General features: G+C 40.7%; 3 protein-coding genes across 5 annotated transcripts; 1 reads left to right on the top strand and 2 right to left on the bottom strand.

Annotated features, from left to right (window-relative positions):
• Positions 1-25,567: 25,567 nt before the first annotated feature.
• Positions 25,568-78,557, top strand: PDZD8 (PDZ domain containing 8). The gene is made up of 5 exons (XM_041415648.1): positions 25,568-26,542; positions 42,899-43,021; positions 47,010-47,112; positions 72,806-72,968; positions 73,972-78,557. Exons 1-5 carry the CDS (start codon positions 25,650-25,652, stop codon positions 76,167-76,169), a joined length of 3,480 nt encoding a protein of 1,159 aa, XP_041271582.1. The 5' UTR covers positions 25,568-25,649; the 3' UTR covers positions 76,170-78,557.
• A 1,271-nt stretch (positions 78,558-79,828) lies between these two features.
• SLC18A2 (solute carrier family 18 member A2) lies at positions 79,829-107,413 on the bottom strand. Of its 3 annotated transcripts, none has more exons than XM_041415520.1 (15): positions 107,169-107,413; positions 105,067-105,418; positions 97,528-97,586; positions 95,480-95,563; positions 93,103-93,195; positions 92,605-92,694; positions 92,454-92,497; positions 92,319-92,379; positions 88,849-88,944; positions 85,938-86,016; positions 85,628-85,679; positions 85,148-85,211; positions 83,988-84,107; positions 83,291-83,424; positions 79,829-81,387 (listed from the first exon to the last, which is right to left on the bottom strand). In XM_041415520.1, the coding sequence occupies exons 1-15, from the start codon at positions 107,287-107,289 to the stop codon at positions 81,277-81,279; spliced, it is 1,560 nt and encodes a 519-aa protein (XP_041271454.1). In that variant the 5' UTR covers positions 107,290-107,413; the 3' UTR covers positions 79,829-81,276. The 3 variants fall into 3 exon arrangements, with proteins under 3 accessions (XP_041271454.1, XP_041271455.1, XP_041271456.1); XM_041415521.1 differs by lacking the exon at positions 107,169-107,413 and adding an exon at positions 106,389-106,557; XM_041415522.1 differs by lacking the exon at positions 107,169-107,413 and adding an exon at positions 106,389-106,499 and having other exon boundaries at positions 105,067-105,390.
• A 27,843-nt stretch (positions 107,414-135,256) lies between these two features.
• KCNK18 (potassium two pore domain channel subfamily K member 18) lies at positions 135,257-139,681 on the bottom strand. Its single transcript, XM_041415545.1, has 3 exons — positions 139,465-139,681; positions 138,290-138,445; positions 135,257-136,062 (listed from the first exon to the last, which is right to left on the bottom strand). Exons 1-3 carry the CDS (start codon positions 139,679-139,681, stop codon positions 135,257-135,259), a joined length of 1,179 nt encoding a protein of 392 aa, XP_041271479.1.
• Positions 139,682-144,179: the final 4,498 nt, after the last annotated feature.

Below are 144,179 nucleotides of genomic sequence, written 5' to 3'. Positions count from 1 at the left end.
GGTACTACTTCAGTAAAAAATCACTCCTGAACTGATATTGTATAAAACTGCTCCAATAAAAGATATTTAATTAAAGGATTTCATTTTTTGCTCTATGCTTTTGCACATGCAGGGTGCCCAGTCCAGAGCAGGACACAGTTGTGATTATGAAGCACCACAGAGCAGCTGGCCCCACTCAGCTGCACTGGGTGCTATTTGGGGCCACTTCTCTGCCAGGGTTACCAGAGACGTGGAAGTTCCACAGCAGGAGTTTTGACTCAGGCAGATATGGAGAGTTGTTAATTACACACAGCAAACGACTGCAAACCATCACTCTGACTGTACTTGATGCTGGGAAAGGTTTTACTATTCTTGGACCTGCCACAAAAACATTTCAAGTTGTTACAATGCCTCTCTCTGCAAAGAGGCAGAAAGCTCCAGTATTTCAGCTGTGCCAGTGCAAACAGTTTCCTCACCACCTTCACTCAAGAGTCTCCTAATGATACCCCTGGACCTTGTGCTACACTCCATTACACATATGTAAAATACATCTACCTTCTATGCATGTGTAAATATCCAGGCTTTGCATTCATGCATGTAACACAGGTATCAGCTTTCCCAAGTCCACAAGATCTGCAGCTCTACTGGTGCACAGGCATGTCCTCTGCATACTTAGAAATTATATCAACAACATGTGTGTGCCAAGACTTTTCAGGAAGGAATCTGAACGGGATGAGCAGCCAGAAATTTCAATAAGTGCCCAAAAAATACTGGGACATGCACAGGAGCTGCATGCTGTGCTCCTCCCCGTGCCAGCAGCAGGGCAGGCGGGATGCTCTGTGGTGGCACACCATCTGTCCTCCTGCACATCCAGAATTTTTAAGGAATAACTCCTGTACCCTGCTGGGACAATTTGCCAATAATGTAATTTTACATATGTTTGAACTGCTTTTGTGGTCTTAGAAATTGTTAAAAGAACACGTATTTGTAAAAACTCTGGGTTGCTTGATGTGTTGGAAACTTGCTAGGTGCCTATAATGTTTCAAACTGAATCCTTTCCCTGTTCATTTCTTGCCAGGTTTTCTGTAGTCCCATGGGGTAAAGTTCTCATCTGTCAGTTCCAAATTATTGAAACCATAAAGCTGAGAATATTACAATTATCAAAATCTCAGAAATAATAAATGGAGTGTCTATTTAGAATATTTTTCTATGTGATCTCCTGCTGTGATGAATCCAGTCCCCATTCTTCAAGCCTTGAGTCCTTTTTTCTGCACTAATGGAAATAGTTTCATACAATTTCCCATGTCCCACAGGAACATTTCTCTGTGGTCATTACATTAATTAATCTTTTCTCTGAACTTGCAATGTCTCTAATACTAGATCTGTGTTTGTTGTCAAATTCCATCTGTAAATTTGTAAGTTTGTAATTTTCTTCACCTTTCCTGACAGTCAACACCTTTCTTCCTCAGTTTGTGATATCCAGAGGAAAAAAGAAGAACTTGAGATACAGGTCAACTAGACAGTCTTTCTGTATATCAGTTCACTTTTATTGTTTATTAAAAATGGAGAAAAACTGATTTAAAAAGTGAAATCATTATTAAGCACACTATAATAATTTGCTGCTCTTGCTACAGGGAAGCTTGGTACATTTTTCTTTCTTGTACATTTTCCAGACTTTTCTCCATCACTTAACATCCATTGCAGGAGGGCAAAGCCTCTCCCTGAACAAAGCTCTGCAGACAAACTGGGATCACAGACTGCATTCTGATTTCCTGTATGTTTGAGAAAATTCTGTATGATGCCAATTACTTCAGGGAGGAATGACTTTGGATTTATACCACTGTATCTGAGATCATAATTCTACTTGTGAGTAATTGGGGTCACGTGTCTTCCTTTTTAACTCCACCACTGCAATGCCTACGGCTCATGCTGGAGGGTGAGTAGCCTGAACCATCCCAGATGACTGAGTCATGAACATTTTTTCTAGATGAATACATGAGAGTTTATATGAGAGCAAGTAATTGCTCTTCATATGTGCCTGGGATATTATTTCATTAACCAAACTACTCCCTGTTCATGCAGAAGCCCTAAAGATCAAGCGGCTGCTAGCGCCAAATTAAGTTTTCCTTGGGGTTAGAGCACAAAGCCAAAACTTTTGTGTCCTTTTTCATTACCTTCCTCAATTTGTGACTTTAGACAAACTCCCTGGGATCTCTGTACATCAGTTACCTATCTATAAAGTGGAATGAAAGCTTAATTTACAAGGGAAAAGAGAAGCGAAAGTTAAGCATAAGGGGCCAAATTCTGTCCTCTTACTCATACTGAAACAGTCCCAGGCTCTGTGTTCCTTGACTGTTTGGCTCCATGACATCACCAAGGAAAGGTGCATTTGGTGTAAGTTCATGTGTTTACCCCTGCTCTCCAGGTAGGTAAAACACTCTGGAACAGGCTGAAATTCTCCAGTGAAAGCTGCCCTATAAATGCAAAGTGTTCTTGTGACTCAGGTTCACTCTTTGTTTGGGTACAGATTCAACATCTCACTTCCTTGGCTTATGAGACAGGTTGTTATTACAACGCTCTTTCCTACCTCCTAACACCTACTTAAACAGAAATCACTTCTTACTGGTCTCATGTTCAGGGCACAGAAATCTATTTAAACTTTCCTTGTGACATGAAGGAAATCATTAAAATCAACCTCAACCCCTCTGCTCCTGAGGGATTGCTGTCTTGTTACACCAAACCACCACAGGTAAAGCCTTCAGCATGTCTTTAACTCTGCTTTTCTTAGGAAGGACCTCAGCTTCTGAGACTGAAGAGGCTTCTCTGAAGCCATGAGCAAACAGCATGAGAAAGCAAGGTCATGGAGGAAAAGAGAAGTTCTGTTCCCAAAGGAGGGGTTTTAACGTGGCTGAAGAAGGGAATTAAGACTTCAGATCGAGGCTTTAGCACCATATTAGGTAAGTGGCACCCTTTAGCATAAAATCACTCTATGGAGAGTAAGCAGAATATTATAATCTGTGTTTATATAATAATTTTATATGTTCTTTTATTCATTTCATGCATGCATGAGTGGCTATATAACCTATAAGGCACCAGAGGTCTGTTTCGCCATGTTTTCCCCCCATAGTAGTAACTTTTCCTCCCTGTATGTAATGTTTATGCTATAGTCATCCAGGTCAGTGATAAAAAACTGTTATTTTCAAAATCCCCCAGCTGTAATGGTGGCAGGTTGCTTTAGTACCAGGATGGGGTCAAACAGAATGACCCTGAGCCCAGCAGACTCACCCAACACCCCCTCACACACACACTGGACACTTCTTACCTTGCTTTCCACAAGCCCAAGAGTCCAAACCCATCTGTGTTCCAGAGATCTATTAGTGCACACACTAAAGAGCATATTTATGATACCACAAATATTTAAGCACGGTCTCTGCAAGTGGGAGGAGAAACTGCTCTCTCCAAGAGCTTTTGGCCATAGGATTTCCCTTTCTTGCCAGCCTCCATGTGCCCCCCTGAAGAGATGGGTTTGGTGGGGAGGCCTCAGATTATCATCTGACATCTTCCACAGTGCTCATAAAGAGAGCTAGTAAGAACTCCTTACATATTATCATATGCATTTGAGTTTCCACAGGACAAAGCAACACTTCCAGGAAAGGAGGGAGAAGAGTGCAGCGGGTGCTAAGGATTCAGGGAGCCTCTGCCAGGCAGTGGAGTGGGGAAGGAACGTGTCCCACAAACGTGTGCCAATGTGTCCCACAAAGCTCTGGCCAGCTCCTTCCCTCTTTGCTTTCTTGTTGGGAAAATTCTAGTTTTCTAAACTAATATATAGTGAGACTGTGAAATGAAGCTGATGAAAATGGGTCAGTGTCAGAGGAGGTTCCCTCCTGAAGGGTTCAGAAGGCCTATTATGCCAAACAAACTTATTTCTTAGGGAAGTCTGCTGCCTTCCCTAGAGCCCAGATTAAAGATGTGAAGAGAAAGCTTTCTGCCCTGGTATGAGTGTTGGATTTCTATCCATTTCTGATTTTTCAATTAGGAAGTGACAAATTTATGACAAGAATTTAGAGCACAATCAAGAGAGGCTTCGGGGGCTTGGGACAAGTTAAGGGATCAGGAGCACAGGCAGTGTTCTCCTCCACTTTTCCAGTTGCGGAGAATGATGAGGGAAGAAACAGGAAGAGCCAGCAGATCAATAGCTGGCTCCAAGCCTGATGCTATCGGCAGAATTTTGGGGTTTTTGATCACGGGTCAGTTTACATGACACCGAGCTGGATAGCAACAGATGGGGTACACCTGTGTCAAAATGGGAAAGGATCCCTGCACAGGAATTAGCAGGGCTCATTGAGACAGCTTTAAACTGGATTTGAAGGGGGAAGGGATAAACCCAGGCTTGCTAGAGAGAAGCGTGGGCCAGCACCCCAAAATTTGAGGGGCAGGGTGCTAGTGAGGTCCTTTGGTCTGCTCCTCAGTGAAAGAAAGGGTGGAAATTTGTGCAGCAGCAGAGACACCAGGGTTATTGCAATGCTGGACACCATGGAAGCACCTGAGAATTGTCAGGCAGGAATTAGGACTTCTCCCTGGAAAAGGTGGAAGGAGTGTGCAGGAGAGAACTCCTGACACAGCTGGTGAGGAGGCAGGAATTAGGACTTCTCCCTGGAAAAGGTGGAAGGAGTGTGACACAGCTGGTGAGGCAGCCAGCCAGGAAAGGCACCCTCTGAACCTCTGTTTGTGACCAGAGAAGGACTGGGGGGATGTGATGGCTGGAGGCTGCCTGGGGCACAGGGATCATGGAATGATAGAGATTTTCATTCTCAGAAGTAAGGAGAAGGAACCACAGAACTGCTGTGTTGGTCATCCAGAGGGAAGACTTTGTCCTTTTTAGGAGACAGATCCATGGGGTCCCTTGGAAGAAGAGCTGAAGGCAAAGGAGTTCAGAAAGGCTGGGCATTCTTCAGGAAGGAAACCTTCAAGGCTGGGGAGCAGGCTGTTCCCATGTGGTCCAATATGAGCTGGTGGGGAAACACTGGCACAGGGTGCCCAGGGAAGTGGTGGAGTCACCAGCCTTGGAGATATTTCAAAGTCCAGTAGACATGGTGCTTAGGGACAGGGTTTTGTGGTGGCTTTGGCAGTGCTGAGTTAATGGTGGGATCTTAAAGGTACTTCCAACCTAAGAAATTCTATAATGCTATGATTTTAAAAGATTATTTAAAGTTGATATTCAAGCCAGTATTCTGGTTTGGACTAATAAATAGCTTTTCTGTAATATGCTGCTTTACAGAATGGTTGAAGAGAGAGCCAAACTGAGCCTCTGCAAAATGGAAATGATCCTTGTCCCAAAGTTTACATTTTCAGCTGAAAAGAAGGGATCAGGTTCTCTCCCTCAGGCTGAGCAGATTCTTACTCTGAAAATAATTGTGCTGAAACCAATGGTAGTGCAATGGAGTTGAAAGATGTCCTGGCATGGTGTAGAGGCCCCTAGCTTTGATTCCAAACATCCATTCACCTTGTTTACTTACATATTGAAAGCTTTAAGTGCCCGACAGGCATTGCAGTATATTGGGACTGAGATGCCATGGCTGAGCTTTGCTGCCTGCTTGGCTCTCCCACCATATAAAGAAATCCAGGGTCAGAAAGGATGGAGCAAATTTGTCCAAAAAGCCATTTTGTTTCTTCTGATTGTGTTTTTTGATCATGGGTTTATTCGGTTTTTTGGGGTTTGGTTTGGTTTGGTTTGGTTTTTTTGTTTTGTTTTGTTTTTTGCTTTTTCTCCTCCCTCCAGTCAAATTCCCAGTCACACTGGTAGAGCGAGCATACTTCACTGGATATCCTGATTTAAATAAAGCAGCTTTTCCACTAGCAGATGAAAAGGGTGGATCCTATGGTCCTGGTCCTGCTGCTGCTTTTCCTGAACAAAGTCAGCCAGTTAGGTGAAGTACCTGCTCTGTGTCCCCTCTATGCTGTTACATGTATTTCTTTCATTTCCCATGACATTAATACAACTCTGCACGTGGTGTTATTTCCCCACAGCATTAATATGGATCTGCATGTATAGAAACAGGAGGAAAAAGAGGGAGCTCCTGCAAACCTCTTTGGCTTATCCTTTAACTCTCACTGAAACAAATTGGAAAATCTCAGAAAGGAAGTTTTTATGCTGGCAAAATACCAGACTGATTAAATCAAAATGAGCCTCCCAGCATGAATCTGAGGAGTTCCTCAGGTTTCCAGTGAGGTCAGTGGGCTGGTGATGGGGAGAGCCCTGGCTCAGCCCTTTAGAGCTCCATGAGATAACTGGGTGTTGGTCTCCACTATCTTTATCTGGTTATGTCACTGCAGGAACTCAGCAAGCTGATGTAATTCACACTGGACCAAGTTCGTGGCTTGGGCAATGAAGCTGTAAGGCCATGCTCTGCTCTCAAGAGCTTGTGATGGGCTCAGGAACCCTGCAAATCCAAAATCTGTGCTTTTTCAAATAGCTGAATCACCCCAAACAACACCCAGTCACAAAGTGGGTCACAAGGGGAAGGTACTCCAAAAATGCATCCAAAACATTTCCAGGTGGTAAGGAGGAGCTCAAAGGCAGAAATTTGGGTTGCCTATACCAGCTTAATTTATCCTGTCTATAAAATCTCCATCCCTTTAGCTGTCTGGTCCTGTTCTCCTTTCTCCTCCCAGGCTGTCACCCAGTTTTTAAGTGGCTTGGGGATCCTTGCATGCCTAAAGGGGATAAATCCTGGAAGAGTCCAATTATTAATCTCTAAAAGTCTCTACGGAGTATATGATTTCTCTTTCAATTTTCTTTCTTAGAAATAGATTAATAGTTTAATTCCCTTGTTTTTCAGCTTGAGGCAGAAAAATCTAACAGGAATTTTCAGCTTGAATGATGAAAGTTTTGTGAGGCTATACTAAATGGCAGATAAGGCCTTTTCCTGGGAAGTTCTGAGCAACCTGGGCATGAGGTGGGACTCAGCCAGTGCAGGGTGGACTCACAGAATGTTTAAAAGAGCATTCCAGTGGTTCTGCCAGACCCCACAGAGCACTGCATTGAGTGGATAAATGTATGTGATCTGCCCAGAGGTCTCAGGGAAGCAAGGCTGGTTCCTTGTTTCATTGTCTTTGATGTAATTGCTCCAGAATCTCCTTAACTTGCCTTTCATTGCCATAAAACTCTTTCTTCTCACCCAAATCTTGATGTCATCTTCTCTCTTCCTTCCCCAGAGTCCCATTTCATCTGCTCCTCTCAGATTGCCTCTCCTCTGGTCTGTGGGGATGCCAGAAGAGCAGAGCAAAGATATCACAGCAAAGAATATTTGTGTCCTCTGATCTCTGCTACCTCCTTTATTGCAAGGCTTTACAGGCAGACCCAGCCCTCACTTGATGTCCATGCAAGTGTCCAACACATTGGGGTGGAACTGTAGAGAACTCTTTTTTAGTGACCTGGCAGGTGCTTTGTCACTACTGTTTATTAAAATTTATAATACTGGGGATCAGTCTTTTATCCCCAAGAAAATAAACAGATCTGCTCTGTTTCCACACAGCAGGCAGGGAATGAGGGTGGTGCTGAGTTGGCATTTAGCAGCAGCTCCAGGAAAGTGTGGAGCAGGGTCCCAGCACTCTCCCCTGCCAGGCTCCTGGCATCCCCCAGCTCATGAGCCCAGGCTGAATGGAGCTGCTCCTGCTCCAAGCAGCCTTGACATGACACCATCACTCCAAATTTGCAGTTCTCCCCTGCATCCCAAAATCTCCTCCCTGACTAGAAGAAGTTGTCTGGCAATGCAGGGAAACAGTCTGTGCCTGTGCTCCTTCACAGCTGCAGACAAAGAAACAGGCGTGCTGTGCTGACTTAGGAAAATGGTCTGTCAAGTTCTTATAAACAATAATAAGAAGTAAAATAATGTTTCATTTTCTCCAAATTAGGAGGGTATTTGTTTCGCACTCATAAAAATCTGCCGGTCCTCTGAAATGGATCAGTAGTGACATCCAGTGGCCACAAACTGAGACAGACAGTAATTTTGGGATGTAAAAACTTGGGCTGGATTAACCACTATTTTTATGTCTCCTAAAAGTGTTGTGTATTATATATATATATATATATATATATATATGTATATACATACACACACCTGTATCCACCCAGATGTTGTTCTAGGGGCCACTCTTCTGCCCACACAATGATGTTCTTTCCATAGATACTGGCCTTCAGAATAAGATTAAATCACCCAGTAAGGTATTTTGGAGTTAAAAGTAAAGTATGGATGAATTTGGGGTGTTTGTGCAGGTTGTCAGCTTGTTTAATCAGTATTTTCCAAGGGCTTTTTGGCTCTCAGATGGTTTCTATTCATCTCCTTGGCTTCTTAGGCATTTTCTGGCAATGCTGTCTAAACAAAGGGGCTTTCTGCACTTGGCAGAGTCACACAGATGTCGTGGTTTCTGTATGATGAGTGAAGGATCTGCTGCTATCAATGTTTTTCAAAAGGAAATCTGGATGAAATACAATGCAGACCCCTATTAAAACTTTCACAGCCCTATTTCCTGAGATTTAAATTGGCCACTAGAGCCAGGTAGTCCAAGTCCAATTTGGCAATCCTAGATCATGAGTGATTTTTTTCTACATCATGATTTTTTTTTTTTTCTTATCATGTTATCATGTTCCAACCCACAATGTGTTGAATACAGCAAAGGGAATAATTCAAGCATCCAAATGGCTCCCTGGCCTTGAACAAGCAGACACAGGATTGCAGCCACCCTGCTTCATTCCTTGCTGAGCCAGGGCTGCAGAGTGACTCCTCATGGAGGACATGAACAAGGCCACCAAGGAGTGCATCAGCTGGTTTGGATGAGTTGGGGAACTTGAGAACACCTTGATTCCCTTTCTTGGGGTGTTAGAAAAATACTGACCAGCCCAGAGTGAGCCAGACACAGACTATTTTTTACCAACTGTGCACTAGGAAATGCTCAACTCTGCCTCAGAGACAATAGGCTTTTCTTTAGTGAAGTGCTGATGCTGTGACTCCAGAAAGGAAATCCTCAGTAAAACACTGTTCCTTACTTGACCAGACTTGCAATTTAAGATGTTAAATTTACACCTTCTCTGGCAGCCCAGTGCCTCTTACTCAGTCCTAATGTGAGCCACTCCTGTGGTTCAGTTCAGGGTTGGGGGAGATAATCAAGTTACTGTTGGCTGGAGAGTTTCTGTGTGTTCCTCGAGGCTGGGGGTTCCACCACAGGCATTCTTCTAGACTCTCACAAACACTCAGCTAAAATGTATTATCTTAAATCTTCTTCTGCTGACATTTAAATGAACACATTTTTCCTCAAATATGAGACAGGCCAAGAACATCTGGCTCCACTGATGCTCAGTCAGTAACTCATTACACTGCAAGAGCTCACTCATTTTTGAGCCCTGGGCTTTAGTAATGCTCTTGCCTGGTTTATGGCTCTGGTGTACTTGATTTGTGCTTGAGCCAGGGTTTTGTATTTAGGCACTTGAGCAACAAGTTTTGCACAGAGATCCAAACCTTTAACTCACAGTTGTGGAAAAGGCTGCAGTAAAACCCTGCTCACTATTCATTGCTTACATTTAGAATACGGATGCTGCAAGGAATGACACTTGAGTCTAAAAACACATGTACTGAAACTAAAAAGCAGAGGCACATAAGCCAGCCTTTCAGATCCTGCTGATGTTTTATCTGAGATAGCAGCCTGATAAAACATCCTGCTTGTCTGTTCAGGGTGGTTGTTTAAGGACATCATGATGATGGCTGACATTTCTGCCATGTCGGTTTTTGTTTCGCTCATGTCAGGATGATGTTCATTTATTTCTCTCCTGCTTCCATTTCTTGTAATGTTTGTTTGCCAATGCTTAAAAGATGCTAAGGCTCCAAATAGGACTCAGATGGCAGCAAGCTCCTATTATTCACATACAACTATTTATATTCATCTTGTACTTACAATTATTTGTAGCAACTTTAAATTCTGATCCTTCAAGAAAATTTTGGGATGACTTTCCGAACCAAATCCAAGGAATTTACAAATACTTCAGCAGTATAATTAGCACCTCTGCTTAACCTTCTGAACAGAAGAAGTCCATCATTATTGAGGTTTGATTCCTGCTAAGGAAACAGAAGGGGAAAGTAAGCAGTGCCTGAATCCATAGGAGATCTGAGCTAATCCCTGAGCAACCCCCTGTCACGGGATGTGAAACCTCCTCTAAGCTAGAGAGAGTGAGCAGATTACCAGATATCAGAATCACATCCAAGAAAAATATCAGGCTGCAAGGCAGGAGTTAAAAACAGAAAGTTTTATGTCATTGATGCCAGGTGGGTGACAGAGCAGAGTGGTGGTAAGAAAGCAAGAAGTGAGTAAGTGACAGTATTGGTCTCCAGCAGAGTTTTTATGAGGCAGTGCAAGTCTAGCAGGAGTTAACAGAATGTAGTAGGATTAAACTTGGCTGAATTCAGAGCAAACAGTAAGATTTGCTTTCTCAGAAGTTTGAGATGCGGCGGTTTGGCACTTCAGTAAGAAATGAAACCTTAAAAGGGGTGGTTGGAGTATATTTTGTCACTATTATTATTAATATTTCCAAAAATCCCTGGCAGGCATAAGGTCCTTAGGCAACCCATGTGCAGAAAGGGGAATATGTGTGGAGGGTGGCTGCAGGCTGAAAGGAAAACCAGCTGTGGACTGGTCATGTAGTGCTGCCCTGTCTTGGAGCATGATGTGGGTCTGCTGGGGTGCCCTGCTCTCTCTCCAAGACTTGAGATCACCAGCACTACCACGGTGAGGGATTCATGACAGCTAACTGCTGCTGGGGATAGTGAATAAAGTTTTAATCCTTACTGTGTGTGGAAGAGGAAGCAGTTCCATTTGCACAGACAGCAACTGCTGGCTGTGTCTCCACTTTTTTTTTTTTTTAAATTCTTGTAGCAAGAAATAAAGGTGGAATTCCTTGGGCTTCCTGGAAAGCAAGTTTTGTTGGAGGAAAACAGAGTTTTATTTCTTAACAGAGTTTTATTTCCTAACTACTTCCCTCACCCCATTCCTCTCCCTCTCCTGCCTCCCTGAAATGAAGAATGTTATGGCATTGTCCAAGTCCATTAACAAGGCTTATTCTGCTTTTTTTCCCTACAGGATTTCTTCATCCCTGAGCTGGAATGGTCTCTCACTTTACACTGTGGAAATGCAAACAATGTATGAGGAGCAGACACCTTGTGGAGCAGATGCTGCACTGACCCTTAGGCTGTCCTGCATCCCATGGAAAGGGACCAGCCCAGCTCCCAGTGAAGACAACAGAGAAAGGTACAAAAGTCTTTATTAAGTTTTGTTCAAAAATGTTGTGCATGTGTCCAGAGAAGTCTCAGAGAAAGTCTCTGAGATACAGAGAAAGGTACAAAAGTCTTTATTAAGTTTTGTTCAAAAATGCTGTGCATGTGTCCAGAGAAGTCTCAGTAGTGAGACAGCCAGGAAGTCAATCACTTCTGTGGTGGTGATGGCACCACAAAAAAGTGGATCCCCCAAGGGGAGCAGATTCAATGACTGGATTCAAGGCTGGTTTTAAGTGGACCTCTCTCAGGTTCTGGATGCACATGATTGTGATGTTTGCTGGCTGTCTTTTATTTTCTCTCAGCTGTTTTCTTTAGACCTCTCTACTAGATTGTGGATTAAGGTGCCACAACTGCATGGTGAGGAGTGTACTCATGGCCTTCAAAATTTGTTAAGAAATGAGAGTTGTGCTCCTTGGTGAAGGTAGCAGTTTTATCATTAGCCAGAGATGAAAAAAAAAGCCATCAATGCTGCATATTTTTATGGGTGAGTTCAGGTCTCTTTGTGCTGATTCCACCTCAATCGGGGCTCAGCCTGGGGGCAAAAAAAGGAAGAAACTGAAAACCTTCTTCATTGTAATGATTGCTTGAGTATGTCTACACAACTGCAAAGTTCTTCTCTTAACATCAATAAGTAGAACTGACAAGATATAATGACATATTATTGCCTGCAAAGGAAGGCTCTGCACCTAGGTTTTCCACTATTACTCTGCTGCTGGATTTAGTATCAGGTTACAGGAAGCCTGACTAGACAAACCTTGGCAAGATCTAATGGCCTCATACTCTTTGCTGTTCTGCTTTGCACACTGCTCTGCAGATGCTGATCTGTTTTGGAGAAAGCATAGGCTGCCTCTGCATATTTTGCTGTTCAGAAAGAACAAAGTTTCAGAGCCCCATGTCCTAGAAGATCTATGAGGATGAAGCTTTGGACCATATTTTGTCTCTTCAAGCCAACAGTATCTTCAGGAGGAAGTGTTCAAAGGATAATACATTTTTATTGTGCTGGTCAGGCTTTTAATGCCACAGGAAATCTGAGGGGTGTAGCTATGAGTCTCTGTGTGGTTAACTCCTGAAGCATTTAATTAATTGAAATATTATATTTCACACTTAGTGAAAAAACCCCAACCAAATTAACAAACAAACCAAAAAATTTAAAGAAGAAAATCACAAACCTCTAGTATCTGTAATATAGTACAGAGGATCCCCTCTTTTGTTTCCTACATGAAAATGTTCATTTTGTTATGACCATTCTCTATTTGCTTTTCCTTCTACACAGCTGTGCTAGTCTACAGCACCTATTTAGCAATAGCCTGTTTGGGTCTACATGTTCAGCAAAATCTTGCAAGTTACTCCTTGGCATCTTAATTGCATTTCCAAATAACTTGTTTTTCAAGTTCTCCACCTGCTACTTCATCATAGCACACAGGAACATGCACATGGTTTGCCAGACCCATGCAGGACCTGGTTTCCTTGGATGAGTTAAATCAGGAAACAAGTGTAGTTACAGCAGAATGAACCAAGGCAAACTCAGAAAAGCCACTGAAAGTTTCCTTCCCAGATGAAAATAAGGAAAAAGAAATGCATGTGATTTATTGAGCATTAAATCTTCAGATGAAGGGGATCAGACATTGCAAATTCTCATCATCCATCACGAATTCTGGACTAGAGGAGCACTGAGTACACCAGGGGTATTGCTCAAACCATGAGCAGCTGTCTCTTGTGTAAGCAATAGGCTGTGGAAAAGAGGTGTGCTTGCATCAAGACAAGCACTCCCCAGAAAAGCTGTGAACCAGAACTCTTCACAGCTACCAAGAATCATTCTTACACTGTTTACCCAAACCCAGCTCTCCTAAATGCTTCTGTGTTAGAAAAGGACACTTTGTATTGTTGGTAAATGGCAAAATGAGGAAGTGTGAAAGATGAATCACCAAACCACAGAGAGAGAAAATGTAGTGAGAGCAACAACAGCACCCTCACTGCCCCTGTGCTCCTCCCATAGCACCCAAAGCAGTTCCCTGCAGCCCTGGCCTCCCACAAGAGCTAAATTAGCTCACTAGTGTAGGTAAGGGTGAGGGATATTTATTCCAGCTGCCCCAGATGTGTCTACATGTCCAACTTATCTAATCAGCCTGTAATTCTAGTAAGCACATTTGTCCTGATCTTACACAAGTGACTTCAGGGCTTGAAGACCTAAGCCCCATCTCAAAGGATTCAGGTGACTAAAGACCGCCTGAAGACAACGAAGCAAGTTGGTGATGTCTGTGGTGAGAATTCAGGCAGGAATCCTGGCACTGCTGTCTCACAGGGCTGTTCTCTCCAGGTCTGGTATCCAAATCATTAAAATATCCTCCTTGAATGTTGGGATGGGGCAGATTCAAAGCAAAATCACCTTGACAGCTGGGCATATTGAGCCCAGGCACAGAATAACACAGAAACAAAATATTGAGCCAAATTGTGAGCAATGGGGAAGACAGGACTGTGCTAATGAATTGTAACTAAAACCTATTTCTGTAGGTAACACTTGTGTAAAAAAAAAACCCAACCCAAACCAACAGTGAAATGAAATAAAAAATGCAAAACAATTACAGATTGTTAATCCTAACTCTACTAAATGTAAAAAGTGTGGAAAGCAAAAGAGGAAAATCAATTATGTGAGAAGGACAGTAATAACTTGCTATTAAATCTTCACTGCATCTGTGTGACTTCCTCTTCACCTAAATTTGAACCTGTGCTTGCTCTTAATGTCACCTATCTTGTGTCAAATGAAAAGTTTCCCCCAGTGAGAGGGAATGAAGAGAAGGCATGAAAAAGAAAGTTACTGTGGGAAGAGTCATGATGAAGGCAACTGCAGGAATCAAATAAGAACTTGGCCTTGTGGAAAAGCAGTATTTTCATTGTTCTGAAAGGGTTTCACAAATAACTTGGCATGCACTTTGAAGATGTCCTTGATGGTGCCCTTCTGACAGCAAGAAAGCAGTGAGCTCACGTTACAGCATCAGATATGCTGAGCAACTGCTGTGGAGGAAGCACTGATGCCCACAAATCTCCTGTGTAAAATCAAACACAGACAATTACCTCGCTTATGAGCCACGGTGCTGTAACAGGCTTCAGCCTGTCCAGCTGCTCCTTGGCACAGATCCTGAACAGACCTTGCAGTTGGTCCTAAATCTTCAGCTACTTCCCAGCCAGGAGCTGTACTGACTGCATTAAGCATTCACAGAGCTGCTGACTGCTGCCCTTTTCCTAGAGATATGGGCAGCTCAGCCAAAGTGCCATCAAAAATGCCTCTCCCAGGCTTTCCCAGCAAAACAGCATGAGTGGAGGAGGGATACAGTCCTGAAGAAGGAGAACTGCCCAGAAAATTGCCAGTGTTGAATTAGCTGAAGAAATCTGTGCTCCCGTCCTAATAGAAGAGAGAGGAACTCAAATAAACCAGCTCTGCCCAGCCCAGGAAATTCTGTTGCACAAATGCATATCTGTGAATCCCTGTTAAAGACCTCTGGTGTCCCTTGAAGAGATTTAGAATAGGACAGCATTCAATTCCTTTATCTACCCTTCTGCATACCCTGTTCTTGACAAGGCCTGCTATTGAACCTCCACTCATTTCTTTTTCCTGCCATCCTTCTCAACACGCAATTTTTACATGTTTGCCTGTGATTCCCTTCCCTGCCTTTGACATCCTTTGTGCCCAAGCTGCTCCAGAGATGGACCAGAGCCCTGTGTACATAATAGAGTGGAAAATGGATGACTACACTCTCGTGCTCTCTGGCTTCTGCTCGCTCCAAAGCAGATCATTTCTGCATGGTACAAACAGTATTGCCAGACTGTGCTTTAAGCATTTAAGCTGATGAAGCAAAGATTAGCCTCTCAGAAGTCTATTAACAAACTTAGGAGTTGCTTTTTTACCCAGTATGAGTATTTATATATAATTAATGAAGTCTAAGGCTTGCAGTACATGCCTCTATCACTCCTGTATCACTGCTGTGTACAGCAGTGTATAAATTATTGCTATTACTGGTCCTTGCTGATTGTCTCTTCAGAAGCTAACTGTGGAAAGGAAGATCTTTCTGTTCTTTTCAGAAATGAAACCTCAGTACCACTCAGCACAGGGCTGAGCTCAGCCTTTTTCTACCTGTTTTACCTGCCTGAAATCTACACTCCCCTCTCGAACTGTAGGGTTGAGGAAATCAGGGGAAAACAGTAGGATTACTCTGAGATAACAAAGAAAAATGCTGGGTTCAAGGAGATCAGGAAATCCATGCTTGCCTTAACTCAGTCTTTACGCTTGAATCAGTAGGGAGTGAAGCTCTGGGGACACTGGCCCAAAGGAGCAAGAAAATGCAAGAAAAACTCACACACGGCTTCATTTCTCAGAAAAATATTAGCATTCTTCCTCCTCCTCCTCCAGAAACAGCCATTTAGGATCCTTGAGATAAACCCAAATGTTTCTGTTGTTCTTCCTCTCTTAATCAAGCTCTGCTCCCACAGCAGCTCCCCCGCTGCAGCACCTGACACAGCTCACAGGGCTTCGAGGAGCTTTCCAGCTTCCTCCTCCTCCTCCTCCTCCTCCTCACCACCCTACCTGCTAACTCTGCTTCCCCCAGACCCCCTCCCAGGCATGATGAGCCTCCCTGCTCTCTTGTTTTCTACTATTCTGGTGCACTGTCTGCCATAACCTGCTCAAATTTTCCTTTTTAAATTCTTTCTATTCCCACAGCTCTGCTGAGTCCTCTCAGAAGACAAAAAGCTCTGACTGGTTGATTTTTCAGACCAGCTGCCTGTTGATAAATAATGATGCAATATTTAGTGGAAATTAACTGATTGCAGGGGAAAGCAAGCCTGTGGTGATCTGCAGAAAAACAAGGCAGGGATCATCCTTGCAAGCCTCAGAAAAAGAGTTTTGTTGGATGATTAGCTCACAGCAACATCTGCAGTGGAAGCAGTTAATAGCTGTATTTTAAAAAAACCCATGAACATAAGACTAAGAGCATTTAAAAATATCTGTTCTTAATGTTGCTAGGGAGACTTCATTGTAGCCACTGTATGTGATGTGCCTTGATTATATTCCTCAAAGGTAACATTTCTCTCTCAGACGACTAGAAACTGACAATTGTAGGAGGTGGTGGGAGTACACAGGCTGTGGAACTAAACAGCACTTGAGAGGAGCTTTACTCAGTTTTTCAACCCTTAAAAGTTTATAGATATACAATTTCAGCACTCCATTAACAGTTTCTTGCCTTTGCAGATATCCCTTGTTTAATACATTTTGCCTTTTTTAAAGCAGAAGGGCTTAGGATCAGTGCCTAGGATCATTGTAATTGGGGTGATAAATTCAAAAATCCTATTATAAAAATAAGAGTTATCATTCACATGGCTGGCAGTGCAGGCATTTGGAGCTCCCTCAGTAAAATCTGAGCAGCTTCAACACATGGCATTCAAATAAAAACTGCATTGATTGCATTAAAGATTTTATTTGTCTTTAAGCTGAGCTGATCAGGTCACAGCACCAATGGAAGAAAATGCATTGCTGGTACTCATGTAGTTACATGGGCTGCTCTTTTCAAAAGATTTGAGAAAATGTTGCTAATCAAAAGCAGTTAAGTCAAAATCTTGGCAAAGAAAAAAAACCTCCAAGTTTTTATTACCATATTCTAAGCTTTACCCATTCCAATAAAAATAACATTATTTGGAAATACAGCCCTCACAGACTTCAGTTTCACTTTTTAGATGACAGTTTTCATCTTCCTATTTTTTTTTTTAATTTTAATGTTGATTTGGATTAAATAACCTTGCGGGGATGACAAATTTTAGCAGAAATTATTCAGGAACCCAAGCTTCTTTAAGGCTTATTTCAGAGAAGTTTTAAATTTCATATTGAAAATATTTGCTTCAGTTTTTCCATTTGTTAGATGTAGAGCTCAATAAGTGAATTCAAATAGAAGTGTATAGGCTGCATTTCAGGCAGCTGTGGTTTTAGAGACATGCTTCTTAAATTAGTGAAATAACTGAAAAGTTGTAGGCTGGCAGTGGGAGGAAATGCCAATCTGCTGTGATTCTGAGGACAACAAACAGGTTCCTCACTTGTTTTAGCTTGCAGACTGGAATTTCACCTTCTCACTCAATTCAGCATCCTCAGCATCACTGAGTGCCCAGGAAAAGAGAGTGGAAATCAAACAGATCCAAAACTGTACAAACACTCGTGAGCTTTGCCTTCTGGCCTAATGATGCTACAGGAGTACAGTTTGTCAAAAAAAAAGGGGAAATTGTTCTTCAGTTAATTTGGAATTTTTGCCCTGTCAGAAGTTTGGAAGTGAACATGATGATCCTTGTTTTAAATGGCATTTTTGTCAGAGATTTCCATCTATTTTTACTGATAATCCAAATTTTAGATCAACCTCCACAACTGCTGATTTTCCTTACTCTTTTTCTTACTTATTGTTGTTACTTCCTTTGTGTAGGCAGTTCACTTAGCCCATTCCTCTGCAATGTCTTATGCACAAAAGAAAAAAAAAAAGTGCTAAAAAAAGTGCTAAAAAAAGTGTTAAAAACTTATGGCCTAGACTCCATATCAAAGGATAAGGCCAGATCTCACTGTTACTACAGAGATAATGCAGTTTTCCAACTTGCAAAATGTTTGTGACATTACAAATTGCTTCTGTCCTCTCGAATGCATCACTTCTTGAGTGTGAAACGTGAGGTTGTGTTTCTGGGTGAATTTAAATTTGGCCAATGTTTGTCTTGCTCTGAACAGCAGCAGCACAGACAGAGCAGTATGAAACCAGACTATTAAATAAAGTCTAAAGGGAGAATGGCAGGAATTGTAATGTTATGCTTTCTCAGCTGAAATGTGTTATTAATGGTATTTACAGAGATTTCAAAAATATAGCTATTTGTCTTACATAGTTAAACAAAGTAACTCATGTTATTACAAATATGTAGCCCAAATTGATATGTATATGTATTAAAATACAAACATATGTACATATATTAGAATTAGAGTTCAGATATGGTTGCAATGACCATAATTTGTCATTAAACATGGCCTTTGGGACATCTGAGAAAATCTACTTGAGTTTGTGCAGAAGTATGTTGTGAAGGGAATAAAACTACATGTGTATAGATTAGCCTTGGGAGCCCACATGCATATTTTCATTATCAGAATACAGAAGCATCAATACAGGCAGGGGAAGACTATTGTGAAAACCTGTTAGTAGGACGAAACAGAAATAAGAATATGGAAATAAATATTTCCATTTACCTTTCCTGAGCTTCTCACCAGTACGAAAGGTATTTATTTACAAAATGCCTGGTCTACTTTTGAGTCCTTGGAACAAGTTATATTCATTTGAGTTTAAACTGCTGGGCTGGGGGGAGGAAGGGCTGACCAAACAGGAAGGGAGATGGAAGGATCTGTTCAGGCATTAATGCCTGGTTCAGCTCCACAAACAGGTTTACAGATGCTGAGATGGACAGCTTGATGTACAGCCATGTGAAGGTAGCTCAGAAGTCCCAGGAATGCCAGGGGGATAGGATAAGTCATTCCTGCCCACTGCAATTACACCAAACACACCTTCCCCATAAAGTACATGAGCTGATCAGTAATTTCCTCTTTCTGTTTTTTTTCTTTTTTTTTTGCTTTGTTTTGTTTTGTTTTGTTTTAATGGCTTGAGACCTCATATGAAACTTAGCAGCTGAGTGACGCTAAGGTGAATAAGAGAGAAATCCTGGAATATTCCTTTTCTGAGAAAACTTCAATATGAACTAAAATTTCTGAGCTACTCCCTCCAGCTTGAAGAGCTGGAGCATGTTCCCCCAAATCTCCTGTTCCCCTACTTCTTTTCTCTTTCCAGCTGAGCCAGCATCAGGATCCACAGGGCATGTGAACAGCTACAGGAGTCCAGGATCTGCCACAGCATGCTGGAATTGGATTAACGAGCCTTTGCACAAGTAATCGCTTTCCCCAGGACATGAACTCGGGCTGGAATGTGGCAGTGCCAGGTGGTTCTTTCCCACTGCTGCCAGTGCAGCCCTTTGCCCTCCCTGCTGCAGGACACACAGGCTGATAAAGGGATAAAGGGTCAGACACAGAGGCTGATAAAGAGATGGACAAAGAGGTTGATGAAAGGATAAAGGGTTAGATACAGTGCTGATAAAGGGTCAGATATAGAGGCTGATGAATAGATGGACATAGAGGCTGATGAAGGGTTGGACATAGAGGCTGATATAGAGTCGGACATAGAGACTGATGAAGAGATGGACAAAGTGGCTGATGAGGGCCAGACATCCAGGCTGATGAAGGGTTGAATACACAGGCTGATGAAGAGATGGACATACAGGCTGATGAAGGGTCAGACATCCAGGCTGATGAAGAGTCAGACATCCAGGCTGATGAAGAGTCCCTCTCTGAGCCACAGCGACTGCAGCCCGGCCACGTGTGCAGCTCTGACCTTGGCACAGGGGTGATCACCTCCAGCAGCAGGGGGGAGGGAGGGAGGGAGGGAGGGAGGGAGGGAGGGAGGGAGGGAGGGAAGAAGCTCCTTGCTGTGGCCTGATTTGGCCGAGCTTATCTGGAGGCTAACAAGACACAGCAGATGCTCCGTGACCAGCGGCTGCCAGACACGACCAACTACCTGTGGACTGATGCAGGGAATTACACTTTTAATGAAGGGCAAGTGAGGCACAAAGGCTCACAGGGACCCTCATCTCAAACCCCACATTCATCCCTGAAGTGTGTTTTAACCCTTTAGCCAGTGAATCCCTGTGCAAACCAAAATTGCTTTTTAATGCAGTTTCCTGAAGCCTCTCCATCAGCCAGAGGCTGCTTTGGACTAATCCAGGAAATGAGCCAAGCATTAAAAAAAAATAATGTGAGGTTATGGAACATCAAAAACATATTGACCATAGTGTAATTATACTTGAAATGGATTAGGGGAAGTAGCTAAAACAATCTCCACTCTGAAAAAGATGATTTGGGAGCTTGCAAGAGGGCCTTGGGGAGGGTGCCTGCAATTCTGATGTGGGATGTGAATGTGCTTCAGAGCATGTAAGGCAAAGGTACCGGAGTGAACACTAAATGACAAATGTGATAATCACTGTCCCAAACATATCACTTTGCAGAGCTTAAGCAAGCTGGCATTTACATGAATACCACAAGTCAGCAAAGTAAATGCAGGAAAAAGTGAAATACGTGTGACAAGTCTCACTCGCATCTGCGAATTAAGTAACAGTTTCTGGACTTAAGATGTAACAGCAGACAGGGAATAAACGAAATCTTCAGTTTGGCTTGCATACTGGTAATACTAAAAACCTGAATTTGTTATATTTACAATTAAAATAGCTTGTTTCATTTTTTTTTTTTTTAATCTTGGAAAAGTTATCTGAGAGCTACAGTTCCTAAGTGGAGTATCTTGCTTCATGATATAATAAAAACCAGAGTCAGTGTAAGATAGTAACAAAATCCCTAATTAAGAACCACGATACTATAAGCTCGAGTATGATGAGCCTCTTGAAGTAACTATCCAAAGCATCTTTACATCCAAAATGTTAAGCTCTCGATTAAACAAGCAGAACATACTTTAAAAGATAATTAAAGATGAGCTTCAGTGAAAATACTGGATTTGTATTTGGGCCAAACTGAATCTTGGATGCAAACCCTCACTGTCATTTTTAGTTTTAACCTGTTCTGATCCATAGTGGCTGGGCTCTAAGCCACTGTTACCAAACAACTCAAGTGTTGTACTTGTTGCAGGTAAGATTGATAAATGACGGTATCCCTGTTGTGAGACAGATTATACCAGATTTGCAAGTTTGGACACAGAGTTAAAAGCCTCTTCTTTTTCAGAAGTGCCAATTTGGGGCACCCTCATCTTTACTCAGCCAATGGAGCTGTTTTGTTCTTTCTTCCTGCTGCGCACAACATTCACAGTAAATTTCCAAAGTAAATTCTGCAGTTTCTCATTATCTCTGAACACTGAGGATTGCGTATCTCAGGTAGGATCCACCAAAAAGCAATATCTAATATGTACTCCCATCTTGAAAAAAATACATCTTCCAGTGAGACATTTCAAGGATGGGAATAAAACCTTCCAAAATTCTCAGTTGCCATCCTTAAAAATAACTAGCATTTGGGGGATGCGTGTGTCATGTTTTTAGTAGGACAAATGAATGCATTAACGCAAGAGAGCCAATGATTTTTTCTGGCTGAAGAAATTCTGGTGGTTCTCTGCAGCATTAACACAGCCTAAATATGATTGAGTCACCCAAACTGTATTTTTTCCCCACAAAATTCTGAGTCGAGGAATTTAGGTTATAATAGTGATAATGATTTTTTCTGGCTGAAGAAATTCTGGTGGTTCTCTGCAGCATTAACACAGCCTAAATATGACTGAATCACCCAAACTGTATTTTTCCCCACAAAATTCTGAGTCGGGGAATTTAGGTTATAATAGTGAAATGTACTTGAGAGATTTGGAAATTAATACGGAGCCCCAAGCAATGGATTCTCCTCTGGACAAGGAATGGGCTCAGAAGGGGCATGAGACAAATTTGAACAAATCTCCCCAGGCACCAGTTAGAAACAGGGTGAGCTCTCTTCTGCCAGCTCTGGGAGCAGACTCACAGTTCAGCCTGTCCCTTCAAAGGCAGAATTAAAACAAAAGTAGGAATTAGATGGCATCAAAGGAAATCTCACCTGAAGTCCCAGTGTTTTTAAAGAGATTTGTACCAATAAAATGCAGAATTGCCTGATATTAAGGTAATACTGATCTTGGCAGAGTTCAGAACCAGAACTGGAAGCAGTACTGATCACTGTGTTTCCTATTTTTTTGGTTTTTTAACACATCTTCAGCATTGGAGCAGACCAGCTGCTCTCTGTGCAGCACATCCTGTCTGAATTTGTAGATGCCTGAGGACAGTCAAAAGGAAAAGACACCCGCCAGCTGTCTGTCACAGTGTCACTTCCAGCAATCTTTGTGTTTAATAGCCTTCAATGGATTGTTTTTTCCTCATGAATTTACGTAATCACTTTCTAAATCCTGTTTCATGCAGCACCATGAGAAGGATAATCTAATTTTGGTCTCTAAGAGATGTAATACAAAAACAATAGGAGGCCCAGGAAAGAATGAAATCATTTTGCCAACAGATATTACAAAAGAAGGCAACAATTCCAGTCCAGTGATGAAGAAAATTACTAAAACCACTCATTACAAAACATCCTGCTTTGAAAAACCATCTATTTAGACTACTTTGCAGTTCTGAAAAAAAAATAAAACCCACTCCATCTGTAATTGCCTTTCCAAGATTGTGATGGGGATGTTTCTTTCCTTGGTGCCACAACATGAATTTTAAAGTGTGCAGCTTTGCCTGGTCCTGCTGCCTGGGGTTACAGAAAATGCTCCTAAAGCCCAGTGGATCCTTGGATCAGGCAGGAGTGAGATGAATTGAGACAAATGTTCCCAAGGCACCACCACTCCTTGCTTACAACAGGACAATTGCCTCAAACATATCCCTTCTGTGAATTTATGCTACTTGTTCTGTATTATCAATTATGGAACTCTACATATTTTGTGCACTATCATTGTTGAAATCTCCCAGAAAGAGTTGAAATTAATTTTGAAGCTCTACACATAGTGATTTGCTGCTGTCATCTACTAAATTGATTTGCAAATGCAAAGAGTATTTTCCTTGTTTAAATACAGGTAAAATATTCCTTTTAATAAACTATTTCCTAGTACTTTTTTAAAACTTCAGTATAAATATAGACCTTTTTATTTTGCATGTCTTGAGCCCCATTTAATAATTTCCAGCTATTCAAAGAGTAAACAATTGAGTACATCCTACACAGTTTTACAAAGCTCTGTGTAACCCTGGTGAAATTGGTGAGACTACATAAACCTTTCCATTTATCTAGACTTTCAGAAAATGCAAATAAAACCTTCCAAATGGAAGCCAAAGTAAAATATGTTCTTAAAGGCCCTTTTTAGACAGTAATAAAATGGATCTTCTTTTTCTCCTCTGCCTGAAAAATTTAAATATTTTTTCTTTTATTTCAATCCTATGTTATATGACATTTTTGCACAATCGTTTTGTATTCACGTTAACACATTTGCTACTTCCCTCCATTCTCCCATTCCCATTGAAAATGCTAAAACATGCCCGGTTCTTGCCTCATAACGTGTCTTTTAAGATAACACAGCTCCTGTTGAAAACGTTCCCGGGGAAGGAGAAAAGCGATTACCGAGCTGAACATTTCAGAGGCTCTTAAGCTGCCATCAGGTGCACAGAATGTGCCAAATTCCCCATTCTGCTTGTCTAACAGAAGAAAATACTCAATTGAGACATCTGCAACGTGACTTTTTCTTTTTTTTTGATCCTCCTGCTGTTCCTCCTGACCCAAAAGCAAGGCTGCTATTGCCTTTTTGAATAGATTAGTCCTTATCTGAAAAGCCATTTAGTTGCAAATCCCAAACCTTGCCATTATTCCCACGTTTGCCCGTGTTAGCCACGGTGAAGGCCCGTAACAGAGCAGCTCAAATGTTGGACTAATGACCTCGCTGGTATTTCTACAGAAGTGCTCTGTTAAACACCCAGGCATTTCAACTTTCAGTCACAAGACCTATAAAAAATTCATATTCTCAATCTCTAGTTTCAAACCACAGCACTACATCATTAAGAGCTTTTCAATCCTCCCACCCCACACACTTTACGAAGGGGGATGGGGAAGAGAGCTTTTATCTTCTTGGTAATAAAATTTCACATTTTCTTCTCCTCTTGTTCGCATTTTTAAGCAGTTCTGGAGGCTGGGGAAAAGAACAACCAACAATGTGAGCATGAGTTTTCTTTTATTCTATTACAGTATAACATAATCAAAAGACTTGTAGCTAGGTATTTAGATAAACACAAAAAAACCAGTGTAAAAAACAAGCTTAATCATTAAAGTAACTTTTGTTTCAATTGTTGCTGCCTTTCAGGAATCATAACACTTCTATTTCAAGACTGAAAGACTACCCCTGGCAAAGGGAAGCACCTGGAAAAACAGTGTACAGCTGACAGTACATTCTCTAGCAGTATAGACAGCTTTGATCTGGCCTTTTAATGAGTTTGCTGGATTAGAACACCAAGAGTGTCTTTTGGATATAAGGTTATATTTTCCAGTAAAAATAGGGGTATTTCCTATGACAATTCTGTAAGCCAAATCTGAATGGCTCTTCAGAGTTAACCTCTCAAAATGTTCAAAATGACCCTTTTTGAAGAGTCACACGTTTTCCCCGCATGCTGTAGCCCTGCCTGATGTCAGGTTTCTTCTTTCTCTCCTCGCTTACTAATTTTAAAGCAGTGCTGTAATGTCCATCTTCCCTGTAATGTCCAGCGTCCCCAGTTTGATGGGATGTCCCCACATCTGTCACCTCCCTGGAAGGGCTCTGAGCAGCCTGGGCAGTGAGATGCCTCCTCTGCTTTCCTCTGTGATCTCATCGAAGCCATTTGTCCTAAAAGAAACCTCTGTCCTTGTTTGTCCTACCCACAGGACAGCAGCGGCCTCACACACATCAGAGGCTGAAATATCACGCAGAGCTCTCAGCTTTCTTTTCTTCATGCTCCTTTTCTCCACAGCTTTGGTAGGGATTTCTTACCTCATGAAATCAATGACGACTTTTAAGCACAAGTAGATAGCTGGAGGAGACGGAAACAGATTTATATCTCAGCACCAATAATAGCAGAGCTGGATAAAATGTCATCTAGGCAGGGTTTTTTTAAATGTGCTAAAAGCATCTCTCACCAGCAGGAAACAAGGAGGTTTCTAGGAAGTCACACAACGCCCACGAAAACAGACTTTATGTCATCTCCCCTCTCCGGAGCAGTTTCACCGGAACAATCCCCACCCACCCGCCGATTTTTGAAGATGCTCAATGTCCTTTTTCTGTCAGCGCCCCTCGGTGCTCCTCGGCCGACCAAGTGCCCCCGACTCCGGCCACCTTCCCACGGGCGGCGCGTCCCCCGGCCGTGCCCAGCCCTCCTCCCCTGCCCCACCGCCACGCCGGGCACGGCCGCCGGGCCTCGGCCGCCTCGGGAGCGCGCCCGGAGCGGCTGTCGGGACTGTGCCCGCGGAGCAAATCAGGGGAGCGCGCACCGGGGGGCGGTCTCGGGAGCGCGCCCCAGCACAGGGTCTGGGGACTGGGCGCCGGGAGCGGGCACGAGGAGCGCGCCCCGGGAGATGGTTCCCCGGGAGCGCGCCCTGGGAACTGGTCTGGGGAGCGCGCCCTGAGAACTTAAACGCCGGTGGGGCGCGGGCGCGACCCCCGCGATGGCGGCGGCGCGGTGAGGGCGGCGCGCCCGGGGCAGCGCGGAGGCCCGAGGATGCCGCTGCTGTACGTGATCCTGCTCTCGGCGCTGGCCGGCTGCTGCCTCACGCTCCTGCTCCAGCTCCTGCTCGTCTACAGGAGGAAGCCCGAGCCCCCCGAGGCGGACAGAGCCTACGGCGGCATCGTCTACACCCGCGTGGCGCCCGAGCACGGCCTCAGGGAATACCTGCAGAGCGCGGAGCCGGCCGGCGGCCCGGCGTCCGCGGAGCCAGCCCCCAGCCCGGCCCCGGCCTCTGCGCCCGCCGCCGCCCCGGGCCCCGATCCCGGCCCCAAGCAGCCGCAGCCGCCGCCGCCGCAGCCGGAGCCCCCTCCAGCCCCCTCCTCCCGCGAGGAGACGTGCCACTTCCTCAATGCCATCTTCCTCTTCCTCTTCAGGGAGCTCAGGGACACTGCCCTGGTCAGGGACTGGGTCATCAAGAAGATCAAGGTGGAGTTCGAGGAGCTGCTCCAGGCCAAGATGACAGGGAAGGTGCTGGAGGGGCTCAGCCTCAGGGAGGTCTCTCTGGGCGATGTGCTGCCTGTCTTCAAGTCCGTGAAGCTCATCCGGCCGGTGGCCTGCAATGAGGAGGGTTGTCCCGAGGAGCTGGGCTTTGAGGTAGACCTGGAATACAATGGTGGCTTCCACCTGGCCATCGATGCCGACCTGGTGTTCGGCAAGTCGGCTTACCTCTTCGTGAAGATCTCGCGGGTGATGGGCAGGCTGAAGCTGGTCTTCACCCGCCTGCCCTTCACACACTGGTCCTTCTCTTTTATGGACGACCCCGTGATAGTCTTTGAGGTGAAGTCTCAGTTCGAAGGGAGGCCCATGCCTCAACTCACTTCCATCATAGTGAACCAGTTCAAGAAAGTAATTAAGCGCAAGCACACCTTACCCAATTATAAAATCAGGTGAGTTGGTCTGCGTCCTCAGCGTTACTTTGGGTGGTGTGCAGCAGAATTGCTGTTTTGCTCTTAGTGGGTGTTTAGCACGGTACTTTGCTTGTCTGCTGGCAGGAGCTTTCCTGAAAGGAAAGATCATTTTCCATTTCTTACAGGTGAAGAAGCCTTGCACAGTGAGGTTGTTCCATGCCCTCATCTGGGTGTAACTAAGTGGCAGAATCAATACGTGTGAAAAGTTAGGGGATCTTGTCAGGTGTGTGACAATAAGACCGTGATGTCTCTCTTTGGAAAAGGTAACAGGATGGCTCCATGGAGAGTGTGCGTTTGGGGTGTCCTCCCAAGCTTCTGCCGCTGGTGAGCCACCAGGGCAAGACTTGCGGCTGATGCTTACCTCTAGAGGTGAGGTGATTGTTACTTAATATAAGAAAAGGTAGAGTTCACTGTCTAAGGAATATTTTTGAGATCCCATGATATAGGCAGTCTGCTTCTTTTCTGGTCTGCTTAATTCACTCACTAAATTTTGGGGAATGTCTGAAAGTTGATAAGAGAACTATCACCACTGCTGTGGCAGCTAAAACTTTGAAGGACCTTCTGGGTTTTTGGGTTTGTTTTTTCTTTGTATTATAGCATATTTTACGTTACAAATGCACGCACTGCAGCACAGACTGCATTGTATAGTGAATATAATGGAATGTGCGCTGATCCTTCTGTAGCAGAAGTGGCAAGAGGCACATTCACTTTGTTTCCATCCCCTGATACTGATATTGAGTGTCTTACCACTGCTCAGGTACTGCGTTTCCTTTCTGTTGTGTCTTACCACTCTCAGCATACCACGTTTCCTTTCTCTTTTGTTTGTTCTTTTTAGCTTTTGTTATGTGTTAAGTAAGGATTATAGGTTTGTTTACAACATTCTTCTGCAATAAGCCTTTTCCCTGAAATTCATGAGAGATGAGTAACTGAAAATACCTCTTTGAATTTTGAAGAGTAATTAGCTTTGTAGTGGTGTAATTTTGGAAGACTTTTCAGCTGGTTCCCCTGCAACTGAATTTATAAGTGCTCTCATGAAAGTGGATTTTTAAAATATCCAAGTTTTGGATAGCCCTGGCAGGGCAAAAAATAGTTTTTTCGAGTAATGTAGTGGTCCCTTCAAGTTTTGAGGTACTGAGCTGCTCTCCAGAAGAGAGCAATCCCTGGACAGCAGGGAAGCTGTCACGGCAGGTTTGCTTCCATTCTGTTACTGTTTTGGAAGGAGTGAAGTTGTAAAGTGGAGAGGAGCCCAAAGGAGAGGTTGGGATAGCAGAGTCAGCACTCTCAGCACACCTAGACAGAGCACATGAGCTTTGCACTCCCTGGGCAAATTTTTAGGGTGATGGATGATGTGCTCCTCCCCTTCAGCAGATGAAGACAGACACCTTCACTTGGACACGTGGACAGTGAGGTGTTCTCATCGTTTAGTTGGAGACAGTCAATTTTCCCCATGTTTCTCAAACTTTCTCCTGCCATAAAGAGTGAATGAGGCATGTGTGCAAATAAGGTAAGAAGCAGAGTGCAGAGCCTGAAACAGAAATGGGAAGTGTGATGATAGAAGGTAACTGACACTTAGAATTATATATGAAGCATAAATAATTCTAAAACTGAGACGAATTAACAGTTAACTTAAAATGTTCTCTGTGGTTAAAGGGGTTGTGAATCTATGAATGCTTCAGAGGCAAATGCAGTATCATAGCTGATTTTCACACTAGGTAGTGGGCTGGTAGCCCTGCTGTGTTCAGTGAAAGTGTCCAACCCTGCTGTGGTGCTTTTGACATGTACATTTTATGCCGTGTACTGAAGGTATCATTCCAACCCCCCGTGTCGTGAAGGGGACACTGAGGCAGGACACAGAGCTCAGTGCACATTAATGGACTTGTCCTAAGGAAGGAAGGTTGGCTCATTGGTGTCCAGCTATCCATAACATGACATTTACAGCTTCAGGTGGGAACCTTGAGCTGCCCACAGGGGCCCAAGGTTTTGTGGAACACAGACTAAAGCTACAAATTCTTCCCCAGCATGTCCAAGCTGAGTTTAGGCAGGTGAATCCCCAAAGTTGGTAACAGCTGAGTAGTAACAGGACACTCTTATGTGGTGGCAGAGCTGAGAGTTCAGGTGTTACTGAAAGCTGGTTTGGAAAATCAAGTCCCTTGCTGATAAAATGCAAGAGTGGGGCTTTAAATTGTAAGATTACATTGGATTTGAGATTATGGTATGCTAATATATTACTTAGCAAAGAATATCTAGGAAAAGTCAGGAATTTCATAACTGCTTTATAACATCTTACCTTACTTAAAGCTTAAAAGTTTCTCATCTACATGAAATGTGATTATTCTCTCCCAGTTTTTTCCCTATTGCCTATATGTCCTTAAGTACATAGTATTTGCTTCCATGTGTAGTTCAAAACCTTTTTGATGTCTCACTACTCTTGCTCAAGTAATTTTTTAAATAAAACTTTGACTAACAGTGATTACAACATTGTAAACAAAAGTACTTGGAGTGTGAGGAATTCTCTCTTCATCTGGTTAAAAGGGGCACTTTGCTACTCTGTTGGCTTCCACACTGAAGCCCACAAAAGAGTTTTGTTTCAAGATCTTAATTAGAATATAAAACTATGCCATTTTCTTTGTCTTTTATATTAGGCAACTTCTGGGTTATTACCAGGTGGTGAATGGCATATCAAGAGAACTTTTGCCAGCAGTTGATTTTGAACTTCCTATAACTGAGTTTGTGTTACAGATCCTGGCCTCCTTGTTATTTAGTTAAAAAATACTGTGTTTAAAAAATGTGTATTCATATGTGCACTGTCTGTTACTACAGCCAAATTACTACTCAAGTACTTTGTATTCTTTCCAGGTAGGTACAAAATTTATGCAGCACAGCAGTGATGAGTAAGATCATATTTGGTATCATCCATTTCTACAGACTTTGTGTGATCCACATAACTGTACCTTGAAAGTAGGAAAATGCATCTTGCATTCCTGCTGCACTCCTAAGAGTCTATAGGGAAAGGCAGTGAAACCTAGTAAGTGCATTTAAAGTTTGTTTAGCATTTTATGCACATTTTTCTCCATAAAAGCAATTGTCTACTAATTGAAGAAGAAGGGTTGTGCTTTATGTCTAAACTAATAAGTAGTAATTTGTGTTTTGCTCTAATAGCATGTAATCACTTTTCTCTTTCTCTTTAATAAATGTGTTTGTGTCTGGCAAAATACCCTATTTTGTAGCTGCTCTGTCACTGAATGGGAATTGTCTGTCTTGTGTAGTAGAATTTGAGGAAATCCCTGGATGTAAGGCCGTTGGTAAAATCCAGTGAATGTAGGCTGGGTTGTTTTTGTGGGGTTTTTTTTGTCATCATTGATAAAGAATTTATGCAATTCTGTTGATAATAGCAATAGTTAGAATTTTGTATTTAATATTAATGTATTTGTTGCTTTATAATAGAAATGCAGACAGCTTTTCTGCATTTTGGTATGTCAGAGCAGTGTCTTGTTCAGATGGGGAAAATCTAATACAACCTTGTTTTGATGTAGGTTTCTTTTAATAGACCAGGGCAGTGAATGCTATCAGCACAAAGTGGAGTTTATCTTGTAACCTGAGTCCAGCCTTTGGTTTTTCACTGTATGCACTTAAACAGTTCTTTAATGCTAGACACTGTTCATGTTGGTTTTAACTTTATCATGTCCTTTTAACAGTGGCTATTGCAGTGGTTAACAGGATTTAGAGGCACAGAGTAAGGACTATTTCAGGTGTCTGTCTCCTTGCTTGATGTGCTGTTGCAGTAGTCTTGGGTTCATCTGTGTTAGTTCTCTAATGAGCTCTACCTTGCTCATTAACCTTTTATGAAGTTGCTTATGGTGACAGCCTTGCTGTGCCCCCTGTAACCTCAGGCTTATCAGCACACTGATTGTGCTGTGTGCAGCCCGTTCTTAACAGTTGGGTTCATTTTTGCTCTTTTGCGCAGCTCTTGCTTTTAGATTTTGGAGAGGTTTGGGTTTTGGGTTCCTTCTAGGCAGTAAAAATACAATTTGCCATAATGAAGATACAAAGTGTATACGTAAAGTCCTTCTTCTGCCAGAATTTAACTTCCTGGTATTTCTTTGGCAATAATGTAAAAATACCTGACAGGTGCCTTTTTTTTTTTTTTCTCTTTTCCCTTAAATTAAGCATCTTGCAAGTTCACCCATTCACTCTAAGCAGTGGGTCAGTTCTGTATATTTTAGGAACACTTTGTTTCTTGGTTTGTTACATTAAAAAGCCCAACTATTTTGTATTGATACTAGTTGGCTTTGAGAAAACTGTTTGCTTTGTTTTAATGCATGCTACCACAGAGAGGAATAACTTTCTTTTCTTTGTAAGTATTCTCATAAAGCATTGCTTCTACCATTTCTGTATTATTGGGTGTTTAGATGACCTCCTCTGGCCAACTTTCAACCTGAATTATCCTTAGAACTGATCATTTGCAATATATTTAGTCATGTTAAACAGTTTTATGCTTTATTTGGAAGCTGGGGCTGTATTGAATTTCTCTGGGAAGACCAATTAGACAAGCCTATTTTTATTTACCATTATAGAATGCAATTTGAGAGTTACATAGTAGTTTCTTATTTTTGGCAAAACTTAAGTCCAGAAGTAATGTAACCAGCTATTGATTTGAAACGTGTTTTACAATAGAAATTACTTCATAATGAGGAAATTGAGCGATTGAAAAGAGTATTTAAAAAAAAATTATGTATTATTCATATGATGAGGCAGGAGTACCAGAAATAATCAGGTTTTGGGACTGTGATCATGTCTTTGCTTCAGAGACCTTTCTCTGTAGCTGCTGCAAAGGAAGGGTTTTTCTTTTTAAGTGGGTTTCTACTGTAGTTGATAGGAATCTCTCCCTAGTTGAATCTGTAAAACACTCCTCTTTGAAGTTCTCATTCCTACTGCTGCTGATCCAAAAGAAGGGTGATTTGTGTGTTGGTTTTGTTTATTGGGGTTTTTAATGCTATGCCTATTTGAGGTACAAAAATCATCTACTGTACAAAAGCATTAAAAAACCTCCAGGATCTGAGTCCTTTTCTGCTCTGCAAAAATTGATGGCAAAGCAGCACTGTGATTTTTGGACTGTCCCAGAGATGCTGCCCTGAATGATGCCAGCACAGACTATTCTGCTCATGGCATAGTGGAGGTAATTTCACTCAGTAGATCTGTCTGGAGTCAGTAGTTCCATGCTTGGAAGATTATCTTAATAGTGCAGGCAGCTTTGCTTTGTCTTACAGGATTTGGATAAATGGGTCTGTAGGCAACCTGACACACAGTGAACACAAGCAAACCTCAGAACAGTGAATATTTTCTTTTTTTTAAATTTTTTTCTGAGGGTGCTACATGTGGAAGGAAGATTTTGGTAGTGCAGAGCTTTTTACTGTTTCCTTTTGGGAGGGCTCCATCTCAGGCATACATAATTTCTGGAGGATCACTAAGTACAAGTTTCTTCAGATTATATGAAATTATATGGTACAATAGCTGTATATAAATCTTATGTAGCTAGCAAGTTCAAATCCATTTGTTCTAAGGGGTTTGAAACATTTTTAGTCATCTTCCCCAGCTCCAGCACTTCATGAGTTTTCATACTGGAAAGATTGAATTCTGAAAGAATGCCAGTTTGAAACTTGTTCATAGTGAAGTCAGAAGGAATGAGTGACCAGCTACATACCAGACATTTCCCAGCATACAGGTGGCATTCTTTTCAGCTTAAGAGTGAGCCTTTTTCTGTGGTTAGTCAACAAATCTTGTATTTTGTATTCTTACCTACAAGGGTGAGGAACTAACACATTGACTTGAGATGGATTAGTGAAAAACTTGGGAGATCAGAGGTGTGGGGCAAAGAGAAAATCTCAGTTGGAGGGAGTGATGGATAAAGGAATATGTTTTGGTCATTATTATCTGCCTTTACTGCAGATAGAAATCCAGGAGTGATGGATAAAGGAATATGTTTTGGTCATTATTATCTGCAGATAGAAATCCAATAGGCATAATTGCTCTGACATGAAAATAGGACCTCCTCCAACTTTTCTGCCTTGCACCAATATGTAGAACACTGTACAATAATACTGTAAAGAGAATTACTTTGTTTAATCCTTTGCTGGTTTGTGTTAGAAGTTACTTGATCTTAGTCCTGCAGTGAACTTTCATGTGGATAGTGAATAAAGACTCTGAAAAATCTGCTGAGATTTATTTAGTATTTGATGGTGTTTTGCATGCACCAGCATTGAGACCACATTTCTGTTCATCTGGACTCTGCCCTTGAACTGATCATGCTGCTCAGTGAACTCAAATATGATATTTTTATTCAGTTGTCCTAATTCATGCTGCTTTATGCATTTAAATAAATATGAAATAAGCAGTAGTAGTGTTTATTTTTTAAGGGTAACTTGTTTCAAAATATAGATCATATAGGAATCAATCACTTTATAGAGCTGTAGGCCCCTAAGAAATGTGTGGATTCTGAGAAATGTGTGGGCAGGTTCTGAGCCTGTCTGCTGGAGCAGACAGCTGTGTTCAGGCTCTGGAATTGGGCTGTTCTGAACCACCTTCTACAGATTTTTAGACTCTGTCATAGATAGTATGGTTAATGTCCCCCACTTGTCACATGGCACTGAGCACTGGCAAATGGCACTTGATCAGAAAGCTCTTAAAAGCAGCCTGGGTAAGGCCAGTGGGTTTTAGTGGGGTGGAGCACGGCAGTGCTGGTGAAGCTCAGCCTCAAGCTGCTGGATTCGCTATTGGAGCTGGTGCTTTCATGTTCTGGCTTTCTGTGGGAAACTGCTTGTTCTGCATTCCTGCAGAGATGGCCTAAAGTCACCCAATATGCTCCTGTGTTTGCAGTTCATGTTCACACTTGTTTGATTTAAAACTGTTCCAACATTTGTGTATTCTTGATAGTATTTTTTTTTTCTTTGGAGTGTAGTAAAGGACTTTACTTGGAACACTTCTAGAATTAATAAGCTTTATTTTCTAAACTGAGTATGGAGAGAAATTAGCGACCCACATGGGCAGGTTACATTAATGGATAATTTGTGGTACCCCAGTCTGTTAAAATCCCTAAATTGTGGAACTACAAAAAACTTTGCATGATGATCTCAAACCATCCTTTCATCCAGAAAACAAGCAATGATCCAATGTGGTGATGAAGATTCCTACACTTGCCCAAAGCCATTTGGGTACATCTGATTCCCTAAGCACACCCTTCCTTCTGGAAGGACTCTTACCCTTGTGGAGCCCTGCCTGAGTTAAGTCCTCTCAGGAATGCTTCCTGTAGGATCCAGCTGGAGGCTGGCAGTGTTTTAGACCTGTCTGTGGCCAAACACAGCTCTGCAAACTACCAGATGCTGGGTGTAGCAGAGAATAAAAGAAAGAGAGGGAAAACATTAAGTTTTGTGAGGTAAAAAACCCACACAAATGATGTTCAACCCTGAGCTGGGCTCTGGAGAGCCTGCTTGGTTTGTTTTTGTTTTGTGGTTGTTTGTTTGGTTTTTTTTTTCCCCTAACAGCTGCTCTAATTCATTTTAGCTTTAAAGCTGTTGGGTACAACTTACCTTCATAACATCTTAATTCTGCTGTTCGGTGCTGCTGGAGCTCAGCAGAATGGCCTGTGAGCAGCAGTGTCCCCTCCATTAAAGCTGTTTCATGAGGAATTCTACTGCAGCAATACAGTTCACACATTTTTGAAGATGCCATAAAGCTCTATCTGAAATAGAGTGTATTACAGTGATCAGCCACTGATAGTTAATCAGGCTGTTACACACACTCAAAGGCAGTAATTAATTGCCAGATATGACTAGCATAAAATTAAATTAGGATAATCACTTGGGAATGAATTTTTTAGCAGTTTTTGTTGTTGTTCTGGCTGAAAAACTTACAGGGGCACTTTGAGATGTAAATTCAAAAATATTGTTTCTTACTTTCTGTCTTTTGGAAATTATCAGATGATATCTAATGGAAATCATAATACTTACGTACTTTGTTCCTGACTTTTTACTGAGACCTAATGCTAAGCAGGATATTTTCCTGTGTCAGTGTCAATGGCAACATTGCTATGAAAAATGCTCACTCAGAAGGAAAGGTGTACAAATATTGAAATATACTTTTGTAATGGCATGAAGTACAAGATTATGTGGTGTTTGCCAGTGAAATGAACATAGTAATACTGGTAGTAGCTACTACCATGTATGTAAAATGCTTTAAATTATACTTACACCTGTGAAAAATATCCTGTCACATAAGTTTTATATGTAGTAGCCATTGAGTAGTAAAAATTAAAATGGATTTTTTCATGAATGTGACTTTTGTAGTAAATGGTTTAAATCTTGATTAAACCATGTTTGCGGTTTGCCTGAGCTCAAATAGGAAGAGTAGAAATGGAAGATCCCAGTCTGGTGGTGGCATGGCACCAGCCTTCCTGGTAGTGTTTGGATCACCTCTGAATGATCTGGCTTGGTGAATAGTTCCTAAGTAATTAACCAGGGGAAGTTACTCCAAAAACTTCAACAGTTGTGTGGTTTTTTTGTTTCCTTTTTTTTTTTTTTTTTTTTTTTTTTAAGAATAACCACATAGTTGCTAACAAAACTTGATGAAATATGTTAGAAGAAACAAAACAAGCCTGATGTTTCCAAGCAAAGAGCCCAGTGAATTAGAAAGGGAGGTAGGGTGGGAACAGCAGTGTTAGGCAGTGGTATTGTTCTAAAACAATTCTACAAAAACTCAGATTTTTTTTCTATTTCTCTGTTCGTCTGAATGAAGGGCAAATTAGAGAAAGTATCCAAATTCATAATTTGAGCAGCTGCTTCTATCAAATGTAATCACAAGTCGTAAGTGCCATGAGTGATGCAGGATTTGGAAAGCGCAGGAATCCTTCCTGTTAATTAACCTCCCAAACCTTCCTGTGTTTGATTGTCATCAGTGGTGCCACGGGTCATGTCCAGCCTGAGCTTCTGTGTTACTTGATCCTGTTTACAGTGTGGGTCTATTAATAAAATGCTGTGCCTTGCCTGCGGTGGCATCTTTGCTTGGGGGACAGCTGGCAAGTGCGTGGCCATGGCGTGTCCCTGGGTCCGTTTGTGCCCTCGCCACCACTGCAGTCCTTGAGCTGTGTGCATCCCAGCTTCAGGGTGAGCGGTCAGTCATCTCGGCTTTGAAAATGCTACTGCTAAGCCTGAGCTCCCAGGCTGGGAATTGGAGCATCTTCTGTCTTGTCAGAAGTGACTTGATAAATGTAGATTGAAGAGAAGCTTCTGCAGTTTGAGCATTTTTAAAACTAACTGGAGGAGTGAGGATAAACCTTGGGAAGCTCTCTTGCCTAGAATTTGCAGCAGATACGACTGTTTTTTCACTTTTGGTTTACAGCTGTCAGGGACTGCTTTCAGCAGTGAGACAGTTGTTTTCTGTCTGAGCAGCCTGAGATGTCATTATTTCACATGCATATAGGCTAGGGTTTAGAGCAGAGGATTAAAACTCCTCAGCTCAGCGAGTGAGTCGTGTTCAGAACTTCTCACAGAGCATTCTCATAGAACATCATCATCTTTTTGCTCTAACCAGGATTGCAGACAGGTGATGTTTGTAGACACTCGAGACTTCCTTATGGGAGGACATTCTGCTGAAGTGAGCAAAAGCAAATGTTTGCCTCAGTCACTGGGACCAACCTCTAATCCAGCTGGCTGAAGGTAGAGTTTTGGGGTGGCTTGGCTATTATTTGCTTTTTATGTGTGTGTGCTTTTTATTTTTTGTAATTTTTTTCCTGCTACTGTTTTCCTTGAATGCCTAAAAGCTGGTTGCTAAACCACACCTACTTCTCTTTCAGCTCTACGTGAACATAAGCACATTCTGTATTTTTGGTCCCATTTGGAGCAAAGCCACAACAATTCAGGCTTTTTGGTTAGACATTTGGTTAGAATTGGGAAATTTTGTCTTCATCCTGTCTGAATTACAGTAGGGTTTTCATCCCTTAATTTGAATCAAAAGAACCTAAAAACTTAGGGATCAAATAGACATTGACTACATTGAGTTAACAAAGCTGTTTCAGTTTTTTTGGAATTTAGAATTTGGGAAGTGTTCATGAAATAAAAAAGAATATGCATATGGTCAAGTTGATCTGGTTTGTGATGATTAAAAAGAAATTTTGGATAGATTTTTTTACCTGTGGCTATTTCAATACAGGCAGTAAAACCATATCATTAAGACTGTCCATGTTATATTTGTAATTTCTGTCATATAAGCAAGAAAAAAATCTATGATCTTTTTTGAAGAAGCTACTAGACTGTTTGCATTTATTCCTTATTTGTTCTTGTGGAAGTCAAGAACAAATTGAAGTTAGGGAAGTGTCTTGTCTCAAATGTGTGATACAAGATATACCTCAGAATTACTGAGAAAAAAAAAGACTATTTCAAGAATCTGGAAATGTGTGAAGGTTCTTTGAAGAAACAAAAAAAAAAAAGACTAGTAAAATCCTTGCCTTTTTTTTTTTCTTCTTTTTTTGGGGTTTTGGTTAAAAAAAAAAAAAAAAAGGGACTGTTCATATATTGAGACCTTGTGTGTATGAGCCTCCTACATGTGTGTGGCAGAATATCCTGTAAGACAGTGGGTGGATTACTAGATCTGATTTGCAGTTTACCATAAAACTTCCTAGAAAATAAACACCATCTTATTGCAGAGGTTTTTTCAGGCTGCTTGTAAGTCAGATTTTCATGGCTGTGAGTAAAGCTGAAATTAGTCTTATTTGTTATAGAAATCGACTGTAATTTGAATTGTTGAAGTCCCTGAGTGTGAATACTGATGCAGTTCTGCAGCATTATTCCTTGAGAAATTAGTGGAAGCTGGAGAATTGCTTTTGTAAATCTATAACAAGATCTATAGAGGAACCAGTATTGCTACTATTTTTTTTTGGTTTTTTGTTCAAAATAAGGATAAACTTCATTTTGTCTTCAGTGTGAAGAACTATATAAGCTGTTTACATTATAATACCTGACATGTAAATGTTAGCTGATAAGCACTTTTAAAATCTTACTAAGGTGATCATGTAATTTTAGAAGTGGATTGTAATATTTTAGAATTTTTGTAGAAATAAAACTTCACCTTAAATTACATGCAGTGTAAGAATAGAGGACTTCTTTATATCTTAAAATATCTGGTCTCAATCCCTCTTTGAAACTTCCATGCTTTGCTAGTACCTGACTTGTGTTTCTGTGACTCAGGTGAAAAACACAATCTAAAAATTACTCAATTCTGTTGCGTAGTTAGTTGAACCTTTTGATTAATCCCCAAACTGAAAATAAATCCAGCAGTTATTCTTTCAACAGTATTTTAGATAAAAGAATCTTCACATACAGTAGCACTTGCAAAATTGAAATCTTCTAAACACAGTCTCTCTTAAGATTGTGATAGAATTTTGCTTAACATTCTAGATGAAGATTAAGACTTGTAATGCATTCAAAATTGCTTTATGCTGAAGATGCTTGCATTTTTGGTTGGTTGATTCTTCTGAGGTTTAAAATCTGTCTTGCTCTTTATTAAAACTCGAATGTTCAGTTAATGTAACTTGAAAATTCCCAAACCTGAAAATGTTTAATCTTTATGTCAGTAGAGTAATGCTGGGATTTATATCATACCAGTGTTTAATGTGGTCTTAAACTGATATTCAGTAATTTTAAACACTGTTTTAGGTACCAAACTTCCTTTATAAAACCAGAGAATAATTTAAACTTTTCCTATAATATAGTCTAGAAAAATATTCTCACTTCTTGGCACCAAACTTCCTTTATAAAACCAGAGAATAATTTAAAACATTTCCTATAACATAGTCTAGAAAAATGTTCTCACTTCTTAGCGAAAGCTCTACAAGATCCCACCTCCTTCTGCACTTAGAAATGAAACCATAAGACTTTGTACTTCTCCAAGCAGGAGATGGAATACTGAGAACTTTTGAATTTTGTTTCTTGCTCTGTTCAGCTCTGAACAATTGTTGTTTTTTTAACTGTGATTCTGGATATTTTTAACGGAAGCAATGAGCAGACACAGAAGCATATGGTTATCGTACCAGATAAATTGATTTTGTTTTAGTTCTCAGTAGATTTCCTTATACAACTAAAAATTTTGTTAAGTAGGTACTAAGGCAAGCAGTTAATTTAGGGAATAGGTTAATTAAACTAAGGTACAAAAGACTTCTGTCCTCTTTTCTGATAAAATTTGGCTAAAGGACCACAAAACAATCATCACAGAATAGTGAATTTAAATTAAAGGGAATGTAGGTCAGACATCTTTAAAATTAAATCACCAGATCCAGACTTGTTCCAAGTAGATGAGTTCTGCCTCCCAGAACTGCCAGCTGGAAGGGAGAATTCTCCCCATTCCAGGGCTGAAAGCCCTCGAAGGGAAGGAAAGAAGCTTGATGTGCTTGGGGTTTTTCTGGATACACTTTTGATCTAGGCTTTGAGGGAGGTGGTGGTGAGAGGGAGTGAGTCACTGAAGAGAAATGAGCCACTGGAGTGACTCTGAAGTCTGGCATGGAGGGAGTGTAGAAGTCCTTCACGTCAAGGAGACACTGCCTGCAGTGGCTGGAAACAGTTTTGCTGTGCTTTGTATATGGAAGAGCTTAGTATGGTGCTATTTTAGTGTCTACCTTTAATCCTATATATTAATTCAGTAACTTTATCATAATTACTTTCTGTATAATCATCTGACCAATTCCTCGTGTGAAGGGGGAATTTTTTGCTGTTTGTAGCTTGCAATATTTGTTAAGAAACACTCACTATGCACAGCTTATTTTAAATATTGTTTCTGTAGGGTTGGGGTTTTTTCACTTGCTAAAATGTCACATGAAGTTTGATTGATGGATATTCCTCTTCATATCAATGCTAAGTTTTAGCTAGCTTTTTCTTAAGAGTGTGCTGTCTGAATTTCAGACCTTTGGACAAATAATATGAGTTTGTGGAGGGACACTGGTAATATAAAAACAAGTTGAAAAGGCACTTATAAGCATTTAATATAAAGCACTTCTAAAGACTTTCTGCTGAGAAAGCATCCATTCCTGGCCTGCTGCAGTCCTGCCAAACAGGAGAGGGATGATGGCTCTGTAAGAAGGTGTGCCCTGCTTTTAAAAGTTCACAGACTTTTCCTACCATGGGGAAAAAGATGGGAGATCCTGTGATTCCTGACCTGTTGGGAGCATGGATTTCCTACTAGGGAATGGTCCCACCCTGTTACCAGCAATCCCCATCTGGGTCTGTATTAGTTCACCAGCTCCCAGTGAGAAAGTCTTTCCAGATATATAGTGTTGTCTTGTACTTAAATATTCTGACAACTGTTCAATTCCCTAGTATGTAATTGAAATCTACAGGAAATAGTCATTTGTCCAATGTTTAATTTTGGAAATGCACAAACTCTTTGTAAATTAAATAGCTAAGTGCTATGATACAAATTTGGAAGGCTCCAGAGCAGCACTAAAACATTAAAAATTCATTTAATATGAGATATTCAGCTCTTTGTACATTGCTAGTGCCAATGGAAATAGATGATGTGTTCCTTTTTTTTGCTAATGATTTTGCAAATTAGTTGTGATAAGAATGTGAATGTAAGTGCTTGTTGGAAATTAAGCATGATGTTGAGACTGCCTTTTAATCCTGTATTTATAGAAAATTGAAGTAGTGCTGCACAAGTCCCCCATGCACTGCTAAGTGTTTTATATATTAATATATATAATTGTATTGGTATTTTAGAATTAATTCCTCTTTAATTCATTGTTATATAAAATTTTTAAAAGGATTTTGAAAATAGAAATCAAAATGAAAATGAACATTGTCTTAATCTAGCAATGAAAATAGCTTTTTCTGGGGATTGTTTCATTATTCTATGCTGCAGCAAAGGCTTGCAGTGTGTGTTGTACTAACACTTTGTTCTGAAGTCACTTGAGGATGATGTTTTTAGTTTGAATGTGTAGGTGGATATGTCTGCATCCTTACTGGAATGTTTCAGTCTGTTATTTTGCTTTTCTGTTCTTTTAGTGTATAAAATAGGTTTGTCGAAGTTTGTGTTCTGGTAAATGGCCTGCAGGATGTGTGCATACATCAGCAAAAGACCTTTGAAATACCAACACTTTTAAACATGGTATTTGCAGAAATTGGGAGAGCTAATGGTAACCTGGTAATACTGAATGGTTATACTCAATCCTCTTACTTTGTCTTTTTTCCCTGCCAGAAATCTTGTTTCAGTAAGTCACTGAAGCTCAGAATGGTTGTTGCTAGTTTGATACTCCCATGGAAAACCATCTTTGTAGTAGATTTGGAAGAAGGAGTATTGGCAGTTGCTGGTACTAACTGAAAAACAGTTTATTAGTGCTTAAAAATGCTCAAACCTACAAGTACCTATTCAGTCAAAACTTATTTTCCAGTGTGCTTGCCTAACTCTTCCTTTTCTGCTTAACAAAATCTGAGCTAAGTTTGTATTTTGAGGGGGTAAAATCATTCCTAACAGGAGCAGGGTTCCCTTGCTTATGCTTAAAGTGGGAAACGTGAGGTGAGGCTGGGTGGGGAGGTGACCAGGCCCTGAAGTGGTACAAAGTCATGCAGAATCAAAACAGTGGGGTCATCTTGGTGTTTTTTCCCTACCCTTGTGATGCTTGCTATTACATTAGTAATTCAGGAACTATAAAGGAAGATCATGAGTAAAGTACCAGATCAGTCAGTACTTGAACAAGGCATATTTTGGGTTAGTTGTTTGTGGTATACTCATAAACCTAAACCGTGGCCAGAGTGATTTAATAGCCTCATATTTTTCATGCTCAAGACTTTTAAAAAAAGTATTTAAAACAGAGTATTTTTATGCGACATATTTCAAAATGGTTTTCTTTATGAAGGAGTTAATGAGGGAGAAACTTGGAACCAAATTAAAGTTAGAAGTTGAATTGGATTTCAGGAAAATGGCTGGAGTGTTGAGTTGTGTTTATTCACAAAGAGAACAAAAGAAATTACTTTCTCATGGCTCTGTATGAGGCTGTTGCTTGTACAGAACCAAAGTGTCTGGAATCAGAGTGTGGAGCTCCCTCCCAAAGTGTGTGCTGACAGTTAAAGGATGCTTAATTATTTATTTGAGTTTCTGAAACTCTTCAGTTCAGCTCCATGTGACTGTTTCCTGAACATATTGTGATCTCCGAATGTGACAAGCAGATGCCTCTGATGGTTGAGCAAACAGTGCTTATGAAAGAGTTCTTTCTCATGAAATGGCAGAGCCATCCTGCAGGCTCTGCTGCTCCTTTCCTGCTGTTTGTGAGTCTCCACACACATAGCTGCTGGGAGGCTGCATCGGTGACAGAGGATGGAAACCAAGGCACAAGGCAGTGCTGGGAGATGAGAGCAATAAATAAAGACAAAGAAGGAATACCCTCTAAGAGGGTTTTGGGTTTTTTTCCAAAAGCTTTAGCACAGATGCTGTGATATCATTCTTTGTGCAGGGTTATGGCCCTTGCTGTTGGGATTGCCTCTGTGTGTCAGCCATGTGATGGGGCTGCAGCTGTGCAGCCTCTCCCCCTCCTTCCCTCCCTCAGATCAGGGCTGTGTCCAACACCAGAGCACTATCACTTAAAAACCAAACTGGTATTTATAACTCAGCATTTTCTAATCAAAGAGAGAGAATTATGTGGTGAGATAGTTAGTGTTTTGCACAGTTATCTTGAACATGAACTGCTTTTCCTGTGAATCACACGCTGCAGTGAGGGAAATAAAGCTCAAGGGCAAATGTTTAGAATACCTGTATCTTTTTTCTTATTCAAGAAGACTGGCTAAGAAAAGCCACTTAAAGGTTTTTACAAAGTGAGAGAAGAATCAATCTGTGTAACTAAAGTGAACTGTTCATTAGGGTGCACCAACAGTACTGTCATAAAAAGTTTAAGCTTTTGGGGTCATAGCCTATTTTCATCTTTCTATGCTGTGATGTTTATGCAGATAAACTTAAAGACCTGGTAAGATATTTACTACAATAGGACTCTTGTGTTAAATCATGTTTTCAATCATAAAAATACCGTGTGATTTTTCCAGCTTCCCAATTCTTAAAAATTATCTGTGCTAGTAAATGTTACTCAGTCTATTCTGTGAAGCAATTTTGTTTGTATTGTCCAGTCTGCTGCATTCAGAAAGCTTTAGTAGCTCCTACTCATTCCTTTTGATCAATGAATATGTAGGAATGGCAGTATTTACCTTTTTAAAGAGTGTTAAAGATTCAATATTGTCCTGTTACCTTTTTTATATTTTTGTGTGTTCATGTTGTGTAATGTGAATTAAGAGAAGTTTGTTCTATATTTTTCAGGTTCAAGCCATTTTTTCCTTGTCAAGTATCGCCAGCTGATGAATATGAAGATCGAGACCTCTGTATACAGGATTTTCTATTGACAGAAGGTCGACTGAGGGTCACATTAATTGAATGTACAAGGTATATTTTTGTGCACTTTTCTTCATTCCTGACTAAGTAAAGGCCTGTGTTTCCTCACTTTGTAGTAATTACAGTTGCAGGGCAGTTCTGATTCGCAAAGTGGCAGCTTTGGTGTTACGATTGCACTCTAACCACAAAATGTACTTTTCTTGAAGTAAAAATGAACAAATGAAAGTTGCTGTTACTTTCTTGAGGCCCTTTGGGTTTGTGTGGGGGCAAGCCTTTGCCTTTCTGAATTTTGCCTGGTTACAAGCTAATCTGTGCCTCCTCTTACTTGTTTGGTTTGCTTTTCTGCCACACCAAATTATGGGTCTCTTTCCAGGACAATATAAATGTTGTAATTACATTACTGTATTATGTAAGCAAAGGGAAATAATCGTTTCACTTAGTCTTACTTAGATAAATCCAAATCACTTTTATAAGGCATTATTTACTGTCTTGGTCTTGAGTAAATAATGCAAAGAAATAAAAATCTATTTCCTTCATTCATTGAAGTGAATATTATTCTCTTCAAAGCTGGAGAAAAGGTGTGTGGGCTCTTGGTTTGTTGGGAGTTTTTTGTCAGGCCTCTTGGTTTATGTTAGATCTTATCCAAATAGTGCTGAGGCTTTGATCTAGTCATGTGCAGTTCTACTATTCATGAGCTAAACTGCTCTGCAGAAAGACTGTTTTAAACTGTTCTTTTCATTGCTTCTATTCCCATATCAGCTCCTCTTTACACTTTTTTTTCTGTAGCACTGTACTAATGTGGTTTATCAGTGGTCAGGATTTCCTGAAGATATTCTTCTGCTTCTAAGGGTCCTGTGGTGGCAGCAGTGGTTATGTTTTCTATGATAAAATTCCTGCTTACCTGTCTTCCTATCTTCGTGCTATTTTCTGTGGATGATCCATGGATACTAAATAACTGTCTGCATTCATTGGCCACCAGGAGCATTTTCCCTTTGACTGTACTGAGTAAGAGGACCCTGATCTCTCTTCAAAGCAGTTCTCCAATTTCAGCCCAGTGGCGCATTTGTTTTTATCATGAGGGCCAAAATGACCACCTTGCACTGTGTACAGTTGTTCTTGGTTTGGGAAGTAATCTTTAAATGTTGTGTTTCCTGAATCTGAAACACTGTGCAGCATCAACTCTTGAGTTTCTTTGCACTGAGAGCTCAGATTGCTCAGTCTGACATCACTCTGAACTCTGTGTTTTCAGCTGGCACAGATGCTTATCAGATGGCTGGGAGAGGATGCAGTTGCTGATTTGTTAGGTCTGACATAATCCAGGTGTTTTATGCAGCTTGGAATTTTTCAACACACACTTGGAAATTGTCTCAACAGACACTTCTCAGCCAAGATGTCTGACTGTTGGACTCACAGTAATTCCTCAGATCTTCCAGTTGTCCCATTCTTTTTTTGAACTAAACAGCTACAACTGCTGACGTAGAGTCCCTCAGTGAGTAAATACTCTTGTTTAATTTGCGTCTGAAGGTATTGATGAGGGAGAAAGAAAAATAGAGAATTTTGGAAGTGAAAGAAGAAATATACACTATATACACAAAAGTAACAGTAATGAAATTTCCCTTTTTCATCAGCCCTCTGTGAGTGGTGTGAAGTTTGGCTGGGCCAATTCCCAGTGCAGCACTGTGTGCTGACATCCAGGGCTTTTCCACTTATATCTGCCATAGGAACCTGTGCATTTTTCATTCTCTCATTCTCATTCCAGAATGAAGGATCACTTTTATTTCTGTGTGGTTTTCAGTTTTGCTCAGTGCCCCAGAAGGTTTTATGTTTTCTCAGTACAATAGATGATCTTTGACTTCTCTACAGAATTTGGAAAAATTCTTTAATCTAGTCAGGTAATAGAGTTCTGCTGCTTCTCTCATTTAAGTCTGGGCCTCAGTAATGAAACTATAGTGGTAAAATGTTTAGCAAACTTTTTCTGTGTTATAAATGTCTTGTTTAATTAAATTATGCTCTTCACATGACCAAATACTTGCACTTTTCACACTTCTTTTCTAATTGCAGGCTTGACCATAGCAATTTTCTCCTGTCATGCTGTTGAAAGAAAAATTAAATTTACTCATAAATTAAGGAAAGGATGGGAACTTTGGTGTAAAGAAATAATAAGGAATATATCTGGCAAGTCTTTATCTGACCTGTACAAAAAACTCAAGTGTGCAATGTCCTCAAAGAACTTAATTGTTGCAAACATGTTGTTATCTGTCATTATCTTAAAACTTTTAAGAAAAAGGGAAAAACAAAGCAACACTGTTAAATTTCGGCTTTGTTTCTTTTTAATCAAGAAACACTGGGAACAAAGTAACAAAGATAATAAACTCTGATTTTATTAGGCAAGACTACACTTCCAAAACTGTGCCATAAAGTGGGCACTTTTCAATCTGTAGGATATAGATTTAATGTATAGTCATATATAATAATGTCAGTCTTTATGTGCAGCTGTCTTACAGGTGCAGCACCTTTCTTTGCATTTGGATGGAGATACTGTTCAAACAAAAATTTTCTTAGTATAGCAGAAGTTAAAACTTTGGCTTTGTCTTTCTGAAATTGGAATTGAGCTCCAAACTTCCATCATGATGAGCTCTTTAAAATTTAAATGTGGAGTTGGGCTGCCTTGTGATGTGTTTGTTCACCTTACACCAGGTGATATTAACCTCCTGTAAGGTGAAATCTCAACATGGCTCTTTGTTTTGCTTGTGGCTTATGTTGCAGTTCTGGATAAAAATTGTTCTATTCCTGTTTTGAGCTATCTCATGTGCTTGTTTTTCTACCCAGTACAGCAAAATGGCTCCTGGGCTGATATTTTAGAGGGGCCATAAGTGCCCTTGAAAAATTCCATAAGAGTGTGTCTAAGTGAGCAGAAGCAAGAGAAGCGAGCAGAAGCTTGAGAGCTGTCACAGTCAGAGAAGTGTTTACCCTTGGGTTGTCTTAATTTTACCAGTTCAGATTATTGGTGGAAGTTGTCTTCAATAGCTTTACTTAATTTTCAAAGGATGTTTACTACAAATCTCCACATCTGAAAGATGAAAGTCTTATTGAAAGATGAGACATTTATTGATTATAAATATTTAACCTAGAAACATTATTTGACAAGGTCAAGATAAACAGAGAAAATTGACATGTTTTCCTGACAGCTTTTGTCTGTATCGTCTAAAGAGCTGTATAACACATCACAATCACTAATAAGATACTTGGGATGAAAGCTTAGAAACTGTTCTTGTAAAATGTGTATAGAAAGTTTAGGGGGGAATTAAAATCTAACAGCTCTTTTGAATGAGTAAGGTTTGTTTGAAGTTTGTATTCCAAAATATTTATCTGCTTCCAGCTGCTGTAAGATAAGCTGTGAATAACTTGATTGCTGTTCTATAGCCTAAAGTTTAGAGTCTGGTTTGTGTTTTCCTTTTCTAGTACTAATATCTGTCTGAAAAGCTTTGTAGCCTTAAGAACTACACTTTGTTATAAATGTTACAAAAACCATAGATAAGAGGATCCCAGTTTAGTGAAATACCAATATGAGCAGTAGTAAACTGATTTTAATGTACAGTAGCACTCTCTTAAACCAACAAGAGCTTCACATTGTGATATTTAGGACTAAAGTCGAAGACTCTGGTGGCTATTGTTGCTCTTCTTAAAATAAAACATAAGTCCTTTATGGGGAAATGCCCCAGTTGAACACTTAATTTAAAAACAAACCAACCACCCCCCCCAAAAAAAAAAAAAAAAAAAAAGCAACTCAAAAAAAAAAAAACCACAAAAACCTTAGCTAAAAATTCTGTTATATTTTATATTTTTGGAGTTCTTCCACTAGAGGGTGTCAGTGTCTTTCCTTTGGTGTAAGGCTGTGCCTTTGCAATGTGTTCTTTCTGGACTTCTCCATATGCACATCAGTAATAATAGGGACTAGATGAAGAATAGGGAGTTTAATGTGGTATCTGGGATGTATGTAATGGGATTGCAGTTCTTACCACAGTCTTTTGTATTTCAGGTTACTGGTGTTTGGATCCTATGAAAGAGAAACAAATGTTCATTGCACAATGGAGCTGAGCAGTAATGTTTGGGAAGAAAAATCAAGAAGTTCTATTAAAACGGTAAAAAAAAAGGGTGTCATCTCTGCATATTGCACTTTGTCTCATGCACTTGATTACATTGTCTAGAAAGTGTGTCTTTAGGCAATCAAATGGGTGACATAACAGAAAGAAACAACCCCAAACATAGCAGACCAGTTATTTACTTTTAGTCCACTGGCAAATTACCATGTGTGGATAAAATTGTGTTCAGTTCTCACAACTGTGCTTGAAACTGTACCTGGTTTGAATATACTGCCAGCTGTCCAGCTGCATTAAAACAAATAGTGGAAAATACACATTTTATAGTCCTGTTGTATTTGGGCAGGGCAGTGTTTAGAAAGCAGTGAGTAAGATTCACCTGTCTTTGCCTGGCCAGTATTGTAAGGTAGTCTTTTACTAATTATTGCACTTGATAACAGGAGCTCAGCAGCATACAGCCTGCAGATTGCCTGCCTTTTTTTGTGAGGTGAGAATGACCTTTTTCTATTTCTTCAAAGAAAAGTCGATGTATGAAACAGCCTTTCAGTTTTACATTCGAGGGATATTGTGTTAGTAATCAAATTGAATTGGGCTTGTGCTGAGCATTAAGTAGTGTGCTTATTGAAGAAAACCTCCCAAAGCTTTAACAAGACTTTGTGTTAACAGTTGGTTTCATGTAGAGAAATCCCTGGAACAAAAATCCCTGTCCTGAATTTTACCCTTTGCTGAGTGCCACTAACTTAAGAACTTAAGCCTTTGCCTTTGTTACATCTGACTGGAGTTGTGTTTGGAGACCAGCATCATTTTCCACTGGAGCAGCAAGAATCCAGAATTTCAACATCTCATTCAGTTTTCCACCATTAAATTCCACTTTGCGTTGGGTCTAAAATTCTTGTAACAAATGCTGTGATACTTGTTTTCAGCTTGCTGTATATTATGTTTTGACAAAAAGGGGTATGGCTGAGCAGCATCTGTGTATGAAACCATGCACGGATCTGCAGGGTTGGTGCTCTAGCAGTTGAGGTGGTAATGCATTGATTTACCAGTGCACTCCTCTAGACGAATTAGCATATGATTATTTTTAGAGGTTGAGTAGCAGTGTTAGAACACATTCTTTTACACAGAGGAGGAAAGGAAAAATGCCCTGCAGACACTGGCACTGATGTGTTTGTGACAGCAGATGGCAGTAGGACTAAAGGAGTGAGGGTGGAATGGCTTCTTTTAAAACTATGGAAAAGTACTCACAGAGAGGCTCCCAAAAACTCATCTTCTGTGTCAGTGTCTAAGTGAAATGGCAGGTTTTTAAATATGTCCTGAGTTTTTGGAAATCTGGCCCGCAATGTACATGCGGATTTTCTGTGCGTTTGTGCTGCACTCCTTCATTCAGGGAGTTCAAACATTCCCAGAGCAGAGACTCCTTTGTTTGGGTTGCTGCATCTCAAGCTCAGCTGGCTCTGGAGAATTCACTGTGCCCAGCCACCTGGAACTTGAGGCCCCTGGAATGGTAGCCTGGTTTAAAGATCCTGCTTTTGAAATCTCAGTATGGGACAATGTGGAAACTGAAAATCAGCAACTTGCAAAACTACTTTTTGGTTCTCAGTTTATATTCAACAGATGTAGCAAAATCATAGAAATCTCTTCCTTAAGAAACCTGGTTAAATTTGCAGGCTAAGTTACAAAACGTTAGGACATCTCACTGAGTGGTAAGAGTATTTTCAAAGGTCCTCAACAATATAGGAAGGTTTGCTTACACATTTAGCACTGGAATCTTGTTCTTTTCAGAAATACTGTGTGAGTAGCTAAATAGTAAGTTAAAATGAAAAAATTGTGTCATTTTTCCAAACAAAAAGTTTATTCTATCCTTAGTTGTGATTATTAGCCCTAATGCAATATTAACCATGAGGTAGCTGATGGCAATACTTAATATCTTTTTTATATTAAATCCTTATTGTAATGCTCACATGTACAATATTTACTCAAGATGAAGAATGAATAACAACATCAGAAACTACAAAAGAGAAATAGCAGACAAAGTTGTAGTGAAAAGTAAAAGGTACATTCTGTTTTAACAGGGCCTAATTTACCAATACTTAATATCTTTTTTATATTAAATCCTTATTGTAATGCTCACATGTGCAATATTAAGATGAAGTTAGAATGAATAACAACGTCAGAAACTACAAAAGAAAAATAGCAGACAAAGTTGTAGTGTAAAGTAAAAGGTACATTTTGTTTTAACAGGGCCTAATTTAAACAAGCCTCAAAAAAGGCATGACAATACATCCCCTGATTCAGAATGTGTTCTACGATGTTCCTGAGGAAAATTCTCATAACTTTCTATGCTTCCTGACATTTTCATTCTTTTTATTGTGTTAGTAGTAGTGATAAAAGACTAGACAGGTTTAATACTTCGTAATGAATTTTGGCAAGACTTTAATCTGATCTCAGAATTTATGGAACATTAGTAGATGTCACAATTGATTTGGAAAAAAGATTCTGTGTTATTGAATATATCTGGAGCATTATTGAAGTGTCTGTTACAATACAAAGGTGTCTCAGGCTTATGTTTGTCAAATCTGAAACAGGAGTAAGACTTCAGAGAGTGATTTGGCACATTTCCATGTGAAACACGTAAACATCCTTAAATACCTTAATTAGTAGTACATGCTGCTGGAATTAATGTTAATCAGTGCATTGCTATGTAAAAATGATGTATGGCTAGGATGCAGTAATTAGCATTAGCAGCATTGGATTGCCAGACAGGTGTTCTGTGGTTAAATAATGAGATATCCCTAAATTATGGGACACTAGCTTGTAGATATAAAGTGGATGGCTATGTCATAAATATGGATGGTTATGTCCCCTGGACTGCCTGTCAGCAGTACCAGGTTGATTTCTACAATTAAAAAGAATTGTTCTATTTTCCCTTGGAGTACATCTTTTCAGAGTGAACCCTGGGCCCTCTCTACCTTCGGTGAGACTCTTTACCAGTGCCATCACTTCCTGTGTAGTGTTTTAAAAAGAATAGCATGATTTTTCAGCAAAAATCAAAGTTTCTTTATTTATAAAAGGAAAATGCAGTCTGCTTTCTGTAGAACTGGCAGAAGGATGCAGATGAAGTATGAGTAGCAGAGACCTGAGGTAGCTTTGTAAGTACCCTGTGCATTGACTGCTCTGTAGATATGCTGGTGCTTTTCTCTGGATCCACCTCTCTAGAGAAGAATGAATCAGAAGTGTGGTTGTATTGAGCTGAGAATCTTGTTTCTTATGAACTGCTCTACAAATCTTTGTAGTCATGTTTATTTATCTACATACTGATTTTTCTGATAAAGATTAAGTAGTTTTCTAGAAATTGTAGAAACTATTGCAAAGAGATTGGTATCTTCTGATAATCTTATACACATGTAAACTGTAAATGGCTTGTGATTTTTATTGGTTGTAAGAATCCAAAGTAATGTGGAGAGGTTCTCCACTGCACATTAAAAATATATTTGTTCCAAGTTTTCTCTTCAAGTCTTTTTACAGAAATTCAGGAGCCCAAGAGAACCATTATTGATCATGAAGTAAGTTACATAACCCAAGAAAAATTTGAGAGAACACCTTTAAACTCTGGTGTCAACTATGTTGTCTGAGGTTGTACTGTAAGAATAGCCACAGGTTCATATTTCTGCACAATTTCTTATTTCTACAGGCAGTAAGTCTTGGGGCTTTTTTATTATTGGTAGGGTTTTTCATTATGATTTGTGAAATCCCTTCTATAAATATTAACTTTAGCAATACTGAAACTGCATTTCATATTCTGCAAAGTAAAAATTTCCATCTAAAATGCCATGTCTGGTAGCCCACAGGATTCACTCTTGCAGCAGTTTTCTCAGAAGCACACAAATATCTCCTGAAGTAATCTAATAATAGAAAGAATTAAAGAATTAGCATCCCAGTGCTTTTTTTATGAATGCTGCTTGATGTTTTCTCCAGTTCATTCTGAACATTGTGATCAGGACTGGAGTAACTCAAGGGGAGGACCTATAACACCATCTTTCAATCTTGCACTGTAAAAAAAAAGAGTAATATTTATCAGCTTTTCATAAAACTAAATTTCCTTTATCAGGGATTAAGGGAAACTTCAAGGTATTCCAGTACCATAACATATGAATCTAAAATGAAAAATAATGTAAATCAAATCCAGCACCTTCTGAAATAAGTTGCCTGAAGGTACTGAACTATAATGTCAAAATTTAAAGCAACTGTGAAATGTTAATTTGTGAATACATGGAGTTAAATGCCTCACAGTTGGCATTTCACTGTGCTTATTTAACAGCCTGCCATTTCAGCATTTAATCCTATCAAAAGAAAGAAGGAGGATTAAAGCAAGAAAAGCTTTTTGAAAATGTCACTTTTTATGAAAATTCATGATCTTGTAAAACTTGGTAATATTTGTAAATACAATGGAGAATAGTTCTGAGATTTGTGCCTTATGTAATATTCTGTAATCTGTCTTTCAAATAAACTTGAAGGCCATCAGGATTTTTTCAGTCTCATCCTAAACATTTATGCTTTTTGACTTGGGGTTTCAGAAAGCTTTACTGTGGTTTAACGAACAACCTTCTGTGAAAATGCACTGTAGTTCTTTATTACTTAGAAACTGTTGAATATGAACATTAAAAAAACCCCACCAAAACCTCACTGACAGAGGGGTTTATTTCAGTGTGTATTCTCCCTTCAGAGCCCAGTGCCATTATTCCAGTCACAGCCTGACCTGGAACATCTTACCTGCTCATCAGCAGCTGGTCTGTGCTGCATCCTGGCCATGAGCATCCTTGCTGGGGCAGGCAGAAAGCAGAGCTTGCTGCACTCTGGCATTTGGCAGCAGACAGTACTAAATGCAGCACGTGCATCCAAACCTGGGGCTTCCCTTCCGTACACCCTTTTCTCCCGATGTCCAAATTTGACATTGTGATTTTCCCGGAGTCCTACAGACGTTGACTGCTTGCAACAACTCTGACTTGCTGAGTTTGAAATTTAAAATAGTAGATGAAAAGATTAATGGATAAAATAACTTGAGTGAGAAGAAGCTGTGCTGAATAGTGCTTAGTGCTCTCTGTGTTCTTGCACTTCCCCATCCCCAGCTCTTACTCTGAGAGTTGCCAGTAAGGCTGATTCATGGTCCTTGGATTTAGGAGTTCTGCAACCAGCTACTTGTCCTACATAGTTAAATAAGTTTGACTTGAAGCCACCTAATTCCAGTTGAAACCTCCATTAGATTTTGTAGCCAAGTTGTATTCAGATGCCATTGGTGATACTGTCTATCCAGCTGAGGTTTTCCAAGCTGATATTTTGCAAGGTGTTGACCTCTGAAAATGTGGCAGTGACCTCCTGATTCATCAGAGTAATGAAAGAGGCTCCAGCCTTTTAGTTGGTTATGTTGTGTGAATTGTCCTTAGTAAGACTTTTCTGTATGACTGTTCCAGGACAAAAGCTACATGAAACTTCAGGCTTACTCAGGATTAGTTCTCTTCTCTTTTTTACACAGCTGATCTGAAAAGAAACCCATTTTTGCTGTGTTTTTACTCATGGCTTAGCCAATCTGTAGTACTGATTCTGTGAGTTACCTTTCAGTTGACTATTTTATGTATCATCCTGATAGTACCCATTTTGACTGTCAGTTGTAAGCTTTTCTTGTCGTACTTTTTAATGTACTCGTTCATATTTAAAGATATGTAACTATTAAGTAAACAGTAAATTATACCTTTTCCTTAGAAATGCTTGTAAAAGTGAAGACTGTTTCAGAGTCCCACCAGATGTGGTGCTGGTGATTCTTTTTTTTTTCCCTATTTTTGTTGGCCTGTTCTGTAACAAAATACTGAATGCAGTAAAGAGTTTTAAGTAGGTTTTACAGCAGCTGTCTTTCTCATTTGCAAAGAAATTGATTTACAGTGATAGCTGATCTTGCTAAATAAATAGATGGCTGATGCATGAAAGCTAACTTTGTTTATATAAACAGTATGGCTTATTGTAAGAGAGATAACAGTGTTTTATTGGCCAGAGTACACAGAGTGGTTCCTGGGTAATTCAGTATTTCTGGAATGACTTTTTCAATTATTTTATTACATGCTATTGCAAAGTTGCACAGCCAGATGAGCTGGCAGCTTGGAGGCTGCCTCACATGGCTGAAGCGGAAGGGAAGGGACTTACTTAAACACAGATATCTACATTCACCTTTGGAAAAATAAGCTAGTTCTATTCTCATTGGTTTGTAGTTTGTTTTTCTCTTCAGCTCTCCAGTTTAATTTTAAAATATATTTTCTCTGATAACCTTGTAATAGTTTGTCTTTTCCTAATGTAGATTTTTTCTTTCAGATTGAAAGGCTGGGATCTGTTCTTACTAAGAAGGTAGTAACTGGATTGGAGCTAATTTACTCATGTGTCTGGATTTTAGTGATGTTGCAGTGTTTCCCTACCAAATGAAGACCTCATCAAGTTGGGCAGGTTGACAGCTTTCCTTCCATTGGTGAACAGTTATGTCTCCCAGAAGAATGAAGAAGGGGTGTCTGTGCTTGAATGTGCAATTAGTGAACAGAAACGTTTTCCAGAGAGAAAGCCTGGGAGTGGGTAAAAAGTTGTGGAAAAGGGGCCTGTGGAAGTGAGTAAAAATCTTGTTAAGAAATAGCGAGGTATTGGCACTTGGTGCTCACAAACTCTCCTAAAACCTTGTCTCCCAACCTCTGTGTGAGATGTGTGCAGGTTTGACATGACAGAGTTGCAGTGTTGTTCTTTTCTGACTGCAGGTTGCTTGTCTGAGTGTTACTGCCACAAGCAGTTCATCATCTGGAAGTTCATCTTGCAGTTAAGGAAGAGAAAATTACATTGGAGTTTCTGCAGATTGTCAAAGGCTAGGCAAGTGCTTGTAGTTGTCACAGAACAACTGATGCTTAACTTCTGCCCTTCAGGAATCTGGTATTGCCCTTGCTTCCAAGTGGAATTATCTCACCTGTTTATGGACTTGGAGTGCATTAATAACTACTGGGAAGATCATACAAGAAATCTCAGCTGCTTGGTTCTGATTCTTATGTTTTTTTGTTTACACTGGCTAAATTAACAATTACATTAGCTTAAAAGCATCATCAGGTTGCATACCAGAAGTAAACTTGGAATGGAGATTTTAAAAATATCCTTAATAACTGTAAAATAATTATTTATATTAATTATTTAACTAACAAACCTACCATTCTTTAATGTAGGTATTTGATGCCCTTCAATGGGATAGAAATGAATTTTCATGCACCACAAATAGTTAGTTGATGTCTAGTCATTTTAAATCTTATGGTTCAAGTGTCAAAATGCAGGCATAAAATGTGCTGAGTGACTGCAAAGAAAGCCTTTAATTTTGTGGGAGGAATTCCTTATTGGGAGTACAGTCTAATGTATTGTAACTATTTTTATGAAGTCAGGTGCTTTAAGTAGTTCATATTCTTGAACTCAGGGTAATGCAGTGTTGTTACATGTGTCACATCTTGCCTTCCTAAAATGTAATTATTTAACTGAACGTTATCTCAAATCAACTGTTTATCTTTTTTCTTTCTCCCTCTTCAATCACAAGCTGAACCAGAAATTAGGTGTTTGTTTCAGTCTTACAACTCTCTTTTAGGTCTGGTGGAGCTCAGCACATGGAGGCCACACAGAGTGAATGAGAGCAGTGGTATATTGATATAGTTGTTATCTGTGGTTACTGCACTGCCAGTTACTGTGGCTGTTCTATGTCTGCAGAATAGCAGGAATGGAATCTCACTTTGTAGGCAAAAGTGAATATTAAGATAATTATCAGTGCAAGATAAGTAATTCTTATTGGTGACCAATGGTTTCCATAATTTAAAAAAAAATTACAAGCAAAAATTTCCCCAGAGAAGTGCACTGCATGTTCTTCCAGAGCACTGTAATGGTGGCAGAGAGCAATAAGAGAATAATGTGAGTGGGCAGTGCAGCAATTGTCCTGGAAAAGCCTTGGGGATCAAACCTGGAATTGCCAATTCCCGTCATACAAATGAAATGACTAAAAGGTCACCTGGTGTATTAAGGTTAGAGGAAGCAGAGTGATGCTCTGCAAAGGCCACCTGCAGATCAGAAGTGATCAGGAGTAAATAATCATTAGGAAATGGAGCATTTCCCTTAATGCCATCTGGTAAAAGGCTGTCTCTGTCAGAGTTTGGGTGAGATAAATAGAATTTATGAACTATGAGTGTCTTCACAGATACTTTAGCCAAAAGTCATTCAGATCTATACTTGTGTCATCTCTTTCCATTTTTAGCTGCTTAATTTGGAGTCTGTGCACCCTCAGATTCATTTGATATTAGTCAAAGCTTTAGATTTTCCTTGCCTGAAGGAAAAAGAAGCTTAATTCCTTAGAAACCTGAGGCAGATATGCAGCAATATTTTTAGTGTGTTTTGTCTGTTGGTTTTTTTTTTAATTGTAAAAGCCATCTAAAATATATATATTAGAAATATGCACATGCACTTTTCATGCATAAGTTGTGCATATATGTACATGCACTCTATACACACATATATATATAACGAAAAACATCAGTTGCTCTACTTCAGTTGAATATATATGGAAGTCTGATGGATAACAAGTTGACCATGCATTAAAAAAATGTAGATACTTGCAAATACAGTAAGTGACCCTTGAGAAACTGGAATTGACTCACCTGAAGTTCATCAGCAGAGTCAAGAAATAACAAAGTCGATGTTTAGAGGGCAATTGCAGAAATCTTTTTCTATGTTCCACAGTAGTTAAGTCACACATCTGTGGGAATATATCAGAAATTGTCTGTACAACAGCTTGTAAACTAAAAACAATCACTTTACATAACAATGTGAGCTGCATGTGAAGGGAGCATAGGATTACAGTGTTCAGAACTTCTAATGCAACCAAACATGTGGCTCATCTCCACTGTAAATCTCCCCCTTTGAAACCAGTGATTTCCACTGGTTTAAATCAGATGCACATTTACAGTAGGATTTCATTGGACTAGTTAAGTGTACAAGTAACTTGCTTCAGTCACAAACTGCTGTCCAGACACATCATATTTCTGTGAAATGTGGAGTCCAACTCTGTTTGAGCTGTACAGTCTGTTCTAGAAATGCACCAATATGGCAATTAGTCTATTTCTGGATTCAAGACTTGTGTGTAGACTGTAGATCAAGTTCTCTCTTTGGTCATATATATATAAATAAATGAAAGAAAGTTGGGAACACAGATGTGCATTTTGCAAGCCAAGTGGACAGTGGGGTGCTTAGGCTGCCCTGTTAGAGCTGGTACAGCCTCGGGGCTGGGGGCAGTCCTGGAGGCCTTGCTGGGCTCTGCTCCTGAGTACTCACATCAGGATTAGCATTAGCAGCAGCACTGCTGCCACAGCTCCGTCTGCAGGGAATGCACTTGGTGTGTTCCAGCTGCAGGAACATTTCCTAATGCAAATCCAAGCACAGGAGGTGGGGACCATGGGGAGTTCTGCCTCGAGAGCACACGGCTGGCCTGAACTAAAATCAATGTCTGTGCACAGCAGTGAGGAAGAGCAAACAGTGACTGGCAGCTTGGTGCAGGACCATGTGCAGTGATAAATACCTGCACCAGTTCTGCTACCCAGGGAGCAGAGGAAATAGGACAGGAATAGCACTACCAGCAAAGCCAGCTCATGGGAGTAAAGTAGCTGTGAATATTTAGCTAGTATGGAATCTTTAAAGTGCCTGATTAATGTATGTTATTTACAGGTTTGAGAAACTCCCAGGAAGTATGTGGTTGTATGATCAGAAACATTCAGCAGAAAAATTGGCTTGATTCCAAGCATTTCTTTATAAACATATATATATATATAGTCCAAAAGAAGATTAAAATGGTATCTGGACAAGGTATCTGCTTGGAGTCAGTGATTTAGAATGGAAGGGACCTCTGGAAGTAATCTGGTCCCAGCTCCAGCAAAGTCAGTGCCAAGCTGGCTCAGATCCTCTTCCTGAGCACAGCCAGGCAGTGCTCATTAATAAAAAAGTCTTTTTTTCTTCAAATTGTATTTTCACTTTTGGTAAATAATACATGACAGACTATGCTGTTACATAGGGAGGGGAGGGCAGCAGAGCTATCTCATTTCAACTAGATAAATAAAAATAATTCACAAAAATACTAATTTAGTCTTCAGACTAGCCAAGAATATATCTATAGGGATGGCTTCAAATGGGATAAACTTTCTGTAGCAGAGAGTCCAGGCTGGAGGCAGTTTTAGCCTAAAAACTCTTAATGAAATTGCATCAATATTACATCTGAGGTACAGACCTGCTGGAGAGAGAAAGTAATATTAAACATCTTCATTTTGGCTACAATGGGTGTTTAGCCAAAACGTGGGAACATCTATGATGGATTTTTACTCCTTGCAAAACAATATTTGAGAAAAAAATTATTTTTTAAACAAGTTTTTTGCCAGTCTTGATAAACATTTGTATTTCCACTGGAGTTCTTGAAGCTTTCTCTATTGGAAGAGAATCTGAAACAGGGAGTATTCTAAAAATGTTTGTAATAACTAGGAGCAAACTCTTGGCTGCTGTTGTGAGCAGAGGCATTCAGATTCTTGCCAACTGATGTGTAGAAGTGGATGAGGAACCAAAAGTCTTGGTTGCATATGATTGAGGTAACCAAGAGTTGTAATTAATTCCTGAGCTTTAAAAATAGCTGCTAGGAGGAACAGATTTTATGACAGGTCATTAAAGCAATATTCCTTCATATCTAGAAATTGTAATGAAAAAATAAATGAAATTTACCAGAAAATTAAGAACCTGATTCTCACTAATAAGAATAAATTTACTTCTACAGAGATTAGTTTTGTTTCTGAATTTGTTTTAACAGATGGAAGTAGTAACTTATAAAGGCACTGGAAATGTGTCCTGGACATAATACACACTTTTCTGCACATTCAGAAATAATTTAGTGGAGCAAAGGCTTCTTTTTTGATTTTGCCAACCCTCAACCTGGTGTATAACTCTTCAAATGCTGAGGTAGGTGTTTTAAATCTATGATAGAAAAGACTGAAGGAATGCTGACTGAAGGAAGGCAGCAGGAAGAACAGTGTAGGGGAAAATGCTGTGTAGGTCTTGACAGATTTTGTCCTGGGACTCCTTTTCAGCAAAGCAGTGGTAGGATGGGAGAGGTACAAGCAAATTCCTTTCTGTTTCTTCTCTTCTGTCCATATCAGAAATAAATATTTGACATTGAAATTTGTCACTCTTTCTTATTTTTCTATTTTTGCATTTTACTGGGGAGTAACTTTACCAACTTTATCAACCAGCTTCTGAAAAGAGATTCTCCTTCCTTATAAAAGCTAGATTCTTTTTTTCTTGCAATGTGCTTTCCTGATGATTGGTGTCTAGCAGTTCTACAGATTACTAGGTAAGTTTCAAGTGTTCTGTATTGACAAATGCAAAGTGCAGGAGTATAAATTTCTACTGTCAATATAACAGATTGATTTTTTTAAAGTGGAATTTCTCTTGAGGCAGCAGCATAAACCCAGAATAGGAGAGCACTGGTTAATTTGTCGTTACTGAGAAGTGAAAATTTTGCAAATAAGTCATGAACTTGAAGTGTACAGTCTTCTTTTTATGAATCTATAGGTGTCATGCATTTCTACCTAACATTTATTAAGGAAGGAATAGCAGTTGAGAGTGCTGAATGAGCAGGCAGCCAGTAACTATCAGTTGATCAGAAATACTTTAAAGCAATGTCTCTTATAAGAGAGAGAGTGTGGCTGATATGCAAAATGTGCACTGTAGATGCAGACAAGCTTTTTTGAGTATTGCTTCCATTTGTCTTGAATACTCTGTAAGGTGAATGTTGGCATGGGGTCTTATCTAGTGTATAGATTTTTTAAAAATTGGTTATTGTCAGTAGTGCAATTTTTTGTTATTTAAGAATTTCAAAAAATCGTATTTTAGCCATGCTGCTTTAAGGTTTGTATGTCAACTGAGTGTCACTGAAATCTGCAGGCATAACTTTGATATCCATTCCAAAGCGTCTCATTGCTCATTGGAAAAGTCAAGTCTCATCTTTGTATTTATTTAGCTATGTTCCTTTTTTGATATTTCTGAGTGTCTGTATACCTGTAGAATGCCTTTTTTTTTTTTTTAGAAAGCACACTTATTTGTAAAATAACCCAAATTTCTGTTGGGAAAGTGTTGTTTACCCAGGCAGATATTCAAACCAAGAAGGTGGCCTAGCTTGGCTCTAGTCCTCGTTAGTGTCATTGGCCCTGTGTCCTCAGGGCTTTGCTACTTTTGTGAGTTTTTTTAAAGTTGTATTTATTTCTCGTGCATTGTATGGTGCTGACAAATTCTTTGTTCAGTTTTCAATTAAATGAGTGACTTGTGAATTCTTTGGGGAAGGTGATTGGCCACAGTCCCACGCAAGCTGGGTTTGTGGTGGCGGAGGAGAGCAGCGGGAAAGGGAAGTAAAAAGATGTTGGGTTATAAAACCTGGTGGGTGCTTTGCAGAGAGCTGCAGCAAGCCCAGGTGAACAACTCAGGGTTTCTGTGGGGTGAGTTGGCTCTCAGGTGCCCCTGCTCAGGGACACCTCCCCAGCAGGGCAGCCTGGCTGCCAGGAGGGCCCTGCTGCCATGGGCGTGCAGGGTGCTGCTGTGGGACCACCCTGTCCCTCTCCACTCACCTTTGGGCACGGGTGAGGCTGCCACTACCTCCACTTGTCCCCATCAGGGCTGGGTTTGCCCTGTGACCACAGCTCTGGCAGCTGCCGTGGAGGACAGCCTGCAAAAAAAGCAGGTATTCTCCATGGTAGCAAGCACTTCACTCTCTGAGTAATAAAACCATTGCTCTTTCAATAATTATTAACTCAGTAATTTCAATAATTATTCACATTTCATATTAATGATGTTATCATTATATTCAGATTGATCCTTACATGCCATTTTTAACGTTGGACTGCTTTCTATGCAAAATACTGTTTCAATTTAGAAGTGTGTCCTTATATGAAAATGGCAAAAAAACAGTTATGTTTCTGCTGAAAGCATCTAAATTATAGTTAATTTTGATGTTTTTCTGACTTAACAGTATAGATTTACCCGAGGCTTAATTACTTTGCAATGTTCTTGATCAAATGGTATGAAAGTATGTAAGTCACAGCCTGATTTTGTGGGCTTCAGGAGTTCATGAAGAAGGGCAAGCTGTGCATGATGAATGCACATGTTTATTCATTATGATTTTGTTTTGGTAGAACTTCTAAGTAAAAAAACTAAGCATTGATAGTTTTGCTTTCTTAGCTCCCAAGTTGTCGGTTTTTTTATTTTTCATGTGAAAAAGGCAATTCCTTTCTCAATATATTGCAGTGTATGTGTGGATGGCTCTACTGAAATGGAGCACTGTACACAAATAATCAAAAATGATCAATTTTAAGTTAAATCCATTGGTTTCTTGTAATGTGAATTAAGTTTTATTAATCAGAGGTCATGGGAATGGGAAAATTAGAAGTGTTTTACCATCACGGTGCAGCCATGGATTTACAAACTGTAACTTGTTCTCCAATCCAGATCTGATTTTTTTTTTCCATCTCTAATCTCCTTTCCCTTCCCATCTTTATATACACAGTCTTTTTATCCCTTTATTTTTTCCTCCTAAACCCTGACTGAATATCATTTTACCAGTAGGTTTTTTTTGTTGTAGAGGTTATAAAAAATACTGAACTCTAGTGGGAGGAAAGTGGCTGTATAACCTTGGAAGCAAGCTGATGATTAAATTTGTAATTTTGTATCCTGAAGCTTTGCTGTTGGGAATTTTGTTGGGTTTACTCTTCTTTGTACTGTGAGGTATTTCATCATTCATCACATTGCACATTGTTTTTTTCTATGGAGTCCTAATGTCTTAAGCCTGTAGGTTTTAAATGAAATATTTTTACGAGTACCACTTTAAAAGAGAAACCTCAGACTTTGGAATACTTAGTGTTGAATGTGCCATTTATGAACATTGCCTTTTTTGGGCTGCTTCACCAATGCCCTTATGGTGATGATCAAAACAGTGTAGTACCGTGGTCTGAACCCAGTATTCAAATTACTTCACGAGTTTTCATCAACTTCTTGGATGCAATTTTCTTTTTCTTTTATAATAAGGGTCATTGAAGTTATTAAGTAAGCTGAAATACTCCTACCTTTTGGGTATGTCTTTTTTTTAAAGTTAGATTTATTTCTCAAGCTTTGTACGGTATTGACTAATCCTTTGTTCAATTTTCAATTTAATGAGTCAACTCTGAATTCTTTGGAAAGGGTAATTGGTCACAGTCCCAGGCAAGCTGGGTTTCTGGTGACAGAAGAGAGAAGGGGGAAAAGGAAGTAGAAAGATGTTGCTTTATGAAATCCTGTGGGTATTTTTTATATATATTTCACCATCTATCAATAGAATATGTTGCTAATTTAAAAATAATAGAGCATAAAACCAGAGTGTATGAAGTTATAGTGAGTGCTGAAGGAAAAGAAGTTTTTAAGCTTGACATAATTTCCTATTCATTCTTTCACTTACCTTACAAAAGGGAGATGAGGCAATGGTATCTATTACTTCCCTGAGCCAGAAGATTCTGGGGAAAGAAAAAGGTCAAAAGGAATGAACTTCCACTATGGGTAGTGTTCTGCTTCTCTTGTATCTTTTTTTGGGTTTAGCCTCAATAAGTTGTTTCTGGAAGAATATTTCTTTTTAGCTCTTTTACGTGCTTTAGTGTTACAGAGGTCTAAAATTGCTTCCTGGAGAAGACGGAGTTACACAAATTGCTTTCTTGTCATTCAGATAGCTGACTATGGGGAAAGGAAATCCTACTTTTTATTAAGCAGTTATGGTCACATTGGTTGTGTGGAGAGAATGCTGCAGACGAAGATCCCTTCTGTGAAAAGTTCAGATGTTTGGTTTTTCATGAAGCGTTTTTAGAAGCTTGGTTGCAAGGCTGGCTGGTATGTGCATCCCAATTTACAGCTAACCTTCTGTTTCTAAAACATTATTTGAATCTATTGGGAGCTGATCCTTATATATATTAAAAAATAATCTGGATTATTTTTCAAGTGCAGAGGAGATAGAGCTGGGTATTGATTTTTTTTTTTGCAAAATGAATTGTCAGTATTTGACTGAACTGTGTAAAGTTATTTTCAGTTTAATAGTTGTGGCAATTTTTATAAGTGGTGGTCGTCGGTAACAGAATGAAAATCTGGTTTCTAGGTGTGCTGTTGTCTTGGTGCTGCTAATTAGCTGTGACATTGAGCTGCTGTTTCACTGCCTGCCAGTGACTTGTGCCCTATAACCATAAATAAATTGATTTGATGTGATGTGTTCAACAAAATAACCAGAAATAGATGTATGGTCGTGGAAACCTTTACTGGTTGTGTAGTTGTGTGTTTATAATGCAGTGTTTTGTCCAGAATTTAATTGAAAACAACTCAGAGTGGTTTGGCTGCCTTTCTAGGTACAGAAAAATTATTATATACAAAACCTTGGCCTTCTCGCAGCAATTATTCAGAATAAGTTAAATATAAATCCTCATTTCTTCTGGCCATGGTAACAGAATATCAGAAAAGTGTTGGTCTGGTTTTACTACTGGGCAAAGGGTGGGGTTGGGGCTTGTATGTAGCAGAAACTTCATTTTGATACAGATGGGTCTTCTATTTAATCTCTGAAGAGCTGTTAAGATCACGAATCATTTTACTACATCTGCTTTAGTTCCTTTGGGCTTAGCTAGTTCAGTGGGAATGTGGGAGTCTGAACACTCAGTGGGTTACACAGGATATTGTTCAGGCTTGTGCTTTGCTTTAATAGCCATCTAGCCATTAATGTTGATGAGAAATGTACCAGTTGCCAAGAAAATAGTGTTTCTGCAGTGCAGAAAAAGCAAACTGTTTTAAGTTCTATGATATTTCAAATTGTATGATTATGGAGCTTCTAGGTGCGTGTGAGGTCCCTGTTGCTTTGACTGTGTTATTGATAAGATGTAATTTGTATTGCCTGCAGTCTTAATTCTTTGTTTGTGAGTGTAGCTTTTCTGTCAGAAAACTTCTAAGCCCTTTAAAATGTGACTTTAAAGCCCGTTATTGAAATCAAAGAGTTACTGCTTTTTAGTGAATTTAAATTATATTGTATATCTTGTTTCCATGGAGACTAGCATCTGTAATGCATATTATTGTAATCACACTGGATAATAATTTTTCATATTTTTAGTTTTTATGGCAATATCCATGTCAGTATTCAGGTAGTTAATGCTGCTGGGTCTGATAGTGAAAATTGCCAAGCAGTTTCTCTGTCTGGAGAAAACTCTTCACTGTGTCTGTTGGTTCCATTATAAAGAACTTCACCTGATAGTCCAATATTTTGAGTTTATTGCAGGAAGATTAATAGTAGCTGTCACATCACCATTAATTAGATACTTTCAAGATACATATAAATAATTAGTGGTTTAGAGGGTTTACTTTTAATGCATACACTGGAATGTTTTCAGGTTTTTTGCTTCCATCTCAGAGATGAGCAAACCCCTGGGTTGCCCTGTCCCATGTGCACGTATTCACAGTGCATAAACTCACAGGTCCTCATCAATCTCCTTTATCTGTAATTTGCAATGCAATGGTTCATAACAAGGTAAAGTTTTTATTGGTTTGATGTCACATATGATATTATTAATGAACTAAGTAACATTATTTCAGTATTTCTTATTAGACTACCTGAGTTTTGCACAAAATATTTACATGATGACCAAGTAATGCTTAAGCAATATTGGAGGAAACCTTTTTCCAATCAAAGGCTTATATGGTTATATAACATTAGGGGGAAAAAAAGATTTTTTTTTCATTTTTTCAGAGCCAAAGGAAATCATCAAAGTTGGATTTACTAAAGACTAAAAGGAAGTCAGTGAGTAAGAGCACTCAAACACGAGCTATGTTGGTGTTTGTGCTAAATTGCTCTGCAAAGAAGAGCTCCACCCAAAACTGAAGGCCTTTATTTTACCTACTTTTGACACTTCAAAGTTAAATGCAGGCTTTCTGCTGCCTTGTCTTTATCTCCTCCATTCAAGTCCTGTAATTGCTGTAAGAATGCCCCAGCAATTCATGATAATTGCTAAACAGTTTGCTTTTTACATGTCGTGTAACCTGCTTCACTATGCAATTGGAAGGTGCAATTTTTTAGGAGTAGCTTAGCCAAAGAGTACCTGCAATGTGTCAGAAGTATTTGGGAAAGTAAGATACAGCTCCTCATTCTGTTCAGTAATAAGCCTGTTCTGGATTTTGCTGATGTAAAAAGTTTTCAGTGCTCATCAGGCAGACATGCAGATGTTTAATTTTCCTGCGATGAATTGTCACATTTCTTTTCAGACAAGTAGTTTATGATGGTGAAGTTAGACATGTGCACAACATTTGCCATATTGTGGCATTAATGAATTGCTATTTTAAATATGATCTTGGCCCAACATGTAACTCATTTCAGAACGAAATTATCGTCATATTTTTAAACTTTTATTTTTTGGGTTTTACGAGTTATCATGTAGAACAGAAAATTAACCCCACTGGCTTGCTATTTAGGATGACTAGTAATAAAATATCAAGACCTTTGTCCAAAAGTACACTTCTTCCTAAAAATAAAACAAACTAAACAGGAAAAATGCCGTGTTCATCTGAGACCGTTGCGTCTCCCCATGCACAGTTCACAAGGCTGCAAAGATTAACAGTAAAAGGTAGAACATCCCACTTCCCTTTTTTCATTGTTTTGTAGTAATCAAAAACCTGGTTTTCCTAATATTCCACAAAACAGTTGGTGCCTATTTGTTCAGTAACATACAAGGAGACACCAAGGTGTAACCAGTCCTATAAAGTTGCTCCAGCTGATAGGGTATGGAATGCAAATATATGTCAAAGATGCATAAATGACAAAATGGGCAGTGTTGAATCAAAGGAAAGAAGCTGAAGAACTTATTTTCTGATATTGCACTAGATATTTTCTGATATTTGTACTAGAACAATTGTATGTGAATAATTAGTCTCAAGATGATTTCAAGTGTTGGCTGATTCCTTTGTTTCACTGATGAAAATTGTTTTCAGGACAGAGTGTATTGTTCAGAGGTTTTGGAGAGAAAGGAGAGCAGTGTGCAAAGTTAACGTTTTTAGGGGGTTAAGCAAGTGGAAGTCTGCTCAGGGCAGCTGAGTACAGAAAAACCCTCCTGGTTCACGGGGTTTCAGCACACAGTAAGAGCTGCAGTGGAGGAAAGGAGAACACCAGGTTAAGCAAAAACCAATTAATTAAAACTGCCTAAAATTTGAATATGTCTAAAATTTTGATCAGCCTGGTCCAGAAACCCACAACAAACACTCCAGTGAATTTTGGGTGCAAGTAAGGAATGGTTTAGCTATCAAATAAGTGGCACAGAACAGAAAGAGAAGTTATGAAAATGTGGTTGTTACTTTATTTTTATTGGTGATATCTCCTTATGGTAAAAGTCCATTTTAGTAGCTCTTTCAAACTTATTTTGGTTTTGCATGTTGAGTTTTTAATAATATTATCAAATTATTTCTTTCAGGCAAAATGGGCATAAGAATATCTTTATAGCAGTTGCTCAGTTATGACTGTAAAAGGAATTGTGCAAAAACTGTAATTGGGATTGCTGTTCAACAGGAATTTTTTATAAGCAGCAGATAGTTTCCTTTTGATTTCTTTTTGGAAGTTCTACTCACACACACACACATATATATATATATTTAAATGTTTAAGTGTACTAATAAATTTAGTTATTTCACCTACCATTCTGTATATCTAGAAGAAATGCATATTCATTCAACATATTTGTCTGATATGTTTTGTCAAAATATTAAGAAAAACTGAGGGAACAAATCAAAATGTTTGTTGAAATTAACTGAATCAATGTAAACCTCGGAATGGTAGAAAAAAACATTTAAATTTCCAGTTGAATGATACTCAAGATGTGTATGTCTGGTGTGGAGGAACGATCACATAGCCAGAAAGACTATGTTAGTTATTGTCATAGAAGTTTTGATACAAATTGTGGAACAGTAGCAATTTTAGATTTTATTATTTAGATTCAGTTTATGGGAAAAATGGAATCAGATTTTTATTGAAGCAGTTTTCTATTAATTATTTGAAAAAAAATCACAAATCAGTAAATTAATTTTCAAGTTTGTAAATGTGTTTTCTAGTATGTTTTAGTTTCTTAAATGGCATATTGCTTCTAGCTGTAGTGTGTACTGATGTTTTAAGTAGCCAGTGTGTTCTCTTTTACATTACATTACCATGAGTTTTTTTCTAATAAGTGATTTGCAATTAATGCCTCTTTCTAGTAGGGAGGAAAATAACTTAAGTCAATTTTCTATCTAGATTTAATTTGATTGCAGAGATTATTTCCTTCCTTTTCACTGTTTGTTGTACTGTATAGTGTAGTTCTTCTATAAATATTACTACAGCTTTTTCTTTTATTTAAACCTTCTGTCAGTGTGTTTGAACTTTTCTGAACGCACTAAAGGAAATAGACAGGTTAAATCTGGAGATGGAGGCACATCCACACGTGTGCATCATTGCACCTGTGCAATGTGAGTACAGCATGGAACTGATAATCAGGGCATACTTTAATGACTACCGAGCTGTTTAAGCATCCCATGAACAGCTATCCCATGAGGGATAGCTCTTGACTGCTCAGAAAACATTTATCTTCGTGTAATTGGGAGCTTTCTCAGTGCCTGGGAAATGAAAATATTTCTGTCATTGTGGATTCCTTAGTCCAGGTTTACATCAGAACGCGTCTGGGGTTAGCGTGCCCCGTGGAAAAGGCTGGAAAAGGCTTGTGCTACACTGCTACAAGCTCTCTTTAGGCTTCAGGGCTGTGTCACAAGGAGAAGAAAAACATCTACTCCTTTTCTAAACCATAGATTGAAATCCTCCCAGAACATTACAAGAAAATTATTTTATTTCCTTTGTGTCCAGTGTTTCTGAGGAGCAAATCGTGGGTCTGGCGATACACTTTTCCTTTCAGTGCCTCCTCTCCCCTGTAAATAATCTCACAGCCTCTTTGCTGTGCAGGTCATACATAATAACTGTATTCGTAATAGGGTTGAAAAAAGCAATAATACTAAAGTCAGTGTTTTAAGGATGTTTGCCAAAAACGTTTTTTCAATAATACAAAGAACTAAGTCTTCTGAAGAGAAGAAACTGTTTCCCAGTTTTGGACTTTAATGTTTTGGGGAATTTTGACATGAAATATTCCTTCCTCTCCTCTCGGCGTGCGGGGTTGTCTGGGAGAATGTAATACTTTACAGACATATTCACAGAAATTTTCACTTTTTTTCCTCAAAAGGCACTAGACCATACCTTGCAAGAATACTTAAGATCCCCTTTGGCCCCTCTGATAGTTCGGCCAAAAAGAAATATTTTTATTCATAATACAGCACTGACATGGGTTCAGTTTCTGCTACACAGAGTGTGTTACATACCCCTGATGGGGAATATGAACAGTTTGGAAAAACAGTATTTTTCTAGTTGATGTAAAGTCAGTAAAATAGGATTTCTTATTTGTGCTTGGGTGATGAAGCTTTTCTTAGGAATTATTCAAAAGACTGTGACATGCTTACTAAATTCTAGTAAAGACTTATGATGTTAATGCTTACAAATAGTTAAGCAAATTTAGACTATTACAAATAATTTTACAGTGTAAAGTTAAGCTTACAAAAACAACTATTTCCTTTTTAGTTTGTGAAAATAAGCAGTTTGGTTTAAAAGCAAAAGTCTAATGCTCCAATTATCCTGCCGTGGCTTAATTTTGTTATTTTCTATTTTTGTATGCATCTAATAGTTTTTAAAGTTTAGGTGTACGATATTGCACTGCTGGTCAGAGATTGTCATACACACTTTGCTAGATGTTGTAATCTCTGTGTTTATTAATGGACATGATTTATTATGTCTTGTCTTAGAAATTCTGAATGGAAGTGCTGTATCTAATGTTAATTTAGATTCTGCTTATGAGACTACAGTATTACTGGTGGCATTCTTACCTCTGAATCAAATAATAATCTAACTTCATATATAGTTTTGGAATAAATAGTAAATGAGATGGCATCACATTTTTCTATTGCCTGTAAAAGGGATGTTTATTTATCATCCCATTGTATTTGTAAATTATTTCAGACTGATAATTTCATGAAGCCTTTGAAGATTAAAACTGCATCATGTTTTGACATTTGTGTAAATATTTGGCCATTTAAATGATACTAGCAAGCTGTAAACTTGTGATTAATCACTGTGGAGCTGTGGAGTTCAGTGCTGGTATGCTGGAAAAGGTTTGGAAAAATTTCTTTTCACTGACATTCAGTGCTGGGCTTTGAGAACAGCAAGGCTGAGGCAAGGAAAGGCCGTGAGACACAAGATGATTTTCTCCTGCATTGTGTTTCCAGAGCACACATCCAGTATTGAACTGAAAGTGGCAGTGGGGTTGTGCTGTGGAATTGATGCTTCTGGACTTTGTCCTGTAAAAGCCAAGTGTTCACAGCTCCACATCAAAATGTTCTATTAATTCTAAAGTTAATGGACATCTTGTGTTTTCTTGTTTTGTTGCTGGGTTTGGGGGATTTTTTAATAATAAAACACTAAGGAAATTACTACCTTTTTTTTTTCTCTTCAGGATAGTCATTCCTGTTTTGTTGCATCTTAATGTCAACAAGTATTTAATAAATAGTCAGGGGATTGTTTGGTTTGTTTTTTTTTTTTAAGATAAATTTTCTAAGCTCTGTGATACAGTTTAGCTCTAACTATTTCAATATAAAATACATTGAATGTATGCCTGTCACTGACAAAGAATTACTAATATCTGCTTTGTCTTGCTCCTTATTTGAATAACTACTAAGGTTTGCAGGAACTAGTAAAATAGAGCTATTAATTAGATCAAATTAAAATAAACTTGCTTTAATATGATATAGCTAATTGGTTCAAATTTCCCTTTCTCCTGGGTGCAGCTGTTAGTTTTTCTCCCTTGCAGCAAGGTTTCTTGATAATAAATGTCCTTTCATTATTAGCAATTTTCTTCCAACCTCTGTGTCCTTTAACTGAAATTCATCCTCCTCGTGATTAGTGTTCCAATAGGTCTTTGGCTCTTCACATTTATTATCAAGCCTTAATTTGAGGGGGAGACAGAAAGGCATAAAGTAGCTGTGCTGGGTATACAAAGATGCTTGGGTTTGTGCAGGAACTTTTTGGGGTGGGGGGGTTTTTGAGAGCTCCAAATAGTCTTCACCTGCATTCATCTTGGTCTGAGACAGGGTGGTGTTTCTTGCAGGTGCCAGAAAGAATAATGAAGGAAACCATTCATCTGGTTTGGGTTGATAAATAAAACCACTTTACTTCATGAGAAAGCTTGTGACTGTGCCAAAGATAATAAAAAGTTGAGATGAACTTTGCTTGTTACGTTCAAAGGAACTCTCCTTCCAAAAACAGCTTTCCATCAGATACTGCTGGAATATGGGAAGTCTCCTTGCCATCAGTGAGTCATACTTGTTGTAATCTGCAGGCTGTGTCCCTGCATGGGAGCCAAATGTTCAGAGATACCTACATATCTTGGGTCCCAGCTGTCCCTCATTTCTTTCATGTGGTCTCTCCCTGGAGGAGGAGGGAAGGGTGAAATGCTGGGGATCACCTCGAGAGTTTCTAGTTTTTGCACTACAGAATATTTTTGCTGTTAAGTCATCCTCTGTGTAGTTCTGCTCAAAGGAGTCCTTGGATTCAAAGGAAACTCAAGAACATCAGAGTCTGTACTGACAAGTGCTTTAAAAAAGAGCTTTTGGTAACTTTTTTTATTCTTTTCTACTGTCTAGTTGTGCCCTTTCTTCATACCTGGTCATCGTGCACTTTGCCATGATTGCAAGTACCAATAGTGGTTAGAGGTCATTCCTGCCTTTCTTCAAAAAGTCACATGTTGAACACCAGCTCTTCCTCCTAACATTCTCTTTCAGACAAGACTTGTGACTTTCTGGAGAAATCTTATCACCTTGAGCCATTCTTAGAATGGATGAGAAAACACGAACTGTAGAAGAAAGGAGCTGGCCTGAGGTAACTCCTGTGACAGGGTTGTGGTGGCCACCTTCCTTCAGTAGGTGGTTGCTTTTGTGCTCTGCTCAGAGACTGAGTGGACAAGAGTTGTCTCATGCTGAGAACATCTCACAGCAATGTCCTCTTGTGCTCCCATGCAAAGCTAACAGGAGGTGCACCCTGGGCAGGCCTTGACTCTCAAACATCTTGTCATGCTGAAGAGCTCGAGTTCTGGGCTTTGAGCTACAGAACTAATGTAAGATTTCAGAAGAAACTATATACAGTCAAAATAGATGACTTCCTAAAGGAGTATAATTAAATGGCCAGAGCAACAGGGTGTTAAAAGGAAAACCATCTTGAGGTTTTTGTTGGGCTTTTCTTTTTTCTTTTCACTGTTCTAAGCATCAATTTGTTTCCTGGAATTCTCTCACTAAACATCTTTCTACTTCAGTGCACTAACAGAAATTAGGAGGAAAAGTGGTTATAATTTGTTTTTCAGCCTTTTGTAATTTTCATGTTTGTCAGCATTCCTTAAATGTGAGTTTTCTTCCTGATCTTCATTATGATAGTTCCTCTTCTATTCAAACGCAATGATTTGGAAATATTTTTTGAGCTTAATCACTTAGAGTGATACTTACAAAGGAACCATCATAGGAAAACTGAGATTTTAGTACTTGGACTCCAAGTAAAGCTCAGAAATAATGGTTTCCTCATTGTTTGATAAGAATGTGCAGTTATATTATTGTGATCTTTGGATGTTGTTTTTGTTGCAGCTTTGCATGCTGCCAAAGCAAATTCACTGTTTTTGACAGTTAAAATATTCAATTAGTGTTGTTTGAAATTGCAGTAATTGTTCATGTTGTTTCTATACAGCACATTGCAACATTTGTGTATTGCTAGCTTAAAGCTATAGTGCATATAAATAAAGGGCTAAAGCAGAAGAGCAATTTTTTTAAAAAAAGTTTGTCTTCTTCCACAGACATTTCTAATACTTTGTTTCTTAACGCTTAGTAGCTTATTGTTTAAATTTTTTAAAATTTAATTATGTAACAGTAGTTTTGGTGTAAATGAGGATGGCATTTAAACAAATAAATGAACAAAAATCAATCTGAAAACTCCATCAGGGTTGTTTCTGTAGGCAACTATTTACTTGTTTCATTCTGGAATAACCTTAAAGTCTTGGAACTGCAATTAAGCTTATATTGGTCTTGTTATTCTTGTATACATTACTGGATGCTAACAATAGGAGTTTGAGAAAAAAGAGTAGGTGCCTGTGGGAAACGCAGAAAATAGTGACAGAGCTTAGAAAGTTAACACAAGTCTGCTTCTTCATACTCAGTGCTGTTCTATAGCAAACTGCTGAGCTGCACAGCATTTTTATTTCTGTAAAGAACTGAACTACAATTAAAAAAGAATCAAGGATGCAGTGCTATTAGGATTATGGGAAAGGAGTGACAGCCATGCAGCCAAGGAGAGAGCCGTGGACTGAGCCAAGTAATCCACTTCCATCTGTGGAAAGCCATTGCACAAACTGAGTAAATGAGCACATCCTCCAAAGAGGAGGCTCAGCTTCAGACAGTTCAAACATCCACAATTGAATAGCAACAAAGTAAATGCAGAAGGCTGGAGGAGAAGGCTGTCTACCTGAACTCAGTAAATTGAAACCAAATATAAAATTTCCTGTGGAGGTTTCTACACTGTCGGCCTCTCTCTTCTTGGGAATCAAAAAAAAACAAATTAAATTTCTGTCCTTGAAGCTGAAACATATGAGTTCTCCTTTCAAATAGAATATCTGTTGATGGAATGGTGGTAGACAGTCATTTGAAATAGTCTAAAAGGAATGTGCTTTAGAGGAAAAAATGATACTGTTAAATTCATTAAGGACTGCTTTTATTAGGAAAAGAGTTGCCAAAGATCTCAGACACTGAGATCTGTAAATAATTGATCCCTACCTAGATCTGTCATATGAAAACCAGCTACAGGGATTGCACCTCAGTTGTCCTTTTTTGGTTTTTTGTTTGTTTGTTTTTAAAAAGGTATTTGGGCTTATTTGAGTTAAAATTTAAATTGTATTTCTTTTTCAAGATAAGTATGTGAAATATTGTATTTTCTGCCGGGCTGTTGGGATCCACTCTGGCTAGCTATAGACCATTGCCCACAACACATATGAGAAAAGGGTTTGCCTCATTGAAGAAACTTTTTAGGCTATTGTTAATTGAGGGTTGTTCTAAGTATACTTAAGCAATCTGTAAGTACGTAAGAGTTTTGTCACTCCAAACACCTTTTTGCACAGACTACTGGAAAGCTGCTCATAGCGTTAGGTTTTATAACACAAATGAGATACATTCAAAGTGACACCTAGATTGATGGTGCAGTGCTCCTAATAAAATGGATAATGAGGTTGTGTTTAATAGTAGTGTTTTATTTAGGATTGGGACTTTCTGTGAATGTCTCCAAAGGTGTAAAATTAGTTAGCAGACTGTTAATGAATTAGGTGAAGTCAATGGATATCCTAATGCGTTTTTAAAGTAATAATTTGTTTTTAATATTAAAATGGTATAATTGTATTTAATTTTTATTTAGATTATTGATAGTAGCCATGAGTCCTTGCAGTCAGCTTTACTGAGATACTTTTGACTTGTTTCTCTGCAGGCAGAACTTGTGAAAGGGAATCTGCAAAGCGTTGGGCTCACGCTGCGCCTTGTGCAGTCCAAGGAGGAGGATGCAGGGCACGTTGTCATCGAAACTGTGACTCCAAACTCACCTGCTGCAGCTGCTGATCTACAGAGAGGAGACAGACTGCTGGCAATTGGCAGTGAGTGACATTTCACAATGAGGGTCGTCTTGTTGTGTATGCAGTTCAGCCAATCTCCCTTTCTTAATAGTTACAGTTGTGCTTGGCACTCTAAAACTAACACTTTTGTATTTATGGTCACTTAAGGTCTTTGCTTGTTTTATTTTCTTGCATATTTATTTACTCCTTCTTAGGTAAAAGGCAAAAGAAACTTGAATAAACATTTGGCAACAACATTAAAAACAGAATAAACAAACTAACAAAAGAATAAAAAACCGAGCCAAAACATTAATGTGACTGGGCTAGCAGGAAGTTTAACCTTTTACAGAGGTTTTACAGACCAGAGCTTAAAATCTGCAATGAGTTCTTTTGCTTAGGTACTGTCTAAATAAATCCCCATTGCAATACTCCAGTAATTTAAAAGGGTTTTCAGTTCCTTTGAATGATTGCTTTAGAACAAAGGAAAAGTAATTTTTATGTGATCCCCTGCATGACTGTATTTGGACTGTGTGCTCATTAAGATATTTTAGCTGTAATTTGGAGGTACATCAAATGGCTCTGAAAGATGGTTCAGCTCTCTCCAGCCACACTGATAATGTAGCATTATGCCCATATTTCATTAACACATTGGAAGTATTTTCATTTTAGCCTGTTTCTGTTATAACTGTGTTTAAAGATACCCATCTTTTTTGAGTCCTTTGTTAAATGTCTACTGCTGAAAAGTCCAAACTTACAGTAAAAGCAAGGTTAAAATTGTTTCCATATCAAATCAGCATTACTTTGTAAGTTTATAGTATTATTATGAGCAGCAAACTGGAGTGTTTATGTAATTATTTTTTCCAGCTTCATATTTTTATGAATAAAATGGAAAGAATCCATCTGTTACATTTCAATTAAGCTCTTCTGTCATAATTGACTTCCTTTGTTACTGAGCAACAATGCGTTTGTTGACTATTTTTGGTCACTTAGATTATTATCATAATTAGAACTTAATAATGTTTGTCTTTTTTTTTTTTTTTAATAGGTGTTAAAATCACATCAACTGTCCAAGTATTGAAGCTGATTAGACAAGCTGGGGAGAGAGTTTTAGTCTTTTATGAAAGGCCTGTTGGGTATAATCAGCATGGCTCAGCACTGCAGGATGGATTTGGACAATTGGAGGACACAGCTTTCTTGGCACAGGCAGAAGATGACCAGAATAGTTTAGCAGCTGATACTGATAGCAGAGATTTTGATTCAGAATTTGAAGACTTAACCTGTGATACACCTGACCAAAAGGAAGATCTGCCAACATCTCCCAGTCCCAAACGGTCGGTAGTAATTCTTGCTGCTGCTAAACCTCTTGGAACTATATCACCCATCCTGAACCGAAAACTGCATTTAGGAAACTACCAGGCAGCATCCAAAACGCAACAAAAAGATGGGGCTAAAGTGGCAACACCTAAAACTGTTGAGGTTTCAGATGCACCACAGCCATCAGGTAAACAGTCACAAGGATCTAGTACTAAGCCTCCTGTGCCACCTAGGCCCCAAATTAAGCCTGTTTTGTCTAGTAGTGATAGCCAGACTGTGTTAGAAACGGCAAGTGTATGTTCTGATAAACCAGAGAGGCCACCTCCACCTGCAAGTAACGGAGAAAAATCTACAGAGAAGCTAATTAAAGTTAGTGATCAGATAGAAGACCCAGCAGTACCAAAAGTAGTAACTGCACCAAAGCAAGATACATTAAAAGATGGACTTACAGAAAATGCACGTAGTTGCAAAGATAGTGATGATCATCGAACGTGGGAGTCACCAGAAATTCCTTACAAGATCCGTCAGGGCCGATGGCCGATGACGAGAACGTCCTCCTGTCTATTTGAAGTAGAAAAATACCATAAGTACCTTAATGTTGCACTGTGGTGCAGAGACCCTTTCAAAGCAGGTGGTTTTATCTGCTTAGGATATGCAAGCATAAAACTTGAAGAGATTGCTTTAGATTGTCTAGCTACGTCCTCGATGGAATTTGTTAGAAAATTTCAGCTGCGTGCTCCTACACCTAAAGCAGCAGTCACCAGAACGGCGCTGCGGAGTTTGACAACCCATAAAGGTTTCAATGAAAAATTTTGTTACGGTGACATAACTTTAAAATTCAAATATTTAAAAGAAGGTGAAGTTGATGATTCGAGCGTATTTCTGGAGAAAGAGAGAGAGAGTCACGTAGAAGAAGAAGCTCGTGCCCTTCAGAAAGAGGATCCTTTTATGGGACAAGTTCTCACGGAGAACAGGCATAACTTTCAAGATACTCAGTTTCAGAATCCAACTTGGTGCGATTACTGCAAAAAGAAGGTGTGGACTAAAGCAGCTTCGCAGTGCATGTTCTGCGCTTACGTTTGCCACAAAAAATGTCAAGAGAAATGTTTAACTGAGATGCCCTTTTGTGTAGGAGCTGAAAAGCGGCTCGATCGAACTGGGGGCGCCAGCAGAGCCGAGGGCCAGGAGGCTCCAGCAGCCGCATCCCTTCGGGTTGATTCCGAGGCCAAGTCTGCTAACAGAACTACAGGACTGACCAGGCACATCATCAACACGAGCACGCGGCTGCTGAACCTCCGGCAAGTGCCCAAACCCCGCCTGGCCGAGCAGGGCCCGGACGTGGCCGAGCCTTCGCCGAAGCACACCCCGAACACGTCCGACAACGAGAGCAGCGACACCGAGCTGAGCGGGCCCAGCAGCCCCTCCAAGCGCGCCGCGGGCTCCGGCATCAAGCTGGTCCGCAAGGAGGGCGGCCTGGATGACAGCGTCTTCATCGCTGTGAAGGAAATCGGCCGCGACCTCTACAGGAGTTTACCCACAGAGGAGCGCTTTCAGAAATTGGAGTTCATGTTGGATAAGCTGCAGAATGAAATAGACCAAGAGCTGGAAAACAATAATTCGCTGGTTAAAGAAGAAAAAGAGACGACCGACGTGAGGAAAAAAGCCCTGATTTCTGCTGCACTAGCCAAGTCAGGTGAGAGACTGCAGGCCCTCACGCTGCTGATGATCCACTACAGGGCAGGCATTGAGGATCTAGAGTCCCTGGAGAACATGTTCTTAGAGAGGCAATCCAAAAAACTGACTAAAGATTTTGAGGAACCCAGTATAGCAGAAGAAGTGGATAGCGAAGATGGCAGTCTGACAGAGGCTCCGACATTGAACATCATATCAGAAGAACCAGTTGATCCACCTCAATCTGATATTTACTGATATTTACATATTTAGTCTTTGAAGGAATGGACTAAAAGAATACTTTGCACTTAACTCCAAACACACACAAATTAAATTAAAACACTGGTATAATGTGCGTGTCCTGCTTCTCCACAGTTAATTGCTAATAGTGGTTCTTCTCCAGCTACAGCACCATCATTTTGTTAAAGTAGCTGGTTAAAACTACACTTTGGGGTTTATATTGGAAATTTATTTTTAATAACTTATTTTTATTTTTTCTAATTATGTAACCTTACCATTTCACATCAATGTGTGTGGTTTCCTTAATGCATTACTTGACCCCACTTCCCCTCTCTGTATTTTTTTTTTAAGCTAGTGTTTTCAATGGGAAACAGGCAGGGTTTTCAAAATGTTTAGTATCCATTGTATGATGAAAACATTATAAGCTTGTTGCATGCCTAAGCTGATGACTGACTCAGAAGTCACCAAGGGGCCAGGCTTTTAAGTGTTGATCACAGTTTTATTGTATGTCTTCTAGGTAGTTGTGTATTTTTTGCCAAACATATCATGAAAGCAAACAAAAGGTCTTTCATTTTCTCTGTTCTTAATACTTACTGAAGTTATCATTGCATATCATTTGTTTTCCATGTTTTTGTTAAATACAAGAACTTTGTGCAGTTTGTATTTAACATGAATTATAGTAATGCTATGCTAAAAAAAATCCTCCTTAGAACTTTGGACTATTGTTAGATATCAAAAGTATAAACTGGTATCTCATAATAATTTAATTGGGAATATTTTCAAGGTAAAAGGCTCATTGCCTTCCAGAACGAAGTCATATGTTTGTGATGTTGTATTATCTGATAGCCTGATAAAGGAGAGTTGTTCTTCACAAGAGTTGGAGGTTTCATTGCCTTCTGTGAAAAAGCATGTAATCATGGTGTAAGTAATATAAAGAAATTAATATTTTGCTGCAGACTATCATTTTGGAAAGCTTAAGGTGCAAAATACAAAGTAACTAATGTTCTCTCAACACTTTTGAGTAATCATAGCATGGTGAGTTGCATTCAGCTTCTCAGACAGAAGATAGAGTCTGAGCAGAAGGATCACCTTTGTCAGCAAAATGTCTTATAGTGTATATAACATGTTTTATTTGAGTCAATTTGTGAGTCCAGTAGAGATGAGGAAGAAATTCAGCCAGCTGCTTTGAAAAGATCTGTCTGGTCTTGTGCTATGTGTAAACTGTGGATCTTAGCATCACCTGGCTAAGGCCATCATTCTTATTTATTTCCTGTAGACATTGTTTCATCTTCTGTGTATAGAAATTTTGTATAAAATATCATCCTTTTTTTAGGTACTGTGCTAGGTACTCGTATCATTATCACTGGTATTGCTGGTAGTAGAAAAAAAAAAGCCTTTGTTGGAGTGGAGTTCGAGATGGTAAAAATAACTGCTTTAGTTTTTGAGGTCATCTGTAATGTACCTCTCGTTTAAATTTGCTTCTTGGTTTAGTTTGTGATGGGCAAAATTAAGAAGCAGTGGTTTTCATCATGGGACAGTGTGCTTGTGCTTCTAAGCGAAATGGTTACTGCCAGTCATTCAACTACTTGCACTTTTTAGTGAGTTCTGGGCAGTTGATACTACTTAGTTGATGTATGGAAAACTATCCATGCTAAAACAGGCATGTGACACACTTCTGAAATTAAGCTTTAGCAAATAATCGCACAAAATGAGCTTCCCTTCTTGTCTGAAAGTTATTTAACCTGTACTTGCTTGAGATGCATATTAAGACTTCCCCACTCCGTTTTCTCAGCAGCTTACCATTGGTGGTGATCTGCATTCAATGCCATCAGTGTTTGCTCTTACAGACTACTACAGAGGTTTTCAAATATATCCAAGTGCTTCATTTAAGCCCTGGTGCACATGAAGGAGCTGTGAAAACAATGCAAATACTGATTTACTGATTTCAAAAACACACATTCATGGTTTTAAATTGACTCCTGTAACACGGTGGGTAAGAAAAGCTGGGTATCGTTTTCCTCGCATAGTGTTGCTAATGATGATGATTGTAAGAGGTTAAATTAAATGTAGTGCAATATTTTTAAATATACTGAATGGAAAAAGGGCAAAATAGTTGTATTTTAGTGATAAGAAGGAAAACATGAATTCCTATCTGGCATTATTTACAATAAGCAGTGAATCTCCAGGGGGAAATTGTAATACTACATTCCTGATGTAATCTTTGCTTCATGCTTGACTGTAAATAGCTGAAAATAAAGAATACCACAGAAAACAAGAATATCTTGACTTAATGATATCTGAATAGGTGGCAGCTACACACATTTGCAGAAGACCTGCCTAATATGATTTTGTTGGCTATTATTTTATCATGAGAATAAGCTTTAATAAAATAGTTTTGCTAAATTATCAACTTTCTTGCATTGTGTCAATGTTTTTTAAATACTTTTATTGCAGTAGCTTATCATCTAAAGCCATCTCTTAAAGGAAGGATTTTCAGGGGAGAAACACATTTTGCATTATATAAAACTACCGATAACTGGATAATTTGAGCTGAGAAATTTGAAACAAAGCATCTGTGGAAGTTTGCAGCTGCAGAGGAGGAATAAATAGTGGGAGCAAATGAATAAAGTGTCTTTATCACACCTGAATTGACAGAGATCAAAATATAGAAAATAGGGAAAATCCACATTTTTCTAGGACAGAAGGGGATTTTTGTATATTTTCCAAGTAAAATGTCTTCCTGACAGTCACCAAAAAAGGTTTGGCTACTCACTACTTAAAAAATCCAAAACAACTGCTAAGTTTTTATTTGGGAGTGGAGAGAAAGGTGGCACAGAGATTACAAACATGAGTGTCTGTGGGGTTTTTGATTAACCTTCCTCTTCTGATGGAGCAGGAGTGGAGCAGGAGAAGGGAGTCACAGCACTGCACTGATCTGTCAGCAAACCCTGGGGAGATGCTGCTCCCTCAGGCCCAGCAGAAACTGGCACCAGCTGTAGAAAAGGAATGTGGTCCATTTCTCTTTCCTTGGTCTCCTCCTCATACTCATGTTGCAGATTAATGCAACCTCCTCCTTAGTTTTGGTGTGCTCAAACATTCAAAACCAAGCCATGAAGTGGCACCAGCTGTAGAAAAGGAATGTGGTCCATTTCTCTCTCCTTGGTCTCATACTCATGTTGCAGATTAATGCAGCCTCCTCCTTAGTTTTGGTGTGCTCAGACATTCAAAACCAAGCCATGAACAAAGCCTTTTTGTGCTTTTAAAAAAATGTGAGTTGCTGTGTTTGAATTATGTGTTAGTGAACTCAAGAAATACACTGGTTGATCAGCTGGCAAAAAGATGAACACGTCCTGTAATAATTCAGAATTCTTGCATTGGTATTTCAGTCTCAGATTTGATCAGATTGACAATTTGATGTTGACCAAAAGTCTTCAGTGACGTTAAGTGGAATAACATTCCTAGGGGCAAAGTTTCATTGTGCAAATGACAGTAAAATCTGAGCCTACTATAAATAGCCACTGATCTGCACAATTATTACTTACTTGGTGAAGAATTCATCGTATGACAGAATCTTGGTTTCTGAAGGAACTCTGAGAAATGCTTTCCTGACAGCTTTCCCCCCGCTGGTAAAGTACACTGCATAAAGCAAATCATGAGGGGGGTTGTTCTTTTTTAATTCTTTTTTTTCACTTTATTACAATAGATCATGAAGTTCTGTCAGATAACTTTATTTTGATGTGTTCTGAATGCATAATTGTTGACAGAGCAATACTTGAAGTTTGATCCACTATATTTTTTCATATTTTTTGACCATAGTATATATATGCTTTACAAAACTATATGTAAACATAGTATCTATGCTGTAGTACATAAAACATCTGCAATTACATGAGAGAAGGCACATAAAGATTTTCATTTTACAAATGAAGTGATACACCATGGTAGAGAAGGACATTGGGATTGCTTTTCAAATGCTTTCTTTCCAAGTCTTTTTTTTTTTTTTTTTCTAAGTGCAGACAGGGACTGCCTAATACAATACTTCACCTGTATTGGGCTGTGTCCCCAAATGTTATGAGAGACTGGTAACAGACTGGCTGTTTCTTCCATTTTTTTAAGCAAAGAATGTATTTGAACTAATATATAAAAATAACTGTACACTGAATTTTTAGATGTATACGTAAATGTACGTGAAAGAGTAGTTTGAACTGCTCCAGTTAGCAGCTCACTTTCAGTACATGCTAAAACTAAATACTGCAATACTGCAGTTTTTCCTAACCACTCACTGAAGATGCAACTAAAATAAAGTTGAAATATGTTAAAAGATCCAAAATATAGAAATATGAAAAGTATCCTCATGCTGTTACATTCCCTGCTGAGGGACAGGAACGGGGGTGTTCGTACCCATTTGTTTACCTGGTGTTGTGTTTGGGGGCTTCATCAACTGCTTGATTAAAACTTTGTTAGATACCAATAATAGCAATGCACTCATCTGTTTTAACAGCATGTTTTCCTCAACATTGGTGGCTCAGGGAGAAGTCAGTACTTTAACTGGCAGAGAAGTTGTGCCTCTTATTTAGTTTTGTTTTGTATATTATTAGGACCTGAAGTTGATGAAAGAAGTGATAGTGCTGTCCACACTCTGAAGTCCAGCTCCTCTCAATGCACTTACAAGGGTGTCACTTAACAGGATGCAAATGGATGGGTTTTCTTTGAGAGTTGCTTTTTAAAATTTCCAATTAAATGAGAAAGACTCAAGTTTGACAGTAACCTATGACTTCAAATAAAATAAGAAATACTGTCAGTGAGGTGACTTTAAGAACCGAATAGTTAAAATTCACATTTTATACAGATTTATACTACACATTTAATAAAAAATAGAGTGTAATATTCAATAAAATTAAATACACAAAGAGTAACACTATACAAATGGTCTATAAAAGCTCTTTCCCCCCCATAAGGCGGTTTGCAGTCTGCTTTATAGTCACGGCCAATAAATAATATACCTTTGGTTTTTCTGACCATTTCACTATTAAATGTACAGTACAACTAAAACCTATTTCTGGATGAGATGTTTCACATGAACCACAGCATTTTGTACACCTAAATACGTTATATGGCTTTTCTGTTATTCATCACTTTCATATTCCTCCTCTTCTTCACCTATGGGGTAGGATTGGATGTTGTTCTGGGTGTACATTTTTGTTTTCACGGGACAGTTGTGATCCATGAGTATTGCCTGGAAGAAAACAGAGTGTGAGTATTTCTGCTTAGCATCCAGCTGAGGCTGGGGCTGCCTGCACCACTCAGGGATTCACCTCTCCTCCCTTGAGGCAGAGCCCAAACTGATTGTAATTAGGGTGATCTTAGTGCTAAAGACATCTCTGGAAAATTTCTATTTCCAGTATTTCAGCCCACGTATTATTGAAATACATCTACCTGCTCTGCAGATACAATAATTTACCCCTCCCATAATTCATTTCCATCTATTAAAACCTGGACGAATGGTCAAAAGCAGTCCTACTGCTTCAAGCCAATTCTCTTTCACTGCTTTTGTCCCCTCTTTCCATGGAGATCCAGAACAGCAAAACTGAGGATGATGCCAAGAGTGGTGGTCCCACCACTGCTTTGACACCCACGGCAAGCTAAAAGTGGTAATCATGGTTAGGGCCAGATGAAATACTGAATTCTCTGGGCTGAAATTGCCCAAGGAGTTTTGGAGCAGCTGTGTAGTGTTCTTCCTGCTGAGTTGAGGGTTAATAATTATGCAAAGACCACAATTTTGGGACCATCCTTTTGACCCTCCTCCAGCCTGAAAGAACTGGTACACCATTTTACAGCCATGAGTTGCTTGGGAACAGGAGCTATTTTGCATTTAAAGGTATGTTAGAGGTGGCAGATGCTGGAAGGTGCTGGAGCCATGGGGAGACTCCTGTCCCTTCAGGGTTGTGATGTTACAAATGAAACAGTCAGGGAACATGGAAGTACATGGTAAATTTTATATTGCCAGGAAACAGCAGCTGATTTTTTTTTCTTTTCTGTTCCTCAGCCTTATTTAATGTACAAAATCCAAAACAAACTAAACCAGTGCATTCAGCAAAGGTCATGACAAGGGATTAACTGGGATTCTGCAGTCCAAATATGAGCCAAACAGAAGGTCTCTGGCCTCACACGCACCATTATTCCAGCAAAATTCAATTTTCCACCTTCTGCCAGTACAAAGTGAGCAGCACCAGCATCAGGTGCTGTCCTTACCTTGATGACCATGCACAATTAGTTTCTTTTCACCCAAACAAACAACCAGCTACGGGGCCCAGATCAGCCTTTTTCAGAAAGAGCAAGGATGGAGTTCTGAGTGGGCTAAACCTACAGATGGTGACCCTGTTCTTGCCTTACAGTGGCTGGGGAGCACTGAGTGCTCTAGATCATTAAGTCTCTGGCAAATTTATATTTTAAAAAAAAGAGAGAAGCCCTGTGGTATGTATTGGACAAGAGAAGCCACTAGTTTGTAGGGACAGGTGAGCTGTATGAAGGAAAGAGAAGGAAGAAAAAAAGATGATCTAAATATACTCTGGTATATTTTTTATATTTTTTCCCAGAGGATTTTAGGAAAAAATGCCACTAGTTTGTAGGGACAGGTGAGCTGTATGAAGGAAAGAGAAGGAAGAAAAAAGATGGTTAAAAATATTCTAAATATACTGTGGTATATTTTTTTATATTTTTTTCCCAGAGGATATTAGGAAAAAACCAGGCACACCAAGGAATAATTTGGTCAACTGGCCAATAGAGTTCTGGCTCCTCAAGGAAAAGAGAAATGAATTCTCTACTGACTCCACCACAGCATATGCTGATGCAGAGGAATGTCTGCAGGACCCTGTTTCCTAAAAATCAAATTTGTGACTTTGTAACATCCAACTAATAAAGGGCTTGCCTTTCTACATCTTGGATATAGAAGGAAGGTGGGGTTCATTCCAAAGTTAATGCCTGAAGGTGAAATGTGGGGACACTGTGCTGGTCCCGTTTTGAAGAAGTTAGAGGCAAAGATGCAAATATAAGTTACTATTCATTTCACTGAAAAAAAAACCAAAATTAAAAAAAAAAAAAAAGAAAAAAGAAAAAGAAAGAAACCAAGTTGCACTTACCATTTTCTCCTCTTTGGCAGGTGGACTTCGGAGGAAAAAGCACAGGGGAGCAAAGATGATATCCACAATTCCTATAATTGTCATAAGCCATGGGAATCCAATGGCCTTGGCAATGGCACCACCAGCAGAGGGACCTTGTACAGATAAAAACCCTTTTCTGGAGATTGCTCAGACACAAAATTTGCAGCAATCACTTTAAACAACAGTAATTCTGTATACAAACCCCCCATCTAACAAACAAAACTGAGGAATGTAAATTCATGTTCGTAACTATATCATAAAACCTTCCTGGCTCCATACCCACATTCCTTGGGGAGATTAGAGATGCTCCTGAGGGCATCTGTGCCATGCTCTCAAGGAGGCAGGGGGCCAGGGGGGAGTGATTCCCACCACAGACCCTTGGAGCACAGCTGTGGTGTTCATTTTAAATGTCCCAAAACCTCTTTCCTCAGCATATCCCATTTGTGTTCGGTGCCTTCAGACACCCTCAGGCCTCTTGCAGCCCATGGAGTGGCCACAAATTGCTGCAGGGGAGGGGAACAGATGCCAAACACAATTCCCCCACTCTGATTTCTTGCAGAAAACAAGAACCTCCTCTCATAAAATCTGCAAGTATTACTGGGATTCACAGCTGGCATTGTAGCAGATTCCTACTTTTCTTCACTGTGCTTTCCAGGCAGGGAAAGGCTGGACTTACCTATGGCAAAACCCATGCAAAAGGCAACGTCAGCTATTGCATACACACTGCCATAGACTGACACGTGGCGCAGGTCCACCAGGTAGCCCATGATTGGCATCATGGAGGAGTCCACCATCCCTGCAAAACAGATTCCAGGAAAATGCTGCCTTTTCTTCCCCTCTTTTAGCATCTTGGTGAGCTGTGTGCTAAGAAGGAGTGCAAAAGCAGCTAAAAGGATGCTTGTTCATAACTGAGCAAGATTTGTGTAGAAATAGTCTGTGTTAGCTTTGCTTTTTATGGTGTTTGCTGTGTCTGGGGTCACGAGTGGACATGTATACAGGTGGACACATGGCACCTGCCACAGGGCAGGAGAGCTGTGAGCTTAGGGTGTATCCACTCTTCCCACCAAAGCTCCCACCTCACATTCCCTGCCAAGTAATTAGGGGAAAGTTATCTGGTGTGAACTTATCCTGACTGAAGGCCTAAAAGACAGCATTAGTCCCCACTCAATCAGAATGATTTACAGTGTTTTTATCATGTCCTTTGATATACACTCTCATTTCTGGCAAGAAACAGCACAGACAGCTCACAAAACTGCTGAGACACTTGGGGTCTGAATTGGTGCCTGTGGCTTCTTTCCTCTCTGCACATCCCTCGTGTGAAGGTGCCCCAGGACATTTGCTGAGCACCAAGCACTGAAAAGCAAGGCAGGGTCCCACTGCAGCCTGCCTGACAGCCCAGTGTAAGGAAAGTCACACTTGAGGAGTACACGTGTGTGAGCCTGGGAATTCCTCTTTATGTACAAACAATTTAAGCCTTTTTTTTTCCCCATGGAAATGTCCATATAAATCCTTTTCCTCTGCAGGAAAGGCTGTGGGTTTGGAGCCGTGCACGGCTGCATTTCTAAAAAAATTTACATTCATGGACAGGTTGAAAGATCTGTTTAGGTCAATGAAGCAGTTCAGGACAGGCTTGAGGGTCCAGCTGGTGTAAAGCAGCCTGGTTCAATCTCCTAAGCACTGTCCCTCAATCCTTCTTGCTCTGCCAGTTTGGGCCCCAGCTCAGGCTGCACCACTGTCACATCAGAATGGCAACAAAACTGATTTTCTGTGTAACTTCACACCAAATCGTTTTTACAGAAACAACAGATTGTAAGAACTCATTGCAAATGCTCTTACCTATGGCAAATCCAACTCCAAAAGTTGGTGCTATGAGCCCATAAATGTTTTTGGCAAACGGTACCTGCAAAGGAAATTTCAGGCAGTCAATTACGTCACGCTGCACATGCTAACGAGGTTAGCTTCTATTTCTGAGATAAATTCTCCAAGTAGTTATGGCCCACTTTGTACAGATCTAAGAGTTTGATCTTTCTTCTAAGCTGTCATTTCAGACAACTGTGCCATTAAACCACTGACACACTTACTATTATAAACTGCTGAGTGACAGCTCAACAGAGGAGCATGCTCCTCTCAGAGTCATCATTTCTAAAAATAATTGAAGCACTGAAATTGGAAAGCACTCAAAACTCTGATCTGGAACCTATTAACCACGCATTGTTTAATATCATGTCATAAAACTCTCATGGGGAAAAAGCACATGTTTGAAGATGAGCACACAGACATTCACATGATTTAAAAGATGTGTGATTGTCTACTTACACATAAAATACTTATTCCCACGATTAGCATCCCGAGCAAAGCACAAAGCCACCTACCAAAAAAGAAACATCACTCAGAGATGGTGATAATTAGATATTAGAGCTGATCCTGAATGTTTCAAAGCCATGTCTGAAGGGCTGAATTAAAAAAAGTTAAAAGCAAAAGTAGCAATGTGTTAAAAAAAAAAAGCAATTTTGCTCCTATAAAAGAAGATTTAATAATTTCCACTATCAATAAACTGCCCAGGGAAACATTGGAAATGGTACATGAAGAGACTGGAAGGTGATTAGTATTTTTAAATTAAGCATACCTTCCAATTTTGTGTGCAAGTATCCCAAAAAGATTCGTCCCAATGAGATAAGAGATGCTAGCTGGAAGAAAAGCGACGCCTGAAAAATATGAATGAGAGGTTTTATCAGCACGGATTTCAGTGAAGTGTTAGAAGAAACTAATAAATGCCAGACACTGCAATTTTGATCTGGACACATCTAATAGAGCCCAAAGAATCAAATATCCGGTTTGTTGCAGCTTTCCTGTGAAATCTAAGGACATCATCTGTGAAATGCAGCAGCAGCGCGATGCCTTTGAACAGAGTTTTTCAGCATTAGATACAAGAGCTGGGCTGGGAGAGGGGACAGAACAACAAAGAGCAAAAAGTTTATATCTGACTGCAATAAGCTTTGGGATAGGTCAAGGGGAGCAACTCTCCTGCTGTGCAGGGCTTATGGAGCATGTGCTGAGCACATGCAGCCAGCCCGGGGAGCTCAGGGTGGGGGGACAGCAGGGGACAGCAGGGGACAGCCCCCTCCGAGCCTGGGAATGCCACGAAGCTTCCAGGTACAGTAGTGCTGTGATATGGCCCGTGGTCAAGCACAGACTGAAGCATGTATCAATAATGTAAGGGTAAAAAACCTTTAAAAATTGTAGCCAAATGATTTAGCCAATGTATTTTAAATATTTTTGTTTTAATCACATCTTGGTTTAAGTAAAATAAATTTTTAAAAAAGCTGTAATAGCTTGCAGATGAGGACACCTGAGTAAATTCTGTCTGATTTCCCACCTCCACTTGGAAAAGCACATTGTTGGCACCAGCACTGTTTTTCTGTCCCTGAGATTGCCACAGCAGTGGCTGTATCTAGAGCAGATGCTGTTGTCTGGTGGCATCTCTGGTTTAAAATCCAGCTATTACAGTCTGTACTGGAGGACTCATCCTCTCCTTACACAGAAGTCCCAGGGCAGGACCCAGCCAGAGGTTCAGAAAGCAGCTGTGGTGTCAGGGTACACAATCCAACCCCTGCCTTCACGTGTGTGTGCTCCTCATCTTTCACCAGGGCAACCTTGGTTTTCTCATTTCCTGCCTATCCATCTTCCTTCCCATCTCTCTGATATATTCATAAAAAAAAAAATCAAGAGGTAATTTTTAGCACAGCAATATCCTGTGATTAAAAACCTTGTGGGTTACAGTGGTGTGGTGGTGCTGGGGAAAGATTTCATTTCAGCCTGTGTAACCACAGCTACTTCAGCACTGCTGGGAGCTATCTGGTTATACCAAATGGTCACACAGAGCAGACCCTGACAGCTGTAAAAGAGAAATTATACTGCAAAGGCTTGTTAAATATGACTTGCACAGGTTGGGCTGTAAGCTGTGGTATACTGAGGCAGAACCATCCTTTTCTAAACAGGCTTTATGCACAGTAATATTCATTGGTCAAATCAAGGTTCTTTATAGCTTCTTCAGATCATGCTTCAAACAGCTGGTTTACAATTGCATAAAATAATCATTTGCTTAAAACCCTGCAGTTCAATTTACAATTTAAGAGGCTTAAAAATTTTCATTAATGCTGTCAAATCAGACAAAGTGAAATGGAGTCAATTACTTGTATCATTAAGGGGTTAAATTAGTCTTATTTAAAATGGATATTTTCCTTTGAGTAACCTCTGTTCAATGAAGAGATTTGTAAATGTCCTTTCAATTGCACCAGTAATATGAAACTGGTGAGAGAGGTAGATAGGCAATATTTATTTTTCCTTTTTGAGGTTCAAAATACCTAAGTTTGCATGTTCATTCTGCTGTATTTCAGGCTAGAGGTTATTGCCAGGTTCAGCAGTACAATAAGAACTGCACCTGTGGCCATTCCAGATCTCAATTGCACTAATTAGAACAAAGGTTTGTGCTTTCTGTGGGGTGTAATGTGTACATTAACACAGAGCAGGGATATCAGCTGAACATCATTTTCATGAAGGATGAAGGATTTTTCTTTCAAACTCTACACTGATATTAAAAAATACCCTCATGACCACATCACTAAATTAACCAGAGATAGATGAAGGCTGGGCATGCCCCAGTTAAGAAGATCCACATCAACCTCTCACACACAGTTTGTCACTCACTAGAATTTAATCCACTTTCTGGTGGCTTTTTCCTGCTCCTGCTCACCTCAAAGAGAAAGTAACTGCCCCACTTTACTCTGGAGGGCAAATGGAGCACATTCCATGTTTGCCCATGGACTTGGTTTCCCAAGGCTGTGTCCCTGCTAAAAATCATAACGAGGTCCAAGGTGGGGCTCCCCACTGATTTCTGCTGAAAGGGATGATTAAGGAACCACTAAAGGAAGCCAAATATGTAAATTCCAAGGGAAGGTGCTCCTCATGTGCATGTTCTAAGCAGCAGTCCATCTTTCCTCCACGTGCCAGCAGGAGCAGGCTGGAAGGAGGCTGTGCTGCCACAAGCCTGCCTTGCACCCAGCAGAGAGCCCCTGCTGCAGATCTCTGTGCCTGCCTGCCCAGGGCAATGCACACCAGACACTGAGCAGGGAGTCCCCACAGGGAAAAAAAACCAAAGGGTTTTGCTCTGCAAGGCTGGCTCTGCAGCTCAACAGGCACCCTGCAGCTGCCCTGGCCAACATCCACTGCCAGAGCAGAGCTGGGATTCCCAATGGAGCTGATCACACCAGTCCTGAGGCTGCCTGAAACTATTTTTCCTTGAAATGTGAGTGTAGCCCACTACAGGAGCCTCTATTGCAATAACATCACCCCTCTGTGTAATTTTTTTCTTACATACCAGTGTTTGTAATTGTGCAGGTTTAACACTGACACTTTACAGATTGTAAAAAAAAAAAATTTAAAAATTACCCCCCTGAAGCAAATAATCTTTAACAGGAACAGAACTCAGACATTCAACAGAGAAAATATAGAGATGCAAACAATGTACTGTACTTTACCAAGCTGCCATTTTTTTGAGCACATGGTCTCCATCATCCAGATGGGTAAAGCTGGTTCAAGCATAGCAATAGCCATGTTTGCAAAACAGATTGAGCCTTAAAGAAAGAAGGGGAGGGGAAAAACAGTAGTAATCATTTCATTTGACTATAAACAAAACACCGTGCAAAGAATGGATGGTTTTACATAAAATATTACACTCTTAACAGCCGTATCTGTCATGTGTCAGATGGTGATTAGCATTAAAGAGAACACAGTGTAAAATCACTGAAGGCCACTTTTTATATGTTTCTATTCTCCTAGAAATTCTACAATAAAGGTTAAGCTATTTCATAATGTGAAAGTTTGCAGTGAGCTTGATGACATTTGGAAAGTTCATGAGGTCTGTTGTACAAATGATTAGCTAAAACTACAATCACTTGGTCTTTACCTGGTCTCCTGGGGCAATGCCAGAGCCCTGTTGTGTAAGAGGCTCAGGCTCTGACCCTGTGCCTCTGCCATCTGAGAAAGCATGCCTAGCTCACATGACAGGATGTGGAGGTCTTGATCCTGAAAATGCCAAGATCCAAGCACTGGGATGTCTGTTCCCCACAAATGGGGATTTCCTCTGGAGATCCTACAGGCAGCAGCGAGCCAGCCTGTGCAGCAAACGTGGCTTTGGCTTCCAGCTTGCACAGCCCTATGAATTTCAAATGCTTACAAATGTCTGTTGAATCCCTGGACCTTTAATTACCCGGACAGAAAGGATAACGAGTGGTGGCAGTGCTGATTCAGCGTGGGCTGCCAGCTCAGCTCTGCCCACACCCCTGCCTGCAGAGCCAGGCTCCAGCGGGTTTGTGTCACGTCCATCTCTCCTCAGAGCTGCACTTCAGTTCCAGCGCAGGGATTACAAAACCCCACGGTATTTCTTTGGGTTCAAGATGCCTTTCATGCTTACTCAAAACACCCTCAGGCACTCAAAGCTTAATGCAGGGCAACAGGACACGTCCCCTCTGCTGATCCCTTAAAAATGGCTTTTGGGAATCACTGCTGGAAGTGACAACCTCAGACTTGTGTTCCCATCTTTATTCCTAATATTTACAGTATCTGAACTTCAGGAAAATATTCTAGACTCTTCCAGTCATTTACTATATAAATTTTACCTTAAAAAAAAAAACCAACCTGTATTTTTCAGAGGTCAGAGAAACATTATTTCTCTTGGAGGGAGTTCCTCATCACAAGGTTCAAAACCAAATGAGCACTGATGTCATTCTTTGCTCAAAGCTGTCAGAGTACATCAGACTGTGTATCCACAATCCTTAAAATGAACTTGCTGGCCTGCTGGCTCACTCCCTTCCCCAGGCAAGGAGCAACAGTTCAGCACTGCTTTGCCCTAAAGACAAAAGCCAACCTTTCCACTTGGGTGCAAGCTCCCAGAGTGGCTCTGTAAGGAGCCCCAGTTAAACACCTTCGGGCTCTCCCAAGCCAAAATCAGCCAGGCTCAAACAGCTTCCTTGATGCTGGAAAAAAACATTTCAGGCTGCACAAAGTGCAGCCAGAGGAAGCAGGACCATTCTGAGACAGCTTAAATAGCAAAGGATTTGCTATTTCATTTATTCTATTTAATTTATTCTATTCTATGTAGTTTATTCTATTCTGAATAAAGCTCAAAGGAAGGAGAAACAGGTGTGTTTGCACATGGTTGTGGCACCTACTTCTCCTTAGCCAGGAAGCAGCAGCAGCAGAGCTCACCAAAGCACGCAGGGATATGGTGATAAAGGTGCTTCAGACCTGTAGAATGTGCCCCAAGAGAAAAACGAGAGCCTGAGCTGTACTCTGCAATCTCAGGGCAAAGTCCAAGAGCCTGCTACCTCAGCAAAGCTTCCCCAAAAGAAAATAAATTATCTTTTTCCTCAGTCTTGCCTGGAGCTGACCTTACTTTAACATGCCACGTGTCAAGGGCATGAATCCTACATCTTTTCCTCCTTGAATGAGATGGAATGTCCTGTGTTGGCCAGAAGGTGTGAAATTGCAGCCTTCCAGCTGAATCCCATCTCCCCAGCCAAGAGCCCTCCCAGCTTTTGGCAGAGTGCCACAGACATCAGTGGCCTTTTCCTGTGAAAGAGCAGGCACCAGTGAAAAGCTGTCCCACACCTTCCCAAGGACCTGTGTGCTCATGATGATATCTGTCTCAGCTCTGGGTTTGGATCTGATCATTTCAGCCAGCTTGTCTGTCCATGCAGCTTTGCCAGGCAGCAGCACTGATTTTCCTGTCATCCCTGTCAGTGAGGTTTGGCTTCAGGAACGAGACTGATTTCACTCCCTGAGCCGCCACCAGCAGGGACAAAACATGTCAGTGACATTTCTTCTGCCTAGGCAGAGGGTACTGATGGCACAGGCTGTGAAGCATCACCTCTGACACAAACCAGGGCATTTGGCATTCAGCTCTGGCAAAACCAAATTTGGTCTGCAAGGGAAATAAAGCAAGGAGAAGAGGCTGAGGTCAGAGAACATCAGCATCATCTGCACTGTCAAAGCACTGGGCAGCCTCTGTCCTGGGGGGCAGAGACCCCAGGTGCTCCCCTTAATTCCACTGATAATCCATGGGAAGGAGTTTCTCATACTTTATATGCTTTAAGTGCTGTAGAAGTTACTGAATCAGCTGAATGACAAACCTGATCTGTTATCACAAGTACTGTCACTGCTATACTTTTCCCTCAAATACTTTTATTCAGTGTTTTTTTCCTGCTCCAAGAATTTCTCAAGCAAAAGGGTCTGCATAACTTAAGTCACAGCTCGACCAAGTCACAGAGTTAAGGTTTTGGTAATTCCCTGAGATCAGCAAGAAACAGAAAACTTCCAGAAATGCCTGGAAGAATTGCTCTGTTAGACAAGTTAGGATGAAGAAACAGAACTGTGAAATAATTATCTGTTTCCAGGTATTTTGTCAACATTAGAAAGGGCCAGGTTTAATTACAGACTTCAGAATAAACATTCAACAATGTGCAATGCAAAAAGGCAAACTTCCCTTGAGACGAAAGGCTCATTAGAAAAAAGATACATATAATACCAAACACCATCCACCATTCCACCAGACCTTTTCTGCAATACAACAATTCACATTCAAGAGACCAAACTCACCCCTTCCTCAAACAGAAACAAAGTTCAATGTTATTCCCTGTGCCTGCCTGTGATGTGCTGGCAATCCCTCACTCTGAGAGCCTTGGCCCAAGTCACTTGCCTCACAGGAGGTTTCCTGGCACCTGCAAGCCATTTGTGGCCTCTCAGTTCAAAAGAAACATTTATTTCAAATTTTCTGCCTATTGTGCTTCTGCTGGTACATTCATCCTGTATTACCAACACATTCTTAGATCTTTACATAAAGTAAATCAGCAAATGACAATGTTGTCAAAGCAGCTCAAACCAAGGCATGCCAAGAGGCCACAAATTACATCAATGGCTGGTTTAAAGAAGGAAAAAAAGGGTCTGGTACCTGCTGCAATAATGATATACGGGTCCTTCAAAAGGGTCAGTAAAGGTGTCCCCTTCTGACTCTGTGAAACAAAGACTTGGGATTAGGAAAGGCAAAGTGACACCCATTCCTGCAGGGTTTTACCTTAATACTCACTTCTGCCTGTGTTCTGGAGGGCTGCAGAACAAGTAACTGAACAGCTGTGAAAAGAAATCCATGCTGTAACTCTCCTCCAGGAAGGGGGATGGATGGCAGGAACAGGAGAGGGACGTGCCTCAGGGTGACACTGACTCAGGGATCTACTGACCTCCATCGAACAGAGCCAGGGCTGCCAGCACCAGGAAAGGAGAGCTCTTCCCCACAAACTCATACATGACACTCCCAAAAGGGGGGCCCACTGCCAAGGAAAGGAAAGGACACAGTTGTGAAGACTCTGACTCTGAACAAAACCCTGCAAATAATTGGGCATCCTGCTGTGGTCACACAGCAACCAAAAATCCGGTTTGAAAATCCCCGCAAAGATCATTGACCATGGCAATAACCATATTCTTCATTCCTCAAAACAGTGTGCAATGTAAACAAAACCCAAACATTGCAGAGATCACTGCTTGACATGTGTATCCACACAGGGAATGTGTGCTGTGGGAAAAGCTGCTCTTCACATGCACCATGAATCCAGTCTGGAGACTGCACAATACCACGACACCCAGGGAAACCCTTCTGCTGCTTCCAGAGGCCCCAGGAACAAGCTTTGGGATGGCTGGGGGATGGCTTCTACTGCCAGCAGAGCCTCCAACTCACTGACCTAATACTCCCATAGCCAGGCCTCCAAGTGCAATTCCCATTGCGTTGCCTCTCTCTTCATCATCCGTATAAACAGTGGCGAGCAGTCCCATCCCTACAATTAAAATTAAATAGATAAATAGATAAAGAGACATAAGAAACCAGCACAGCACAAAATTAGGCATCTGTGTGCTACAGTTTATGGCCATCATTTGCCACACCTACTAAGCATTATACAGAAATGACCAAGTGATTTTGGGGGTTTTTGTGTGTGTGTATACATATATATACCCCCTCCCCATAGAACCAACTTCCAAGTAAAAATGGTTTTGGCACCATCCATGGTCCCCAAGACCATGTTCTATTGTGGAGTATTAGTCAGGTAATTTAGTGATGCCCTTATTTGTTAGATTGTTTATTCATCTCTTTGTCACAGAGCTTTTTGATGATGCTTTCCAATGAGCAGAATTGAAGCTTTTGACAAGTATTCACCATCATTTATTTATACTCAGAGCGCACAAAGGTCTGGTGACCACTTAGCTCCAATTGTGGACAGATGCTCTGGGCATGAGGAATTGTGCAGAACTGATTGCTTTGTAAATGAGTATTTCAAGTTCAGCATCAAAAAATTAAAGGATCCTTTTGACCTTTATCTTCACATGCCTTATTTCTGCACTTGATTATGAGCCTCCATTTCACAAAAGGAAACATGAAGCCTAATTTACTTGTCTTTTTGTGGAGCACTCAGACACTGCAGACGTAAATGCTGCAGAAGAGTCCTTATAGAAATTAATAATTCTGTTTTCAAATCAAGATTTACATAGGACTCAGTAAATAAGTTCTGCAGCTACACAGTAAAGGAAAACAATACATTGCATGGTTGATCATTCAGTAAATACCATCCATCATCAAAAGAGCAGAGGTCCTGTGTGGATTACCACGTTTATTGAAAAGAGTGGATGACATCAAACTGTTTGCATGAACAGCTGGAGAGCTGCATTAGAATTCAAAATGAATGTGGGATTTGGGGAAATATTCTGGAAAGAAGAAAGAGAGGGGAATGCAAAGACAGTGACACAGAGTTCTACACATAGGTAGGAATGATTGCACACACAAATGCAGGGGATTAAATGATTGCCAGTGATGGCACACAAAACTTCCTTTGCTGTGAGATCAGGGTGAGACTCCCACTGCTGCTGGCCCTGCAAGGAGTCAGAGCTTCTCCCCTGAGCTGGGTCTGGGTCTGGGGCAGCACAGGGAGAAATCTGGGGCTGCCTGGAGACCATGCAGAGAATGGCAATGCTCAGAGGGAGAGCAAGGGCTCAGAATAATATCTGTGAGGGACAGCTGCAGGACTCCCAATTTAAAACCAGAGAGGATAAAACTGATGTGAGAGGTGATAACAGTCTTGCAATACAAAGGAAAGCCAGGAAGATAAAGAAAGGAGACTGATCTTTGTGCTCATCTCTGAAGGATGGCAAGCAGAAATAAGTTCACATGGCAGTAAAGAGCCTTTAGATGAAACATCAGGAAAAAAACCTTCCTGACCGTAAAGGTACTTAAGCACTGAGCTGGATGCTGAGGGCAGCTCTGGAGGCTTCTGAGGTCATGCCTGTCAAGTGTGCATGAGGAATGACAGATACTAAGTTGATCCTGCCTTCAGGAAAGGGTGGACTAGATGGTCCCTTGGCCTTTTCTGCTCTTTTGTGTTCATTGGCTGAGAAAAAAAAAGTCTTGTGTTCACCTAAGAGCCCATAGCTCAAGGTGCCCCCTTGCACAGGGATGAGATGCAGCTCAGAAAAATTTTACTTCTGGCATGTTTTCCCTTGGGAAAGCTTGACTTGCAGCCCTGATGTCAGTTCCTCCCACTGCAGGAAATTTTTCAAAGATTGGAATATTCAGCATGAACAAAATGCATTTTCTCCAGCCTCAGCCTCAAGAATGCTCAAATAATTTGGGCTGAAAACTCATACACCATTTTATCTACTCATTTAAAAATGAGACACTTTTTTTGGAACTGGAAGCCAGCATGATAAGCCCTTGAAAACAACATTTTATTACAGAAATTTCCGTAACAGACAGAGCTGCTGTTCTAACTGTAATAAGTACCAACATAAGTTCCCAGTGACCTTTAAAATGGCTAAAAATGAATTTAAAATGTTGAAGACACAGGTGCAGAAATCCCAGGGAGAGTGCAGTTCATTTAGTGCTCTACCTTACTGCAACCCAAATACCAAGGAAGTCTTAAAAGACATTTGCTTTTGAGCTACTTTACATAAAAGAGACAGAAAAAAAATTGATTCAATTGAATATTTTTGTATTAATTATTGAACATGCTAACAAAATTCAATTAAAAAAAAGACTGAAAGTGATCTTCATTTTCCTCTATCACCTCTTACCTGCCACAGAAGAACATGAAGAACCCACTCCTTGAAGGGACCTGGCAATAAATAGTAGTGCATAGCTTCCAGAGAAGGCAAACACTGCAGGGGAAAAAAAAAAAAAAAGAGATAATTTTAAAAATTAGGTTAACTATAACTAGGTTAAAAAGTTAGATTTCTTGAAACTACCACAAAAACTTCCTACAATTTAGTCAAGTGTTTACAGTGACTTGTGCCACTTTCAATGCTAACTGCATTATTTTCTCTTATTGCATTTAGATGTGTCAGTGTTGAATTGCTCTCAGGTGTCTAAGCCTCCAGGTAACACAGAATGCAAGAGCCCAAGCAGTTTTAACTAATTACTCAGGATTTGATTACATCTGCTCTGCTTCAGCTGCACACAAGAGGAGTAATAAGAGTTTTCTTTCCAGCCTCACCTCTCCACGCTGCTTCACTTAAAGCTGCCCAGTCTGGAGCTGCAGGCACTCAGGGAAGGCAGGCTGTAACACACCCTCACCAATGCTTCCTCCAATAACAAGTGGGTGGAGAGAGGTTTTCCCCTGGTGCTGCCAGCCCCCTGCCAGATGTGTGGAGCACAGCTGGCTGCAAGTGCAGGGAAGCCAGATCCCTCCATTCAAAACCTTCAGCAAGTTCCCTCTCCTGCCACTAGCAGAGCATCTGCACCAGAGGATGTGCCACTCTTTCTTTCCCCAAAAGATTTATCCCCAGGTTTCACTCCCAGCCACTCCCTGCCTTTGGGACAGAGCCCCTGGATGCTGCACTCAGCCTGGCTAAATTCCCCACCCACAACCCTGGAAAACAGGAGTTTCTCAGGAACCCAAACACGTCTCTGCTTGTAGAGCCCATGTCATTGTCAGTCTCATTAAAACTACATTAAATGCACCAACTAAACATGGGATCCACGTGCACTCCTCCCACCTGCCCTGTGGTTGTGCCTCCTGGGGCTTTTCACCTCATTTTACAAAAATCCCTACTGTGTGGACACATGCAAATAAAGGAAAAAAGGATTTCAGCAAAACAGCAGTTCTCTCCTCTGCCATGAATTAGGCTCCCTGCTCTTATCTACATCCAACCAGAATTTATCTAACATGTTCCTAAAACACAGAGCTGTCAGTGGCTCTAAGACCAGGTCATCTTCCCTAGCTTCAGCCCCCTTGATGGTACAGTTTTAAGATCATAGAATTGCAGAATGTTTTGGGTTAGAAGAGACCTTAAAGATCACCTGGCTCAATCCCCTGCCATGGCCAGGGACACTTTCCTCTAGACCAGGCTGCTCCAAGCCCTGTCCAACCCGGCCTTGAGCACTTCAAGGGATTTGCCATCAACATCTCCTCTGGGAAACCTCTCATTATTCTTTCTTTTGTGTACAGTGAACCTGGAAAACTGTTTGTCCCCTCCCTTTTTTGTCACAGGCTCTAATACATCTTACATCTGCCTTCTGAGGCAAAAACAGTTCTTTCACTGATCCCCACAGGCTTCTAATGAACCTTGATGTTCTCTGTACCCTTTCTGTCTGGGCCACATCTTTAAATGTCAGAGCCAAACATAAAACAGCAGCTGAAGCCTTATCAATGCCATTAGAGCCAGCAAATTATCTCAGCTGACTTGCAGGCTGTGCTCCTGTTTGCACATCCCACAGCCATGTTTAACAACACTCTGATCCTGTTGACTCATACCCTACTCAAGAGCCACTGCAGCCTCACAATATTCCCGACAAACCCCCATGGTATCTGCTTGTCCAGGGCCCCACAGGACAGCTCTGCCATGGCTGTTTAAAACTGTCTGAGCACTGCTGCAGATCGAAAAAACCTGAAAGGCTCAGCTGAGGAAGAGACCTGCTGAGGCGGGATGAAGGGTTGTGTCTCCTCAGGGCACGTTCCCAGGAGAGCACTTGTTCAATCTCATCAACGTGCAGCTGACTCCCTTAAACTTTCCTTGGGAATTAGTCCCCAGACATCAACAGGAACAATTGCTAGTGATAATCATTATGGACCATTTATTTAAAAGTTGTGCCTGGGCCAGACCAAGTAAGATGTGACACTTACTGATTGTTGAAACAAACATGATGCAGAAGCCAGCAAACAGTGGGATCTGGTAGCCTATTCTGGAAAACAAAATGAACATTCACATTTCTGAGGCTTTGAGTTAGTCTTACACGAGTTCACACACCACACAAACCCAACCTGTAGTTTCTTGGCAGGCTTTGAACTATTTATTGTGGACCACATGGCCATATTTGTCCACATCACAAACTTGTTTTCATCTGACACAGCAGACTTTTTATCTGAAATCCCTGGAAAAAATATCCTTCTCATGATTGCCCTGTTCTCATTCTGCCTTAATTGTTCCCAATAAAACCCCTCTGGGACTCCACAAGGTTGCCAAAGATATGCCAAGGGAAGATTTCCCAGAGTGTGCTGAATTTTGAAATACCCCAGTCGTGTTTCAGTGCTCATCTGTTTCCATCCTCATGAGACAATGATTATAATGAGGCATAGTCAAGCCAATGGCTTTTTTTTACTGGAAAAATTTGTCATCAGCTTTTCTGGGAGTTTTGCCTCAGGAGCACTGGAAGAGTCCCAAAGATCCTGAGAATAATAATACTTTTGCTTTCCATGGGTTTAGGAGTAGAAATAGAGCTGATCAAAGCTTTCTTCATCAGCCCATTTCTTCACTAGGACTCTGAACAGCCTGTAGAAATGCCTGGTTGCTCAAGTATTTTTAAGTTTCCAGGAAATAAAGAACTTCCTGGCTGGGAAGCACTTACATTTTTTGAGCAGATAAAACTGAAAATGCAACCAAAAAACAAAAAAAAAAAATCAAAACATGTTATTTTTCACACCAATAAAAATCTACCCTAGAGTCAAAACCTAGGATACATTCTATCCAGCTCACTTTGTTCACAGCTTCATTTTTTGTAGGATTGAGCATCTCAAATGTATTTGCCAGGGCATTATTTAATGGCCAAATTCTTCAACAATGGATCCTGCTTTTCAGAGGACTACTTTCAAAGGATTTCATTTTCCAATGATTTGACAGTGTTGCACATTTAAATGGGCAGCATTGGCTAAAGCAGGTCAATAAAATAATTGAAGTGTTAATAATGGCCCTTTTAATAACAGTAGTCACGATATAGACAAACCAAAATAATTATTCTGAGCTTTGTTTTTGTATTAATATTTTTATATAATCAAGGGCCTTTGATAATGAAAAACTCCCTAGAGTCCACAGCTCAACATTCATTGTTTGTCTCATTCTTGTGAATGAAATAAATTGAGCTTTCACGTGGTATTTTGCGTTAAATCACCACTGCACTAAAATATGATAAAATCATAGTGCACAGATTCTCCAGGTTGAAATCTGTAATCGGTGTTGTAAATATCCAGCAGAGAGTGGTCACTCATGTGCTACTTACCTGAACTGGTGTCTCCAAAGCAAATTAAATCCCTACCACAAACTTCCCCTGTGGCCTGAGGATAATAACTTTAATCTCCCAGCGCCTTCACACATGATATATAAAAGAGCAATACTTTTTTTGTCTGCTTTATTTAAAGTTAATGATTTTTTCCAAGCCAGCCTTTCTCTTGCTGTGTGTGTAATAGGTATTACACGATGGGATGCTGGTCTCCACTGGTGTTTCTGTGTACATGAGGAAATAAAAAATTACCTCTTGACAAGTTTTTACCTGCCTCAGAGCTGAATTGAGCACTTCCCAGGTAGAACAGGCCACAGAGAGTTTGATCACAATTGCTTTGATTTTGAGTTTTTCAATTAAAGAAAGCACTGATAGGAGTACAGCAAAAAAAAAAAAAAAATAAAAATAAAAATCTGCATGTATCCTGGTATGGATGCTGCATTATCAGATTTTTCTGGGGTGTGAAAGCAGGTGGTGAATGTCCTCACGCCTTTTCCCAGTGCAAAGTAAAGCAGGGCTGGGTCTGTCAAGGCCATCCCAGACATATCTAGGATGGGCACTGTGAGGGATAATTCTGATTTCAACACAGGAATCAAGCAATTCATAGACTTGACACAGGGCCTGTGAAACAGCAATTTGCTTCTGCTACAAGTACATTGAAATTATATTCAGTTACTTGCATGAAGAGAAATGCCATCCAAATTGGCTCCCACATTCACATTTCCATCATTACATCAGAGACATGAGCTGTGAGATCTTCCACAAATTAAACAGAGAGCAGTGCTATCATACTAAATAAAGGAGATTTCAGCTCTTCCAGTGGGCTTCCTACACCTGGGAACTTCCTGGTGGTTGAAGGCAGGAAGAAAACAAGCATTTTGGAAGTCACTTCTAATGCTCAGTGTAATACTGTTCAAGAATTGTTCTTAATTTCGGCAGTTGCAGACGTTATTCTTCCTTTTCCTTGGACAAACAGGGCCACAGCAAGGTGGAAAGTGACACATAGCAGAGGGTGGGAGCTAAACAAGTCCTTATAATACTCTGGAAGGATAATACTGCCCAGAGCATCCCCCAAAATGTGGAGATGCACAATTCTGGAGTAGTGCCCCTGCATGGAACTGCTGAACCCCTAGAAGCCATGCTTGGGCTTTCTCAGGGGACAGTCCTGCCCACATCCAGCTGACATTTCCTTAGAGATGCAGATTGTCCTCTCCTGGGCAATCTCAACACGCCCTGCCTCTCAGCAAACCCTGCCCCTCCTGAAATATCAGCACTAATTAGTTGGCAGTTGTGCTGCCACAAATGTGGAACCTGCAGCTGCATTCCCTGCTCTGTTCCACAGGTGTTGCACAGCACAGACCGGGGGCTTTTGCTGAGCAAGTGCACTATATAACACAAATAATCATAAAAGGGAGAGGCACCACCTGCAACAGCCAATTCAGTGATTCTGCCCCTTGGTCCTGGGCTATTCATGTTTCTGCCAGGTGAAAAGTGAATGTGCAGTTTTCCCTCAGCCATTACATAGCACCCTCCCTCACAATTATCTCTGCATTTTGTTCCTCTGCATGTGTGCAGCACCAAAGAATATTACAGCCTGTCTTCTCTCTTATCTTTTCTTGTTACTGTGGCTAAACATATAATTTTCTTGGGTACTCCTTTCAAAACCCTCCAAGCAATTCTGAAGCAGAGTCCGGCGCGTCTCACCAAGTCTGCTTGCAGCTAAAAGTGCTTATTAAAAGTGCTTACAAGTATTTCTGATCTCTGGAAAAATCTGAGTCACTAGTTGAAGGAGGGAAAGGAAAGGCTGCCACTGATGGAGAATGCCCAGATGAACTCCATTTCAGTCACTGTGGCTCCAGATTGCAGGGCTCTCAGGAAATTATTTATACCCATTAACAAGATTACTCTAGACTAAGACAACAGATTGTTGGTCCTGTGCAACAGCACAATAAAGGTTACATTGACCAGGTGAGCAGCTGTGGATTATTAGAGCCTAATTACCAATTACAGTGCTGCAAATCCACTGATTGCAACCTTGCTGTCACACAGCTCCATGTGAGCACCCCTTGCTAGCTCTGTCCTGGCTGGAACTCTGGCTCTCTTCTTCACTGCCAGGTGAAGTCTGGGGAGGATTCATGGCAAGAATATGTTCCTTGAGGTTCTGATCCAATGAACCACTGAATATGTGTGGAGTTCAAACAGAACATGTAGGGTCAGCAGGGATGGGATGTGTGGTCCCTGTGCTCCCACCCCCATGCTGGAGCACAGGGAAGGCAGAGGGACAGAGTGACCTGAACAGACAGAACAGGGCGCTCCAACCTCTGCCAAAACCTGAAAGGAGAGCTCACATAGGAACTGAACTGTAAATATGTAGTTATAAATGTTATTTATTCCTCTGCTTCCTTCTTTGTGTTGGGCATGAACACATTGTGGTCCTAGCTACTCTCTCTCTCATGCAAAGCAGTTCAAAGCTGTAGCCAGGATGGTGTCAAAATCATGGTTATGAAGAAAACAGCTAATAATTTTTAATGGTTTTTGAGGGTGATATGAATAAAAAGAAGGTTAAAACTACAAATTTTCTTCAGGCTAATGAAAAAAAAAAAGAAGGGGACACACATGGCAGGGGCATTGCCTGTCTCTGGTGGTTGAGGGGCTGGCACAGCTGGGCTCACAGCCTGGTGCACAGAGCTTGGGGAGAGATTGATAAAAGCAGTGGAGTCAGTCAGGGAACCACAGAATGGTTTGGGCTGGAAGGGAACTTAGACCCCATCTCCTTCCAACCACCTGCCATGGGCAGGGACACCTTCCACTGGAGCAGGTACTCAGAGCCCCATCCAACCTGGCCTTGGGCATTCCCAGGGAACCAGGGGCAGCCACAGCTTCTCTGGGCACAGCTTCTCTGGGCACTGCCAGTGCAGTTGGATAAAGCATGGGGATAAAGCTGTACTTGTGGATAGTTTCTTACAAATTTCACCACCAGGAAAAGCATAATGTGCTTCTGACCCACAAAATCTTATCAGCTCTGCCCTGAAACCGTGCCAGGGTGGGAAGTGTGTTGTTGACTTCCTATGGCAAAGCCATCACCGGTGCTTGCTCTGGCAGGACTTGTTGGGGCAGAGGGAACTTGTATCCTTTCAGGAACTGCAGACCTGTTCTCTGAGCCAGGTGTGTCTGGTGTTCCATGAAAAGACCTGGGCTTTAAATAAATGCTTTTTGCAGAGCATACTCCTTGAATGAAACCGATTCTGATTTTTTTTTTTTGAAAAGTCTACACTCTCAGTGATCACAAAAGAAAGGAAAACAAACTCCAAAACCTTCAGAAAAGCTAAAAAATAGTGATTATTTGCACAGACTCATATGAGTAGAACATCCTGTTGCTGGCTGCACAAACTCAAAGCCAGTGCCTGGTGAAAACCAGCACTTGACTAAAACTCTAAACCCCTCTTGAACAGCTATATTTGACTGAAAACCAAAAATCTTTGTACACAGTGTGCTACTCATTTGAAAAAGAAACTTACTGGGCATCCTAACCAACTGTGCACACAGATCTTGAAACAAGAAATCATTTCTGCTTAAGCTTTGATATTTTGCTGGAATTCTGTAGCAGTAATAAAGGCACAAAGCTTAACAATAATGAAACAGTTTATCAGTGGTAAGGAAGAGTCTTTCTATTGATAACCCAGATATTTTATGTTTGATTTATACAATCACACATTTTAGCTGATCATATACATTGTTATTAGAAATTGTCAGCTGAAGAGGGGGAGGGTATCCAATAACTTCTACAGTTAATTGATAAATGTGTTAACTAATATTTCCCACTAAACATTTCTCAGAAGAAAGGCAGATACCAGTACCAAGATACAAATAATGCATGAAAGAAAACCAGCGAACCCTAAATTTAATTTAGGGCCACTTTGCCATTAAGGCACTCACTTCAGCTGTATGAGGGAGGAGTTTGTCATGTGGGATGATGGGATGAAGTGCTCCTTGTTTTTCCTTCTCACACTCATGTGAGCAAACCCGCCCCTGTGCCTGCAGTCACACCCCCTGCCCCAGGCAGAAACCTGGGGGATGTTTCCAGGAGGAAACCTCAGCTCCCAGCACTAAAGCTCACTCTGGTGTGGTGCCAGCCCTGCCCCTAACAGGAAAGGGAGATGCTCCAGGAACATTTCCTGCCTCACTGCCAAAGCAGGGATGCATCACACACGCCCCAGGAGCTGGCTCCAGGGGACAGGTATGACCACACCTTTCTCCTCTTTTGGCAGGCTCTGGAAATGGTGGTGCCAACACACAAAAAAAAGCAAATCTCATTAGGGCAACCATTTAGGAAAACCTAGAAGCACATCCAAAGAGCTATTATAAAAACATTATTTGATGTTATGTAACTTTACCTGCAGAGGAATTATGGCATCCTCACTAAACAATACAGGTAAGAAAAATCCATCTCAACTTGCAGCAACATTTGTGCAAAAGTAATTTTGTGGTGGTGTACTTATATCAGTGGAGGTGATGTGTATTGGTGATAAGGGGAAATGAGAGAGAAATGAAACTCTCTCTCATTTAAAGCTTTTGTGTTTAGATCAGTTCCACAGATCAAGCATAGGTTTTGAATACATAACACTGTGAGTTCAAATGCTGCTTAGCTCTCAGGTGGAGGCTTTTTATGAGATTGAAAGGAAGCACTCAGACTATATGTATATATATATATATATATATATAGTACATATATTAGGTTTAATAGTATATATACACTATAAAAAATACATATATATATATATACACACACTATAAAACCTAAACAAGATAGTTGTGGCTTCAAAACCTGAAGTATCTGGCATTGGAGCGTGTTGGTTGTTTTAAGCATTGTCACCTATGATGGACATTGACTGCTCAAATAAAAGTGTTCTACAAGTACAAATTTCTGCTGCATGCTATTTTCTGAAAGGAATCATTCTCTGAAAATAGCTTACATAAGAAATATGCAGATGAGTGACCAACTAAATACAGTTTGGAGTTTATTTTCTGCAGAGATTGATCTCATAGTTTGTTTGGGAGGACTGAAGCTGCTCCTGTGTTAGCATTTGTACACAAAATGCTAACAGTGAAATCAACTTTACTATTAACATCAAATATTTAACTGATATTATATATACTTTTTAATCTTCATGTAAATATCATCAGTACTTGGATTTGGAGAGGGGCTTTAAGTCATTGATACTGATGTTTATAAGCTTGATCCTGGCTCAAATAAATTTTCTTTTAAGTCCCATTTAAATATATTTTGTTCATATATTTGCAAGAATTTAGAGGGAGCAATGAGAAGGCTGGGCAGAGTCATGTACTGATGGGAATGTGGGACCCACTGAACCTGGTGATGAACATGGCATCAGCAAAGTTGGACATTTGTTCACTTTTCCCTGAAGTCCACACAAATTTCCCACTGATTCTCACCTCAGGCAACTCCAAACCACCACACACCAAGAGCTGCTCATCTCAGTGAGAGCAGGGAAGGGATCTGAGCCCTGCCTACAGCTTCATCTTTGAAATACAAGAAATACAATCTTTGAAATACAATCTTTGAGTACTCCCTGCCTACAATATCATCTTTGCCTAATGTGGGTGTCACAGGATTACTGGCCATTCACAATATTTGCAAACACCACATTGCGGTGTCCTCTGGCCTCCTGTAACTACATGGGAGATATTTCAACACCATCTCTGCAGAGGTTTCTATAAAAACCCAAGGTCTCAGGAGCTGGAGGAAAAGTGTGTGATACTAATGGCTGATGTGCAGCTACTTTGGAAAGGGTGTCACAGGATTATTGGCCATTCACAATCTTTGCGAACACCACATTGCGGTGTCCTCTGGCCTCCTGTAACTACATGGGAGATATTTCAACACCATCTCTGCAGAGGTTTCTATAAAAACCCAAGGTCTCAGGAGCTGGAGGAAAAGTGTGTGATACTAATGGCTGATGTGCAGCTACTTTGGACAGAGTGTTAGCGTTTAGAACTGTTCACCAAACTTATTTCACTAAAACATTCCTCCAGAACAAGCAAGAAGGCAGCAACCCAAAAGAGAATTAAGAACAATCTGCTTGAAACACGAATCTGGGCTAAAACACCAGTGTGAGACCCTCACTTTGGTGCAGCAGCAGTGCCATACCTGTTTGTCAGAGGCCCTATGAAGGGGTTGGTCATCAGCTGCACCGTTGCTTTTGAAGCAAACAAGAGACCGACGCGGACGTTCTCATTCAGCAGCTCCTTGTCATCCTTGGGGCAGTCAGAGGGGGAAGGAGTCACTCTGACAACCATTTGTTCTGTCTGGGTCTGATGCAGCTCTCCAGGCTCTGTCTTGTCAGATTCGTTTCCAGTGACCATCGTGGAATTGTCGTAGTAGGAGAAGATGCTCTGGAAATTGTCCATGGTTGCTGAGGGTAGGTTAGGTTTAGCAGTCGGGATTTCTGTGGCATTTTTCTCGTGTTCGATGCTGTAAAGGTAACTGGGAATTATTGGCACTGGAAAAACAAATAGAATACATTGGCATCTTACTGTCAGGTTATTTGTAAATGGAATCACCAAGTTCCTTGCTGTGCCATTGATCAGGAAATACAAGGCTTTCCTACAAAGCACGTTCAGAAACACAGAACTGAAAGAGAAATTTGCTCATGGGAAAAAACCACACCTGTAACTCAGAAGTGCAGCTTAAAACAAAAAGTTCATTTCCATTGTTCTTTATTTTTTTGCCAGTTTTCATAAGATTCCCATAAGGTTTTCTATGCATACAGACATCATTAAACAAAATATTAGAAGTATCAAAACCCATGTCTGAAGCCTCTTTGTTGCACGTAGCTGCACAAATACTTTTATTAGGCTGCAAAATTATGAATAATGAGTAGAGTATTGGAATGATCATCAAACAAAAATATAAAAAATACTATATAAAATATTTCTAAAATAAGCCACCAAAATATTGATAGGTAAGGAAAAAAGTAACATACCTACATCAAGGAATCAGAACTAATATTTGCATGTCTCATAATTTTAAAATTTACATTGAAAAGATCATCCAAAAGGAATGATGTTTACATGTTTTAGGATCTTGGCTGCAATTTACTTGCATTAATATGTATCTCAGACATTAGGATTTCAGAGTTTGTAAAAACAGATGTCAGGTTCATTCATTTTAATGCAAGTGACAGAATCACCCCTTCCCATCTTGCATTTCATCCTGAAAAAGCCCAGCCTCTCAAATCTGCAATTTATAATAATTTCTAGGGCCTCTAGCATACATACTACTAAACAAGCAATTAAATATTACTAATTTATATTAATTAAAGAAAGTATATTAATAAAAAAATCCAAAATCAACTTGCTAAAAATAGATTTTTTTTTTAACCTAAGGTCTACCTTGTGGCATCAACTTTTAAGCTGAAACCCCTGCAAGAAATTCAGAGTCAGATTCAGAAGCTGAGTCTGGAGCATCACCTGAGAGCTGGCTCTGCACAGACCGAGTCACTTCCAGGAGAACCGTGTGCATTCATGTGTGTTTGTGTGCACATCCACGAGCCACTGGTTTCTCTGGACCATCTTCTTTCAATTCATATAAACATCTGAATACGAAGACTTCTAAGTTTACCAGTGAAAAAATAGTCAATTGTTTTATTTGAGTAGATTTCTGAATCTTGACACTGTGCCACTGAAGCCATTAAAAGTTGGATCTTAGACTTTGATCGAAACTTTTATTATTTTATTAAACTAACTCATGGAAATGCTTTTCTTAAAAGTGACTTAGATAGTTTCCTTATTAACCTATCATTTTAAGACCAATGTGGGGGAAACAGGAACTATCACAAGGAAACAGGCATCTCCAGTGTTATCTAGCCTGTTGTTTCAGTTGCATGACCACAGGAGAAAAAACGACGATGAGCTAAAAATACTGTTATCTGTCATTCTACGAAGTATTAGTGGCGTTTAGCAGGAAAATGGAAAAAAAAAAATAAGAGAGAAAAAAAAGGAGTTATTAAGACCTTTTTGTACCATTCCTTATCTTGCAATTAACATGGAAATAAAGCAGGACTTTGATGTCCACTGCGGCGCGTTTGCAATACCTGGAATATAATTCACGGTTAAAACCGAAATTAATCAGTGTTTGAAAATGCTGGGTTTGAGAGCATCAATCAGGCATTCCGGGAGCACATCTGCCACCGGAGATCACTGCCGGCAGAAGCCGGGGGAGGGAAAGAAGCCCAAGCCCTCTTTACCTACCGACCACGGTGAGCAGCATGTTGTCCAGCAGCAGCGCGATGAAGACGATGAGCAGGATGAGTTTGCGGGACTGGCGGCTCTCCCGCAGCCAGCGGAGCAGCCCGAGCTCGCCCCAAGCCATGCTCCGGCCCGGCTGCGGACACACGGAGGCCGGCGGGGCCCGGGGACCGGCGGGGACCGGCGGGGACAGGCGGGGACAGGCGGGGACAGGCGGGGACCCGGGCGGCAGCGGCGCTCCGACAGCGCTGCGCTCCCGGCGCGTCCCGGCCGGCCCTCGCTGCAGGCGGGAGCGGAGAGGAGGAGCGGGAGAGGAGGAGGAGGAGGAGGAGGAGAGGAGAGGGGCGGCTCCTCTGCTCCCCGTGGGAGCCCGGGGAGCGCTGGCCAGCGGTGCGGGGCGCGGGGGGGACTCGCTTCTTCTGCCTGCCTCTCTCTGTCTCCCCAGCCAGGCAGGAATGCTCCGAGACAGCCGGGGCGGGGTGCGCCAGAGCCGGTGTGTGCCCAGTGGATGTGTCAGAACCTCTGGGTGCCCAGGGAACCTCTGTGTGCCCAGCGGGATGTGCCAGAATCTCTGTGTGCCTAGGGGGATGTGCCAGAACCTCTGTGTGCCCAGCAGGATGTGCCAGAATCTCTGTGTGCCTAGGGGGATGTGCCAGAATCTCTGTGTGCCCAGCGGGTGTTAGAACCTCAGGGTGCCGGGGGAACCTCTGTGTGCCCAGTGGGATGTGCCAGAATCTCTGTGTGCCCAGTGGGATGTGTCAGAACCTCTATTTACCCAGGGAACCTCTGTGTGCCCAGCAGAATGTGCCCGAATTTCTGTGTGCGCAGCACAGTCACTGCTCAGACACCGGAGCACATCAGTGCCGCCTTTGGCGACCCACACGTAACTGCCTAAAATTAGGAATCTCACAGAATCATAGAATATCAGAAGGGACCCACCAGGATCATAAAGTCCGGCTCCCAGCCCTGTGCAGGACACCCCAAGAATCCCACTGTGTGCCTGAGAACACTGTCCAAACATTTCTTGAGCTCAGGCAGCCTCGGTGCTGTGCCCGCTGTCCTGGGGAGCCTGAGATCCCCTGTGTGCCTGAGAACACTGTCCAAACATTTCTTGAGCTCGGGCAGCCTCGGTGCTGTGCCTGCTGTCCTGGGGAGCCTGAGCGCCCAACTGTTGCAGTAAGGTAGAAAAATCATAAAGAAAGGCTTCATAAAATCAAGCCTGCTCTCTTGGAATCAGTGGCTGGCCTTGTCAAAGCTAGCATTTTGCAAGTTCCCTAGTGAAAGCAATCCTGTTGTGAGCAATTTGTTAACATAACAAGCTATTCCTGGGGAAAAAAAATAACTTGCACCTGCATAAACTGTTTTTACATTTTTAGATAGAAAAATGAAAATTATCTCTCACTAACAACTGTCCCTACACATAGATACCAAGAGTCCGAGTGATCGATCAATGCAGAATAGCAACTTGTTACTAACCAATAAGATAATGGGCAAGACCAATTAGAGTACCACACGAGGTCTGTAAAACTATAAAAAGGAGTTATGTGAATAAAGAATGGCCTTTTCCACCAGGAAGAAAATGGAGTCCCATGTGATTCATTCCCATACCCAACCACTGGACAAAGACGTCCTCTTATTACCCAACCTAACCTTCCTGTAACTCAGCTTCATGCCTTTCCTTGTGTCCTGTGACTGATGATGAGAGGGAAGAGATTTGCCCCTCATTAGGTTATAAAAGACCACGATAAGGTCTCCTTTCAATTTTTTTTTTTTTTTGTCTTCTCTTCATGGGACTCCAAGTGTTCGACTCAGCCTTACCCCTTTTGTCTCAATTTATATTAAAAAAGAGGTTAACCACACTGAGCTGGCCAAGAAACACATTCTAACAAAGGTTTCCACTTCTGTAAAACTCTTGCCTTTCATATCACATAGCACACTGCTTTCTTTTAGTCACCAAATACTGAACTTTGTGAACTGTTCTTTGCTTCACATAGCTTCAATTTTGGAAAAACCCACTGAATGGGACGGAAGTCTCTTCAGGAGCTCAGTAGCCCCAGATCCAAATGTCATGCTGAAGATAACGACATCATCAGTACACAGGTCATTTATTTCTGTAGCTACATTGCCTGCAGTGCTTTTTAACCTATTTAGTGGTTTCCATCTTCCATGTGTTGTGATTTCACTGCTGATGCAGGTTTCTTAGGAAAGTGCTCAAACTTCTGCTGGTGCCTCTGTGGCAGCAGCCTTCTCCTGCTGTAAACATCCAGACTGAGAGCAAAAGACATTTACACTGGAATTTTGCCAATGTCAGTTACAATATAAGTGTTTATGGTCTAAATTGCTCTCTTGGGTCTTACCCATCTCTGGATGAAGTTTAACAGGTCTTGGGACTGGGAATAAATCTTCAGAACAGTGGGTTATTTGCTCTACACAGATTTTTCAAAAAAAAGTGAAAAGTGTGAGGATCTGCTGGCAGCTCAGCATGCAGGTAGCTTTGATTTTATTTAAAATGTCCACCACATATAATTTCTATATAGAACCTATCATGCCAGCACATGACAAGTACCACCCAAAGCTATTAACAGGCTATTGATTCATGAATGATGGCTTATAATTGGTTTGGGGTTAAACTTTTTTAACCAGCAGCTTCAGGAGTTGGACACATTCACATTTGAAGCTGAATTTCCAAAACAGGACTTCTGTATTCAGAAGAGATCGAAAAATACAGTCAACTGGCCTGAAGTGAGGAGAAATGGTTCATCTTTGGAGTGTCAGATACTGAAGGCACTTAGTCAAAAAATGGCATTATTTAGTTGACAGCTTGCATGGATAGCAGTAGGAGGAGGGCAGCACCAGCCCTGGTCAGCAGCAGAAGCAGCATTAATATGGAATGCACATCAGTGGAATGTCAATAGCAATATTCTACCAGGAAAATGTGGGCCTGGGTATTTTTTATTCCCAGCAGTTCACAGGACAGTGAATCAACAGCAATGCTGTTGCTTTGTCACCTGTCAAAAAGCAGATGTGGAGAGAAATAAGATGTTTTTCTACTCATTCCTACAGAGGGACATGACTGCAGAAGCAATCTGTTTCTGTCTCTTGGCACCAATGACACGACAGGGGGGACCTTCCCTTCCTCCTGCCTGCTCTCTCAGTCCTTCCTTGTGGCATTTTTCTCCTCCTCATCCCTCTCTTGCTTGGTGCTACACCACACTGACAATATCTGCTCACTTTGCTGGAGTTTCACATCACCCCCCTTTCCTACTCTCCTGGTTGGTTGCCTTCAGCTAATTGATTGTTTGATAAATTATGCTGAAATATAAATGCAGAATCACGCCTGTGCCAGCATGGGTAGACAGAAGAGCACTCAAAAACATCCATTTGCATGTCAAGATGCCTGCTGGTACACGGATACTTTTGCTTTACCCATCCAGACGATGGAATTGTGGTTACCCAGGCAGGGAGCAGGGCAGAGCCTGCCAGGTTTGCTGCTCTGCAGGTGTGAACTGCATTCAGGCAAAAAGTTATTCCTTCACTAATACCCATTTTTCTTTAATCAGTCATCTCTGTATCTACTGAAGAACAAGCAGAAAAGGAATAGTCACAGCCAAATCAGCTGTTGATGATTATAAGTTTTTACTATTCTGTAATTTCTAATTAAGATTACTCCAAAAGGAGTGAAGAAAAGCCAGGGAGTTGTTTCTTCCAGTTGTTATTTTTGCTTTCAACAGAACAGTGGAGCAAAAATGCTCAAAGATGCTTTCATGCTTTGAAAAATGCATTGGTCAACTACATTTTATTTGCTTTGACTTCTTTAACTATACACATGCTTATTAGACCCATATTTAATAATGTGATCACCATATTAATTTTAATAAGAAATTAATATGAAATAAACTTCTAATAAGAAAATTTTAAAATAAATAAGCCTGCAATTAGTTCCAAAATCATATATTTATTTAGAAATAAAAATTTTCAGGACTTAAAATGCTTCCCATCCCTGGGAGTGTTCAAGGCCAGGTTGGATGGGGCTTGGAGAAATCTGGTCGTGTGGAAGGTGTCCCTGCCCATGGCAGGGACTTTGGAATTAGGTGATCTTTAAGACCCTTTCCAACTGAAAGAATTGGCTACATTCTATACTATGCTATTGACTACATTCTACTCTATACTATGACTACATTGCAAGAACCAGGAAGAAGTGAAATTTTGCTCATTTGCCTACAGGTTCCTTAAATGTTGAAATTTAGAAAAAAAACCCCTCCTGGTTCTCACAATCCAGTCTGAGAAATGCACTACCTTGCTGGCTGGCTTCTTTGGGAAAAGTAATCCCTTTTAAAGCTGCCTCTTTTTAAGATTTACATTTATTTTTAGTGCTTGGAGTTTTAATTTGCAATACTTCATAATTAACTTAGCTTTCTGTATGAATTAATCATTTGCAGTTATTGCTGCTGGGGAAAAATTCCTGCTATAAATAATTCTTACCATTTAAGTTGGAAGCCATACCTGGCAGCTTATGCTTTACTAATAGCAAGCAATACACTTAGCCAGCTTTTTCATCCTCTGCACCCCTTTCCAGACTTTTTCCCCCCCTCTGTGCCCGACAGTCATGCTGCTAATTACTCTGCAGTGAGACTGGCTGGTAGTTAGTTCCACTGAATAATGCATCTCCTCTTCTCCAGGCACAGAGGGTGTGCATTGTATTTTAATCTGCAGAAATTGTAACCTACAGAAAGTGTAGGTGTGAATGTGTATTTTATACATATAACCACTCACTATGGCATGTAATGTTCAGAAGAGAGAGGAGAAAAAAGCAGAAATTTTTCTTTTAAGAGAATCACTGACCAATTCATCAATAATGCTGAACATTTATTTGGCTGAACAGCTGTGTGTGTGATAACCAGGTCTGACATGCTCTGAGGGGGTAATTTTTAAAGCTGGAAAGGCTCAGGGTGGAGAAAGGGGGTGTTGGAGGAAAAAAAGAGATTGAACAGCTCCTGTGTCTCTGCTAAAAAGGAGTAAAATATCACTTATTCCTTTTGAATAGAAAAAACAACATTAATTTTAATGTCAGAATACAGGGAAGACACTTCCTCATCCACCAAGAAACTGTGCAGGAGGTTCTTACAGATATGGGAAAGCTGTGGTGGAAGAGTAGATGAAAATATGAACATAAATAGGTGATTCTTTGTTGTGATGCTTTTGGAAGACCATACATGTATATATGTGTCATGGACAAAATCCTAGACTTGTATACATAATGGTATATCTATATGCACTAAATAATTTAACCTCTTCAAAAGTAAAGTTTTTTAAGTTAGGACACTTATTCTAAAATATTATCCACACATTGACCCAGACATCTTGACCCAGAATAGTAGTAGCAGTCTGAGATGGTGTTCCTTCAGGTTTGCTTTGTACAATTCACACTGAAAACAAAACAAAAAATACCATATTGTGAAGGTTTTGATGAAAGCATGAAATTTTCATTGCATTTCAAATTTAGGAAATTATATTCTACATTAAAATGTCTTTAAAATTTATTTTTTAAAGTATTTTGCTACGCACATTAGAAAAAAAAAAGCATTTAACAATTCTGGACTTGTTGAACTGCTTGAGTAGAAAAACATCACTTAACCCTGCTCCCTGTCTAAACCCCTGAAGAAAACACATCACCTTACATGAGTTACAGCATGAAAAGAGTGTTTAGGTATAGATGGGAAAATATTTGTCTACATATATACATGGTAGCTAATGTAAGGACAGAATAAACGCCACGAATGCTTCATCAGTGGCAGTGGCTTCCTGGTATCCCAGGTATTTCCTCATCTTTTGGACTTGCTTGAGAATTCAACCTCAAGAACCAGGAGACAGGAGAGGAAGGAGAGGCAGTGCCCTCCTTCCCAGAATATCATCATTTCTCTGCTGGCTTCCTGCACCCCAGAATATTTTTCATTCCTGAGAGCAAACACTGCCAAGAGCTGGATGGGGCAGAGGATTTAATGTGTCTGTCCTCATGAGCAGTCCAGGAGAACCATCACCCTGCAAGATGGCCAGGAAAGCTGTTTTCAGCATTTCCATGGCTGGCTTTGTCTGAGTACTCTGGTATTACTGACCACAGGTTAGTGATGGAGAGATCTGCCTCTGACAAGAAAAAGAGGCTCTGCCAAGCACATTAAAAGCTGGAAAATAACTGGGCTAAACAACACCTTGTTGTATCTGTTCTTTCCAAGCTGCTTTTCCCTTTGGAGTGAATGCAGCCCTGAGGCCACTCTTAGCTCTGTGATCAACGGGAAGAAATGCTGGTCTCAGTTTTACAAATCTAATTATTTTCTTCAGAAATCTGTCTGAAACTAAAAAGCCTCTGACCAAAAAAAAAAAAAAAAGTCCTTCTTATCCCTGGAGCTCAGAGGAATTCAGTCATTGCGTGTGAAATGTGTTTATATTGACTGCTTACATGTCTTTTGAAACTGGTGTCTTCTAGGTGGCTCTGCAAGAAAACACAGTCCCCTCCGGGCACAAACTGTGAGCTGCTTTTATAAAGAAAAATGTTTAGCAATAAGAATGCAGGATGAGTTTGTGTTTACAGACACATGTACATAAAGGGATGTGTGTGCCTAAGATCAGTTATTCAGGTAATGGTGCACAACCCACTCACCCTGGGAATTCTTGTGGGGAACAACCTTCATTGTTCTTTAACACATTTTTAGTGCAGCTGGCTTTAAGAATGTTAAACCAAGCTGTAACTTTGTCTCTTTAAAGGGCAAGTTAAGTGTGAATAAAATAAAATAAGGTTCATCTGCCATTTTAAAGAATTGTGATGTCACAGTAGAATCCCTCAAATACACACTCATCAGTGAAAGGGTTTCAAAAAGTTGCCTTACTTAATTAACACTTAAGTGCAAATCCCATCCATCATGAAAAGTGAATCCACTCCAAAATCCTTGAATTGCCTGCCAGACCTACATCTAAATGTATTATCCTGGAATAAACCCTGTGGAAAATTCATAATGAAAAACAAGCCCACCACCCTGAGCAGGTGTGACCTGCAGGCTGCTGAATACTGTGATTGCTTCCCATAGATTATCATTTTAGCAACACCTGGGCTGTGTGCTGTGCTGATGCAGCAGCCTCATGGGTCCTAATGAAATAATTATGGGATAAGAGCACAAGGAAACAGTCAGAGCTTGCAAGAAAACAAACAACTGTAATGCAGGAACAAAGATACTAGATCAGCTGGGGGACAAAAAGCTTTTTGTATGGCCTTATTTATACTGCTGGCATAAATGAAATCTCTTCAGACCTTTATGCAATATGTTAGATATAAGTGCAGTCAATGAGAAATGTTAACTGCCTGGTCTGGAGAAAATCACATTAGTTTCACAGGACAAGGCCTTACATGAAATATCCTGGTCTTACAGGAAAGAGGGGAAGGCAGAAGAAGAGGTTTCTGCCACCCATCTACATCTGCAAGTAGGAGCAATTCCAGACAAACCTAAGAAGTCAATGGGCTTTTCTTTTGGTAAGTGATAGAGGTCAAGTTAATTGGTGAAATGTACCAAGAAATAAATACATGCAAAATAAAAATGCAAAAGAGCCTCTAAAATATCTCAAGGTTAATAATGGACATTGAACAGTTCTGAATCCTTGCAAAATGCAGTTCTGAGGCTGTTCTGAACAATGCAGTAGAAGATCAGTGAAATGTGGGGTGCATGAGCTGTACCTCTCAGCCAGGTGTGACTCAGGATCTCCTCAGACACCCAGAACCATCCCTGGACTTGCTCCCTCACCCACTGCTAATGGGTGAAATTCAAAGATTTCTACTCTAGTACTCTGACAGACCTAACAGCTACTCACATGTTTAATCCCTGACTTCAAGATGTGACTTTGCAGCACTGGATCTAATATGTCTTAGCAATAATTATAAATATTTATTTAAGAAAAAAACCCCACAAGTTTTGGAACAGTTATCTTTTTTGTGTAACTTTTAATTAGAAATTATATTTATCTGAAATGTCTGCTCTAGAGTCAATAAAGAGAAAAATATTAAGTTTATATTCTACATGAGCTTGTTGAATTCTTAACACAGAAATACATGATTTACAATCTAAAATGACTGAGACCCTTTGCTTCAACAAACCAGTCATAATCTCTTAGATACCAGCATACACAACTGGAAATGCTGCAGTAAATTTCTTCAGCTAAATTCCTTTCTAAAGATCTTAATTGATTTTCTTCCACCAATACAGCTTGTGGTTTTACACTGTTTTCCAACAGGAGATTTTTTTTTTGTCCCTTGGACTGTATAAACTTCATATGAGTCTAAACACACTTGGAAAAATAGGAAGCCCTGCCCGGGAGTATAAATTGCACTGCTGTGCTTAGTCACAAATGGCTGAGCACAATGAGATTTTACAATAAACCAGAAATGTCTGTGTTTTGTTGTGTCAATAAATGTTCCAGTGATGCCCTTAAAGACAATAAATTACTGGTAATGGAACACTATCCTCAGCATGTAGAAGTCATTTTCCACTTCCAGACATTCTCAGATTAGGTTTAAATTGCTATTAGAAAATCCTAAATGTGTTTGGTTGAAGAAAATCTTTTTAAAGCCTAGAAATAATCTGGCAGTGGCTGGTTAGGGCAGAGTTAGCATGAGTATTCCTGGGGAGAACAGTTTACACATATGGAAGGGAACTTATCTCCAACAGATCCCCACCACTCACAGAGGGAACAATACACAGAGATTTCAGAGCCTGTAATTTTTTGCAGCTGCTCAGCTGAAAGGGAAACATGTCAGGGCTCAGGAAATCATTGTGAGTTTACAACAGGGCTGGAACTCCTGGTCTGGGCTGCCCTTGGCAGCAATGTCTCCATAGTGGTTGTTCTCCAAAAGCCTTTGAGGTGGCAGAAGTAACGACGGGCATGAGCAGCAGGCAGGACAGAAGGAGAGCAGGGGAAGGGAAGAGTCAAAAGTGAGGGAAACAGCAGAAAACTGGTGCATAACCATTTTTTGTGAGTAGAGATGTTGGTTTCCCTGGGGATCCGTGAAATCCATGGTGTGTTTATCAGCAGTGTTCATGTGCTGGTGGTGCCTGCAGCCCAGGCCTAAAGGTCCTGGGCTTCTTACACACTCTCTTTTCTTCAGTGCTGACTTTAGCAACAGAAAATCCAAGAAGGACAACCCTCCCCTATTTTTTCCTTATTAATGGCTTCAATACTAAAGCCCAGAAAATGTGTGTATTTATCAGTGCAACAACTGTGAACAACCTTCAAGTCTGCACACTCGTCCTGGCCCTACACTGAAAAATAAAGAGTTAACTAGAGATGCATAGCATCAAGAGGAACTTCTGTATTGACTTTCTGAGGTTTTCCAGAAAGAAATCCACAAGGGATTGAGAATGAATTTTCAGAGGGACTAATTAGCTTCATGCTCTATGAGAAATATCACTGCTAAACTTGGACTCTGCTGGAATGCACTGCACTATCTCCCACACTAATGACCCCAAAAATTGGGGCAAATTATTCATTCCTGATCAATGCATTCAAATTCAAAATCACATTTCCCTCAGCATAAAGCCTGCTTTATTTCATACTTTATTTTGCTTTGTAGAACCCTGAAATGAAAGGAGAATAAATTGGTGTTTTTAACGGATATATTTCCATTGGCTATAGCAGGGTTTGCCCATAGATGTGATGTGTGCCCTGTGCTATGTAAGGGAAAAATAAAAGTTACTATTTATTGTCAGAAGCCATCAAAACTGGCTCTGCTCCCTTCTGTTTTCTGTCAGATTTTCAAGCTTTTGTGAGTCATCTGGTCTTAATGTGAAAGATAATTTTGTGCAGTATGTGCAGGGGGTCATGAGCACAGACACGTAACATCACACTGATATATAAACACATGTATTTATATGTAGGTGTATATACAATATATTCATAAACTGAGCTCTGCAGTTTTGTTTTCAATCCTACTTTAAAAAAACTATATAATGCATATAATGCATTGCAACTGGACATTTATATTGCAGCATATTTGACTGAGCTTTTCCTGGTGTCTTTATGGACATTTTCCAAGGAAGCACAAGGAGTAAAAGCATGAAGCTGTGTTAAATGCATTCAGAAAAAGAGGAAGAAAATATGAGCCAGAGGGCTCCAAGCAGTGAAGAAAGTTCTGGTTGTCGGTGAACTTGCTGCATATTTTCATGTGAGATTCCACTTTAAAGGCTCAAAACTTCCCTGGTGTGTTAGTGACAGCTTCTCAGGGCCACAGGAGTCCTAGATGAGCCTCAGTGGTACAGGGGCTAGAGGATTTCCATGGATCTTCCAGGGGGAAAGCAGTTCAATAGAACACCTCTTTACACCTGCACTTTCTCAGATACCTTCATTTTTGCCATTTGATCAAGGTAACACAACAGAGGAGCAAAGCTGGCCTGGTGTAGATGGTTAAAATCCAGGAATTAACAGAAACAATGGCAAGGAACATCGACTGGTGGTGTGGAGAGGGAGGTGTGAGCAAAATGCCATCAGCCTTCCCACAGGTGAGAAAAGAGATCTGCAAGGGCCCTCCTGGAGAGGGGAGCCACTGGTCAGCACCAATCTTCCTCACAGGGTCCTGGGAGGGAGAGATTCAGGCCTTTGGGGCTGAAAAGTTAACTACAGAGTTAATAACAGAGCCAGTGCTGAATCTAAAGATGCATTTGTCCAAACTGAGCAGCCATGAGCTGTAAAAACTAAGCTGAAGCCAGAGCTTGCCCTGACAGCATTAAAAAGACTTAGTTTGGCAACAAGAGATTTTTTTTTTTCTTTAATATAGCAGAATGGAACACAATGGATAAGACCATGGAAGCCATGAAATCGAAAAATGTGATTTGCTGAACACTGCATTTAAAAACCTTCAGTACATCCAGCTTTATCCAGGGAGCAGCCCATGAGCAGGAGAGTATTTCTGCAAAGGGACTGGAGGGATTCCTCTGTGCATGACATCAAAGGTGTTAAATTTTCACTGTATAACATTTTTGCCTTTCTGAAAAGGAAAGAGAACTTATGTAAAATCAGGATTCTGTGACATGGAGTATCTTCTTGTCCATGCAATCCTGGCTTTATATAACTTTTTTTTTTAAGTTATGTAAAGTTTATATAGTATATAGTTTATATAAGTTATATAGTATAGTTAATAGTATATAGTTAATAGTATATAGTTTAAAGTTTTATAAAGTTTTACATAGTTTTATACCATCTTTACTTCCATTTTCCTGTGTAAACAAAGCCAATCACACAGAAAATATTTGGGGACAGCTTTTCCACAGTCATAAATCCTTCTATCTCCTCTGCTTTACACGGCAGCTCACCACAACTGGCGTTTTAATCCAGGTTAGTTAATCCTTGCGAAGTTGAAACATTCTGGGGGAGGGAAGTTCCACAGTTAGATATTCAGATCTGACAAATGTTCAGCATGCCACGTGTGAGATGTGAGTGGAGGTGCCCATCCTGCAGGTGCTGGGTGGAGGGGCTCGACTGCGCCCGCCGTGCGACGCTGCCCGGGCTCTCTATTAAATTAAACATTTCCAGGCACCAGATCTTCCCTGCAGGAAGAGTCAGTCACTGTCAACATTTATAAAGCCTGATGAGACCTCCTCACCGTAGGGTGAAAAGTGTTTCATCGTTATGAGTTTCCAGCTCTTCAGTGACATTTGATGAAATCATATTAAAGGTAATTATATTTGAGGGGCGCACGTCTAAGTTTTAATGAGCCTTTATCGTTGTTCATTATCTGATTTCTTCATTTTCATTTTCCAAAGGTTTGTTTGCTTCATTCAGCTAAATTAAGGGAGAACCACGTTTGTAGCCTCTTCCCTCCCAACTTTCAGGTCCTTCACTGTGCCTTATGACTCTGTGCTGGTGAATATCTGACACAAATTGTTGATTTTTATCTTCTAGGGACTCCTATCATATGTGAAAAGTTATGGACAAGAATAGCTTTATGCATAATAAACAGTCCCAGGTTTACAGGCTATGATTTTTTGGTTTTCATTAAAGGAAATTCTCACATAAAGAGAGCAGGTTTTGCCTTTTCAGAAATGACTGAATTTAGTGGGATGAAATCCAGGCATTACAGATGCTTCACACAAAAATTATGTGGAGGTGTAAAGCAGAAATCCGATTTTGACCACATATTCTGGATTGAAAGGGAAATGGACTGAGCATCACACTGACTTGTACTAAAGATGAATATCTTCTCTGGCTTAATTCATTATTTAAAGCCCTGACTTGGGAAAAGGCTCTGGATTTTAACAGGAGAGCATACCTTCATTCAGTTTTTCCTTCTTTTTCTGTGCCTTTTCCATGAGGAATCCAGGTAAGATATATCCAGTGAAAGCAGAAAATTATACCCATAACCATAATTACAATTATAATTAACTATCCAGATTGCCTGCAGTAAAGAAGGTGAAGAAGTGATGCCAGTTGACTTGTGTGTAATGATGTGCTTCCCAACAACTTTTCCTGATTTCTGATTAAATGTCCTTTTTCAGGGGAAATTAAGTATGCTTTTGAAATTCTACTCTGTGAACAATCACCACAAGGAAAAGCTTCTGATAAGAAATATGAAGCACCAAAATATTAATGACCTGACCTTTTTCACCTCCTGAGCAGTTTTTCAACATTGCATATATGTAACTGATTAATTTTAGGAAATAAATATTTTTCATTTTCTAAATTAAGTAACAATTTTTAAAATGTAAAACCTTTTTCCTGTTTTTTCTTAGATTGTCATGTATGTATATAGTAGCAGATCCCTCATAACTTTAAGATACAGTCAACCCAAGGATCTGAGGATCAAGCTCCTGTAATCTTCAAGTGTTCTGGAAATTCAAAATTCAAATAATGATATTTCTAAACAGCCTTTTTTTTTTTAATAAGCTGGACATCTGAATTCTAGGCTGTTTGCAGTCTCAGTTTGAATCTAATTGTATCTTGAGCACCTCTAGAATTTCACTTGCAGTTAAATACTTTGTTTTTCTTTCCATATGATTTCTCTTTGTCAAAAATGATCAGGTACTCCCACTTCTTTGCAAAAAACATACCTCTGATTTAGCTCTGCTTAGAGGCTGCATCTACATGAAAGGAGATTTCAATAGGCTGTCTCCATTGCCTCTATGTTCAAATCACAATATTTGCACAGACTGTCTCTTCACAAGAATAAATAAAAGAGAGAAAGCAAAGCAATAAAAGGAAAATTCGAGGATAAAAGAAATAATTTGCAATCCTACTGAAGGCAAAGCATCGTGCTACATCTTTGTTTTTCAGATAACCCAAACCAACTTCAAAGTTAGACTCTAAAGGCAGGATCAATATCCATAGCAACTAATTGCATTTACTGCACCTGCTGGAAAGTGCAGTGGCTGTGTCCATGAATACCAGAGTAACCAGGCTGCTACAAATAACAGAGAGCCTGGCTGAAGGTGTGCCCTGGGGCACCTCTCTGCCAGCCTCAGGATACTCTCCTGCTGATACCCAGACTTGTTATGTTTTTAATAAATATATTGCCCTTCTTTTTCTGCTGTTCTTGACACCAAAAACATTCTCCAAAGAAGAATTTTAAAAATCTGTTGTCCTCCCTCAGCCCATGAGCACAAAAATCCCGGCGCAGGGGGCAAGTGGATGTTGCTGCCTGCTTGACCCTAGGCAGCACCACTTCCCCCTTGTGCTCCTGCATGCAGCCCTCCCTGTGCTGTTTGGAGTAACCAGATGTTGCCAGGGCAGGAATTGCCTTCCACTATTTAGTTATGCAGTGTATAACATAAAGGACTTCCAATCCCGGGCTGGGACTGCACATCAGAGCCATCACATCAACAGGGCTCATCACTGCTCTGTGCAGCACCCCTCTACCAGGCAGCCCTGAGCTGAGCAGTGTGTCACACTGCAGCTGAGCACGACCACCTAAGCACACACAGCACTGCCCTCAGCCATTCAGCAGGGCTGCCTTTGAAATGTTTACAAAAGCAGAACAATATCCTGCAGCTGGAACTGCTCCTCGCTGGTGTTGCTCAAGCAGAACACTCCTTCTCGGTGTTTATCAAATATTGTAATCCAGCTGAATTTCTTTGTGAGACAATAATCCATTCAGTGTAAAAGGCTGATAATATTGGAAACCCTTTTGTGTGTGGTTAGTCCTATTTGATTGTACAGATAACATGTCTCTGTTTCTATTTGTCAGTTTTATATACACAACTTGTAGAGTCAGAAAGAGAGCAGGGTCTGAAATGTATAGCAAAGATCATTAAACAGCAAAAAGACATCTTTTAAATGTTAATATTTCCTTTCTGGATCCTGTAATCCTTGCCAGGAACTGCCTATGGATATATGATATTATTTAAAGCACACTGCTTTTGTGATAGGTGGTAACTATGAAACAGATCTTGCTCTTTTTAAAATTTGTTTCTCCCCCAAAAAATTAATTGATAAATATTACTTAATACTCACCAAAATAATTTGCTTGCTCTGACATAACCTTTGAGCCTTTTGTTACAGCTTTCCAGCTTTTTTAATGAAAGAGGCAACATTCATTGGGCAGACAGCAAAATGAATGTTTGGGCTCGTTTTCTGTCCATGTGCAGTGCCCCTCTCCCTCCGTGTGTGAGCAGCCCTTGCGGTTTGGATTGCTCTTATCTGACAACAGCCACAGCCCGGGAAGGCAGGGCTGCTGCAGCCCCAGGTCACAGCCACAAACGGGAAAGGGAACACTGAGGAAGCCCAGAGTAATAAATGTGCGTTGGGAAGATGGATTTGGGTCGGTTTCCAGCCCTCCGTGCAGCCCTGGATCTGCAGAGCAGCCCGAGGGGCTGAGCGCTGGTGCTGCCCCGGTCCCTCTCAGAGCCTCGGTGGTAAATCCATGCTGCTCCATGCTACACTGATTTCTGCCGGAATTTCTGTCTGAAATGATGTGGGAATTGCCCTGGAGGAGGCGTGGGGAGCGGGAAGAGGGCAGACAGGGAGGACAGGGGAAGGGCACGGTGGTTGCTGAATCTGCTCTGCATCCTCAGCCCTGCCCTGCCCTCTCCTCCTAAAGCAAACACGGAGAAACCCCGGCCAGGAGCAGCGCGGGGGGACAGCAAGAGGGGACAGCAGAAGGGGCAGCACGGGGCCACACCAGCAGGGATCTGCACCCATTCTCCCTCCTCCTCCTCTCAGGAAGGTACCCCAAGGTGACACAGTTCCCTCCATGGCCCGGGAATGACGCTTGGGAGCATGTCACCGCTGGTCAGCATCTCCTTTCCCTTCACAGTTCCGATGCCCGATGCGCTGGTTGCCATTGCTGGCAGCCATCCTCCTTCCCTGAGCGTTGTATTTCCTCCTGCACTCAGGGCAGGGAAAGTTCAGCAGCCAGGCAGCATCCAGAGGGCTGGTAAAGTCGGTGTTATTCTGGGATGGGGCTGTGGTGCAGGAGCTGACATTTGGTTATGTCAATAACCATCAGACCTGCCTCGTGCAGTTATATTCAGCCATGCCAGCAGGACCACGGACTGGAATGATTCAAGTCCCGTGGCCTCTACCACTGGAACTTAAATTCCACTAAAAATAACAATAAGAGAAACTGGAGACATTTAAGCAGGAGTCTGGGCCGAGTATAAGCAAGGATGGAAGAGAACAAATAAAAGATTATCTGTCCTTTGAAACACCCCATCTTCCTGCCAATTCAAATATTGACTGGCTGCAGAATAGGAAAAGTCACTGCTTGCAGTGGGATGGAAATGGCAGAGTTTGCTTCAGAGAGAACTCAGGAAGCAAAAATGATGTTTGGAGGCTTCCAACAAAGACCAGGGCTCCAAAGCAGGAGAAAAGGCACTGTGTGCCTTGAGGGGGATATCTCAGGGATGCTTTTTTTGGTCTGAAATCTGAGTGGAGACATAAATTTCACATCCAGGACACATTGTGGCATTTAGTATTCATAGATTAGAACATCCTTTTTTGGAAAGGACTCACAAGGGTCACCAAGTCCAGCTCCTGGCACTGCTCAGTGGTGACACCAGCTTTAAAGAGTGGTTGTGAAAACATCCTCCTTGCTGCTTGTTTCCATGGACATGGTGAGAAATGCAGGGAGAACTGATCTGCCTGAAGAGAAAACTTGTGCATTTAGGGTATCCTTCAACCAGATCCATTTTCTTTCTCCTTTTCTCACTCTAAAATTACAACAAACATCTTCCCACTGAGTTCCTGAAGTGATTACCCATCTCACACCACCAGCTGTGAATGGGGTGTGCTTGCTGATATGACTTTCAAGAGCTCCCCTGTCTTCCAACACACCCTGAAGTCAGCATTGTTCTGGCTGTGTTAAGGTTTGGTTTGACCATTATTTTAATTGTAGTGTGATGGATGGTGGTCTGGTTTGACTTTTTAAAATTTTGTGCGTGTATCCAGTGATTTTTTTTGTCAGTAAAAGACAATAAACTTCAAAATAAGTCTTTCTGTCTGAGATGTTCATTTTTCTAATGCTAGAAAGGCCTGTAGAGATCAATTATGGGAACAAAGAATTAGAATCTAGCTCCTCCTCTGGTATTAATTAAATCTTTTATCCTATGGTGAGCAAACAGCATATTAGGCTTTGCCACAGTCCTCAAAGGTATTATTACCACACTTCAACGGATGAGGGCAAATAAAGCCAAGGGAGGCTGTCATTTCCTTTAGGTCATTTTTCCAAATTGATGCAAAATAAAAACCAGAGCATAAAATGCCCTGTTCTACATCAGTTTCTCTTTCCATCAGCCAGTGCTTCCCCCACTGCCATGCAGAGCAATGTGGGCAGTGCTTTCACCCTGCCTGGCCCTCCTTGCACATCAACAAGCATTGCAAGGGTCTCAGTTTTCACTGCCTGGGTTTGGGTGGGCCTGGCTTAGGAACTGACACTTTGTCACCTCCTGTGTCCCTGCTTTGGGCAGTGATCTCCAGGTTCCACTGCAGGAAATTCTTTTCGCCTCCTGAGGAACAGGAGAGGAACTGGAGAGGGCAGGAGGAACAGCAGCACTGCAGACCCAGCTGCTGGTTCTGGCTCTGGCTCTGGCCCTGAGCTGCAGTGTGGCTCTAAATCTTCTGTGCCTCTCTTTGCCCATTCATATGGCCATGATTAAGAAATTTGAGATTTTTCAATACTTCCTATATATATTTTCTCTCTAAAAGGAATGTTAAAATAAGAGCTGATCAAGGATTATCTTAAAATCTATGCTGTCTGTGATGATAAATATAGGGCACCACATCAAATGATCTTTGTGGCCCCTTTTTTCTTTAAACCCAATAACAGACTGACTATTCTGTGTAAAGGACTTTGTTATTCTTTCCTTCCTAAACTTCATTCATATGTCCCTCCTCTTCAGCTAACAATCCCACTCTTCCTAACGTTGCATAGAGTTTTCCAAGGCGTTCTCTGGTTCCCGGGGCAGAGGAGGGCTGAAGAACAAGCGGGCAGACCTGGCTCCATCTCAGCCGTGCCATCTGCCGGCCCTGGGCCTCCCGCAGGAGCGAGGTCTGCTTGCACCATCTAGTGGCTCCAGGTAACCGAGCCAAAGGGATTTTCTATTCCCAGCACACATCCCCAGCAAGCCTGAGTAATAAACACACAGATGAGGCGTTTGCAATTTCAGGTAACTCTAAGTGAACGCAGGAAAGGCAAAAAACACGCTTACCTCCAGGAATAAAATGAGAATTTTCTCTTAATCAGTTCTTTCCCCCCCACACACATAAATTTTATTTACCATTACCACCATTCAAGGCACAGAAAAGCAGAATCCTTAAGAAATAAAATAAGGAAGAAAGTTCTTCCACAACAATACAAAAGAAGGCATCTGTCCAGTCTCCCTGCCAGGATGGATATTGTGGAGGTCAGACTGTGATCACTATCACACATCCTTCCTTTTGCAGCTGCTTAAGGACACATTTACTTTCCTCCAGAGAGAGGTAGAGCTGTGAAAACAAAGCTACAGAGAGAGAGTCTCATCACTCTTACTGAGTGAATGGAAAGAAAGGCATCTGCAAAGACTTCAGAAGTACAAGTGGAATGGCAGGAGCTGCATTATTCAGGGATGGAGTCACACTAAAGGTTTTGCATTGAAGAAAATGACAGCTTTGCAACAGTTGTCAGTCACTCTGAGTGTGGGAATTTACCTGAGCTTAGCAAACAGCACCTTGTTCTCTCACCATGGAGATCCATGGTCGTGCCAGAGGAGGGAAAGCCTCCAGGAAGAGAGAGGCACTTAGCTGTGAGGCTCCAGGTTATGTTTAATGGATGCCTGAGAACTTCTTGAAACACAAATGATTCATTCCTCAAGACAGTGTAATATACATAGAAAGTAGAACACATCCACTATGAAACTATGACCTGCTAAACCACCTGCACAGAATTCTTTGTAAATCATATTCTTCACTCAGAATAGCCTTTGAGTCACGTTTGAACAGAAGCACACCATGACATGGAAAGATTTTCTAGGAATTTAAGCACTTGTTGCTTGCCATAAAGCATTTGTTTTTAGGGTCCTCCTGAAGAGTGCCCCACAGCTTGCAGAGCCAACAGGAATCTGTTTGGTTTAACAGGTTCTGGGGCTTTAAGAGAACATGAGCTTGAGTGGACAATTTTTTATGCATATTGCTTTCCTCTTGTAAATACAAATTTAATGTCCCTTCACTCACTGTGTTCTCTAGGACCAAAAATTAAATTTATAAAGGCAAATAGTCCAGAGAGCTTGTCCCTATGTTAATCTTGCAGGAAGGAACAGGGGTGTATTCTCCAGACTGCAGTGACCTAGAGATCTCTCTGCAGAGCTAAAGGGATGAAAGGATGCTCCTTGATTTGCTGTCTCCAGAGAGCCCTATAGACCTGCAGAAGTGAAGGGAGGGCTGTCCAGGAGTTCATGTCCCTCCCAGGTCTGACAGTTATAAGCTATCAGACCATTGCCCAGCTCTCTCTCAGACATTATAATCTGCTTTGCTTTGATTTTCTTATTTTCTCACTAAATAATGTTGTTTCAAGCCCTTCTTGCTATGAAGCTCTCTTCCAGCTAAGCATCTTTCTGTCCAATTTTGACAAATATTTCAGGGAGTGAGCCAGGAGGGTTCTGAATTGAAATATCTCCTGTAAGGGTCTATTAGCGTATCAGTCTCTTCTCAGCAATAACAGGCATTCAAGTGTGGTTGCTTTTCTGACTGATCTCTTTTCTGCACCTGTTTCATCTTAGTCCTAAGGCAACTCTTGCCTATGAAGAATCGATGCTCATGGACCCCTGAGTGCAGATTCTTTTACTATAAATCACTTAATCTGGGCAATATAATAATGTGACTATAAACACTCCTATGTATGTACTTCTCTGACACAGATGCCTTCTAGTCCAGTCTCATAAAATGTGATGATGAGTTGAAATTTTGCAAGTTTATCACATTTTTTTTCCCACTCTGGAGAGAAGAAAAGTGATTTCCTCGATCTGTGCTTTTCAAATTATTGCTGTGCTGGGTTACACCACTTTTCCAGCTTTCCAGGCAGCTTCAAGCACCTTGAACGAGAGCTATCCATCATCATGAAAATTAAATTAATGTCCAAAGGCTGACAGGCTCGTATTTCCTCAGTATTCAGAGTTATCCAAGAGATTAATGTAAAGAGATATTTATAAAGATATTCATAAAGATATTTATGAATACTAACACCCAAAGCCAGTGCATTGCTCAGGCATTCACTGATTGATTGGCCAGGCCACGTGTCCCTGAGCTGGACCACAGCTGGTGGCACAGCTGGAGCAGGACAGATGGGCAATGAAGACACTTCCTGAAATGTGGAAGTGTCATGAAATTTCATGGTGTTGCAGGAGGCTTCTGCGTTCAGGGCTACTCTTTCACTGAGTTCCTTCTTTTTTGAAATACACTGCAGCTGCTCCACAGACCTACTCAATCACCCAGTGACACATATTTGTGCACGTGCCACAAGGAGTTTCTCTTTCTTGCTCAGCCAGGACAGGCAGGAAGTGATAAGGGCTGCTTTAGTTACTGAGATGCACTCTGCAGCAGGCAGGCAGCTCGAAACTCTCAGATAAATGGGGGTTTAAATTCCTTATCTAAGATGCTCCAATGAACTGCCATAATAAAGATAATAAACTCCAGAAATAATAATTATTAACAGAATTCAAGGAGCCTGACCTCAATCCCAAGTTGGGTTTATAATTTCATTATTTTTCTGTCTTTGACAGAGCTGCTTCCCTCTGAAACTGCTGGAAGTGTAATCAGAGTCAGGCACCAAATCTTTTGGTCTCCTTATTTATAACTGAGCTGCTCTGAAAGGTTGTATAGCCCCATGGTGATGCTATTCAGACTAAAAAGCAGGTGAGATTGTTAGATCAAAACAGCATTTGCCAAAGTCAGCCGCTTCAAATCCTTCAGTGTGAAGTGGCAGGCTGGAGAATTTTACAGGAACACACTCCCTAATGGCTTTTTATGACACCTTTTTCCAAACACTGAAATGCTGAGAACAGTTTCTAGCATGGTTTCCCGCTCCCTTCAGTAAAAGCTATAATTGAACAAATGAAATACCTGACTCTCAAAATGCTGGACTTCAATTAAGCTCAAGTCAAAGTGTTTATTGGAACATCATCCCTAAAATCTATTTTAAAGTCACCTGGAGACTGAGTTTAATGACCACCTTAGTTGCTGTGTTTATAGTGTTGTTATTATTGATGCTGCTGCTTCCCTTTTAATGGAAAACAAGGCCAAGAGAAGGAATATATCCATGCTTCTCCAAGGAAGAAGTAAATCTCTGACCCATAAAGGGTGAGCCTTGTCCCAGAGAACATGTCACACCCAGGCTCTTCCTGGGGATCCAGAGACATGCTGGGCTATTGATGGGAACTCTCTTCAAAGCCAAAGGCAAACATAACCACAAAAAAAAAAAAAATAACCACATGACTGCTTAATGTAGGTATAAGACACATCTTAATGTTTGTCTGGCTTTGATCAAGAGGAATTTGGATTTATTGAGAAATTTCCTTTTCTCAAGAGTCTGAAACCATGTCTTGATTTCAGGTCAGTGCTGCTGATCTGGAAAAATATCTAGTCCTTCCAAGAGAAAAAAAAGACAAATAATCAGTAATTTCGTCAGTTTTTTATAGGAAAAAACCTTCCCATGTGAGGGCAGTTTAGACATGAAATAACTCTTTTAAAACCAAGATCAAAGTGATTAATGGCAAAACATATTCTATTTGTCACTTCTCTCCAAAGCTGATTTTTCCAAAGCACTGTGAGCTTTGCCATGGATATCAAGAAGATCAGAATTCAGACCTCTCCTTCTCAAATACCATTTATAAGTGGCTTTTTTAGAAGGCAAACACATGCACCCATGCCAGTATTTAATCTCTGAGCACAAAAAGTGTTCATTTCCTTGGCAGAGAAAATTGCTGTAAAAACCATTTCTTGCAGGGAAAAGAGGTGCTGTTGGCTGTCAAATGTTGGTCCAAGCATTCACTATTTAGAGACCCATTCAGAAAACCAGACTTCTTAGTGCAGCAAATTATGTGCTGCTCTTGAACTCCAAGGCAAATTCATGAGGCTCCATTTGCTCTCTTATTTCCTCTTCCCAGGAAGTACAAGGTTGTCCTGTCACAAGGCTATTTAAACTGTTTGAGAAACATTTTTTTAATCAAGAATGTCATATATTGCTTTGTCTGAAGTAGATCATACCATTGTTAGGTGTTCTCCTGGGAGATGGGGAAAAGCTTGGAATGAGCCTTGGAGAAAGCCATCCCTCTTTCATCAGCAGTGTGACCTGACATGTCTCTGCGTCAGAAGTTAGAGTGACAGCATGGGAGGATCACAAAGAGCTTTATCTTTCAAGTCCTTCCCTTCTTGCTGACATGAATGGCTCAATTCACAGAGTCATTCAAAGGTGGAAATGTTAAAGCCTTTCCAAATGCCCTCTCTTCGCCATCAACATTTTGTGCTTCAGCCAAAAACACACCCTACACTCAGATTTGCTTTGAAAACACTTGCAGCTTTTGGCTGGAAAGTGTGTTTGGACCATCCATTAAGCATCAGTGAAATCTAGGCAGTCAGTACTCTCCTGAGAGTTTGGATGCTTGTGTGAGAGATAAGCAGCTTAAAATCATGTGCATTATCAAACTGGTGAGCAGAGGGTTTAATAGATAACTGAATTCCCCAAACTCCCAAATTCCTTTGGCAGCAACATCTCCTATTACTTTCCACAAGAAAGGTATAAAGTGGGGAAAATATTAGAAAGTGAGTGTCTGGTACCCACAGTGAGAACCCCAGCCTCCAGCTCTGGTACTGCTTCTCAGATCTTTTTGCCATGTGTGACAGAAGGCAGAAAAAGGGTGGCTCTCTCCTGCCACCCTGATTTTTTAAGTTTTTATAAACCTTCTGATGATTACATTCTTGTAATGAACTTTCTCACACACTTTATGTAAAATAGCTTATTGTTTTGCATTATTTTATGGAGGAGGAGAAATTTGATGACTGTTGGTTTGTCCAGTGTCATTGGAGAGGCGGCGCTTTCACCCTCCAATCCACTGCCACTTTTGGAAATCTAGAAGTGTTGGAGTCAGAAATTAAAAAGTCCCTTTTTACCTCGAAAAAGCAGCATGTATGCATCGTGTTATTTAGAGTCCTGTAGTGACACTCCCCCACAGGGCACAGCTCAGAGAGCACGATGACAGTCTGCAGTGCACAGCAGATCAAGGAGCACATCAAGTACACTGGCAATTTTATCTGCTGGTTTTGTGGTGTTCTCTCACTCCATTTTCCTGTTCACACAGCAGTTTGTGGAAGCAGATAATGTAATGAATCATTGTTGGTAGCATCGTTACCCTGATTTCTCATCAGTAGATGCCTAACATAGAAATTCATTTTTCACTGTCGAATTTCTACTCTTTTCTGCTTGCTTTCCTTTCCCTTCTTGCTCCTTGCTTTCCTTTTCCTCTGGACTTTGGTGTGTCCTGAAAATGCACAGACATAAAGTTTTATGTACAAGATCAGTGTCAAAAGGATTCTGTCTCCAGCCAAACAGAGAGCTTCATCATTTTGAAAAAGCCTGAACTAACCTCATAAGAACTACATTTTATCTACTCAGAGACTGAATTTTTAACTCAAAAAAAAAAAAAAAAGAGAAGAAGAAAGATTCACATGCAAACCCATGAGCACACAAGCCAAATAACATTTGTTCAAGCACTTCCTAAAACTCTCTGATGAAAACCACGTGCAATCAGTTATTGGCACGTACAAGCAATACATTTATGGACTTCATTGCTCATGAAGGTTTGCACTTCGACCTCAGACTGCTATCCTAAAAATATTGGCTTCATATATGAGAGATCTGCTGTCTTCACATAGCTATGATTTGCTATATGAGTGATGGAGAAAATTCCTCATATTTCTGCTGCTATCTGTGCCTGTGTACTTTAACAGAGACAATTGAAATTTATCCTGAGCAACTTCATCTCCCTTGCTCTGTGTGCAAATGCAGGCTGCCGTGTCAGATGGCTTGAAAAATATTTTTTCTACTTATAGGTGGTGCATGAGGTGAGGAAGGAATGGAAATATAGCCCAGCTAAATACTTAAAGTTGGTCTTAGATTATAGTATGTCCTGGCAGAACATGCTGAATACAGCCTGTGGAGATGCTTACAAATAGTAATAATAACAACAACAAAAAAATATTGTTGTTACTTATGTAGAAGAATAATAAATTTTCAAAGAGTGTTTCATTTATGAGAGCCAGGTTAAATGATAAGACCCATCCTCCTGGGTTCACAGAACATTCGCATGCAACAGCCACACATGCTCCATTTGATGCTCCCTGTGGTCTGGAAGTTAGGATCACAAGGTATGCTGGGAACCTGGAAGCAAAGAGGACTGCAGGGACTGCTCCCAGCTGGAGTCCCAGCCTTGGCCTCTGCTGAGCTGCAACCACACATGCAATTAGCATTCATTATATGGCAGTGTTGTTATGATGTGGGTGCATCTCCACCTGGAACAAGTTGAAAAAGCATAAAAGCCATTAAAGTGTTATCAGATGTTATCAACATGGAGCCCACTAAAATCTGGACTACATCTGAAGCACTGGCACACAGATGACAAGTCCTACATCCCACTAAGAATTTCCTGGGTCCTCAGACGTCCTGCTCATGCAAAAGATGCTTGTGAACAAAATGTCATTCTTTGAATGACAAAGCCCAGGATGAGAGGAATGTTTCTGATGGTTTCATTAATAGCTTTTCAGCCCAGACCCTGTATCTTCTTTCTGACCCTGTTTTATCTCTCAGGAGGATTCCTTGCACAGACTTTCTGCCCTGCTGTGGCTGCTGGTGGTGAGACCTGTGCTGGAGCCCATCACCCATAACCACTGAGCTGGTTTAAGAAGGGCTCTCCAACCAAGCTGGCTGCACAAACCTTCCCAAGCCAGAGGAACCAGCCCCCACTGTATTTTCAGTCTCAAGCATCTCTTCACCATATTTATGTCTACCCAGAAAATGGCTTTTTCCTCCACCGTTGCCGTCATTTTCTCCCTCTATTTTCCACTCCTTCCACTCATTCCCATGGTTTCCCTGTGATTCCCACACCAGGGATACCCTGCCCTCTGCTCCTAAGTGCTCGTGACAGCTGCCATCTTGGCCCAATCAAGGGTGATTGATCCAGCATCCTTCAGCATCAAGTGCATTTGATCTGTAAAGCTCTCCAGCTGGGGCTGTAATAACTCATATCCGCTGTGGGTTACACATCAAGCAGCTCTTTCCCCATCAGTCACGTCTTTCCTGATAGAAGAGTTCTTCAATGAAGCCCCTCACATCTAATCCACCATCTCATGCAGATCCTATGGGGGAAAATTTATGAAAAGCAATATTTTGTACTGCTTTGAAGCAAACAAAGCTGATCTCCATGTCAGTTTTGTTGAAAAAAAACTTCTGTGGGCAGAGACTGTGAATTCTTCCAGGATTTAGTCCACGATAAGAACAGTCAAATCATAAATATTTATGCACTAAATGAGCCATTACTCACTACTTTGTTTCATTTTCATTAGCTCTGTGGCTATATTTGCTGTATTTACATTCAGATCCTGCTCTGCAGTGTGAACTGCTGCTGCCACTGTCAGCCCAAGGCTGCTGCTCTGCACCTGGAAACTGGCTCCCAGCTCTGAGAGTAAGAGAATCAGGCCCAGATATTCCTGTTTGTGTGGGATCACTGTTTCAGTGCACCTCAACAGAGGACAGAAATACATTTTTGTACCTGACAATGCAATGTATGTCCAGCTCTCCACCCTCCTTTAGGTTCATGACACAAGCCAAGTGACCACATTACTTTTACTGCAGACTCATTGTGTTGTGTTGTCTAAATCACAATTTTTGGTGATACGTTTTGCACAATCTGGACTGCTTTGTCTACCTAGCACACAAATATGAAACTAAATATCTATTCAGGCATTGAATTTGCTGAGTGGCTTTTTAGCTCTATAGCAATATGTTTCTATGCATTACAGGCGTGGAAATCAGGCCAGAACAGGATGGACAGAATGCTTCCTGTCTCTGAGGGATAGCAGGTTGCAAAGGAAGAAAACAAGAACAGCAAAATCTGTAGAGAGGGTTCTTCTCATCACCTAATTTAGAACTCAGTGATTATCAAGGCAGAATTGTTATCTTTGGATTTAATTGTTTTTAATGTTTTTCTTTCATGGCTTTGTCCCATCTCTCATTGATCTAATGGTATTTTTTAATTGCCACATACTCCCATGAAAAGGAATAGCTACAGCTTAATTATATCTTGTGTGAAGCACCATTTTTTCCTATTTCTGTTTCTTTTCTTAAGCCTGTCACATGTGGGATTCATTTGTCAGCCCCAACTCTCATAAAGAAAGATGTTTGAAAATCATTCCATCATTCCTTGTTTCCCTTCTCTGAGCCCTTGTAATGTGACACATCTCTCCATCAGTCTCTCACCTCTTTCCAGACTAAAGAGCTCCTGTACATGTCCCGTATGGAAGTTGTTCTCTATCTTTGTTCATCCTTTACCCTGGTCTATAAACCTTTTTCCAAATTTACATATCCTTTGGGAGGTGAAGGACCAGAGCTGTGCACAATATTCAACAGTTAGGTGCATTATTGGTTTATAGAGAGTAATGGTTATGTGATTTGTTCCCTCTACTACAAAATCAATTTTTATCCCCCTTAACTGACAGGTTCTATAGGAAAGAAAGCTGTTTACTGCCATCCCTTGGCCATAGCTAGAATGATTTGGTGCAGAATCTCTATTGTAAATCCAGCCAAAATTCCCTAAATTCATAAAGTAAATGGGAAGGTATTAAGATACTGTGACAATGAGAAATATACATACATTCAGGATTAACTGCTCTCCATAAATGAGATCCCACTGATATGACAGAAACAAATTAAATTACATACAGACCAGTTATTAATAATGTTGACAGGTGTAGAATATCACAAGGAAAACCTTGAGGGGCAGGAAGTGCAGTTATCTGATCCATGCAAGTCCTTTCATTGATTTCTGAGAACTTTGATATGGTACCAAAGCTCTACACTGATTTTAATCTGAAGACACAAAATTAAGTAATATGGGAATAGTGATATGAATGAAGGGACTTTCTACATAAGGCCAAAATCACAGCAAACATGACAGAGTTAACTGAAGTTTCATCCAGCTTCTGTAGTTTTTATTTTTGTTCTTATAAAACACTTTTTTATTTCCTATCAGTCATTATATATCTTGCATATCATCAATGCTTAATTGCATCTAATTATTAATAAGGATTGAATACACATTGCCACATACATGGAGTGAAACAGGCATAAGATGGCATGTAAATATTCTGAAAATCTCAGCTCCAGCTGGTAAACTTCCTAATGGAGAATATTTTACATTCTGTCATCATCAAGCATTTTTTATTATCTAGAGATGTTCACACTTAGTGGGCATGCATATCATCAAAAGTTAAACATGGTTAATTAAAGTTAGTGATTTCTTTTCTATGAATTATATATTTTATTCTAAATTATTGGTTTTAATGAGAAGCTATTATTGATAATTCAAATTATTAGTAATATAAGCAAAATCTTGAGGAAACAATTATATTCTCATCTTAATGTGCTCTACAATTCTATAATTACAGGATCCTCCCCACATCCCAGTGAAACAGGTGGGCTTTTCCTTCTGCAGGTGGCTCAGGGAGCTCCCAGAAGTGGAGCAGCCTGTGCAGAGTGGAATGGGGGTGAGGAGTGGGGAACTCTGGGGTCGGTGCTCCTGTGACAGCAGCGACATGGAGCAGCACTCCAGGACTGCAGCCGCTCCAGGATTGCTGTGTGCCTTCCCCAGGCACCACCAGCGAGCAGAACTCGCCCTGAGCACCTGGGAGCTGGACATCGTGGGACACACATTGATTCCAGCACAGACACCACGAGTCATGATGGAGCAGGAGTGCTTCCAGCCCTGAACACCTGAGCAATTCTCTGTTTTCTGGACAGGTGACAGAGATGGGAAAATGTGGTGTCCTTCCTTTGCATGGAACATTTCCCTGAGCTGTGCCAGGTGTGGTGTTTGCCATACACAGCAGCTGGGTCCACACCTCTCCTCCCCAGCTCTCTCTGATGACGAGCAGATGGCAGCAGCAGGGTGTCACAGCTCAGGACAGACAGACACAGCCAAGCTGGCTGCAGAGAAAGTGGCAGGACAGGACCTTCCAGGAGATCTGAGTCTTGCTTGGACAAGTACTGAAAACAAAGTTCCTGAATTTGCTTGCAGTGGGAGAGGGGACAGAAAGACTGCAGAAAGTCAGAGCTTTGCAAAAATGTCAGGGAGAACTGGCAGGGAGAGCCTTCATCTTCTTCATCATGGAGCATCTGTGGTTACTTAGGAGAAGGGACCCCTCTGGAAAGTACTCCCTGGAGATGCCTTCACCAAGTGCCTCCAGAGGTGTTCAGCCATTTCACAGTCATTTCTCAGAGGAAATCAGATTAAAATATGGCACCTGCCAGCCCAAGGCAGAAATGCACAGAAACAATTTCATCTCATTGCAGTGGCCAATGCTGACAAGTGAAGGAGAAATGACTGCTCTTATTTTGGATATATCTTCTTTGATGGCATATTTTTCTCTGCACAAAATGAAATCACCTTTTTATACAGAACAATTAAGCGATCTTGGCCCAGTTTAAAAACAATGAAGACAATTTCCATGCCAATTATAATGTAGAGGGAAAAAAATAAGAAAAACTTGGGATGCTCTAGTTTAGTATCTCCAAATCCAATAGTGGTCAAAGTGATAAAGCAGAAATAAAAGGCTTCCTGAAAATCCATATTTTTTTCCCAGTTTGGAAGAATAGCAGCAGCACAGGAGATGTACACAAAGATAACGAGCACCATCAATACAATGGGCACATCTAATTTTTCTAACTCTTTTCCTATTTTGTCGAAATTCTCAATTACTCTGGACACCGTCTTTTCCCTGGCTAGTTCAGGACATGAACTCCATCTCTCCATGCTTTTATGTCTTGCTGGTTGTGTGTTTTCATTCTCCCTGGCAATTAACATTTCAAAAAGTTCCACGTTGCGATATTTGACTGGTTTCACACCTGACTGACTTCTCAGCACTTCCATAATGGTCAGGGGCTCGTTGATGACTATTTTAGACTGTGCCCTGGATTTCAGTTCATTCCTTTTGCTACATGTGGATCCAGAACAGAGTTTAGAGGCAAGAATTTTTGACTGTAGTTTCCTGAACTCGTTGTAGGACTTGGATAAGACAGTTGCAAGGATGTCTCCCATGTCTGTCAGGACCAAGAACATCAGGGGGATCCCAAATAAAGCATACAACATACAGAGATACTTCCCACTCCGTGTCACAGGGTAGGTATTACCATAACCTTGAACAAGAACAAGAAGGGGAAGAGAAGAGAAAGAGACAGGTGTGATACATAAAATGGTAGCAGAAGATATGCCTTTTCCCTAAATCCAGTTTGGGTATTTATAGTTCCTTCCTCTAACATATTGGATGAAACTCTAGTTGTAAACCAGTGCTTTTCCATTATAGTGGGAGAAAACTTTGGTATTATAGTACCTGTATTAAATTTTAACAATCATTTTTCTCTTCATCCTTCAGAAGACATTGAGTATTCCTTCTCTTCCCTGCTCTTTACTGGATGAGCTTCTAGGCCAAGTACTTATCTTGTCAGATTATCAGCTCATATGCTGAGGCATGGTTTCCCTCATTTTCTTCATCCATGCATGTTTTCACTTGTGGCTGCCACAGCCTTTGGTCTGAACCCAGCCTCAGTCCCTGCTTTGCTGTGAGGCACTGAAATACCATTTATTCTTGGTCACTCTCTTCCCCACAGGCTAACTGGGAATGCTAATCTTTACTGTTGAAGAACTTGGGGAAGATTATTGTCATTATTGCACTGAGTGATCTTATTTATTTTTTCTTAAATTGTTTTCTGAGCATTAAAAATACCTTGTGCATTTTCCAGGCTTAAAACTTATACTGAGCTTGATTTAGCTATCCAGAAATCTATCCTATCTGAGCCACTAGGCAGCCTCCCCAGGCAGTGAAGAGATGGCAGTTCAGACCATCAAACTTCAGACTAGATACCTCAATTTTCCCAGAAAATTCAAGGTAGATAATTTGATTCTATCCCAAGATGATTTATAAGTTCCTGATACTGCAAATAACAAACCCACTGCAATGGAAATAGCCACCTATTCCACCTATTAGCAGCAAATATTCCAGGCTTTCTGCTGTTCCCAAAACTCAGGTCAAAACTGAGGAAGATGCATTAATACTCAGTGCTATGAAGGCAAAAAATACTAGCAATTTAGAAATAAAACCCAATAATATATTGGGTCAGAGTGTATGGGGACATTTGTCAAGTCCCATGTTAATGGAGGGGGGTAAATATATCCAGGGAAGACATTTCCCACAATATGCCTTCTCATCAGCTTGTTGAATCAAAGCTTTCTGATAAAACATCCCCTTTCAAAAGTTCTTGGCTGCTGTGTTTGTTCCAGGAAATATTCACAGGGCTGAGGATTTTGGTCTCACCCCCAGTGTGTCTCTGGCCACCCAGACTTCTGTCTGTAACTGCTGAGTTTGAGCAGCCACCTGAGAGATGAGAGTGTGAGGTTTGAGCTGTGACACAGCACACAAGGGCTCTGGGTGAGTACATCAGCTCTCACACTGTTCCTTGTGTAGGATAACCTATTTTTTAAGATTCAATTTTTCTTTTACAGTAGCATGCATCCCCATGCTGGAATCTTGAGCACATTCTACTGCAGTGGAGAAATGTCTTTGCAATTTGATACAATCCTGTGGGAATATTTCCCATCCAGCTTTGATTATGACAAATTTGGACAGACAAGCCTGTACTTGCCAGCATTTGAGAAAGATTAACAAAGGGATAAAAGTAGCTTTGGGAATGAGCATGAGCAGTTGTATTTAGCAATGCAGAGGGAGCCAAAATCAGAGCAGATGTTTCTATTTGATCTAGGTCCTCCTTTGAAATATGAAGTCAGACTGAAAGATTTCAAAGGTGTGACTTAAACGCTATCATGTGCTGTTAACCCAGAGAAATGTGAACACGGTGGTTAATTACAGAACCACAGATTAACAAAGCTGAATTAGACACAAGTAACTGAGAAGCAATTGAAAAAACAATATATGCATTATGAACTACCTTTTTCAGGAAGAAAGCATTACCCAAGAGGACACACAACAGTGGGAAGGAAAAGGTTTGACTGAAAAATGGAGATTTCTTTTTAGTTCAATAACTCTGTGAACATCATAAATGAATACATATTATAGTATACATGTAATGATGCAGTTAATGAGTGTGTACCATCACTAATTACTAAATTGTGACTTGTTTCTGTGACTCAGCTATGTCTCTGCAGTCTGTGTTTGCAGAACTGCTTGCAGACTCATCAGCAATACTCAGGGGAAAAATTCAATGGGATTTGGACTTTTAGAAGGAGTGGGCTTTGTTTGTTTGGTTGGTTTTTTTGTCTGGGGTGGTTTTAATTCTCTGGAATACATGCATTAGAGAAAGCAGCAATGGGGATTTATTCTGAAGGGTGTTACTTTACCTCTGTACTTACCCACAGTTGTGAATACTGTGCAGCAAAAAAAGAGAGACCCAAAGAAATTCCATCTTTCTTCTGGATTGATAAACCAGGCCGGGTCAGCTGTGTTGAAAAGCTCACGGATGTCTTTGTTAAACTTTTCATTTTCTGTCACGTTATCTGTCCCGTTATCTGTCACAGTCACAGCAGGAGGCACAGTGAGTGTTTGCAAACCACCACTCAGGGAGCAGCCTGCCTGCTACTCCACTGAAATATACTGCAGCTGAGGATTTGCTCATATTCTCTTAAAAGATAAAAATATTCACCTTCTCACCCTCCCCTTTCAAGTCCCTCACTCCCACCTCTGAAAAAATCAGGTGGGTTCAGTGGCTTTGGTGAATAAAAGTACAGGGAATAAATAAACATAAATATAAGAAGAAGGAAAAGATGATTGAGTAATCAGCTTCCAGCCTGAATGTCCTGTTTCATTTTGGACTTGCCAGGGGATTAGTCTTCTTCTGACCCAAAGACACTAAGAAATGTGGGGTCAGCAGCAGGGAACCTAAATGAACCACTTGGATGTCACTGCCCAGTGCCTTGCTGTGAATCCTGCAACCCTTCTTCCTCCTCCCCGTGGCTGATCTTTGCTGGAAAGGACATTATTTATCTTATTTAATTGCCTAAAACTAATCCCTGTGCCAGCACAGCCACCTGAGTGAAACTCAGGAGGATTTCTAGCCCTTCTTTTCTCCTCTACCCCCTCCGATCAGCATCACTGGGTCTGGGGTGCAGAGCTGCACCCATCTCCCTCTGAGCATCCCATCACCAGATGGCTGGCAGGGAAGCTCAGAGCAGGGAAGAGGCAGCTGGAGAAACTTTCTGAGAGAGAGGATTCAGCCCCCAGCAAACTGAAGGAAATATCACAGGAATCACAGCTGCTCTTTAAGAACCTGGGCAAAAAAGGGAGAACACAGGCATCTCAGGAAAATTCTTTTCAGGCAGGAACACAAGGACTGGGGAAGCTTGCAGTCAAAAATCACAGCTAAGGAAGAAAACAGCAGTCATTAGCTAGGCAGAGGGAAAATCCTGTTTGCAGGGTCAGCTGCTAGTATTTTAAAGAATGTCTTCAAAAGAAAAAAAAACTCATTCATAAAGCAAGAGAATGAATAGCTCCCTGTGCAGTTAAGTCATTTTGAAATTCCAGTACATACCTGATAACCTTCTGGCGAGGTACATCAGCTTGTGCAGAAATGTTCTGTATTCTTCACTTACTGTGGCCTTCCGGGTACCTTCAATGTGGGAGAACATGAGAGCCCCAAGAAAAGCATAGATGACAAGAGACACAATGAAGCAGGCATGAGGAAACACTGCCCAAAATATTTTTTTACATGTCATTTTACCTCGCAGAGGCTGTGATGCTGTTGCCATCCTAAGCTCGTCTTTTTTTTTTTTTTTTTAATATAAAATTTTGTGGAGAAGACACCGCTTTTAGAAAGAAAGATGAGGATGTAAAAGCTTTTGCAGCCAAGAAAACCTTCTCCTGTGAAAACAAGGGTTGTTCTGCCTCAGGCTTTCAGATCACATGTCTTTATAAGTGAAGATTGCACTACAGTCCCCACGGAAAAGCAGAACTGATCAAGCCCTGAAATACTTCTCAGTTGACGCCACGCCACTCTATCCCTGAATTATTATTGATCAGCCAGCACTGTAATGCACATGGGCTACCAGCTCCTATCAGCTTCCACTGGAGCCAATTCATGCTTAAAGTTTCTTCTCCTGAACAACAGCTTGCCATTGATAGAGCAGAAACACTTCCAGCTCCCAGAAGGGAAAATGTGCACTGTAAGAGATGGAGTTCTTTAAAGATTTCTCCCAGAAACAAACAGGAAAATTTAAAATTAATCAAAAGAAGGAGATGGCTCTAATTGTAACCCCTGGGTAGACCATAGAACAATTAATTTCTCTTTCAGAGAGCTTACAGAATCTCTCTATACCACTCAATCTTTGTAAAGAGGGTCTTTTGAATTTTAAATTCTTTTTCGTGGTTCTGCCACCCTGCTCCCAAGTAGCACAGTTAAAAACTGGGAAAATTTCAAAAGCAACAAGGGTGGCAGAGGGTGTGGACAGCTTTCAGACAAAGAATGACTGAGCAGCCATTGGCCAGGGGGGAAAAATTGTGCCTGAGGAGCTGTCTTCAGTCTCCCAGGTGTTCTGGAGAGAGCAGGTGAGGGATGGATCAGCTCTCTGTAGCCTCTTCTGGAAGAAGAACTGAGGACCATCAAAAGGAGCAAAGTAGAAATCTGCTTCTAAACAAAACAGGATGGTTTCTCACATAGCTAGAAAGGTCTTTGCCAAAGGTTGTTGGGTTTCCATACATGAAAGAGAATGGAGAGATGCTTAGAAGAACAGTCGCTAGTACTGACTACAAACCACACAGGGCTCAATAAACCCCCTGAACTGAAAATAACTTGCAGCTGTAAAAATAAGATGGGGTACTGGGCCAATGGGCCCCTGTCTGAGGCAAGATATTCACACTGATGTTCTAAAAAAGGTTTTTGACCAGTATGGTAATTCTGATACATTTGTCCTGCAGTTTTTCATCTCCAACTCAGATATAAACATATTTTCTACGAAGTGCTTTAAAATCTTCTCAGCCTCCTCCTACACATGGTACTGCAAAGTATTTAGCAATTCCCAGGAGCTTCTCAGCCATTTGCAGCATCAGGCTCTGAGCTTGTGACAACAAGAAAATTTAATAAAAATAAAACCAGAAATGATTTTTACATTATTTGCTTAATCTAAACCATTTCCCACTATTGCTGTATTACATATTTGAACTTAGTTGCTTAAAAGCAAATCCCACTAACCACAAGTTATTCCAAATTGAGTTACTGGTACTTGTATTGAGAGAGATTTTTGCAATACACATTTCCTATCCACATTAATGGACAGAAAATCTGCACTTGTCCCAACTTCCATTTCTTTGATTAGGGCAAATGTGAGTGCTCTGTAAGGTGCTGCTTGAAAGGGAAGTTTTTGACCACAGCTGCAAGGTTAAATAATTCCAGTAAAAATATACTTACTATGAAATTGCTATTTTATCTGCTATTTCTGAATTACATAGGTTAAACCTAGAAGATCACTGTTTGGGCAGAGAGAAACGTTTTCCAATAATCAGTAAAACTCTCTCTGCATTAAGTCATCTGCTATGTTGCCAAAGACCTGCTGTGTTACCTCCTCTGTGAAGCACCGCTGGATTCGCCATTCTGTACTGACAAAGAGTGTCATGTCATCCTTTTTAAGAGAAAATCAAAGTGACCTGAAGGATGACAGTGCTTTTTAAAAATAAATGGCAATGGATTAAATGGTTTGCTTTTATTTACACCTGGCATTGATTCTGATGGGAATATGGTTTGGTAGAGGACTGAGACCTCAGGCTGGCAGCACTTCACGACAACGAGAATTAAAAAAATTCCATTCCAGGTGGAATGTTAACAAGGATCATGGAAGATCAGCACTTCACGACAACGAGAATTAAAAAAATTCCATTCCATTCCAGGTGGAATGTTAACGATCATGGAAGATTTGATCCCTTGCCCCACTATAGGCCCCTGGAAAGTATGTCCAGAATGCATTAATATATCTTAGCTCCCCAAAAAAATGAATGTTTTGGTATAATGGTGATATCACCAAGCACCGCAAAACAGCAAAAAACGAGTGGCAGCAGTAGGTGCATTAGGAAAGCAATCTCAGGGCTGTGTGAGCAGTGGATATGACCCCAAGACACAAGGACACACCACTTGAGGTCAGCTGGGTGGGCGGTGTCAGTGAAGTTTCACTTTTAGCACCCTCAGCACTTTCACTCCTCCACCTCCCCCCACAATGGTTATCCGGCTCCCTCCCAGCTCTGGGGCTCTTTGAGACCTCTCCCTGTGGGATTTCAGCCCAGGAGCAGTGCTGCCCCAAGCCCAGCCCCAGCACAGACACATGACATTTGTGCAAACCAAATGCACCCTGCCAGATGAGCCACACCAGCTTTTAAGGCACTCTGCAAATATTTTTCTCCTCACAACCCCACATTCCATATTGCCCTGGAATATGAATTCCCCTGACACCTCCCATTCTTAGCACTGTGCACACCTCACACTGCTGGGATGGAGAGAGAAATGCACAAACTGGCAGCATAAGGTGTGCTGGATACCCCAGGGAAGGTTTAGTTTTCTTTGTATCCATCTTTAAAAGTCTCAGCTTTTGCTTGAGTCGAGTGCTTGAGCTTGTAACCTCTGGGAATATTTGAGAGCACTCAGGACTAACATCCTGACACTACATAGAATGCTAAGTGGATTCAAAGATGTCCAGGACTCTCACCCTGAATAGGAGAATTTCCTATTTCATTCTTTGTTCACACCAAAGCCAGGCAAGTGGTCCCATCATTTCATTTACGAGAGAAAAACACTCTAAATATGCCTCAGGACCAACCAAGGCTTGGGTATTAGTTTCTGTTCCTCCTCTTTCTTTTTAAGAGGGATGAAGTCACACTGTCAGAAAACACCTTTGATGGGAGCCTTTTCCACCTGGTAAGTAAACACAGGACCAGCCTTTGGTCACTCACGAGCTAACCAGCCACTTGATCCCCTCTCCCCCACCCCCAAATCATTGCCTGGGCAGAAAGACTTCACCTTGCCTTCCTCTTCCCCAAACCTGAGCAACCACAACAGTCTGGAAGGAGCCAAGCTGTCCCCCCAAATGAGGAAATGTTATCTTTTTTTTCCCTCTGGAGCTGGTAACATCTTCTCTCTCACGGAGCTTCACCCAGTAGCCAGGGGTGCAGCTCATCCAGAGGGTTTGGCAGCTGCAAGGCTGAGGTTTCCAACACAGCAGAGCTCTGTGCCAGCCCCTTCTGCTCTCTGAAACATGTGGTAAGTCAGAATGCACTTGGGGCTGGGAGGGGAAGCTGCTCTAGACAGACAACACTCTTCCAGACCCTTTCTAAAGGGCCACCAGCAAAACCAAACACTGGGGGATAGACTGCAACAACTCCCAGTCAGGGTGGGGATGGCTTTGCAAGCAAAGCCAGGTCACTGCTCGTTGCTTTGCACGACTCCTTGGAGTGCTGTGGCACCATTTCAGGGTGCTGGAACAAGCAGAAATGTTGGTGTCACCTCGAGTCACCAGCATCAGACCCCACGGTGCAGGAGCCCTGGGTTTCCAGATAAGCAAAGGGGATTACTGAGGTTCAGCTACAAGTCTTAGCCAAGCCTTTACTGAGTTAATGTAGTGAACGTAATGCTGGTATAGTGGAGACTATCTCAGCACAGTAGTTCATTTCAAGGCAAACCAGCTCCCTGTAGAGAGATCAGAAAGCTGCTTCTTAGGAATTTAATTAACATTAGAGTATGTGAGATCATATGCTGCATGAAAGCTAAGCATCATGGTTCATGTCAACACTGCATTTATTTGCAATCCTGCACTTCTTTGAACTGGCAGAAAACCCACACAGATTCAAGATGACAAGTCCACTTTTCTCTTAAAAATACTTATTCTTTATTACTATTAATGTGGCATTATATGTATATAGGCAGGTGGAAAGAGGGGAATCTTAAACCCCAAGTATAAGAACAAACTTTTAGCCATAAATATCCACCAGCATTCATGTGAGACTGTCTCTATGACAGACACAGACCCTCTCAACTCTCAGCATGCAAAATGCTAGCAAAAACAAAAATCTTAAAATGATCTTATTTCCAATGTCACACACAAGTTCAGTCAAAGAGAACACAGATAAAAATCTTCTTTTGCAGGCTGCAGTACTGGCCAAGTATTACAGATAACATCGAGGTCAAATGTGTATCTGGAAGAGGTCTGAGGTCATTAAGGACTGTAAATCCCCAAAGTATCCTACTTACAGTATTTTCTACCCTCAGTC

Source organism: Onychostruthus taczanowskii, unplaced genomic scaffold (genome assembly GCF_017590055.1).
Source record: "Onychostruthus taczanowskii isolate IOZ18803 unplaced genomic scaffold, ASM1759005v1 scaffold5, whole genome shotgun sequence".
Lineage (NCBI taxonomy): Eukaryota > Metazoa > Chordata > Aves > Passeriformes > Passeridae > Onychostruthus > Onychostruthus taczanowskii.
Note: the sequence above shows the minus strand (reverse complement) of the source record. Positions and strands in the feature narration are given on the sequence as shown.

What these genes read in the sequence shown, in the direction of transcription:
- KCNK18 (XM_041415545.1), bottom strand. Translation starts at nt 139,681, where the DNA reads ATGGCAACAGCATCACAGCCTCTGCGAGGTAAAATGACATGTAAAAAA. An exon ending in CCTCGCCAGAAGGTTATCAG is followed by an intron (nt 138,446 to 139,464) that starts GTATGTACTGGA and finishes TGACTGTGACAG; the next exon opens with ATAACGGGACAGATAACGTG. An exon ending in CACAGTATTCACAACTGTGG is followed by an intron (nt 136,063 to 138,289) that starts GTAAGTACAGAG and finishes TTCTTGTTCAAG; the next exon opens with GTTATGGTAATACCTACCCT.
- PDZD8 (XM_041415648.1), top strand. Translation starts at nt 25,650, where the DNA reads ATGCCGCTGCTGTACGTGATCCTGCTCTCGGCGCTGGCCGGCTGCTGC. An exon ending in TTACCCAATTATAAAATCAG is followed by an intron (nt 26,543 to 42,898) that starts GTGAGTTGGTCT and finishes TATATTTTTCAG; the next exon opens with GTTCAAGCCATTTTTTCCTT. An exon ending in CAGACTGCTGGCAATTGGCA is followed by an intron (nt 72,969 to 73,971) that starts GTGAGTGACATT and finishes TTTTTTTAATAG; the next exon opens with GTGTTAAAATCACATCAACT.
- SLC18A2 (XM_041415520.1), bottom strand. Translation starts at nt 107,289, where the DNA reads ATGGCTTGGGGCGAGCTCGGGCTGCTCCGCTGGCTGCGGGAGAGCCGC. An exon ending in ATAGGGCCTCTGACAAACAG is followed by an intron (nt 97,587 to 105,066) that starts GTATGGCACTGC and finishes TTTGTTTTCCAG; the next exon opens with AATAGGCTACCAGATCCCAC. An exon ending in CCTCCAGAACACAGGCAGAA is followed by an intron (nt 92,380 to 92,453) that starts GTGAGTATTAAG and finishes TTTGTTTCACAG; the next exon opens with AGTCAGAAGGGGACACCTTT.